Below are 104887 nucleotides of genomic sequence, written 5' to 3' on the forward strand. Positions count from 1 at the left end.
AGCATGAACTCTGCCTGCTGCAACCACCATGAAGGGCTTTCAAGCTGCTAATAAGGTGATATCTCACTTTTTCCAGGAGAAAAACTACCCCAGTTCTCTTGGGCGACTTCAGCGGAGCCCCCTCATCCAACCTGAAGCACTGAAACTGCCTTTCCTGGGTCATTCGCAGCATCCGCTGGACCTGAACCACGTGTGGTTTGCAGGTACGTGATGGCTGATGTGCAAAGCAACGAGTAGCTGCAAATGATTTATGGATTAAAAGCACATTCAGCAAATAGGCGTTAAGAAAAAAAAAGGCAGAAAGTGAAAAGAGCTGGAATTATAAAATCCAAGAAACAGAGCCTTTACTAAGTAAACTATATATGGTTGGTGTTTTGGTTTTTTCCTGTCTTCTTTTCAGTTTTGTATTGTGAAAATGTTTCTATGGTCAGTTTTCTGTACCTGTCTGATTAAATCAGTATCCTGCCACCATGCAAAGTGAGCTAGGCGCTGCTATGGAACTGGGCAGAGTCTCTCTGTGTCGCTCTGCATAAGAATTTGCCTTGTCCACATCATTTTTGGGTGTGCTCTTTGGAAAAAGAAGTCAGCAATCTAATTTACAGCTTTAAAAAGGAAAAAAAAAAAAGCACTTTTTTTTTTAAAAGCAGGATTTCAGCATGAGTTATAACACATTTATTGCTACAGAAATAATGATTTTAAATTTCAGATCTGTGAGATATTGTGGGTGAAACCCATTACAGTAGCTCATATAATTGCTGTGTAATAGTATTTTACTCCAAACAGTAGTATTTTAAGAGCAAATTGAGGATCACCTACCTTAGACTGGGATGCTTCTCTTGCTGGAAATTTTCTCCTGCTCTGCCTCCAGTTTGGAATTGGTCTAATAAAGTAGTTTTTGCAGCTTGCAGATCAGTTAGTCTTTGTTCGGCTCTTGATGTTTAACTGTTTTTTTAAAATATATTGATGCCCTGAGTTTAAAAATGGACGCACTAAAAATTTTCCCAAGTCCAGATGTGCGTTGCTGAGCAAAGTGGAGGCAGTCAAAATACTTAACAGGAATAGTAGCGATGCCACCAATATGCAGAGTACGGAACCCCAAAATGGTCATTTTTAGCCACCTAATGATGCAAGTGACATCACAGAAGGGGAAAATTTAAAAAAGCGAAGCGGCCAGGAGCAGAAATTGCACGAGTTTGAGAGGAATTCCCCTGCTCTACGGACAACTTGCAAAGTTTTAACACAAAGCAACTGTTTCTAAACAACAGTAGTAAGTGCTCTTTGCTGCAAACCGCTTCCACGCAGAACTTCATATAAAGCAAGAACTTTGTGTGTTTTTCCTCAAACTTCAGCAGTTTGAATGAACCTGGATGCTTACTGTAGCTCACACCTCTTCCCATCCCATCCCCTTCATGAATGCAGGACAAAAAGATTGTCTCTGCTTTGAAAGCTGTTAGAAAGCAATCCCTGCAATGAGAACAAAACAAGTGATAATGCCAGGCTGGTACAAGTGCTGCTTAACCAACAAACATCTTTTTGTAGTCTGGTCTTTCTCCATGAGCAGGATTGTGTCAGATCGGTGCAGCACGGCTTGGTTGAGCTGAGTTACCAAGCAGCTAAATAGACCCACGTTGAGAAATCACGCTGGTGTACCACTAAGGCGCAGGGTTTTTACCTGAAAATATCTTTAATGTGCTCAATAAGTTGCTATTTCGTGGTGATTAATTTGTCTCTAAACTTAATCCAGCTACATTTTAACCATTGCATACTTTAATTTGTCAGGTTGCTACAGGAAAGGCACCATCACCCATCACCAAACCCAGAGCTTTGCACAGGTACAACCAAAACCCTGGGCGTGTTTGGGGCTTGGTTCTTTGTGAGCAATTATGGTTTGTTCTGTGACAATGGCCACGCTCATCACCTCACAGGATCTGAAGATACAGCTAAGGGCAGTTTGTTCATACACAAACACACACAATTCCTCTTTCGCACTAAGCAAATAATCTTAATTGAGAGAAGCATAGATGCGGTGATAGTGATTTCAAAACTACGTAGGCATAGTTACGGTTGTGTTATTGCGAGGGACTTTGGTCTGGTTTTCCTTCCAATAAAAATGATTGATTGAAAATAAACATCTACCCGTGGCATTTCTGAGAACACCCTGGGCTGGCTCCAGCCCTCTGGGTTTGCAGGGCGCGAGAAGCGGCGTGCGGTTCAGGGTCTTCACGGGAGAGTTGATAGAAATGACTCTTTTCTGACCCGATGGTGTGCTGGTGAGGTCCAAAGGTCCTGCTCTTCCCCTCCTTGAGCGTGGACATGCTTTGAAGATGGATTATTTTGTGTAAGTTGATCACTGAAGCACTTTGAATCTCCCTGGGTGAAGATAAATATCTGTTAAGCAGTTTTGCTTTCTTTATCAAGATACGATTACTTATATTGCAGCAATTGTTTCATACTAAACCTATGTGATAAACGTCTCAATATTGATTAGGCTTCAGCAGAATTCATTGCCCTAAGGACATTTATTACCGCATCAATAGTAAAGCAATAGGATTGCCCTCGTATTAGCGATAAGATGCGATACACAAAAGTGGCAGCGGGAAACCAGTAAGGCTGCTCAGTGTCATTCCTCCATGCTGCAAATGTGACTGAAATGTTTATTCTGGCAGGACCCCATGTGCTGCCATGGGGGTAAAGCTGAGACCCCCAGCGAGGACCGAGCGCTGCAGGGACCTGCAGCTGCCCTGGGGACCCCCAGCGCTGGAGATGCACCAAAGGGGCTGGGGGCAAATTTACGCTCCGTATTTGGGAAGTGTTCTGTGCCCTCAGAGGTTGTTCTTGTGATTGTTTTATTGCTTCTGATAAGGCAAAGCCTCTCTACATCCGCAGCAATGTTAATAATTCACGTTAACTGTGGTACTAGCTTAATTACCACATACCCTGCTTCCTCGTCTCTTTTCTTAAACCATTCATATGACCGCAGTACTGGGAAAGACTGTCGCGGCTGAGACCGACAAGTGACATGGACCAAGTTCTTAAGTACAAACAGCTGTCTCCATTTATTGCCACAAACGTCTTTTTATACAGCCTTTACCAGTTCATGTGTCTTTTTGCTGTTGGTTACAGGCTGCAATAGTAACCTATTGTCGGCTAATTTTGCTAATGTCAGTGTTACTCTTTCACTCTCTTCTTTCTCACGGGTACACCTTAATATCTCCAGATACTCCTTTACTCCCATCTTTCTCACAGGTAGGCCTTAATATCTTCAAGGCTAATTTCTGTTCCCATACCCTCTGTCGGAGAACCCACGGACCCACCGTAGTTTCCCACAAAAGACAAAGTCCCCTCTGCTGAGCACCCCCATCCCTGCCCCCGGGTCTGGGCTGGATGCGCTGGTTGGGGGCACAGGAAGGACTTTGTGCATTATTTCTGATTTACCTTGCGAGTAAGGGGGTGTTTGACCCCGCACCCCAAGGCAGAGCGCCAGCAGCAAACCCCCTTGCATCTGCAGACCCCCCCTTAGCAGCACCCCTTGCAGCGTTTATTCCCCCCCGACCCGCAATGTCCCTCGTGCAAAGGTTCTGGAGCTGCGGTGGCACAGTGCCACCCCGTGTCCGTGTCGCAGCCGGTCACCCGAGGTGGTGGCACAGATCTGCTGTTCGCATCTGCCTTTGAAAAGCGGGTGAAGAGGCGGTTGAGCTCTGCAGAGCTGCCCGTGTTCCCCCTGGAGCAGGCTGGACCTTCTCCCCTGTATCCCTGAGCATGAGGTTCCGTCTGCTGGTTTTCTTGGGGATCTGTGAGCAGGGGGACAGCAAGCAGTCCCCAGGCCACAGCTGGCAAATAGGTCTTCTAGATAGTTATTTCACTGTGATTTATTCGGATGCAGTTTCCACATCTCTTTGGGTACAGAGCGGTACCCATCTTTGGCTCCACATTATCCTTCGCGTTATCGAAAGGGGCGCAACCCATCGCTCAGCCAGAAAAGGGGAAAATAACGAGCACATTTTGGGGGGGGGTTGAAGGCAAAGCAGCAGCATCCCCCTGCTGGCTGGTCAAGCACAGGCACGGGGAGCGTACGCTGTCACCGTGTGTCGCTGCTGGGGCTGCCCGTCCCCTTCCCCATCACGGAGTCTGGCACCCCTGGGCTCCTTGCAAAAAATTTGGTGAATTCAGCTTGGGATTGCTGCATCCCCCAGCAAATGCCATAGCCCACGTTTAGATAGAAAGGAGCAGAATTCCTGGAGAATTGGGAGAAACAGGTGACCCGCACCAGGCGGTGGGGTGTTTTAGGAGGGAGAGATCAAAAGCAGCGACAGGCGCAGCGGGCTTGCTGTCAAACCAGCTCTCCCAAGAGGAGCCAGTTGAGCCAGGTACTAAGTCCCGAGTTGCTCTGAAGAGTAATGAGGTGGCAAGATATTTTGGGTGGAGGCCGATCACCTTTGACAGGGGTGATTTGAAGCTGTAATAACAGACAATCTTACTCACGGCAGCTCTGCTTCCTCACCCATCTGGGGCAGGAACACTCATCTTGGGCTCTGCAGGAGGAACTTGGGTGTCCCAAGCCAACCCCAGCTTTTGGAGCAGGGACATCTGGGGACCTGACCTCCTTTAAAGAAAAAAAGCAAATAAATCCAGCAGGGGCAGCAGCACTGGAAGCAACAAGGGCCATTTTTTCAGCATTATTTATGAACAGTTGGGAGCAGGAGGCAGCTAGCAGCGAGGAGGATGGCTCCGGCAGGAAAACAGTGATGGTAGCACATGGAAAGGAGGAGCACCACTGCCTTGCACCTTCTTTTACTGCCAAAGGAGGGTTAACTTTCAGCCGAGTCACAGAATTTGTTCTTCTGGGCTATGCTTGTTAAGGAAATTGGATTTCCTTCCTGTAACGAGCACGTGCTGGCTGGTGAATCTCTTCCCTACGACCAGCGCAGCGGGTGCCGGGCATCGCGCCGGGGCTTTGGGCCAATGTGTTTTACCAATGCACAGTCGTCGAGGTTGCTGTCAGCATGTCAGCACAGCTCGGCCGCAGTCAGAGTTGATCTGAATAAATCGTAACAACCCCTACTTGCTCTGCAGTGCAAGCAGGAGTTAATGATTAAACTCTAGCTGGGGCAGTGTTCTTGGAACAAGGGAGATATGTTATCATTGCACATAGAAGCCCGTGCAAGGAACAACAGTGACCCTTTCTGTCTCTTGCTAGACTTCAAATTAAAGGACATTTGGAAAGAAAGAACAGCTGAGATCTTTGGCAAGCAGGAGCTCTGCTAAGGGCAGTCTGGTTGCTCACTGAGCCCAAACTGGTGGCTGATGTAGCAGAGGCAGAGCACAGGTTTTAAGAGTAGGAATGAGGAACACTGCATCTAGTTTGGCTTTAAAATACTAGGTAAATTTGCATGGCTGGTAAGTAAAGCAAAACAAACCCAGCCCAGGTTTGATGTTCTCCAGCTGGAGACGTGTCGGGCCAGCAGTAACCAACCCACCTCCCTGACCTCCTGTGCGACACCAGCCCCAAGGCTCCCTGCTGCCACCCACACCGGAGCTGCTGCTCGGGGACAAAATCTGTTATTGAGGTGACCAATTCTCCTGGAGACTGTGGCCCAGTACAGCTGACGTTCTTTGATACCGCCAGAATGCAGCAAACCACTTCTCCTGAATGTGATGTTTGTAATGAAAGATGTGCGCAAGAATGCTTTTGATTGGGATAGTAGGTCTTGACAGGCTCATGTAGACATGGAAATGATATGTCTGAGCCAGTATGGGACTGATAGTTAAGAAGGAGACGAATACTCCATGCAAAATGCAAAGCCGAGTGTTTTCTTTGGGTCTTCTCTAATGTCGTTGCACTGTGTAAACGCAGTCTGTATAATCCTCATTAAGGCATTGAGGGTGCATTTATCAACTCTTCAGGTTACTTCTGAAATATTATCATCTCTCTTCAGGGCCGTTTTCTTGGCTGGGGTCTGCTGTGATTTTTACCTTCCAGGCAAAAATCAAACATATTATTCCTGGAATTAAGTAGCACGTGGGCTGCTTTCAGAAGTACCTAGAGCCCAGGAACTCAGCTGGAGTTTGGCTCAACCTGGAGGTAAATTTTGTTTCTATTCTTGCCTTTCTCCTGTCCATCTCCCAGACACCCGAGATGCCATTAATAGGCAGGAACAGCCTTTCTCTTGCCTCTCTGTGGGAAGAGCATCGTTGCTGCAGCATCTCCTCACATCAGCTGTGTGCGATGGAGGAGCACAGCGTGGGCAACCAGGAACTCATCTGATGGCCCACCAGCTTTTTCCCCTTATAAAAGAGAGGCTCATCACCCCATTTGGGCTCCTGCTGGTCTGCAAGCTGGGGCCGTTTTGGCTGCTCCTACATCAGGTGATGGTGGGATCCCAGGGGCACTTGGCTGAGGAGCTGCTGGAGACTCTACTGATGAGAGATGCGTGCCAGAGCAAAGGTAAATCTCTTTCTTGGAGTCTGTGCATCATGGGTTTTATCAGAGCAGAAGAGTTTTGCTCCCTGCGGTCCTTGGTGCTTTGGGAAAAATTATCTGGGTGACTTTAAATGTAAGGCTGCTGTGAGTGATGCTGCTTCCCAGCCCTCTCTGCAAACAAAAAGGGGGAATATCTGGTGGTGCCCGGGTGAACTGGCAGGCTGGAACCGGCCCAACGTGCGGACAGGCAGCAGGAGACATGCCCACCCAGCGCTGTTTTCCTCGGGCTGGAGACTTTCAAGTGCAAATGACTGAATTTAAAGGCAGGGAGAGTGCAGTGTAAATGAAAGAGGAGGGGAAAATGCAAGATTAAGCTCTGAGTGAAGGGGTCAGCCCTCAGAAGGCGGCTCTCACGAGACATCTGGTAACCCCATCTTTTGTGGACTGTTGCCTTTCTAGAACAAATTTCCTTGTTCCAAGCAGAAGGTGTTTCCTTCAGGGCTCCCAGCTCCCCCAGTGAGACCAGAGCTCTCTCTTCCCTGTCCCATCCACTAGCCCCATGTAGAAATATCATAGAGAAAGGAAACTTAGCTGGCACCCACGGATACATTCATCAGAACTGAGCTTTCTATCCTCTTCCAAGCCTGTGTGGACTTGGCCCTCCCCTTCTTTCCATGCAAAACCAAAGCTTGACACACGCCTTTTTGGAGAGGAATTTGAAGCCTGGCTCTGGGTTTTGTCAGGAAAAGCCTGTTTAGTATTCACAACACTGTCTTTAAAAGCTGATTGTACTACAGGGTCGGCGATGAAAATGATCAAGCGCAGCTTTATCTTAATGCTGCAAGCAGTTAATTAACATAAGTAAATTGTTTAGTATAATTGCCTCCATGGGTCAGCCCCTCTTGCTAAAGGAAGCCTACATTAGTTTTGAAATTAAATTGCCCGTTAGGACCAAAGGCGCTTCCTTTATTAGCCGAGGCGCTTTCTAGGTGTCCAAAACTGAAAGCCAGGATTGCATGGAGGATTTTTTTTTTTTTTTTTTTTTTTTTTTTTTTTTTTGTGGAGAAATAAAATGATCCTTTCAAGCTAAGCTGCTAGTGTGGCTTTTCAAGCACCACAGCTGCTGTGGGAGATGGTGCGAGCTGGAAGGGATCGACTGGAGCACTGGCAGGTCCCATGTCACCCATCCCAGCCTGGCAATGCTGTAACAGACTTTGCACCTGCTTACTGCAGTGGAAGACAAGACAAACTGAAGGTTAAAACTCATTATTCAGCTTTACCAGAGCTTTGATTGCAACACGAGAGTAAACCCGTATTGCACAGTCATTTTCTCGCCATATACAAGTTTGTTACAGAAATAAGCCACCTTTGTTCTGAAAGGTGCACAGCATAAATGTTGACAGCATCAGCCGGGTCTGCAAGATGCGAGGAGAGTTTGAGAGGGAATGAAATGATGTTGTCTCAGATTTTCATCTCTCTCTTGTTTTGGGCAGCGCTTCTGCCACCAACACACAGTCTGTCACTTCTTCACTGTCGCTTCATGCTGGATGTTTGTGCTATATCCAGGGTGTTGGGGCTGGATGTGAGAGCAGGCAGAGGTGACGGTGGGACCGGGCACTCGAGCATGGGGGGCGTTGCTGAGCCCCCCCGGTGCCCCTCAGTCTGGCACTTTTCTATTTGGCAGTTGTGACTTTTAGGAGGCACTTGCCTCTGGCACATGGGTGCTCAGGCCCCACAGGCTTTTGATAAATTTAACAAAACCCCATAAAATCCTAAAGGAACAGTGGACTCCTGCAGTTCTTCCCAGAGAGGTTTTATCCACGGGGAACCTCTCTTAAAACAAGCCAAAACCCCAGTTCCATGGCTTCCCTGTTGCGATGAATCCCCAAATGACCCTGTAGGAGAATATGCCCCATCCACATGCTGAGCAATGCTTTATATAAATAGCTCATAGACACTTGCTATATACAAAATACTATGTACATGTGGCATTACTTTATTTGGCGTGAAGCTCCGAATACCTCTCGTGGCACTGCTCCCAAGATGCTGGGGCAGGAGATCACAGCAGAAGATGCTTATGGTTGTGGTACCTGGATCCAGGACGAAAAGCCCCTTTTCCAGCAGCCCCATCGCTTGTGGAGCTATTCCTTCAGCAGGCCGAGCTTCTTCAGTGCCTCTCGCCGGTTCTCATCGGTCGTGCCCTTGGGGGAAATCTTCACGCTGACGGAGGAGCGGGGTGGCCTGGGGAAGCTCTGCAGCGGGTGGGATCGCCACTTGCTGCTCTTCTCTGGCTCCACCTGCCCCGCGGGCTCCTTTAGACCAGCAAAGTCCTTCCCTGCCCCGAGGGATGCTGGCCGGGGGCGGCTGCTCCTGAGGAAGCTCGGGGCGAGCCGCTCGATGAAGGACATCTTGCCCAGGGAGCTGCTGGTCTTGACGCTCTGCTCCTTGGTGCTGCTCATGTAGCTGCTCAGCCCCACGCCGGAGCGTTCCAGGGTGTTGGATTTGAAGTTCATCTGTCGGATACCCGGTACCGACCTCTCTGCCACGCCACGTTGTGCCTCGGGCCCTCCAGGACCGGGGAATGGCATCTCCCTTGCTTGGGGTTGCATGGTAGGTTGAAGGTGGCTGCTGGGCTCCCTCCTGTCCTGGGATAATCCAAGCTTCTCCAACGCCTCCTGATGGGCTTTCTCCCTCTCCTTGGGGTCAAGGTGCCCTGAATTCACTTTTTCGGCAGCAGCGTTGCTGGCAGAGCCAGATGAGGACAACAGCGGTGCTTTTACCTTCTGGCCAGGCTCTGTGGCCAGTGGCACTGGGCTGTTTTTGCTGCTTTTCAGGATAATGTTTGGTGGCAGTTTCCGTGGCTTGGGGGCAGTTGGAGGCCCACGCTTGGCGTCTGGGTCCTGAGAGGCCTCTTCCACCATGGATTTCTCTGGCTGGCCCCAGGATGTCCAAGTCTTGGTCTCCTTGGCTGTTTCCCTCTTGGCATCTGCACGATTCCTCCGTGACCACTCCAGGCTCACCAGGTCATCCTGGAAGGGATCTGGAGATTGGATAACCAAAGATCCCAGGGACTTTATCTGGCTTCTTGTGTTGGCTTGGTCAAGCCTGTCGTCCTTGGCCATCTCCTGTGAAGATTTACCCACTGGCACTGGGTCCTCCACTGTGCAGACAGTCGCTTTGCTCTCAGAAGCTCCGTTTGCTCTTTGTGCGTTTGGCACAGTGATGCTCCTTGGAAGACTGTAATAGCCTGGGCTTGGAGCCGCTGGTGGAGTCGAGCTTGAGAAGGCAGAGATGCTCTTGGCACTCCTCTGTTCAGCTGCACGCTGCTGACCTACGCTCGGAGCGGGAGCCCCGTTTTCCAAATCTAGGCAAAGAGAGAGATGTGAAGTCATGCAGCACACAGGACACCTTCCAGTCTGCAAAATACATTTCTTCACCCCTGCTAAGCCCCTGCAGCCGTGGCGGAGTAATTGCACCCAGAGAGTTTACCCTGATCCCAGCTAACAGGCTGCCACTAAGCAAGCGGATACTTTGGATTTGTCAAAGCACGTGTCGAGCAAGGAGCCTCGTTAGTCTGTGCGAGCATGTTCAGAGCACCAGCAAAGATGCTCTGCCCTGCAGCGCTGCTGCCCTTGCTCGCTAGCTGCCAGCAGCTCCTGCGCACAAGAAAATGCAGTTGTCGCCCTCCCCATATCGCTGCCTCCAACCACCACTCACCAGAGTGACAAAAACCAGCTGCTTTAGCTTCCCCCATGCATGAAACTGGGGCAGTGCTCCCTCCCTGCCAAGGCAACGCAGCCCAGCCTGAAAGTCCCTTTGCAAACAAGGCAGGAGCACCAGTTTGCAGCTCACCCCGGGGCAGTGAGTCTCTCTTTGGCCACGTCCCGGGCAGCTTGGAGGGCTCCACAGAGTCAGTCTCATCGGTAGAGACCCCACTGTCTGCTTCTGCATCCAGTGAGCCAATAGTTTCTTCTAAGAACATCAAGCACTCTTTCTCTTCCACAGATAAGTAGTCATAGCTGTTATCGCTCTGAAAAGGAAAAAAGCAATCCAAGTAGGAAACAGAGGTGTGTTATTATTCACAGCCCTGGCCAGTGACTATTCAAAAACTGATACCTACAGCTATAGAAAACTAGACAACTTCCTCTGAATATTTAGATACTTAAAGGCCGTTTTTATATTACCCTACTATGAACATCAGAAGATGGATTATTCTTAACTTGGAAATTTGGCCTCTACCTTTTAGCTCTTTAGTTTACTTTGAAATATGAGCAGATGGGTAATATGAGTGGTCTATAGATACAGACATCTATACTGACTGGCAATCCTGTATCTTAGAAGCTTGCATAAATATCAGAAATACTGAAAGCTTATCTGTGGGTAGTGGTGTCCTTGTTCTCCTATTCGTACCCCAGCTTTAAAACAAGTATGGCAGGATCCTGTTTAATTTTTGTTGTATTTCAAGTATCATGAGCTATGATTGCTGTGGAAGTGCCAAGTTACAAGGTGACACATGCAATATACCATGAAAAAACCGAAGTGCAGGAAAGGATGGAGTGTGGATCAGATCAACAAGCACAGAGGAGAAGTTGTCCCAGGTGGAGCTGTTTTGCAGAGAGACGCCTATCCAAATCTTTTACCATGCAATATTGCAACCAGTTCTTCCATCCCTGATAAATTTCCAAGGGTTTGGTTCTGGTTTGCAATACATCAAATAGAAAACCTGTTCAGGACCGAGTGTTGTGCTTACACGTATCAATTATGCTCCAAGTCGGACAGGATGTAATTAGTCCATCAATCGTGGAATCAGTGTTTGGAGACAAACAAGCTCTAATGGACAGAGAAAAATTACACATCTACACTCATGGTCCAAACTCACCTCTACGTTAACTGGGAAATTAATCTCTTGTCAGCTGGGAGGAGTACGGCCCGCTGGTTTTTCCAGGTGAAATCACCTTGTTGGGACCAGACTGACCCAGTTCTCCGACTGGTCTCACTGGGGAGCTCACCAGGCTCCTCCTGCACTCTCTGTCCCTGCATCTTCGAGCGATGCAGGAGCCGCTGGGCCCTCAGGATCGTTTCCCCAAGGAGACCTTGCAGGAGCTGAGCCTCCTGATCGCTGCCACGCATGTGGCAGGACGGAAAGTCTGAGGTTACTTTGGGGTGGGAATTAATTTGGTCCTTGCACTCCCCTTAGCGTGGGGCTGCATCGGGGCCCCCGGATCCTTCCAAAGCACTGATGGAGCGCGGTTTTGAGCAGAGGTCAGACCAAACTCTTTCCTCAGCCACCGACAGGGGTGCATTGAGCCCCTGCTGTGCCCAGGCTGGGTCTGACGGGGTTACTTACATGCTGCGAGTGGTTGGAGGCTGTGCTGACCATGCTGTCGCAGCTGCCAGAGTCGCAGCCAGCCATCCCCAGCCCCAGCTCCTTCCTAGGCATATCACAGGCTGCGTCCGGCACGGGGCGGGCAATATCCCGGCTGAAGCAGAAGAGAGGAGAAGCATTAAGCTGCGAGAACCCCCAGAGCGATGCAAGCACGCTGGCTCAGCCAGAGGGAGGACAGACGGGCTGGGAAGACGCTGGATGGATGGATGCAAATGTGCTCGATCTTAGGCTGCGCTCTTCAGGAGAAGGGGCTTTTGAAAAGCATCCTCAGAACTGAAGGTTTCCCCAAAAGAACTGGGAATAGAGGGAGCTTTGGAGCACCTGTCCGCAGCCATCTCATGTTGGTGCTTTAATGATCTCAGGATAAGGTGGTTCCTGAGTGAAGGAAGAGGCTGAAAGCCCAGCTCAGCAGCGATCCCACCCCAGTGTGAGCCCCAGCCCAGCTCTGCCTGGTGGGACGTTGTCCCTCCACACACCCACCGCCGCCAGCTCTGAAGCTGAAGTTCTCTCCAACTTCTGAACACGCTGACCCAAAATGCCACCGTTTGGTCACAGCCTTGCTCTGCTGTGAGCTCCCTCCCGGCAAAGAGCTTCTTCTGCCACCCTGCCAGGGGGTGTCCCAGCTTTGGGGAGGTGCCCCCGGACCTCGGGGTGTGTTTGGGGACACACCTGGCGTGGTTTGCACGGAGCCCGGCTGCAGAGATGTCCCGTGTCTGTGGCCACCCCAGGGTGTCACAAACAGCACCCCAATGTCCCCTCTACCCATGGCAATGCAGCCCTGCTGCCGTCTGGGTGCAGCCCGTGCCCCCCACACCAGTGGGACCCCAACGTGGTCACTGCGGCTGAAAACCAACTGGCCGGGGGGGGCCAGTTTTGCTCGCAGGGTGCACGGCCGAGAGAGCTCCGCTGCCTGCGGGGAGAGGCTGAGCAGCCTCCGAAAGGCGTAATTACTTCTGGATGTAAAGCATTAACCTTCCAAAATTTACTGCCACCGCCAATTACATGTTTTCTTCACACGCACCGCCCATTCTTTGGGAAAGAACGGGGCTGCGGAGGCTGATGGCAGCAGCAAAACAAACGCCTGCTCCAACACACACGGACCCACGCGAGAGGGTTTGCTGGGCAGAAGACAGAGGAGCTCTTTGTGCTGTGACCTGGCTGCTCCTGCTTTGTTTTTTTTTTTCTTGTAGCAGGATCAGGGAATTAGATGGAGAGATAAGTGGGCAAAACTGGCTGCTTGTTCAGAGTGTTAGACCCTGAAAGAATTCCTTTGTAATTGGAACATGCTGCAAAAATCAGATTTTGACACCCACGCCCTGACATCCAATCTTTCTACACAGGAGGAGTTTAAAACTTCAGTTTCACTTTTGCATTATTTACTGCTTAAATCACATTTCAGTAAGCGGTGGGTTTGGAACAGCAACACCCTCGATTCTTTGAATTTGGATAACTTTATAGGTAGAGCTTTTACTCATCAGGAAGCAGCGACACCATCTGAGTTCAGGGTTTTTTCAGGTTTCTGCAACCTGCACGGTTTTGCCGTGCACCCGAAGATTTGCAATGTGAAATATGAACCCGTTTCCAAGCAGCTCGGTTGGGATTGCTGCAATGCTCCTCGCTGCCTGCTCCACAAATTCGGGAGAGCAAAATTTGCAAAGTCTTGCTCAGACTTGGCGCCTGCAGCTGGAGCAGCTGGCCAGAGCCAAAATCCTTGGTGCAAGGCAGCAGCCTGGCCCGGCTCTAATTAGGGGTCTCCACAGAGCTAATTTCTCCATGAGGATGCCCACCGTTAGCAGCTCATCGGAAGAAATAATTTGCTCTCGTTCAAACGGCGTTTTCAGGACCAGAAAGCGGCTGCCCAAGGCTTTGCACCCAGCTCACGGGGAGGCAAAGTTCAGCCGAGAGCTCGTCCCATGCTGGGGAGGATCTACGCAGAAACAACAAGTCCATTTTCCTGCCCTCTGGTTCGCTGATGCGATTATGGCTCTAACGCGTTTATCCGACTTGGGAAAGAGGAAAAATCGGTGGTGAAAAAACCCCAGTTTTTATGATTCAGAAGGATTTTCCAGTTCTGCTGAATAACACGGCAGTTCAGCCACAAACTAAGCTATGACCGAGCCTTTAAATTAGAAGACGTGGTACTTGAAAAGCTCTTTTTCACTGGTATATATCTTCCCCCACTAAAAAAATGCTTTTAGAAGAAGCTATTTTTTTAATCTAAACTAAAAGGCCAGTTTGTGCAGCTTTTGTCACGGCTGCCATAACTGTCCTTTACAAAGCTCACTGAGCCCTCAAACATCAAAGAGGTGCTGGGTAGCAATTAATGCTAATTGCTTTATATGAGGAGGCTACTTTCTTTTAAGCCCAGGACTACTACAAGCAACTCTACCATGGCTCTCCAGCAAAGTTAAAGAACCTCGGCTATTTTTGCTGTCTAAAGCAGACGAGCCATAATGCCTCTGCCAGCAAAGAGCTTTGTCCTGGCCAGCTTGAAACAACAAAACCAAAGTGAAATCCCCTTTGCAGGTACCATCTCAGCAGCTTCTGCTCTGCAGCAGGACGGGTCCCACCCCAGGGTGAAAGGAGACTTTGGCAGCAGATCTGCAGTTCCTCCTATTTAAACAAGTAAATCAAGTGCACGGAGCGTTTGCCTGAGCTGTTTGGTCTCCCCAGCTTTCCTCCCGCTGCCACCTCGTCCACCTTCGCTGCTGCCGCCTCCTGTGCCACCTCCACCATGCTTTCCCCTTCCCAAGCAAAGCCCGTCCGTAGCCCCACGGGTGCCCGGAGCCCCGCGGCCCCCCGGGCAGAGACACCCAGCCCCTCACCCACAGCCCGGTCAGCAGGAAAAGGACAGAAAGCAAAAGACAAGAAGGAACAGAGATTATTATTATTATTAATTTTTTTTTTTACCAGTTCGTCTGTCGTTCCACGCTGCCCAAGTCCTTGTCCCGGCCGTGCCTACCCCAGGACTTCTTTACTTTCCTGGGCTAACCAAACAGAGCCGGGTTACACATTAACTCACCTGCCTGGCGGAGATAAGGCTGCGCGGGTGCTGGCAGGTGGGTGCTGGCAGATGCACACTCACGGGTGAGCCCCCGGCCCCTCACCTGCAGCACCAGGGCGAGAGAAACTCTTCTGGCACCCCTGCTCCGGGCTGGGGTCACAGCACGGCTGAGCCCCTAAAACAGCTTCATGTTCTGACCTGAAGCAGCCGGGTCCCTGTGTCCCGTGCTCTCCGGCAGCCTTGCCCAAGCAGTTTTGCTCCAAGCTTCCGCAGCGCAGGCAGCGGCGCAGGCAGCGGTGCAGGCAGAGGCGCAGGCAGAGGTGCAGGCAGCGGTGCAGGCAGAGGTGCAGGCAGAGGTGCAGGCAGCGGCGCAGGCAGCGGCGCAGGCAGAGGCGCAGGCAGAGGTGCAGGCAGCGGTGCAGGCAGAGGTGCAGGCAGAGGTGCAGGCAGCGGCACGGGCAGAGGTGCAGGCAGAGGTGCAGGCAGAGGTGCAGGCAGAGGCGCGGGCAGAGGTGCAGGCAGAGGCACAGGCAGCGCAGGGTGCCGGGGAGGCTGCGGGCAGCTGGGCTCGGTACCACCCAGCTCGCTCACTTCCCAGCTCGAGCTGATGGCCTCTGATGTCCTCACCCGGGTTTCGCTCCTTAATCCGCCAGCCTGTTCTGCCGCATTGCTGCTCACTGACACGCCGGGGAGCCCAATGCACAGCCCTGACCAAAGCGCTTTTGTACGTAGTAATTAAGTCCTTTTGCTGGGTGTCTGCAGCGGGTGCTGCTCAAGGCATCGCCCCCACAACAGGTTTATTCTCTTTGGTGGTTTTGTGCACAAGGTCCCTCAGCTCAGGGTAAGACCTGGCTCCTTCTCGGCTCTAAAAGCAGATTGTTGCTGGGACAGGTATATACTTGCGTATCACCAAAGTTATCCCAAGAGGCTGAAAGTTTGCCACCTGCTGCTGTACACTGTAAGGAGATTCTTGTAAAGACGGGGAAAAAGCCATTTTAGAAGCAGCTGAAAGAACTGCAGTGACTTGTTATTGCCGTGACTTTGGGCTCTCCTATTAAAACTAGAGTTTTTCTCTCTGATAAACAATGCTTAGGTCATTGTTCGCCCCCACCCACACACAGCATAGGCTTGTATCTGCTCTGCAAAGTGTTCCTCACTGGATTACTATAAATACCCAAGCAGAAACCCTGCAGCAAACTTCCAGAACTGATACAGCCACTAGATTCATTCAAGTTTTTGTGCTTAAATGATTTTTTTTTTTTAGGAGAAGAAGGAGGTTGTGTTGCAATGTGTGTTCCCTGCTACACAGAACAGGGAAGTGGAACCATGGGTTATTTAAAGCCATGGTAGGATGGAGGGAAAGCAGAAGAGCTCCAGCTATGCCCTGTTACAAAGGGAACATGTGCTGAGGAGTAAATCAAGCAGCCGGAGGTTCCTGGAGCCCCAGCCAGCCTGTGCAGATGTAAGAGATGTGGACGCAGCACATTTGGAGCAGCAGCAGCAGCCCCAGCCGGTGGTTGCAGAGCTGGGCGCAGGACTTTGTGCAAGTGCTTCTGAAGCCTTTGCTGGTGCTGGGCTGGGTGATGCAGTAATTTCACCGGAGTCAGATTCACGCTGGTTTTGGCAAGTTGGGCTTAGTTCTGAGCCTGCTGTAAGATGGGGAACAAATCAAACCCAGAGAGGTTTTCTTCTTGTATGGGCAAACACAGCGTGAATGAGCAACCGCTGCAGGACGGGGTGACTGTCCTGAGAGCACCGCGCTGGTAGCACAAGGGCTTAAATCTCGGCAATAAACCAGATAGAACTGCTGTCTGCAGGGCTCTGCCTAACTCAGGAAAATGTCATGACCTATTAAGAGAAGTCTTGAGCTTCTCTGAATGAGATACACAGACAGAACCTGTTCTTTTTCCACATTCCTCTTCCTCCAACGAATATAAATAGCGACAGCCCAAAATAAAGCGTGATTTCATATAGACGGCATGGAGTATATGCAAGTAGTGGAGTGACGCATAGAAAACTCCACAATGCCGTGAGAGGACTTGGGCATGTTAACAGACCTGCCGTGCCTCGCCCTGTTCATAAACAACAGAACAAAAATGATTCAGTCCTGGCCCCGAAGGAAACGCATCCGTACGGCGTCACTGATAAGATACCTGGTCACGTAATGACATTTATTTGACTCTGGGGGACTGTTGGACACTTTCCTTAGACCAAATGATTGTACAGTACGTACGCTGACAAATCACTTATGAAAAATATTAGGGAGTTAATACCTAGTGTTACACAGCAGTTTAGAGAAATAATTAAATCTTAATATGGCCGGGAACTAAGCAAGGAAACCTATTTATTATCCCTATTTTGTAGAAAAGAGGTAGAGAACTGTGGTGATGTGTTTCCATAGCTTGGTTAGCACTAACTCCACATCAGCAGCGAGGAGGCGGCTCTCAAGGTATAATACAGTTCCCCAACATTTTCCCTGAGGCTTTAACCAAAAATAATAGAGAAGGACACTGCAATCTTGGACAACCTGATTTTGTTGACTCCCCGAGCACATTCTTTTTGCTACAGAAAGCCTTCGGGTCCTCAGACTACAAGGAGTGAAAAAGTAATATTGATTTCGGCCCATTCAAATTAATTTTATTCTGCAAAACCAGAATGGCAGTTCTACAGCTGGCCGCATGGTTTGATTTAAAACGCAGGCACACGTTTAATTTGTATGATAAAGAGTTGTGATTCTCAAAATAGCAAATTGAAAACTTCTTGTTCCTCTTATCCAAGAGTTTTTCTGCCAGGCAGAGGTTTGCAGGGGTTACCCATGGCAGGAAATGTGCCAAACGCAGATGCTGCAGCAGTTGTGTCACTCTGATTTATCAAAAACCCCATCGATCCGTGGATTTAAGGCAATCAGCAGAGAAATTCTGCATTTTCTTCATCCATGCCTGTCCCTCCTCCTGCTGCTTCCTCAAAGGTCAAGAAGGGCGAATAGACAATGCCGCTTCATTCAAAATGCTTATAAAAATGAGCGTGTCGCGGGTGCGGTTTCAGGTGTTCTATTCTGGAACAGGTCTGTGGAAAATGTGGGATGGTGACAGGAGACGCTGTCCCCAAACTGTCCCCAGTGTCCCCTGCTGGGACTGTGCACATGAAAAGGCACAGATTTAAGACACCGATTCTGTACCATGTAACCAAGCGCTCCTTTGCTCAGTCCTCTCCCTGGCAACTGTGCTTTTTACAAGTTTATCCAGAATTAAGGAATTAAATTCTTCCTTCAGAACATTACTGATTTACTCCCGAGACGGGTCTTTTAGGCAATTGCATCCATTAAGTAGCTACGTCTGCCATCAAACCCAAGTCTTCCTAAAGTCTGTCTACTTAATGATTGATATGTTTAAATGCAAATCAGATTTATATATTTAAAAGCATAAAAAAGCATTAAAAGCATTAAAAGCATAAAATATTCTGGAGGTATGTTAAACTCTCCTTACAGTTGCTCTTCTTGATACCTGACTCTAATTACACAGAACAAATATTTTTAAATATTTTAATAAATATTAAATATTTTAATAAATATTTTCTAAAAAAAGTTATTATTGAATAAGTTGAAAGCAAAGAAGCTTCATCCTGAAATTCGAGAACCGGGGCACAGACTCCGCTAAACAAGTGTCCGTGTGCAACAGCCACCTTCATTGGTGCAGCGACAATTTTTTGCAATTTAGGGCACGTGTTTAAGGAAATAACGTTACACAAACTGACCTGGACCGATGAGACACAAACCAGGATGCTCGGATCACGTCGGGAACGACCATTTTTCAAAACGTTTGCCAAGGCTGCTGGTTTCACCGCAACGGGAACATGCACTAAAGCCTCGCTCAACGGCTGAACTCAGACTAACTTTCAAATTGCTGTTATAACCCCGAGATCTGGATCTCTTAGTACAATATGGTCATGAAAGGCGACGTGATTAGTGTGTTAGGCTCTTCTTTAATTAAAGAAGGAATTTAGTGCTGGTGAAACAGCCAGCCTGGAACCAGGAAACCAGAATTCTTTCTTTAATTCAAACTCCAGAACAGATTGGTAAAACCTGTTGGTAAACACAGATTGGTAAAACAATCCCAACAACTCGACTTTTAATTTTTTTAATTTATTTATTTATTTAAATTGCAGTATCCAGGGCCCGTTTAGTCACTGAGCTCTGTGCTGAAGTACTCAGCGAAGAAATGAGTGCTCATTTGAAACGGGAATAAGTGGAACGGGAAGGACATCAGCCTGTATTTTCCCTGCCCGTACCTGATGCTTCCCTGCCCGTACCTGAACCCCCTCTGCTCCAAAATATCTGTAACATCTTGATGTACAATTAATAATAGTCCGGTGTAAATGTTATTACTGACGTTCAGTTCATCTTACTCGTACCAGAATGCCGTTTTTTGATACTTCTGTAATTGTATCATTAAGGGCAGGCAGATGCTGGTAAAAAGTTGTTTTTAAAAAAAGCCGAAACAAAACAGAAAAGAAAAATAAAAAAGTAAAGGTTACAACACTTAGGAAAAAAAATGGAATCATACTTTAAATGTATCTGTATCTCACATTTTAAATAATGTAGATACTTTCTGTTTGGGACAGTTTAGGAGAATCCCACAAGGTTTTCCAACTCACAGGTTACTTGTTCTTTGAATGAGTTTGTCAGCGTGTGACAGCACCAACTTTTACACAGATGAATTACAGCAGGTCAGTTGACATTATTTAACCAAAGAGATTTTATTTTCTAGGCAACGAAAGAAAACATCCAAGCAGTGATATCGACACATCTCCCTCAAATGGAACTGGTTCTCTGTTAGCAGATTCCCAATGCAAACATGATATGGCAAAGCTAAACACTCTGGATTAAATAAAGCTAATTTTAAAAATACTGCAACTGAGAAATACAAAAAAAAATACTTCTACACTCTTTCAGAAATCCATCTGGGATACAAAGCTAAAAATCGAAGTTCTGCTCCCCAAAAGTCGATGCATTTGCAAACGCAGCAGACAATAAATATGTATTTTCCACTTCGCCCGAGGGCAGTCGCCTTGTCCACCTCTCTGAGGTAGGTATTGGGTCCGTTTTACAGATGGCAAAGGGCGAGGAGTGGCTCCTTGTCCGAGGGGTCTCACCATTCAGCGTGAGAGCTGAGAATACAACGTAGGATTGACAGTCTCTTGGTCTCAGTCTTAGACAGTATTTCATCTCAAGTAGTTCGAACACAGTGTAATCTTCAAGTTCCTTTGACCTGGCAGGTATTTCTTTAGGTTTATAAGCATCGGTTTTAACAGTGGTTTTTGTTTGGTTTTTGTCTTTTTTTCCATCGTCTTTTTCTGTCCTAAAGATAGGCTAAAAGTAGGGCGGGGTTTAACACTGGAAGCTAAGTGTCTATTTCTATAGGTAACTCCCAACAGTGCTAATGTGTGTTTTAATACTGAATTAAAAAGAAACGTGGTCCATAGTGCTCTTAGTGATTCTATTCTTTATACTTAATTATTCATGCCTCAATTCAGCAAAGCAGTTCTGTAATTGTGTTCCTTCTTCAATAAGACCCTCCTGTATTTCAAAGTCCAACTGGGAGCCTCTGCTCAGAACTTTAGTGAAACGTGCTTTTTCTAGAAAAGAAGTTTTTGCTGCACCAGGAGGCCTTTAAAACTAGATCTTAGATGCCACTTGGAAAGTAGGTTTGTTTCTGCCTCAGTCCAAAGATGCACATTCTTGCTCCCCAGTTGTAAAAGTGCAAGGAAGGTAACTCGAAACAGAGTAACAGAAGAACAGCAGGCTCAGAATATTTTAAAATTCAATTAAACAAATGTGTGGCAGGCATTTCAAAGAAAAAAAAAATCCCTTTCAGTAATACGCACCTTTACAGCACCTTTTAAAAGACCTCAAAAGCACTTGCTCTTAAGCCTCACAACCCTGCTGTGAGGTGTTAAGATTTATTAAACCCATTTCAACTTCCCTGATTCTGAACAGTACCAGAAGTAGGGCAGTTTACGCAGCTTATTTTGTTCTGGAAATTAAGCTGCACCCTTCATTATCAGAATTAAAGTCTTGCTACTGAAGAGTCATCGCTGACAAATCCAACACATTAAGGCAGATGAAGAAACTTCAAGCCTCCCTTCTGGGTTAGCGCTCTGTCCTTCTGAAAAGGGCAAAACTTTTAACCAGCAAAGAGTGAGAACTATACCTTAAAGTGCGAATGTACAGTATTCGGAATCTGGTACAGCTTAGTAACACTGTGGCCGCGAAATCGGCTATACCCCAGTCAAGTCTGCTTAAATGTATTTAACAGATGCAAATTAAGTCACTTCCCTAATGACTATATTTCCCTCTTGCCAGAATTTCAGACAGTATCATGAAGAAGAATCCAAAGTATTTCAAGAAACATGCCTACGTTCTGATGCAGTGCTAACATGGGGGCTGGATAGTTATTTTTCAAGCAACTAAAAACTACCTACAGAGGATTAATAAGTTTATTCAACACTTAACCATCTACTTGTTAATTTAAAGGCTACCTTAAAGCTTAGAGGCCATTTCTTTCTCTACAGCCACGACTTCACACAAACAATCCATTCTACTTCGGATTGTAACATACTATAGGGCAGCTTTGGAGAGACTCTTTCCATTAAAAATCGTGCAGTGAGTGAGCAGTTTCCCCTGCAAGAACTGCTTGTATGTGCAGAGTCTAATTCTTAGTGTAAGTAACGCTGACACGTGTGTTTCCCAAACCCTTAGATTAAGTTAATTACCCTGAAAACATTATACAGAGAGATTAATTCAGCAACTTAGAGACTAGATTTTACGCTAGTGTTGAACGAGCCTGGTTTTGTATGTCGGCTCAGGTCACATACACAAAGAGATTATTTTAGAAATCAGGTTTTAGCTGCCAGTGTATACCACTATACTATAAATTAGCATGTCAGACACTACCCATTTCAAATCCACTGGGAAGGTCACTAAGTGTAACAAACCTGTGCGTCTTGGCCGTCATGAAGTTAATACGCTTTTCAAGCTTTGTGAACGGAATTTTATGATTACATACAGCTTATCTGGAAATCCAGAATTTTATTCCGGATCGGTGAGGTAGTCGATGTAACCATCCTCATGCAGGCGTCACACTTCTCCGAAGTTGGTGTGTCCGGTCTCCTTGGCATGTTCTCTGGCTTCCACTTGGCCGGTTAGTCCCTTCTGGCACACCATGCACCTCAGGGTAAAGTGATTCACATCCGTGAACTGCCTCTTCCGTCTGGCTTCATCCGCCAACTCCAGTGCTTGTGCGAGAACAACATCATCAGTTGTGGAGAAAATAGTCTGGGGAGGAATGTCCGAGTCGAGGATTTTGCGCTCGAGCGGATCGTAATGAATCCCGTCGTAAATTAAAAGCACTCGCTTCGTGTAACCGGCATCTTCCCCAAAACGGTCGATTCTGACTGTCTGCGTGTCCACCACACAGATTTCGCACTGGTAAAATTTGGATAAAATGGACACTTCGATGGCTCCTCCCCAAGTCTCTTCTCTTCTGATCCAGTCACAATACTCCCTGTTCGTTTTCCCTAGAACTGCCTCACAGTATGATTCAGGATCGCTCGCTACTATCTGGGCTATGAGGCTGCGCATCTCTGGAGCGCAGGCTGGGTCATAAACACCTCCCTCCACCACATAGTAGACGCTGGTGAAGAGACAGGAGTTATCTGCCGGAACAACCCTCCTGGCCAGCACGGGCACAGCTTCCCTCACCAAGTTGGGCATCGTTCTTTTGGCGACTACAGGCGAGTCGGTCTTGGGTTTGGATGTGTCCTCTTCGACTATGAGAGTATCGCCTGCCAAAGAGAGAAGGAGAAAGAACTGTGAGAAATACGGAGATGGGAGTTCACAGAATCCCAGAATGTCAGGGATTGGAAGGGACCTCGAAAGCTCATCCAGCCCAATCCCCCTGCCGGAGCAGGAACACCCAGATGAGGTTACACAGGAAGGTGTCCAGGCAGGTTGGAATGTCTGCAGAGAAGGAGACTCCACAACCTCACTGGGCAGCCTGGTCCAGGCTCTGGCACCCTCACTGAGAAGTTTCTTCTCATATTTAAGTGGAACCTCCTGTGTTCCAGTTTGTATCCACTGCCCCTTGTTAAAGGTGATGCTCCTAAAACAGAACAACTTGGCTGCGTTGTTATTATTAAGGATCGCGCTCGTTTTCCTGATGGAAAATAGAACCTGCCAAAACAGCTGGTAGCACCACAACCCGCTGTGTGTAGCCGGTGGGCTCTGCTGTACTCACCTGGCGGGTCCCCGTCCAGCCCCTGGGAGTCCCGCGCTTCTGCCTCCGCACCCCGGGATGTGGCCAAAACCCCCACGGGTGAGCAGGGGCCACCGGCAGCCGCCCCGGGAGGAGGAACCGGTTGGGGAGGGGCGTGCTGGGCCACAACCTCTTCTAATTAAGGTAATTACACCCGGCGCGGCAGCGGAGGCCACAAAGCGCCGGTGCCCGCCCCCCCGCACCGCGCAGGCCCCGACCCTCACCCGAGTGGATGCCGAGGTCTCCGAGCCGCCGCTCGCCATCGCTGAGGTCCAGGCTCCGCGGCGGGAAGCCGAGCAGGAGGCGCTGGGCCGGGATGGGGACGCCGGTGAGGGCGGCCAGGGCGGCCTGCATGTCGCGGAGGCGGGAGTGGGCGGTGAGGCCGGGCAGCGGGTGGGTCCCGCTCCGGGCCTTGCAGCGCAGCCGCAGCATCCTCGGCGCGGCCTCCGCCGCCGCCCCACCGACCGGCCGCCACTTCCGCTTCCGGCCCGCCGCTCCCGCCCACTCTCGCGAGACCACCCGCCGCGACGCGTCATTGGCTGCTGCGCGCCGGGGTGTGACCAATCAGAGAGGCGACCGCGGGTCTCATTTGCATAGCGGGGCCCGCCCGTGACGCAGCGCCGTTTCGCCGGCGTGTACTTTGCATGCGATTTGCATACGATTTCCATGTGATTTGCATGTGATTTGCATGTGGCGCGGCGGCGCGGAGCCATGTCGGCGGCGCCCCGGCACGGCGGCCCCGGCTGGGGCAGGACCGGGGCCCTGCGCGGCGGCGAGAAGAAGTGCTGTGAGTACTCCGGGCACGGGGAGGGTGGGGGGAATGCGCATTTAATATTTAAGATTTTTTTTTTTTTTTAATGTATAGATTTAGGGGGTAACGCTGCTCGTGCCGCTTAAAGAAGCGCGCGTCTTCCTTAACGCGCGTTTCCATCCCGCGCGGGGACGCGCTGTCCGTGCCCGTCCCGGTGCCGTCCCGGGTGGACGCGCCGCTTCTCCCGTTCCGCCCGTGCCCGGCGCCGCTCACCCCGCCGGTCTCATTTTTGTAACTTTCGGACGCCGTGCTCACCCCCCTGGGTCGCTTTCCCCCCAAAGCTGCCTCTTCCCGGGCATTTTCCGAGCTTCCTTCGACTGCTTTCTGAGCGAACGTGACCGTTTTGTTAAAAACATCTTTCTTGTGCCCTTGACAGCTCCTGCCCCATCGGTAAATATTTTTAGCGCTAAAAGATGCACATTAGTCCCATTAGGCAGAGCGGGCGCACCGTTGCTAATCCGCCTCATTAGCTAGCGCCCAGCAGATGGGCCAGCCAGAGGTTAATTAGCTGCGAGGACATGATAGCGAGCCTGTTATGAGATGCATGGTGGCTGTCTGTCCGTCCGGGACATGAGACAATTCTGCAGCAGGGATGGCTTTGCCTGGGGCTCGTGCGTTGCTCTGTGATGCTGCTGATGCCTCTGGGTGGTTGCTGGTTTTGTTTTTCAGCATGGGCTTCCTACATGACCAACTCCCCGACGCTGATCGTGATGATCGGCCTCCCCGCGCGCGGCAAGACCTACGTGTCCAAGAAGCTCACCCGCTACCTCAACTGGATCGGGGTGCCCACCAAAGGTGCGTGCGGGGGGATCCCCGGCGTGGGGGCGGCTCAGCCCTTTGCGGAAAACACCGTGAGGTCTCCCTGCAAAATGCCGTCAGTCTCACGCCCTTGCTTTTTTGTGTGCAAAGTGTTTAATTTAGGAGTGTATCGCCGGGAAGCAGTGAAGTCTTATAAGTCCTATGACTTCTTCAGGCACGATAACAAAGAAGCCATGGAAATCCGCAAGTAAGTCGGTGTCCGGGGGCTGAACCGATCCGTGGTGGTCTGGTTAGTCTCGGGTCTTGGCAGGCTCCTGTGTTTGAACACAAAATAACGTTTAATGTCCGTGAAACCAGGGGAGGAGGTAGCACAGCCTGCGCGGGGATCCTGCCAGAGGGGCTGTACGTGGGAGTTTTGTCATTGACTTTGGGCTGGCACAAAGAGCAGGGGCTGCGAACACTTATCAGTGAATGAAATACAAAGTAGGTTATAGATACAGATGTCTTGTGGCCTCCGCAGAGCCCCTGCGGCTCCTGGAAAGATGCAGGGGTGGGTGCTCCATGGGCAGAAAGAGGGTGTTTAAATCTCTGCCCTGTAATTCGGAAGCTTTGCGATCTGAACGCTTTACATCAGCTCTAATACGCGTTTCTCTCCACAGGCGATGTGCCTTAGTGGCTCTAGAAGACGTGAAGGCTTATCTCTTGGAGGAATGTGGCCAAATAGCTGTAAGACCTTTCTGGACTAAATGTGGTTTTATTACACATCGGGGTAGTTCAAAGCTGCCCAGGGTGTTTGGGGACCTGATTATAATCCCAAGTGATTTGGGGCTGGTTTAAAAGCTTTAGATAAACTCGCTCATTGCTACTTACTCATTTTCTTGTAGGTGTTTGATGCAACCAACACAACTCGAGAAAGACGGGACCTGATCTTAAATTTTGCTAAAGAAAACGCTTTCAAGGTAGCGCTTCTATGTTTAGCGTGTAGTTGGAGTTGCTGCACCAAGGGGCTTTATTGCTCCCTGGGGCAGGAGTTCTTGACTCTCTGAAACATCCTCCCTTGCCTTCTTTGTAGGTGTTTTTTGTGGAGTCTGTCTGTGACGATCCAGAAGTCATCGCTGCCAATATCCTGGTGCGTTGCTGCATTTTCCAGGCTCGGCTGCCAGCGCTTGCCGTGGGAGCGCGGGTGCTCGGTCACCCACGGCGATAGCTCACAGGAATGCCTGCAAATGCCTTGCTCTTGGGTTTCACCTTGGAAATGAGCAGCTAAGGCTTGCAGGTTTATAAAAGCTAAAGACACGGTTAGTTATTTGAGAACGTGGAAAGCAAATGAAGCTGAGAAGCGTTTGACCTTGAAACGTGTTCTCTTGTCAAGGGACGACAGGCAGCGAGTGGCTTGCAGGGACAGCTGAAAGCAGCCAGCTGTGTCTGTCCTGGGGCCAAGGGCTTCAGAGCCTTCAGAGTTGCCCTTTGTTTCCTCTCCAGGAGCAGGTTTTTCCACGGGGCAGCGCTAGACAACGCACGTTTGTTTCAGAAGGGCAGAATAATGTTATTCAGTGTTGCTTTTGCTCCCTGTCGAGTTTGCTTAACTCTCACAAAGCGCCGCTGTCTGTTGAGCAGGAGGTGAAAGTTTCCAGCCCTGACTACCCAGAGAGAAACAGGGAGAACGTGATGGATGATTTTCTGAAGAGGATAGAGTGCTACAAGGTCACTTACCAGCCTCTTGATCCCGACGCGTATGACAAGTAAGCAAGCCCTGGGGTATGTTTTGTTCTTGCACACGTGAGCTGCTTTGCTTTGTCGCTGCTGTTCTCCGGCTCAGGATGCTGCAACGCGTCTGCTGCAGCCTCTGCTCCCCCAAAGCCCAATTTGCTTGTGTCAAGGTGATATCCTCGGGTCCCAAGTGAAAGAAAGGATTCTTCTCTAGTGGGCTGCAGTGTTAACGCAGCTCCTTGTTTAAGCACAGCAGTTTTGGGGTCTGTTCTGTCTACTGGAGCAACCCTGTGGTAGTGCTGATGCCTTTACTAGAGGATAAATAGCTAGATTACACCCGCAGATGCACATGCTTCATTTTTAAAACCAGTCGTGTGGGTGTTCTTATTTTATGTTGACTCCAGAGATCTTTCCTTCATTAAAGTGATCAATGTGGGACAGCGGTTCCTAGTAAACAGAGTCCAGGATTACATCCAGAGTAAAATCGTCTATTACCTAATGAACATTCATGTCCAGCCGCGTACCATCTACCTTTGCCGACACGGTGAGAGTGAATATAACCTTGTTGGCAAGATTGGTGGGGACTCTGGTCTGTCGCCGCGTGGGAAGCAGGTACGTGTTTGGCAGCACCCCAGTTGCTGTATTTGTCCCGTGTCGTGCGAGCAGCGGCAGAGCCGGGTTCTGCATCCGACCCCTGCCCGGGGCAGCTGGATCTTGCTGTGACAGCCACAGCCCTTGAAATGATGCTTCGGATGGTGGCGGCAGCTCCCGCTCCCTCCCGACCTCCCCCGGTTTGTTTTCCAGTTTGCTCAGGCGCTGAAGAAGTTCATCGAGGAGCAGGAGATTGTTGACCTGAAGGTGTGGACGAGCCAGCTGAAGAGGACGATCCAGACGGCCGAGTCCCTGGGGGTCACGTACGAGCAGTGGAAGATTCTCAACGAGATCGACGCGGTGAGTGAAACGCTGATTGAAGCCTTTAGCTTTCCTAGATGGAAAAAATCACGTTTAAAGACAGATTCACCGTGATAAATCTGATTATTTCCTGTTGATTTATATCTATGTCTACACGTAATATACTCCAACTGTCATCAGGAGGTTTAGGATGGTTTGGGACAGGGCTGACGATGCCTGGAGCTGTGAGACCTCGCTCTCAGCTGGTGTTGAGAAAGAAAATACCACTGAACATCCCCAGCATTTGTCACCCTGGCTGTAACACCAGCCTGGCTGGACAAAGGTTGCTGCTCCTGCTCTAATTCTTTCCAGCGAAAGAAATTGTGGGGTTGTTGCTGTGGAAATGATCGCTCGTTTTCATCCCTGGCAAAGGGTTTTGAGACAAAACCAAAAGCCCGTTCGTTTTTCAAACCACCCTGGACGTGTGGTGCACAAGTGCTTGAGTACATGACTGTGTCAGATATACCTAAAACTTTTGTCACATAAAGGGATTTCTGATCTCGGCCACTTTTTTTTTTTTTTTTTTTTTTTTTTTCATGATTGTGCCTCTGTCGCAACAAAGTGGAGTGTAACAAATTCTTTTTCTCTCAGGGGGTGTGTGAAGAAATGACCTACGCAGAAATTGAAGCCAAGTACCCAGACGAGTTTGCCCTGAGGGATCAAGAGAAATATCTTTATCGCTATCCTGGAGGAGAGGTGAAGACCCTTAAGAGATAACAATAAGATACAGTAAATACATATGTGCGGAATGGAAGGACTTTACTTCATTTTAACTTTTTCTGCCAGGATTTCTATGAGAAACTGAAAATACTGGGATCCTCAGTTCTCCCTTAAATTAAAGGTTGATTTCCTTTATTGTGGTGTGCAAATTAAGCCTTTTGGTCGTTAATTGAGTCATTTGCTGAGTCCCTTGGTGCTCCGCGCTGATACAGGGGGTTTGTGCATCGTGCCCCTTTGGCCAAGGCCTGAACTGTCACTGTGAAAAAACATCTTGGAAAGAAAATGGTTGTGGGTGTGGTATGAGGTCATTTCTGGTTTTGCTTCACAACCTTCTTGAAATATATCATTTACTATTTTATTTGTTTTCCTGACTGCACTCGTTAAGAGTTACCAGTAACCTGAATCCTCCTGTAATCTGAGTGTTGCTGACATTAAATTTCACCTTCTGGTTTTTGCGTGTTTTTTTTTTTTTTTTACCTGTATTTACCGGATCTTCCATAACGTCTGCATTTTGATACTTTAACCGATATTTTCCTGAAGGCGAAACTGTGTTAATTGCTACTTCTGTTTACAAAACCCCTTGTAAAATTCCTGTTTTGTTTTTCAGTCCTACCAGGACTTGGTCCAGCGCTTGGAACCGGTAATTATGGAGCTAGAACGTCAAGGCAACGTCCTCGTTATCTCCCACCAGGCGGTTATGAGGTGCCTGTTGGCTTATTTTCTTGACAAGAGTGCAGGTACAAAAATAAATGCCTGATGTCAGGGGCTGGCTTCTCTCGCTGCTTCCTTTACAGAGCGTTTGGGAGGGTGGCTTGTAATTACTGTTTTGATTTTTCACAACGGGAGAGCTGCATAAAAAAAGAAAAAAAAAAAAAAACAAAAAAAAAACCCAAAAAAAAACCCAAAACCCAACGCATTTCTGAAACACTTTAACCATTTCAGCAGTGCAGGGAGCTTCGCAAGGAGCTTTCTTTGTGAGAAATGCAGATGCGTGTGCTGCTGGTTTTCTGCTCGGCTCTGGTTTCTGGAGCTGTTTCCACCAGTAGCAGCGACATAATCTCTAGGGGATGACTTTTTTTTTAACATAAAGAAAAAGTTTTTTGATGCATTGGTTCCCTGGGGAGGATTTGCAGTAGTGCTACATCTCAGCGAAACGCTGATCCCTTCCGTGGCAGGCTGGTCTCAGTCTGCTGCATTATTAAGCTCCAGTTTAAACTCGAGTTTAAAGCTACTTTATTAAACTCTAAAAGTTCATTAGACTCCAGTACCACTCACTAGTCAAGTTAATGAACTTTTGGTCAAGTTAACGTCAAATTTCTAGTACAGTCAATAAAGTTTATTTCAAGTTAAGGAACTTTTGGTCAAGTTAACGTCAAATTTCTAGTACAGTCAAAGTTTATTTCAAGGTAATAAACTTGAAATAAAGTTAATAAACTTTAACGTTAATAAACTTTTAACGAAGTTTGAAATAAAACTCGCTGGGGTCCATGGGGGCTGTTGCTGCGGTGCTTTCCCCGCTGTGTGCTGCTGGGGGGGTTCCTGCCTTGGCAATGCTGGGGACTGTCCCCAGCTGGGGGGTCTGGGGCTCTCGGGGGGGCACAAGCACCCAGAGTTTGTGATGTGAAAGGTCCCACTTGAAGCCTGGGGGGTTGGCACGGGTGGTCCTGGCCATAACCCCCCAGTGACACCCCTCTCTGTCCCAGACGAGCTGCCCTACCTGCGCTGCCCCCTCCACACCATGCTCAAGCTCACGCCTGTTGCGTACGGTAAATACTGCCTTTTCTTTTTCTTTTTTTTTTTTTTTTTTTTTTTTTTTCCCCCTCTTCTGGTTCGTGTCGGTGTGCGCCAGCAACCGGACTTGCCGTAAATATCTTTAATTTATATTAAAATCCAGCTCTGGAGAGTGGGGAGGTTTTGGGGAGAGGAGATGTGAGTGCAGGGGGGTTCTGCTGTGGCCGCTCTTAAATAAGTGACGATTGTGGGTTTGACCTGTTGATGAAGCCCATTTGTGCCTCCAAACTTGGATTTGGCTCTGGGCTGCAGCAAGTTTAAAATCGTTTTTCTGTATAGACCTGTAGTTTGCATAACACAGGGCCGCAATTTTGCCGTGAAGGTCAAAGCCAGAAAGTAGCTAAAGTGTAAAATTCTGCTAATAGGGTGAGCTGTTTATTTATGAGCTGGTTTATTTTTAAAAAAACAATATAACACACCTATTCCTGCTCACTTTCCATGCTGTTTTCAGAAAAAAAACGGTTATTCAAGAAATTAACTTTCCTCATATAAACTTCTCATTCTTTCGGGTAAAGGTTGTAAAGTGGAGACGATTACGCTGGACGTGGAAGCCGTGGACACCCACCGCGACAAACCCTCTCTCAACTCAGTAAGTCTTGCTGTGCAGCTTTTTTTTTTTTTTGGAAAAGAAGTAGCTAAACTGAAACCCGCTTAAATACCTGCTAGAAATAGCTGTTTGCTTTCAGTGACCAGTGACTTACTTCAGCAATCATCCCCAAAAGCAGGATTAATTGTAGACTGAATTAATGTGCTTCCCGGGCCAGGGGGGGGATATTTTTCCGAGCTATTTTAGGAAAGGGAATGGGCAAATTTAGGATCTATGTTTTAAATTCCAGGTCTCATTCTCAGTTTTGCAGTGAAGTATTTGTCGTCGACACTTGTTTGCGTTAATTGCGATCGTTTCAACAAGACTGGCTAAAAATGTCTGAGGTGAATTTTTCTCGGTGTGTTGATGAGGTTTCTCGTTCTGAAGCTGCAGCCAGGGGCTGGTTCTCGGGGGCTCTCGCAGCGTTTGCTGCCCTGTGGGAGGAATGGAGGATTTTTCCTTTTCTCTGCAGATTTCAGGTGCCTTTTCCAAGTATTCGGTGCAGGGCAAGACTGTGGTTTTCCTAAACTTTTTATATATCGGAGCAGAAGGCAATGGGTCCAATTTCCCTCCTTTGCTGCGGGTATTTTCTGAGCACAGCAGTGGAAACGCTGCAGGTTTTGGCTTTATTTATGAAATCCCATCTCTGCCGTGATTTAAATAACTGGCCACCTACCTTGTTCAGCAAAGCACTTATCTACATGCTAAATCTGCAGAAGCTGCTGCTATTTCAGGTGTTTGCTTTTGCAAACGCTGTTTTGCAGAAGGGCTGAGCTGTCGGAGGATGCTGTTAGCGATTGCCTGCAATTAACTCCCCCAATTAAAGAGCACAAAGCAACTCTCCACTTTCCTAGCTCGTGGCAAATCTAAGCGTATTGCATTTTAATTTTTGGAGTGTACATTTAGGCTTTTAGCTGCCTCTCGTCGCTGTATTTTCTAAAAGCTATTGGCTGATTGCCTGGGATAATGGTTATTTTTGTGTCCCTGTGCCGAGGGACCATAAAGGAGGGTGGGAGAAACTTGGAACCTGCATCTTGTGGCTGGAGGTTTTGCAGAGCTAAATCCGGCTTGACTGCGAAATGCTAAACTTGAGGAGATTGGGCAAGATTTTGGGGGCTGGTCCCATTCTGGTGGTTTCCAGTCGGGTATTTATCTATTTATTGCGACCTCTGCGCGATGCCTGCGTTGGAACGGTTGCTGCCCGCTCTGAGAAGCTGGAGGTTCCTTCTGTTGTTCTGCGCTTTCCATGGGCAACACGGCCACTTTGGGGGAGAAGAAACACAAAGAAGGGAAAGTTTTCTATTTGATTATTTTCTTTTTTGGCTTGTAAATTGCTTGCAGGGAGGAAAAAAAAAAAAAAAGAAAATAAATTAAAAAATGAAAACCAAAACCACCTAAGCAAAAAAAAAATCCCAGAGGGAAGTAAAACTGCCGAAAAAGCAGAATTTTTCGGCGGACTCTGTGCTAGAGGAGCTGACGGAGCGGGTCGTTTCCCACCCGCGGGGAGGCACGGAGCGATGTGGGGATGCCGGAGGTGTGTGCGATGCGGTTTTAAACTCTGGTTCCCCTTTCCATTCCTTGCGATAACGCTGCGCCTGGGATCAGAGCGACCCCCCCGCCGGCCAAAGCCCCGTAAGGATGAGAAGAAACAGCTTCACGCCGCGGGCCAGCGCAGACACGGTCGAGCGCCCGCGGCATTACAGCGTTGGGAGCCAGCCTCTCGACCCGCGGGGGTTTTTCCCGTCCCTGGAAGCTCGAGATGGGACCGAGCGGCCGCAGCTGCAAGTCGGTGTCCAGGTGGTACCTTCCCTGTGCTCCCCCTCCCCACCATCACCCGCGGCAGTTGGGGGACGTCTCTGAAATGCAGACCCTGCCCAGAGCCTTGACCAGCGCCTCTGTTCCGGCATGAAAATCCTTATGGATTAGATTCCCTTAAAACAAACAAACAAAAATCCACAACAACAAAAAAACCACCCCACAACCTGGGAAAAAAACCCCACCAAAACAAAAAACCAGCATCAAAAGTCACCCCATTAAACTAGAATTGTGGTACCAGAGGCTTTAAATGTCAGGCTCCGTGCAGGCAGGTTTTCGTCAGTGTAATACGGTTAATTCTGGGTAATATCTTACTTTCTGGCAAGAACTCGATTGCAAAGAGTGACAAATATCCACTTTGTCCAGATTTGATGCTGCAGCCCAGAGCGACTGGGTTGCAAATCTTTGCGTCCGTGATTTTCTCGGTGCCCGTTTCCCTGCAGATCCCCACGTCAGCAGCTTGTGGAACAAAGTTTGGGCTCTTTGGGTACCCAGATTCAAGCAGCTTGGGTTTTGGTGCTTCGTGTTTCTTTTAGTTTAGAAGTGTGTAGGCCCTCATCAGCGTCGGATGCAAAGCCCCTGTTTGTTTCTTTGCTCGTTCGAAATTGTTTCTCTGCTAAATTAGGAGTTTTTCTGTGCCTGGCGGAGGGGGCTGCTGCCGGGCAGGGTGTGTGGTGGGCTCCTCGTGCAGGGATGGCATCATTAACAGAGCCTTTAAAAATAAATTAGTCTTGGAGGAGGCATCTGGATGTCACAGCACATGATGTCCATGTCTTGTATCATCTCCTGCTGTGATACAAGCCCGTCCTGAGCTCCCTGACATCTTTGGGGTTGCTTCACTTCTTTCTTTGTTTTGCTGCATTTACTATTTTTCGATCTCCTTTAAAATGCGCTACGAGCTATCCTGTGCTGTTTCTCTTTTTCCTTTGCAGCCTCAAGGGGGAAATGCTTGCCTGTGAGTACCACTGACACAGCTTGTATGTGCTCGCTTTGGGGTTAGTAAGTAGGACTTCTCTTGGTTCATGTTGCATGGAAGCTACTTTGGGGGAAGACAAACATGTGGAGCAGAAGGAAGTCTTGCTGTAGAAATAACTTGTTGTTAAGGGGGGATGGAATATGTTACCAGGCTGAGCCCAGCGATCCAGGGGCTCCAGCTGGACTTACTGGTGTCTCGTGGTTGTGCTGGCTCCTTGCAAAAGTGCGTTTCACCCCGAGCTCGCTCCATCCCTGGTCCCTCATCCGTCTCCCCTCCCGGGATGAGATGTGGTGACGTTACTGATCGCAGGGATTTTGCCAGAGCCGTTGGATCGTAGCCCGGACGGGAGCGGTGCTGCCCACCCCCTGTTCCCAGAGACTCGAGGGGGCTGGGTGGGTTTAGCGGGTGTTTGGGGGAGGAACCTTTCTGTGGGGGTGGCAGTTGTCACCGAGTCCTCACCCTCGTGTCCCCTTGGAGGCATCTTTGCATGGGGGCGAAGAGAGCAAGGATGCTAAGGGGAGAACATGTTGTTGTCTGTCCCCGCTCTGCAGGGAGCCAGCAGCCAGTGTCACCTGCGAGACCTCGGTGTCCCTCCCGACCCCCGAGTGACACGCTGGGCTCAGAGACGCCCTCGCTTTGCCGTGTCCTGCTCTGCTGGTGGCCATGGCAGACCCCGCCGCGACCCCTCGCTTGGCTTCTCGGGTGTTTCGCCTCCTGCGCTACACGCAACGCTGCTGGTTTTTTTCTGTCTTGTAAAAAAAGTGGGTTTTTTTGCAGTTTTGTTGTTCTGCCTCGGGGATCGGCTGTATTGCACAGCGGGGCCGTGGGACGGCGCCCGTGTCGCATCCTCCGGGAGGTGCCACGTTTGTCGCTGTGTGCCGGGGTGACAGCAGCACCCGACTGCTCCCGCCTGCCCTTGGGAGCCTGGGGACCTCCCTCTGCCGGGGAGCACCCGAGGGTGGGCTCAGAGGTGACACGCGCTGTGTCCTCGGAGGCTTCGGGTCACTGCACGCGGGCTGCCGGGGTCGTTGCTGACCTGCTCTTGCTCTCAGCAAAGCTCTGCTCCCTGCTTGCCTCTGCCCTGGGCCTTTGGGCAAATGCCCTCGCTCCTGGTGCTCTGGCATCAAAGGGAGAGCTGGGCTTGGCCCGAAGAAAGTAAAGCGGTGGCTGGTTCTGTTTCCAGGCAACAAGTGTTAGGGTTTGGGTTCGGGTGGTCCCCGCAGCGACGGGGCGCAGGTCGCGCTGCCGGAGGATGCAGCTCGTCCGTTCCCGGCGAGGAAGGCACAGCTCCTACCTCTGCCGTTCCTCCAGGCCGCAGAAACTCCTGCTTGAATGTATTTGGCCGTTCGGATGTGCAGCTTTTGATTTTAATTGCACTTTGTCCTTGAGGTGAAGCTCAATGAGGCTGCTCTTTCTCCATCACCGGTATTTACGCACATGTCGTAGGATACAAAGGTATGTGATTGACCCTGAAGTGACATGCCTCCGTCTCCTATTCTCTAGTTTGTGATAGCATTCTTAATAATGCTGCAGAGTTTTCTTACTGACAAAGCAGCATGACTGTCCTGCCAAAGCCGCAGAAGCGCACAAAGCACCGATGTTGCAGTAGAGCATCTCCCAGTCGGGATGGTTGATTTGGGAATGGTCCAGCCGGTAGCAATGCAAAAAGGGAGAGTTTCTCCCCAAATTGCCTGTCTCCCTGGGTTTCGGAGGTCTTAATGTTGAAGATGAGGGGAGAAGGATAAAAAATCTGAGCTGGGGAAGCTTGTGATAGATCTGATAAATCGTTGTTCCTATACTGATTCATATTAATTTAGAAGCAAATTGAAGGAAGATTATCCATGGGCTAAAAATCAAAGCCTTGCCCCTTTGGATTTGCCTTTACTCTGAGCCAAAAGGAGTCGTGTGTTTAGAAAATGAATGTATATGCCAGCTTTGCAAAATTACTTTTCTAATGCTGTGCTTCAAGTGTTTCTTTCTCCTCTGCATTTAAACAAATAACACAGACTTCCTAGGAGGGTTTGCAGATAAATGAAGGTAACTTGGTCCAACAGCCTCAATCCCAATACAAACCTTCTTCCTTCTTAGTGCTGGTGTTTCGCTTGAGAAAGTCGCATGTGAGCAGCTGTTATGGATTATTGCTGTCTGATGATTAGTTTTTAAGTGTCATTGTTGGGAAAGACGTTTAGATTTTCTTTTTTTTTAATTGCAAATAGAAATATGTAGGGTCTGGATTTCCTGACTGTTGGATTTTAAGTGCTGATGCCAACCGTTAATTGTCAGCAAATTGGCTTGATAGCTGTGCTTTTTTTTTTTTTTATTGCAAAACAGTGCTGGTTAGGTAACAAGACAAATTGCGCATTGTCGATTTACACACCGGTTTGCAGCCTCCAAAAGTGCCGCAGCTGAGCGGAGCGGGCGCTGGACGCTGTGGGACTGGAGCCCCGCGGAGCATTTTCTGTGCTCCGAGGCTTTGCATGAACAGCAGCTGTAGGAAATCCTGGCTGTCAGCTTTTAACTTGTGTGATTGTGCATTTCTAAATACATATTAATGATCCAGTTGTACTGAGCTGAGCGTGTTCATCTTGTCTGTCGGACCCTCGGTGGGGCAGTGGAAGGAGTTTTATCAGACCTATAAGTATTTATTGTGGTTAATATACAACATGATGGCTGTAATGTTTTTTATGTTTGTCCTGGAAGTGTATTTTCCTATGGAGAAGATAAATAAAAGCGAGTAACCCAGAGTAACCAGCCTGCTTCATTATTGCCGTCCTTTGAGACAGTCCAGTAAAGCTGAGCTTGCATGGTCTCGGGCTCAGACCAGGAAACCCTTTGCGTGGAGCTTTGCAAGAGGTTAAAGGACAATGCAAACTTACCCTGTGTATAACCTGTACCGTTTATCTCTCATTTGTAGAGGATGGCTGATTTAACGCTGTAGAGGTTTGCACTCGTCTGGGATCCAGCTGGGATTGCCGTGGCTGGGACGAGCATCCCCGGAGCACAGTGACCCGCGCGCCGCTTCGGCCGGTACTTTCCTCTGAAATGTGTTTTTTAGAGTCTGTGTCTTTTCCTTCTGAACGCTGAACTGTCTGTCGATGAGATCGGGGAAGGCTTATTATGGAGGTTTTTCAACCTGCCTTTTAATACGTGTGAGCTAATGTATCCCTGGGCTTTCTGGGTGTTAAAATAGTGTCCTATGTCTTTCCTCTTGGTTAGATGGCACAATTAACCACAGTGTATGTGAGGACAAAATGATCATATCCACGCTTGCTGCAGCAGCTTTTCTTTGGAACACATTTTATCAGGCCAAATCCCCAAGTTTTTATTTAACTGTTAACCGTTTTCAAGTTAAAATGCAGTTATTGTGTTACTTAACCAGAGCTCCGGGTATCATTTGACTTTACTTTTCGTGCCTGCTGATTTGAATCCCCCGATCGGAGCCTTTTCCTTTGCTCTGGGAAGTCTTTTTGCACAAGGTGTAACACGAGGCGCTGGTCAGGTCGGCAAATCCTGCGGGACATCTCCTGTGAGGGCCAAAAAGGAATAAAAGCTCCTTCACTGGGAACCAGCGCTGTCAAATCTGAGCTCAAAAGTCCCGCTTTAGCTGTGCGCCCTCATCTAAGCCTCGACCTCTCGCTCACTTTTCCTGTGTTTTTGGTGACGATTTTATCTATTATATCAAAAAATGAGAGCACCGCTTTGCTCGGGCTCTGGGAACAGCCGGGCCGCCTGTGCAGGGTTTGCAAAAAACACTTGATTTTTACAAGTTGTCTTTGTAACGTACCAAATCTTAGGCCCGCGACGAGTTTTTAAACTTGCCTATAAATAAGCTGTGAACGTAACCGAGGTATAATGCTGCCTTTCATATCGAGTTTAAGCTGCTTTGGTATTTAGTGCATAGAGGGTGCGGCTCGTGCGATGGCTGCATGTTACTAAAAATCTCCTGCTGAGGTGCGGGGGAAGCAGCACCCCAAATTTACAGGTTTCTCCCATGAGTCTTGACTTACATTTTGCCCAACTCTATTTTACCGCACTCCTCCTGTTCTTGCACTAAGGGCAAAAATCCTCAGGCTGGGTGAAGAAAGGAGCGTTTAGGTACGAAGCAGGAGGCTGTCCTGGATCTGCTGTTTCCAGGGACTCCAGGTTTTATATGAGCAACTTCTGGGGCCCAGGATGCATGTTTTAAACGTGTAAATAAACGTTGACCGTACCCACCGTAGGGATCTGTGCTTGAGAAACATCTGCGCTTCGGCTGCAGAGGAGCCTGAGGTTTACTTGGGGATTTTGAGCTCAAACCCTGTTGTTTTAAACACTCCCAGAGCTTTAATTTGATAAAGCTGAGATAGAGAGGCCCGTGGCAAAGGCCCAGGCTCTAATCTTAAGCCTTTAGGATTTATGCGGAGCAGAAGCGCGTGTTGATCCAAAGCAATTGCGCCATGGAGGGAAGGAGGAAGTTCAGTGGGTGAGAAACTGAGTTTTATTAGTTTTTCGTTCCTCAGGCTGTTCCCACTGGGGCGCAGGTTTGCTGCAGCATTCCGCAAGAGCAGCACTGTCTGTTCTTTGCTTTTCAACGTTCCAGTGCTTAGAAATAAGCCAGAAAAAAAAATAAAAGGAAGGGGAGAAAAAAAAAAAAGTTGAAGGAAGATTTGTAGCCTGTTGAGTGGTAATTCTCGCTGTCGCTCTCCAGTAATGCTCTAAACGCACAAATTTGCAGCGCATCGGGCTGGCTGCTCCTACCGAGAAACCTCCTGCTCTGCGGGGAAAAAGGAGTAGAGACGTACTGTAGGATGTTTGCGCACACTATGCTGTAATTACTTGCTAAGGAGTTAGTTATATTTGGTTATATATGGTCATTGGTTGGTTAATGGTCGTAGGGAGACAAGAATGTGTATTTTTTTTTACCTGCCAAGATTCATGAATGTAGCTGCTAATATGTTGGCGGTCATAATGTTTTTAATCACTGCTAAAAATCAGGCCTGCGGTTTTGGATCACTGACTGTGGGTCTGTTATTCCTATCGAGCGGGTCCTTGTTTTGGGCTGCTGGGTGGTGGGATGGAGCCTCTCGGCCTCGGTGCTTCATTAAAGCCCAACTGTAGCCTTTGCTTCCTGTATCTTAACTTTGAAAAGGTTTAAATACAGACACAAAAGGTGTCTCGAGCAGAGCAGCAGCGGGTTTGTGGTCGGCATCGTTGCCGTGCGGGTTAATCATGGTGTGGCAGGTCCTGCCGGGCTGGGGTGATGCCAGGGACCCCAAAGGGGCAGGCGGGTCCCCGTGCCAGGCATTTCCTTGAAATCACCTGATTTCCTTGGCACCGCGCGTGCAAACACTCCAGAATAAACACCGATTGCACAACGTGCCCGCGCGGAGGATGAGGAGCAGCTCGTGCTGTCAGTAAGAGCGGAGCTGGGCAGGTGGAGGGGGTGAATTTAGGGGGTTTGGTGCCTTTGCGAGTGGGTTTTTTTCTGTATTTCCCTGAGTTTGGGTCCATCTGTTCCTAGCACAGAGGTGGCGGTGCCTGCTGTCCCCTGCAGTGAGCGGTGGCAGGGTCACCCATGGGACCCGTGTCACTGTCCCCAAGCCACAGTCCGGGGACCCATCAGTGTTATGGGTCATTTTAGAGAAAAGCGATTGCTTGGGCAAAATCCCTCCTATCTCTGCTGCCCGTGATGGGGAAAATTGGAAAGCGAGGGAAAAAGCTTCGAAGCAGGCTGGGTAGCTTGGCTTTGTGTACACTGGCTGTGACGTTGGAGCTGTCACCTCTCTGTAAGGCGTCCCCTTCCCGGAGCTGGGTGGTGGGTGACGGGGAAGCGGAGGAGCATCCTTGGCAGGAGCGACATCGCTGCCAGGAACCGCCTGCCCCGGAGGTATGTCCCAAATGTCACCCGTGCTCTTCTGAAGGTGCCACCTCCACCTCTCCCGCTGCTCCTCTGTCTCTGAACGCTGTTTGCAAACCGCGTCTCTGTATTTAGTGTTTGCTCAGATGGATGCTGCTGGCCGTTTTGCTGTGTTACTGCTTTCTAAATTTTTATTTTTAGGTTTAAAAAAAAAAAAATGCAATGTGGGTAAACTTGTGCTGTATGTTGTGTACTCTGTGAGGTTGAGCCTAAATATCCCATGAGCTTTCATTTACAATAAAAAGACTTTAAAAAATCTAGACCTAGTTTCCTCTGTTATTTTCCATTGTCGTTTGCTGTAACTATCTATTGTGTGTTGGTTTTGTGAGATGATGGTGAATTCAGGGAGTTTGTGGAAGGTGTTTGGAGGGTCTGCAGGGGAGGGCAGGTGTCCCTGGCTTTTGGGAGTTGGGCTGGAAATGGTGAATCCTGCACCCTGGAGCTGCCGTTCCCCTTCCCTTATCAATTTAAAGGGAGTTCTTATTGGAGCTTTTGGAATTCAAATTTTCAGGGTTTTTGTGGACCTGTTATGGTAGGAACACTTTGGTTTGTTTTTTTAGCAAGTCTCTTTTCCTAGCGGGGGGGGAAAAAGGTCAAGAGGAGCAACTGGTGTGACTCTGATTTCCAGTATCTGCAGCTGGAAAACAGCTGGTCCCGAAGGGACTCACCAGCCTCAGCCTGAATAGAAGAGACCTTGGATGTGGTCAAGGAAATTCCCTTTTATCCCATCTATTCTGCTGCAAGCTGTGGGTTGAGGAAGCCTTAGGGATGCTAAATAACCTCTGGGGTGCCTGTGGGGAAGCTGCTGATTTTTTTTCCAGCACGCAAATCAACTTGATCTGAGTCATCTGGAAAAAAAAAAAAAATTAGAAAGTTTGTGTTTGAGATTAACTGGATTCTTGCAAATATTTAGTGGAGATCAGTGCCTGCTTGGGAGAGATGAGGTGGATGTGACAAGCCCCTGCTTGTGGGGTGAGGACAGGCAGCCTTTTGCTGTGTGTTACAGAGTAAGAAATAAATCTGTTTCGTTGCATTTTGGCATGGATTCAGGTGAGCTTCAGAAAGATGATATATCCTGCTCAACATAGGAATGTGGTAAATTTTTCCGGCAAAAAGCCCCTCTCAGACAAAGCAGCACCTGCGAGAAGCCCAACCCGGGGTAAAAAGGCCATTGCCAGGTTCCTGATGGCGTTTCAAGCCTGGAAGAAGCTGCACAGCCGAAGTGCAAAAGGAGCAAAGGGTCACAACTTCTGCAGAACTCGTGTTACTGGAAAATGACCCCAGATTTGGGAAGAGCTTTCCATGAGATCAAAACCAGCTGGATTTCCATCATGGACCTGGAGGGCTCAGCTCTGAGCGATGCTCCCTGGGACCTCGTGTGCTGCTCAACTCCAGCTGGCGCTGCTTGCATGGGATTAAGTTGAAGAAACCGAAGGTTTTGGACGTCAGAAGAGATGAGTTCATGGTCGACATGCCCCAGGGTGAAGCAGTCCTCTTGAGGAGTCTACCCCAGTGGAATGGGCAGCGTCCTGCTCACCAAAGATTGTTTCAGCAAAGAGTTGGCAGCTCCACGCAGAAAACAAACAATTTCAACATCTGCTTGGGTTGCATTCAGTTTTTCTGGTGTTTCGCTTTGTGGGTTGAATAAACTACTTCCTTCTCGCTCAGAGGTGGAGTTAATGATTTATGGGTCAACTGGCACAATTCTGGTTTTCTGCAGAATTCCGACTTTTCCACATGGAGCCATATCTGAGCGTGTAGGCGGGTGGTGACTCCTCCTTTAGGGCTGCGGTGCTGGAGCCGGGGGGAGCGGACAAGGACAATCGTCGCTTTGTCTTGCAAGAGCCGAACACGCCGGGTCTCTCCATCTGCTGCTGCTGGACCTCCAGGTAAGAGCCTTCGAGCAATACGGCTTTAGGCGATGTTGCTCTTTGGAACCAGGCTGGAGCTTTCTCGCAACTCTAGCAGGTACAAAAATTAGTAAATTAAATCAAATGAAACCCAGAGCTGTAGCAAGGATTGAAGGAAATCCAGAGGAATGAAACAGCCGGGGGGACTGTAAGGTTTGGCACAGACAGCATCAAGAAAGACGCTTGTTTCCAGGAAGAAGGTGGGTGCTTGGAGTGTGCATAATGTTGGGAGGGTTTAGGCTCATAAGTGATGATCCTGGATAACAAAGTCAGAGAGGACTCTTGCTGATCTCTAGGGGTGTCAGGTTAGTTCAAATCGCACTTAAATTTCATTTTGTAAAGCGGATCGGTCTCCTGAATGACTTGTTAGCTTTGTAGTTTTGCTCCAGTTGATGTTATTTGCACAAAACCGTTGTATCTCTCTGATTAGATACTTCTCTCTCTCTCTCTCTCTCTCTGCATATAATTATTGTTATGGCAGAATTTCGTCTGGCTACAAATTTGCTTCCAAGAGATTTATTACTAAAACAAAACATTTTACCCATAAGATAAGTTTCAGGGCACTTTTTTACATACGACTTAGATAAACTCATGGCCCTGCAGGTATTAACTTGGCTGGAACGCTATGTTGGCAGTATAGTGTTTTTAAGTCAAACCTGACAATTTCTGTTATGGTGTGAGTGGAGCTGTTAATCTTTCTTTTTCCCCGAACAGAGAGGCTGGAATAAAGGAAGATGCCGGCTTTGGAGCCGGGGAGGCAGAGGGACCGCACCGCTGTCCTTGGGTTGTTCCTCGCTGCTGCTCTTGTTGCGGCTGTCCAGAGTAAGTGAGCGAGTCCGTCAGGATGAACTAAGGTTCCTCAAAGGAAAACCTTCTCCTGGGGTTCCCAAGGCTTGGATGCTTCTCTCTTCCTTGTTGCTTTGCATTTTGAGAACGTTGTGAATCTTTGTGATCAGAATCTTTCTTCCTCTGCCTCTTCTTCCTCTGCCTCTTCTTCCTCTGCCTCTTCTTCCTCTGCCTCTTCTTCCTCTGCCTCTTCTTCCTCTGCCTCTTCTTCCTCTGCCTCTTCTTCCTCTGCCTCTTCTTCCTCTGCCTCTTCTTCCTCTGCCTCTTCTTCCTCTGCCTCTTCTTCCTCTGCCTCTTCTTCCTCTGCCTCTTCTTCCTCTGCCTCTTCTTCCTCTGCCTCTTCTTCCTCTGCCTCTTCTTCCTCTGCCTCTTCTTCCTCTGCCTCTTCTTCCTCTGCCTCTTCTTCCTCTGCCTCTTCTTCCTCTGCCTCTTCTTTCTTTCTCTGTAAAATGGATGTAAAATTATTCCAGCTGAAACAGGCACAATGATTTATACTAACTGGGGAGGGGAAACGGTTAATCTGGACTTTGTGATGGACGGACAACGTGTGAGGAGCAGAGGATGCCAGGGGTGATGCTCCTGCCAGTCTCAGCCGTCCCGTCACAAACTGCCTTTCTCAGCTTTTTTTCTTGCTTTACGGAGTTTTAAGGCCATCAAAGTGTCCTCGCTGGGACCTTCAGAGTAAATCAGGCCTGAACTCCCCCTGCTTTTCCTTGCAGCGTTTTTCTGATGGAGTTTCTTTCTGTAGGTGCCTGTGATGCTCCACCGCGTTTCCCATCTGCAGAACTCAAAGAGCAGTACCAGGGCATTATCAGATTTGGCTATGGTTCAAAGGTGGAATACACCTGCCGTCCAGGTTACATGAGAAATCTTAGTGTCCGAAACGCCCTTGTTTGTGGACTAAACAGGAGGTGGCAGGGATCAATGGAGATCTGTACACGTGAGTATATTTGGGGTTGACTTTTGATTTTGGTTTTCATTCGCTGATGCAATCAGCTCATTTTGTTGGAGCAATATCCAAAGTGGCCTCACGGGATGGCAGGAGGTGTATTGTATTCCGCTAAGTACTGGCAATGATGGCGAAAGCTGAAATCTGCTTTGGTTCTGGCTGTGTTTGCTGTTTCAAAGGATGTTCTTCTGCTCAGGCACTTTGTAGCTCTTGGTTAAAAAAAATATTTCGAACTTGCAGTAGGAGAATCCTTTATACGTGAAGAAACACTGTTGTGCTTGCCAGGGCTACTGCAAAACCCCGCTCAGACTGCAGAGGCTGCCTGCAGGTCATGATGCACATCTTAACAGCATCGTGAATCCTGGGATAATTTAGGGTTGGAGGGGAAACCCAGAGGTCTCTGGCTTACCCCCTTGCTCAATATTGGAGGAGCCTTCTGCTTCCCTGCTGCATTTCCCCCCATTTTTCAAGAAACCGAAATAAGAACTAACTCCAGTCCTGTCGTCCCCCAGCAAAGCTGTGCAGCTCCCCTGGAGAGCCGGCCAACGGCAGACTCGTCCTAGCAGAAGAATTCACTTTTGGTTCATCAGTGAACTTCACCTGCAACACTGGGTAAGCCAGGAGCACTCAGGGCTCAGATCCTTTTCTTCCCCAGTGATTTTTCTGAAGTTTTTTCCCCTCTAGATTAAAACCTGTGCTGTCAGAAGCCTTACCAGTGTAGGTGATTGCAGACTGTGATTGAAATATCTTTTAAGCTTTCCTTTGAGAGTTTTAAGACTGAGTTTTCTTAATCCCATACTTTGAGGCAGTTCTTTCCAAACTCAATTTCACTCTTTTTGGCCCTCTCTAAACCATTTCCAGTATTTCAGTATCTTTTTGAAGAAAAGACATCAATGCTGAACTCAGATCTGTAGGGATAAAATAGATATTTTTCTTTAGAAACCACCTATTTTTTTATTAAAAAAAATGTTTTTGTCAAGAGTCAGCGTGTCACTGAAAAAATGTTGATGGCAAATTTCTGATGAGCTGTAATTATGACAACTAAGCCAAAACCATCCTGATGGTGATGTTATAGGTAATACCTCAAGGCTGAGCTTGTCAAGTAATTCCCTCTCCTCTATTTCACACAGGTACAGACTGATTGGAGATTCTCAAATTCAATGTGTGATTAAAAATGGGGTTATTACATGGGACAGAGATATTCCCATCTGTCAACGTAAGTAGAGTTCCTTAATTATCTCCTGCTCAAATGTTACTGCGGATGAGTAAAGAGGCCGTCGCGTTGCCCTGCTGAGGATTTCAGCAGGTTGATACATGGTGGGGCCTGGAAAGACTTTTTTTTCTTTGTATTTTTCTTCCTGCATCATTCTGGTGTGCAGAGACCTGCCCTTCATTTCTGATCCTTTTGGCACCTCGCGTTGCCATTTTTTTTTTTTTTCTTACCAGACCTTTGGTTCAAAATGAATTAAGTTCTTTCTCTCTTGTTCTTCCCTCCCCCTACCGTTTCGCCCCCCGCTTCCCCAGCAATACCATGCCCACCCCCTCCAGAAATAGCTAACGGAGAGCACAGCGGAGCTGGCAAAGAGCGTTTTGAATACGGAGCATCCGTCACTTACCGGTGCCATCCCGTCAAAAGGGGAGAGACGCCTTTCTCGCTGGTGGGAGACGACTCTATTTTCTGTACAACCACAGATAACCTCAATGGTGTCTGGAGCAAGGCAGCCCCGGAGTGCAAAGGTGAGCTGCTCCCGTGCACGTTTGCAAGCTCAGCAGGGTTCTGCAGCAGCATCAGCCTGCAGCCCGGTCTGCTAAAGCTCTTTTCTTTCTTGGAGCCGTCTATCTCCTCGATGTTGCTGGAATTGCCTCTCGCAGATGAGACCTGCTTGGTAGTAGGGGCAGGATTTCAGATCTCCCATCTCAAGGACCGTGTCTGCTCGTGGTCACCGAGTCAGCAGGGACACGGGAGTGGGATTTTATTAGTGATCGCAGAGCAACCAGCCTGTGTAAAACATAATGCCTGCAAAGAACGTGGAAAGCTGCTGTGATACCTGCTGCCTTTTCTATGTTCTTTGTATGCTTTTCCTTAATGAAAACTGTGAAACACATCTGGAACAGGCTGCCCAGGGCAGTGCTGGAGTCACCATCCCTGGAGGGGTTGGACAGACGGAGATGAGGTTCTCAGGACATGGGGCAGTGCCAGGGATGGGGGAACAGTTGGACTCGATGATCTTGAGGGTCTCTCCCAACCAAAATGATTCCGTGATTCTATGAAATAAAAGAACACTATAATAAGGAGCAAGGAGTTCAAAAATATCACATCAGCCTGCTACGTCGCCTTGTCCATTTTCAGCCTTTTTTTGGTGAACGCATCTTACGCTACGAGTGTGTTTTTAATACCCTCAGTCCCCTCTTGAGCGTAACCGCTGATTTCCTAAGTGGTGGCGTTTTCCCTGCACAGTGGTGAACTGTGAGCAACCGAGCGTGGAGAACGGGGAGCTGCTGAGCGGGTACCGGGCTGCGTACAACTACAGAGACACCGTCGTCTTCGACTGCAATTTTCGCTACGCCATGAACGGCAGCGACACGTCCACCTGCAAAGAAAACGGCCTCTGGGACCCTCCGCTGCCGCGCTGTCAGCTCAGTAAGTGTGGCGGTGGTGGGTTTTTGTGTGCGGCGTTTGTGGGTTTTTGGGTTTTGTTTGTTTGTTTTCAGCTATTCTCCCTGTAGCACTAAGGTGACTTTAGGAATTTATCACTCAGGGGCGTAGAGAATAAAACCTTGCCCCATTCAAGCTGGTGAGCATTTCTCGGTAGGATTCAAAGAGCCTAAATTAACCTTTCTATACTTAATATTTCTAAAGCTTGTTGGTAGAGCCTCAGGTAGTATAAACTTTATTAGAAATTACATCTCGTTATAACAGCAAAAATTACCATGCATTCTAAAATTATTCATATATTTTCATTTGTCTCCTTTGCATTCACTCTTTAGCATTACTGAACTCAGACAATTAACTGGATTTCAAAAAGAACAATGTGAGCCCATGATTTTCCCCGAATTCTCTCTCGTATCATTATGAGCCTCACTGATTTATCTCTGGCAATGTCCTTAATTGGTGTTTCATTCCTAGGTAGCTGTGTCGACCCTCCAGATGTGCAAAATGCCATTAAAGCAAAGCTTGCTGGCAATTTGTTTCCCGTGGAGACCGTCATTACCTACGAGTGCTGGGAGGGTCACCAGTTCAGCCCGGGAGAAACCATGCGGCACATCAAGTGTCTGCCGGATTTTACGTGGACTGAAACTCCACCTCCTTGCGAAAGTGAGTGTATGTTCCTTCGGTTTATTTACCCTTGTAATTTGGCAAAATTATTACCGAATGAAGAGACTGTCTGTGATTCGCTGTTGTGCAGATTGCAGGGTGGGCGACACGGGGGGATGCTCTGGGTGCCCAGCTTGGCATGTCCCTGGTCTTTGCTATGACTCTCAAACTCCTTTGATTTGTTTTCCAGCCACAGGGTTTTCTCTGCTTTGTTTACCACCTATGCCTTCTAGTCCCTTGAACCTGTGGAAAAAATCATCGTGGTGTCGAGGGCCCCTTTGCTCCATCCAAGGGGAGGCTGCAGTTGCAGAGACCCTTGCAAATACCCTGTCCCCAGGAGCACCCAGGGAAGGCGTTGGGGCAGATTTAGCGTTGCGATGTGTCTTTTGTCTTACAAAGCATTCATCCTCCTGTTTACAATGAATGTGCCGTCGTCCAGATGGCTTTGCCGTGGTTTCATACTTGCAAATGTTTGACGTTTCTCAGGAATTCATTGCGCAAATCCAGGCATCAAGAATGGCAAGCCCTTGTATCTGTGGGAAGATAAAGACAGTTATGTGTATGGATACAGACTTGAAATTACGTGTAACGATGGCTACGCTTTCAAAGGTCATGGTGGTAACGTTGTGCTGCAGTGTACAAGTGATGGTAGATGGGATCCAGCAGTGCCGGAGTGTACTGAAGGTACGTGAGAGCTGGTGGAGCATGTTGACTTGGCAACTACTAATTTTTGACTGCAAAGGTTTGGGGTCACTCTGTACAATGTCGTTGTCTGCTGACATTTGCAGAAAAATCTACATGTGGCCTTAGATGATGGTAATAGCAGGATACACTGCCATGTGTCCCCAGATCTAGTCCTGCTGTATTAACTTGGAAGAAATGGGCAGGAAAAGATCCAGGTGGATCATTTTATTGCCTGGGGATGGCTGTGGAAAATATATGAGGTTTTAGCCTCCTGATTGTAGAAGCAGAAACTCCTTTAGAGTTACAAAGGAAGCGTTGACACCTACGTCTGGATGACAAGTCACCTTTTTTTCTAGGGTTCAGATGTTTTTGATAACTGTCTTCTCCATAGAAAGCATCTCCCCTGGAGTTCTTTCTGAAAATATACGACATCCTTTATTTTCCATTGTTGCTAGCACCTCGTTGCCCAAAGCCAGATACTGCTCATGGAAAAGAGGTTTACAAAAGCAAAGACGACTACACAGTTGGGACCCGAGTGAGGCTGGTGTGTGATGAAGGTTATGCCCTCAGGGGCCAGGACTCCACCGAGTGTCAGGCTGGTGCGAGCTGGAATCCCCCGTTACCGTTCTGTGATAAAGGTACGTGTAACCCAGCGCTGAGAAGAAATCAAGCATCAGTGTTCAGAAGCATCAGTCAGTAGGTGACCTGCCGTCAGCAGATGCTTCTGGGGAACGGGACAGTGATCACGGGCTCCTGGGCGGAAGGTGTTCAGGTGTCCCCTCCCTGGAGACGTGACCCAGGCGGGAGCCGAGCGAGCAGTGGGAGCCCTGAGCTGGTGTCAGAGGCGAGGAGCCAGGCAGCGACTTGATGTCAACTTGCCGTGCCGCAAATGTGATGTTAACTCTTGTACGGATTTCCCAGATTCTCACTCTTTTCGTCTCAATTCTCTTTATTCCCTAGTCTGTGGTCCCCCTCCACAAACCGCCAACGGGCAGCACTCTGGCTTGGGACGGGAGCAGTTCCCCTACGGCGCAGAGGTGAAGTACAGCTGTGCCGAGGGGCTGTCCCTCGTTGGGGACAACCCCATCTACTGCACCTCTGAGGATGGGGTGAACCTGACGTGGAGCGGACCAGCCCCGGAGTGCAGGGGTGAGTCATTTCTCCCTTCCGGCTCCCCCAGTGCCCCCCCTGCCACGAGCAGGGACATCTGCACCAGCTCAGGTTGCTCAGAGCCCCGTCCAGCCTGGCCTGGGATGTCTCCAGGGATGGTTCAGCCACCACCTCTCTGGCCAACCTGGGCCAGGCTCTCACCACCCTCAGGGCCAACAATTCCTTCCTCGTGTCCCGGTTCCCCTTGGTCCCTGGGGAAGGGCAGCAGCCGAACCCACCGCTGTCCCCTCCGCTCTCTCCCCGCAGTGGTCCGGTGCCCCAAGCCCGTGGTGCAGAGGGGCAGGATGACTCCGCAGAGGTTCACCTTTCCCTACGGGGCGGCCGTGCGGTTCTCCTGTGACGAAGGCTTCGTGCTGCGGGGCGATGCCGAGAGCCGGTGCCTGGCCGATGGCGCCTGGCACCCTCCCCTGCCCACTTGCCAGCCAGGTGGGTACCAGGGCTGGGCAGATGCCCCACGGCTGCTTTGCACAGACCAGAGCTTGCTGCTCTTTTCAATCGCCAGCAACAGGCGGAATTTGCAGGGGTTTTTTTTGTTCCATCTCCTCCCATTACATTATTTTTGAGTATGCATTTTCCTTTCAGTTCGGTGTCCCCAACCGAGACAGGAGGACCTAACGATTTCCTCTCCTAAATTATGGTACGAAGTGAACGAAAATCTGTCCTTCTACTGCAGAATTGATGGCCGTCAATCAGTAAATTCAGTAGCTACCTGCTCAGCTAACGGCACTTGGATACCACCGCCCACATGTGTAAGTACCACTCAAGTCCAGACTTTGTCTGCATCTTGCCCCGTTTATAGCCTGGCATAGCTTAGTCTGACTTAATTAATGTGGCTGCTTCGTTATGGTAGGGCTGGCCTGATTGAGGGACTGCAGTGGGAGGAGGATGCTCAGCACACAGGTCCCTGCAGCAGAGTCTCATGCCTTCTGTTTTGGTTCTTTTAAAGAAAAAGCGTGATACATGTGAGAAGATTCTTCAAATTAGGGAAGCTTTCCAGTGTGGAGTTCCACTGACCGAACTGAAAACTCTGCTGGAGGTCCAGAAACTGTACCTGGAAATCCAGAAACTGGAAAAGGATCTAAGAACCAGAGCATACGGCTGACCATCGTTACTGGTATCATGAGAACCATCTTCTTTGCATGTTGAATAATCATGCTGACTAAGGATTTTTTTGTGGCTTTGTAATTCGTACTAAAACTTAAGTAGCCAGAACAAAATTTATCAATCAGTCAAGGAACAGATTTGGTCATACGGGGAGTCAAAGTGACTTCATTTAGCTCATTCTGTTAGAGCTCACTGGGTTAGGTTTAGTACATCACTTTATACATTTTAAAGCTTTACATTTAGACATGTTTGTTGTTCTGACGAGTGCGCAGCTAGAAAGGAACTGAGTGGAAAGTAACTTTTTGTCAGAGCCGAGCAGCCGCCGTACAGACAGGTGTGTGTGTGGCAAGAGCTACCAGCCCAACTCACCCACAGCTGCTGCACCTCTTCAGCTGCAATCCAGTACAGCCCAGCACTACTGGGTTCATATATGTTGCATTCATTATTGTGAACAAACAATTAACCGCCTAATTCGCTGTGACGTTCGGAACAGGCACGATGCTGAAACCTTCAAAGCCTGTTTTCCAGCAGAACAAGAAGCCAGGTTTTCTTCCCAAGCAGAACAGATGTATCTGAGGCCATGGCGGTGCCACTTGCTGCACCTTTGTATGTGCACCAGGAGCAGTTGTTGGAAATAAAACTGTAAAGAGAGAAGCAGCTGAATTGTTTCTGCAACGTCCAGCAAAGGGGAAGCGCTCTGTTAGCACACGTCTTGTGATCAGACCAGTACTCCTTCACCACGAGATTATAATAAAGCTGCAACTCTAATGCCAGCTGTGTCTGCCTTTTAATCATTCTGTACGTAGTAAAGGGAAGAGGTGCTTCAATTATTGCTTGACTAGGCATGGAGGGCTGCTACTCCCTGAGTGCAGTGTGGGGGCGTTTGTGCAGCAGCCTGTCCTGGGGTGAAGATGCAAAGTGAATGCGCAGCGTCGATCAGCAGCTCCTTGCGCTTCAGAAGTGAGGCCGGGATGCTGCGGCGCTGTTCCAGCTGCAAAATAGCTTTATTCCCACTGTCCCCGCCGGGGACGAAGGCACAGCAGCGTTTCTCCTCGCAGCACATCCTCGCCGGAGAGCTCGGGGAGGTCAGAAGGGCTGGGGGGTGGCAGCGTCACGGCGGCTCGTGTGGCCTGTCCCCAACTTCCCACAGCCGCTTCCCCTTCCCCAGCAGCGGGTTCTCGGTGGGGTGAGGCTCTCGCCTTCCCGCGGCAGCTCTCGCACCATGCCGGTGTTTCTCCGCCGTCTGGGGCAGCTCCTGGCCGTGGTGATGCTCGTGCTGCAGCCGGCTGGGAGTCTCGGTGAGTGTCGCTGCCCTGCTCGTTTTCTTCGCTTCTCTCTCTCTGCTTTGCTTGCAGATCAAATATGTAGCAAGCAGCAAAATTCAGCGGGTGACCTTCCTCTGGCCAAAGTCGCTCCTACCCTCTTTCTGTGCCTGATGTTCTCGGAAGGATGATCTCAGCTCGGGGATGCTGCTAATTGCCCATTTCTCCTCTTCACCTGCACCTCTGGGTACTTCCAAAGAGCCCCCCAATATTCCTAATGCTTTGCCAAAGTCTCGTGTTGGATTACAGATCCCCCTGGCACCGGTGTTAAGGACAGCTGGCTCAGAGGCCACGAGCTTGTTCACAGGGCCAGGTTACTTGTTTGCAGAACTTCTCCTGGTCCAGACTTCAGAACTTGTGTCGCAGGGAATATAAATCACCCTTTGCCTCCATCATCCGTGCAGTAAATGAGAAGGTGTTCCCCGGGTCGGAGGATGTCCTTACGGTCAGGGGCTCAAGATCAGGATGGTGGTAAGATGGGGAAAGTCAATTAGATGAGTAATAGTTTTTACCATTTTCTTACAATTTAATTTAAAAGGTCATGATTAGCAATTCGAGCAGTATCAGGTTGATACCAAGGTTGATGCTGAAGCCCTGAGGCGGATGATGGACACACCGAAAGCAGCTGGTGAACTGTCCTGCATCCCACAGGCTGGCTTCAGCACAGAACTGGGGGTCTGCTGACTAGTGACTGTCTCTAGGAAGGGCAATAACTCTCAGTTTCTGCCTGAAAGTCGATAGTTCCTTTAAAAACCGGCCTTTGAGAAACTTCCCCAGTGCGCCCAGCAGCCCCAGCACCGCTCTGCGGAGGCGGCTGCTGCCCCCTGGCTACCAGCACGGCCTTTACACCCTTTTAAATTGAAATTTTTTTTTTTTTTTTTTTAAATTCACGGTGGTTCTCGGAAGTCCGTTGTCCCAATCCAAACATAATACTTAATACCCGTGTCCCAGTACCTAAACTGAGACCTGAGGAAGACATGTATGAGTACGAAGATGCTCTTCCCCTGGGTACCAGTATCAAAGGCAGCATCGCCAGCACTGCCCGAGCACGATGCGGGTGTGACGGTGCCTCCTGAATTACTGCTGAACTGGGGATGTTTTAAAAACATAAGCTCAAGCATGCTTCTTAACTCCTAATCTCTCTGCCTCAGTTGCTGCATTTGCTAAACTGATTCATCTTGTCCTACTTACCAGATGGAGGTGCAGTGACAGTTGCTCACTGCAGCTGCGTTCAGTAAGAATTCCCCTGAAAAGCCCTGTTTGTTTGGTGATCCACAGAAGGTCAGTGTCCCGTCCCAGATATCCCACACGGACGGCTGAAACCTGCCCAGAACTTCACCTACGGCAGCACAGTCACGCTGGAGTGTGATGCTGGCTACATCCCCGTGGGTACCAGCTACGTCTCCGTGGGTACCAGCACCCTGCGGTGCATGGCCAGCGGCAGATGGTACCCACGGACACCCGCCTGCACCCTAGGTATGCACACATCCCTTTTCTCCTTTCCTTGTCCCCCATATGTAATTACCTGCTTGTATTTAGCCCCTAGTGGGTCTGTGGGAGAGCCCTCCCAGCTCTGAGCCCTTGCGTTGTCCCCTGCTCTGGCACCAGGTCACTGTCCCTACCCTCCTGCCATCGACTACGCGGACCGAGGCCCTCAGAGCGAGTTTCTAGTCGGGACAAATGTGATCTACTCCTGCAGATCTGGATACACTCTGCGCCCCGACGTCTCTCCAATAACTACTTGCCTTACAAATTTCACATGGTCTGCAATCCCAAAGCTTTGCCAGAGTAAGTACGATATTTCCTTCAATGTAGCAACAAAGCATCAATGTAATGATGTGGAAATAACATAGTTTTCAAAATACCTGCTAGTGGTGCTGTGCCATAAGGACTTCATTGAGCAGCGCTTTGGCTCTCACTAATAATAATTTTGCTGTTCGAAGGGCAGCATGGCTGAAGAGAAATACCTGCCACTCATGCTCATTATTTAGTTGTTCAATGATGCAGTGATGCAGCTCGTCACATATCATCCCTTCAGCACAATTTATAGCTAATCACAGGGCTCAGATCATTCTGTCTTCCAAGAGAAATGGTTGTTATCACATAATTACCATCCCTAAGCACGCCAGGTCTGGTTAGAGACGTCTGTCAGCATTAACAGGCTGCCTGCAGGTTCTTTGGGTCAGCAAGGCACCACCGTGGGAAAACACCCCATGTGAATGTCTCCTGTTTTCCCCCCCGCCAACCCAAACCATGGCCGCTCTTTCTGATGCTGGTGTTACCCAGAGGCGCGGTGTCCCAGCCCCGTTATCCTCCACGGGAGAGAGCTCAGCCCCAGGAAAGCCGAATACACCTTTGGGCAGCAGGTGGAATTTCAGTGTGACCTTGGCTACGTGCTGAGGGGCGGGCAGAAGATCCAGTGCTCGTCTGATGGGACGTGGAGACCCCCCGTGCCGTACTGCGACAAGGGTGAGCATGGACGGTGCGAGGGTGGTGGGTGGTGGGAATCGCATCTTTGCAGCGGGTGGAAACAGCAGTGAGAAAATCACATAACCCGAGCATCACTTCTCTGAGAAGGTGGTGTTAGAAAATGGGGTCTAAGTCATGACATTAAATGGCTTTAACGTTTTCATTTTCTGTCAAAACTATAAGTGATTAAATGTTGAGTAATAGGACTTGCAGTAGTTTTCTCGCAGGACTGTTTAAGGGGTTTATGACAGTTACAATTCCCTGACCCTGTTCGTGAGCAAGATCGTTTCTCGTGGAAAGGAGGACGGGGTAAGGGAAGGCCAGCTGAAGGGGAAGGTGTTGGGACAATTGCTGCAGTACTGGGGCTGTTCCGTGCTGGGCTGGCTACCTGAGTCAGTCTGGGAACACTGGTAGAGCCAGGACCAAAGCTGATGAGAAGCGACGAGAACTTTGAGGAGAGCAACCCTAAGTATAAACCTCGAGAACTGGCTTCTCCTGTTACTTCCCTGCACTTCTGTCTCCCTGATCGAAGGAGGAAAATCTTCATTTTTCCTTTCTCTATTCTCACCTAGAGTGTGGTCCTCCTCCAAAAATCGCCCGCGGGCAGCACTCTGGCTCGAGAACAGAACCGTTCCACTACGGCGCAGAGGTGAAGTACAGCTGTGCCCAGGGGCTGTCCCTTGTTGGGGATGAGTCCATCTACTGCACCTCTGAGGATGGGGTGAACCTGACGTGGAGCGGACCAGCCCCGGAGTGCAAGGGTGAGTCATTTCTCCTGCATGGGATCAGACTGAAGCCAGGACTGGGATGCGACGTTAACACTCAGCACAATGGCTTTACAAGTGAGCAGGGCTGCCGGGGGATCCTGCTTCCTCTGCAGGCTGCTTTGCAGGCTTGACAGCTCTGGACTGGAGGTGATCTATGTGGAAATAGGAGACTCTGGTCCTCCTGCACTGATGGCCATCAGGCGATTGGGAATCACAGACTAGTTGGGGTTGGAGAGACTTCCCCAGCCCCCCCAGTGCCCCCCCTGCCATGAGCAGGGACATCTGCACCAGCTCAGGTTGCTCAGAGCCCCGTCCAGCCTGGCCTGGGATGTCTCCAGGGATGGTTCAGCCACCACCTCTCTGGCCAACCTGGGCCAGGCTCTCACCAGCCTCAGGGCCAACAATTCCTTCCTCGTGTCCCGGTTCCCCTTGGTCCCTGGGGAAGGGCAGCAGCCGAACCCACCGCTGTCCCCTCCGCTCTCTCCCCGCAGTGGTCCGGTGCCCCAAGCCCGTGGTGCAGAGGGGCAGGATGACTCCGCAGAGGTTCACCTTTCCCTACGGGGCGGCCGTGCCGTTCTCCTGTGACGAAGGCTTCGTGCTGCGGGGCGATGCCGAGAGCCGGTGCCTGGCCGATGGCGCCTGGCACCCTCCCCTGCCCACTTGCCAGCCAGGTGGGTACCAGTCAGGAGCTGAACCAGCAGCCCCGGCGATGGTGCAGAGATGTTGGGGTGCAGCATCGTGTAGCTGTGTCTGTCCTCGGGGCTCCTCTAGCATCTCCCCCTCTTTGCAGAAAGAACAAACTCCCCAAAGCTGATGCTTACCAGACAATAGCTGATTTTTCTTCTTGACAGTCCTGTGTAAGGGAGGCTCTAAAACAGCTCAGGAGACACCATTGCTATGGACTTTCTCTTCAGTGCACATTCTCACTGACCTATGTCGATCTGCAAACTCTCGCATGGAGTTGCCTGAATTGGGATGCTACCAGAAAACAGCGAATGTGTAACACCTCTGAGGGGCTGGTCTGACCTCCACCGTCCCCTGTTGAAGGGCCTGGGGAAGTAACTTTGCTTTAACAGTTCACCTGCACTGGCTCAGCCTTCACAAATTTCTTAGGTTGTAGGGTTGGTTTTTTTTTTATAAAACGATGACCCTCCTGCTGAGCTGCTTTCTGCTGTGGGTTTTCCTTTCAGTTCTGTGTCCGCGACCACAAGTGCCCAACGGAAGGCTGAAAAGCACTTTGGATGGTAAAGTGTGGTACCCAACAAACGCGACTGTTACTTTCGAATGCCTTCAGGGATACCACTTTTCAAACGATGGAAACCCGTCTTTAGAAGACTCCAGAACAGCCACGTGTTTGCCTGATGGCAGCTGGACACCGTTGCCCACGTGTGTGAGTACCACCGTCTGGCTGAGCTCCTGCATGGATGCTGCCTGGCTTCTAATACAGAAAAATAACTGCTTGAACTTCTTAAAAGCTTTTGCTTTACGGTACTAATGAGGGGTGCAGCGCATGGCAAATGGGACGGAGGAGTGGGTGGCTCTCCATTCGCGGTTCAGTCTTACATGCCTTTTTCTGGGTTTTGTTTCTTTCGTTTTACTTCTTAACAGAAGGAGGAAGGTGATGCTGATGTATGTGAAGAGGTTCATTACATTAGAACAACCTTTGAATGCGGCGTGCCTATAGCAGAAGTGAAAACTCTGCTGGAAATACAAAAACTGTTTTTGGAGATTAAAAAACTAAAGGTGGAACTAGGAAACTTGAATGAGTGAGTCCTGTAACACACTGTAATGATCACCTTTCTTTTGGTAGTCACAGTATCCATAAGAAGCTCTTGGTGAATTTATGGTTCGTGCTTGCACGCCTATAGCCAGAGAAATAATAACCAACGTGCGGGGAGATTGCTTTTGTCATGCGGGATGCTGCAGCATAGAGGGATTTTCGCTCTTTTCCGTAAATCTGACAAGCTTGATTTGCTTATTTAACAAATGTGCTCTTTCACATCTTATATTAGGAAGAAGAAAAAAAAAAAACAACAAATCAAGCAGCAAAGATTGTTCTTATTATTCAATCAATGATGATTAGTTTGTCATTCTGTGATGCAGCAAATATTCCTTCCCTGCAGGATTACAATAAAGATAGAGGTGTAACTACGAGCGTCTTGTCGTCTGTCACGTTGGCTGCAAATTAGGCAGATTTCCAGTGGGGTCCCATCTTTATACAGAAAGACGCTTTGATAATGCACGTTGTAGTGGGGAGATCTGCAATGAGAGGTACTCCCAGACCCGCTCCAGTTCTCCCAGTGCCACAGGCAGAGCAGAGCTGCACCCTCCTGGTCTGGCACCACACTGAGTCCACCTGGGACCGCAGACAGAAAGTGTCTTATCTGCCTGTGCAAGACTCAAAACCCATAAGCATAAATAAGAACTGGGTGTTACATATGTTTGAGTAGCCTTGACTGATGTCAGATGGGATATTTCGGAGTGTTAGTCAGTATACAGATGTATTTGCTCACACCCATTTCTCATTAGAAATGAGTCAGGCAATCAGGAAAAAACTAGCAAACAAAAAGGAAAATGCTTTTATTTTTTTTTGTCTCACTAACTCTGCTTATGGAAGATCTGTGTTGTGTTACCTGCCAGCAAATAACTAAAGAGGCGTTTTCCTACCCTGGATACAGCTTGGGGCTGGGTGCGGTTTTTTTACTGCTCGGGTAGCATTTCATTTTGGTAAAATTGTGCTAATCAGCGCTCGCTGCCAGTCTCAGGTCAAATAAAAGGGTTGAGTTATTCTCCCATCCCTTATGGTGAGGCAGGAGGACCAGGAGGCTTTACCCAAGCCTGCGGATGACAGTTGTCCCCCACCCCGACTGCCGTCCCTGTCCTTGCCGGAGGGTTTAGCACCGTGGGTGTTCTGTTTCCACTGCTGCAGAGGTTTGGTGGAGTCTGCTGTGCTGCATCTCCTCCCAGCTGCAGAATCAGCCCCGTGGAGCTAACGGTGCTCCACAGAGGAGCACAGAAACTGCTGCAATGAAGCGTGGAGAACCAGGACAGGGGAAGCACCCAGGCGCCCTGAGCTGCAGGACACCCCCCGGCGCACAGGGGTCTGGCCACCCCACGCTGCTCCTGGCCTTGCTGGGGCTCCTGGGCATGCCTGTGGCTCAAGGTGAGTACAGGGACATGGGGTGTGTGGGAAGGACCAGCAAGACCTGCCCAGCTCCCACTTTGCTGCTCGGGGGCCGGGGTGGTGATGCCACCACCCCCAAGCCTGGGGATCCATTGCTTGATGCTCTCACGGATGCAGCCCTGCCTGGAGGGGGAGCCTGGACCAGCCCAGCTTTCCTCCTGGGATGCTCGCTGGGGAAGGGGCCAGTGAACAGGGTTCTCACCTGGGGGGGGTTTCTGCTGCCACAGGTGACTGTGGGCCCCCACCTCGCATGACCCACTCCAGACCGTCCAGAGACCAGCACACCAGCAGCTTCCCCGTTGGATCCAGGGTGACGTACATGTGCATGGAAGGCACCATCAAAATCCCCGGGAGGTCGGACACGGTGGAGTGCCTGCCGGGCGCACTCTGGTCAAAGCTGCCCGAGCCCTGCGGCCGTAAATACGTCCTTTCTCTGAAACACAGCTCGCTCCCCTGCCTCTCGCTTGGCTGAAAATTGCTGCCCCTTACGTACCTGCCCCTCCTGGCGAGGTACAAACCTGCTCCCCGGAGCTGCTGTTCCTCAGAGCTGCTGATGGGCGCAGGACCCCTGCCCGTGATCAAGGGGATCCATCAGATGGGGCCGGAGCTCAGGATGCTCATACACTGCCCCACGGTGCATGCACATAATTTCTTATTTCCTACTAACGGCTTTGCCTGTGCAGTTCACACATCTTCACCTGCGCTTTGCAAAAGATGCGTTCAGCAGTGCAGCAGCCTGGTATGAAAACAGAAGTAACCTGCGAAGAACACGAGGAGCTTTTTCCAAAAAAGCATTGCTGAGGTTTATTTTGCATGCTTCCCTGCGGGCGGTTCTTTCAGACCCGCTTTCCTTGACCGCCAGGGAGCTGTGCTGCCCCGACAAGACTGCGGTTTGCTGCCCTGTCCGAGGCGGACGAGAGGATTAATTTCTTTCCTGTTGGGACCAATGTGAGCTACGTCTGCCGCCCCGGCTATGAGAATACATCCGAAAGTTCCCCCACCAGCACTTGCCTTGAAAACCTGGTGTGGTCGGAGGCTGCCGAGCTGTGCAGGAGTGAGTATCTCTGCTCCGCTTGCTGAAAAGCAGTGGTGAGGTTCAGAGCAGCTCAGGTACCTGCTCCCAAACTGTGTGCCGAAATGCAGCTGGGTCATTATCCCAACAGCTATATGCTTAATACAAAACAAGGTGGATATTCCTTGATGTTAATATTTAAGGCTGAAAGCAGGAGTATCAATAGCATTCTTTTTGTTGTGGTGGTTTTTTAATTTTCCTGGCATGAACAGATCTGTTTTCATGTTAGGAAATATGCTTGCGTCTGGACATGGCATATGCACAGGACAAATGTCAATTTGCAATTCTAGCGTTGACCTTCAGAATTAAGACGAAGCATATTTCTTGGTGAAATCCGTATCATAATAAGGCTGATGCGGCCTTATACGTTTTTTGCACTTGAGTGACTTACACCCATCCATCGAGATGGAAATATCCTTACAAATACCCTCCTCTGCCCCCCTGCGAGATACTCACCGCTGCGAGCGTGGAGCGCTTGCGGGTATCCACACCTTCACCTATAGCTGATTCTGGCTCCTGCCAGCTCGGCTGGCACACGTGGGAAATAAAACACTTTGGTACCTTTGGGTATAACCCTCTAAGTCCCTTTTTTATCTCTCCATCTCGCAGGGAGATCCTGTGGTGAGCCGGGGGTGCTGCCCGGGGGCAGGACGGTCCCTCTCACGGACCTGCAGTTCGGTGCCAGAGCGAGCGTGTTCTGCAATGATGGGTGAGTCGTGGGGTGATGCCCTGAATACAAACTCCAGTCCAGTGCAATGGACCTGTGGACATGGGCTGGGCTGATATGTCACAATATATCACCCATATGGTGTTACTGCAAGTGCTTTTTCCACTTGAATTACAGCTTTGGGCCAGGAAGGAATAAGACACAGCTGAAGGGAAGGGCCTGGGCTCTGAATTTATTGCTGTATTTTCCTTCAAGTGTCACCCAGAGGCAATTTAACTGCCCCAGGGTATCTCTGTAGCATCAATTTGTAACTATAGACTTGAAAACGAGTTACTCGAAGTATTTCAGTGTAACGTATTTGAGATATATTGAATAAAAAGGGGTTAGGTTGGGATTTTTAAAATTCAACACTGTTCAGCTAGAAAACTGCAATGAAACACACTTTCCATCGGTCAGCGAGCTGACTCACGCTTTCTGCCTGCTTTCAATCAGGGCACATGCACTGGACTGACTTGCAAAATTAAGCTCTTAAGACTCCCACTAGTATTCCTTCTTCCCTAGCAGGAGCCAGCTGGCACCATCTGGCTTGTCCTGCCAGTCTTTGCAGCTGCTTCAAATGTGGCAGAGCTTTTTTTCTTCCAGATATTCCCTTAGGATGGACTCTGGGGAAGTGACAGCACATCCCACCCTTCGGGGGTTAACCTTTGGAAATACACATCAGGGTGGAGGGATAATGTTATCCATCTAGGCAAGATCAGATATTAGAATTCTTGTCCAAACAATGATTCTTTTTTGAACAGGAGGATGTAATTCGGAGATTGGGAAAGATGTCAAAAGATGTATTAGTTTCCAGCAGGCCAGTCCAAAAGCCGCCTTAATGCAACATAGATCCCGATTGCCCCCCATCGTCCCTGCAGTACCTACATTTGAATATTTGCAGATACCACCACCAGCCATGACTTCTCCCATCCTTGTGATGGAAGATGCCCTGCAGTGAGTCTAAAAGTAGAATAACAAGGATCCTGACAGAGAGCAAGGTGCAGGAGCTCTCCTGTTAACCAGCTTGTATAATATCTGCATGCCTTCTGGCATTAAAACTGCCTTTTCTACACTCCTGATCATACTGGTATGGGGGAAAAAATTGTTCTCTGCTTCTGAATAGTTGCACAAATCTTTCTTTTATTGCGTATTTTCACTTAGGTACAAATTAGTCGGGAGTAATTTCATCCAGTGTCAGCTTAAAGGAAACGATGTGGAATGGAGTAAACGTCCAACCTGTGAATGTAAGATTAATCCAGCCTTACTTTTGGCTTCTCTCTGGTACGTCCTGCACACTAACGTCTAGTCTAAACCTGTCTTCGTACACTGTTTTTGTTGCTATTATGTGGCAGATCCATCACCAACACTGCAGCTGAGATAATACTCGTTTTGCTGCTGACACTGTATTTCAACAGTTTTGCTCCCACGAGATCGACATTTTTTTTCTCATGACTTAGAGTAGCAGTGAAGGTGACGGGATGAGATTTCAAGGAATCGTGAGCCGCGGCGTGACAAGTTGCCTCTTTATTTTTGTGACACTTGGAGTGAGAGGGAGAACAGCAGGACAACAGAAACACTTCACAAAGAAAAGGGAGATGGAGACAGAGGGCGGTGCTAGTTACTCAACTTCAGTTGCCCAAAAAGTTTATTCTCTCTGAAAATCTTAGGTGAGCTCTTAAGAATCATTTTGCATTTTCATTATTACTGAAGTTCTTTGCAATACCTTCTTTCCTGCAGTAATCACCTGCTCTTCACCTCCTCGAATTACCAATGGAAAGCATGATGGCGAAGGTGTAGAAAAATTTGTGTATAACTCAACAGTGACTTACAGCTGTGACTCTGGATTCCAGCTCGTTGGGAACGTGAGCATCCATTGTACAAACACGGACAAAACAAACGGGGTCTGGAGCGGAGCAGCACCCGAATGCAAAAGTTGGTTCAGCTGAGTTTAGTGTTTATTATGAGTTCGGTATTTAGTATGCACCAGCTTAAAATGTGATTGCTTAGTCCAGGGCATGGCAGGTGTAGGTTATACCGCACTTCTCAAGGGAAAAAATGCAATGCTGCTGAAGTGAGTAAGGAATGAATAGTCTGTGCAAGAAAAGCATAGGGCTCTTGGCAATACTTATTCTTTATACCCTAGAGAAAAGCATAGCTGTCAAACTTGGAGCCAAAGAAATGAAAAAGAGTCCTTCTCCCCAAAGTAAGTTGAAATGATTCTACACTGAATCAAATCCCATATTTCTCCACTTAATTTGCTCCTTTATCCCATTTCTAGAAAAAGCCATGCGACGGATTTCACGCCTTGATTTTCATTCTTTCAGTTTCCCATGGAAAGGGCATCCAGCCGTCTAAGAAGGCTTTAACGTGGGAAATGAAGCTCAGCCTTTATAAAAAGTCACTCCAAAATACCATCTCCTTCTCCCAGTCTGCATCTTTCTCCAGGACACCAGGTCAGTCCTGGAGGCTCATTCAGAGTTCAGGGGACTCCCTGCTTACCCCCAGTCCTACACCTGGAATTTTCATTTTTTCACCTGTTTCTCTTCAGTGGCAAGGACCTGCACTCCCACAGCATCCAGATTTGTTGTACCTTTGTACAAAACCCAAAACTACTATTCTCCTGGGACCAGACAAGGATCCATGTGTCTTCCAAAGTACATGGGGATCTCCGGCATCCTCCCGCAAGCTGGCTGCTTTGAAAACTTAAAACGGTCTAAAATTGCATCATTTTGTGGAAGTGAGTGATATTTTTTTGCCACGTTCTTCTCTTTCATAAGATTTCTCTGTATAATTTACATTTTTCGCTGGTTGGGCATCTGGTTCAAAGCTCAGGTTTGACTGCACCGACCTCCTCTTAAAAAAAGCTTTGCTTCGTATGAAATGTGTTTTCATCTATCAGTTGTTTCCTTGCCCTCACGTTATTACAGATTTCATTTAACTCTTTTTTTTTTTTTTTTTTTCCATATTGAAAAGTAAGAGATACCTTTGTACCATTTAGGCTTAAGAGTGCTGGGGCTCCTGTCCTTGCCCCGGCAGCAAGAGGTGATGCTCTAACACCAATATTAACCTTGTTCCACACCAGCGAGGTCGTGGGCAGCCAGGAGAAGCTGGACATGGCAGAAATGCTGCTACAGCAGATTTCCCATCCATTGCAAAGGATTCTTTTACCCATAAAAAGGGTGAGTGTCAGCTGTACTGAAGCAGTTTATTCGCCACGGGGCTGCTCTCCTCCAGTGACACCGTGACAAAGGGGACCCCCTATGGAAGAAATTCTGGGAGGAGGCATTTGCACTTTCCTGGCATTTGCATTTTCCTTGCGTGGTTGCAAAGACGTCTGGCACATGCTGCTTTTCCTCCCATCTCACTGCAGATGTAGACAAACCACACAGTTTAATGGGATTCCGCCCATCTAAATATATTGTTGGCTTTTGCGAACAAAAACAGCACTGTAAGCATGGAGCAAGCAAACCCTTCCCCATGTCATTTCTAAAGTGCCCCATGCAATTGTTGCACTTGTCAGGACTCTTATTCTTTGTTTTAAAGCAGAGTGTGAGCTAGATCAAGTCTGTCCCACACACACATAAAAAATGCATTTTTAAAAATTGTGGTATGTTTTAATATTCCAAGAAATTGATTGAAAATCACACAAGAGGTTGCTAATTCCCCTATTCCTTCCCCCATCTGGGTTTTTCTCTCTTTCAGCAATTTCCTAACATCCCAAATCCAGTTATCATTTCCTACTGATCTGTTTTCAGGCTGGGAAGCTGCAGTTCCTCAGAAATCCTTCAGTCCTCATGCAGAATTTCTGACGGAGCTCAGTTATGGCACAACCCCTTCGACTCGGTGTTTCCACAACCGCACGTTTCCTTGCTCGCTAGCAACACCAACCTGCTGCCATAACAATCACCGTAAATACACAGACTCACGGGACGGGCTGGAAAAAAACCCCAATCTCTCTGCTGGGCTGAGCTGCTCCTTTAACTCACCAGGAATTTCTGGCTGTAGCGCAGTCCGGTTGCAGATACACCCAAGCGAGCTGTCCGCAGGGTTGTGCCGAATGCAAAATACCGACTTCCCTGTCTTGCAAAGTTCTGAGGTCATTTTCTCTTAGGAAATTACAGCGCTTCACATGCTAAAGTGAATATTGATCTGATCGATCGATATCTCCAGTCCTTCAAGCACTTTCTTTGGCAAAAACTTTTTTTGCATCAGACATGAGGTTTTTTTCAGTTTGTTCAGGCTACATGAAAGATAACAGCTACGAGTGGTTTGTGTATCTACTAATCTCATGTTGTAAAGGAGCCACTTCTGCTTTCCAGCTGCAGGAGGGCGGCTCCGTAACGCTGCCGGCTCTGAGCACGTCAACTATGCACACAGAGAAGTAACTGCTAAATTTACTCCCTGGTGTTGTCACACTGCAAGAGAGAAACTGGAAGTGTCAGGTTAATGCTGCTTATCATCTTTGTCCGATACAAAGCACTAATTGTGTTATATTTCAGTGCCTTTCTGGGGGTTTGTTTTCATTTAGTAATAAATGGTGATTTTTTTTATAAGGGAAAGCCTGCGAATTCAACTGCCTGCTGTTCCCTTTTCTTATTTTATGCTGTTCTCGGGAAAGTATCCTCTTTTGGAGGTATCTCAACGATGGTCAGATTTGCTGTTCAGTCAGCTCTATCAGCACTCTTATTTATTCGCTGGTTTTGCTGGAAACCTCCCGCTGTTCCAGCCGGAGCCTGGCGGGTGCATGGAGCAGCACAGGTCGGGCTCCCCTCTGAATGTTCTTTCGCTTCTGCCATCGCCGTCTGCTCGGCCTGATCTGTGCAGCGCGGGGAAGGGATGTCAGAGCGAGATAAAGCAAAGCCGCCCTCGGCAGCCGCAGCTGAGCGGGCGCAGACCCGCTATCGCAGGGCTCAGCTGCTGGGGCAGCTCCTGCCCTCAGCGTTTTGGTGCTCAGTTGGGTTTTGGGGCAATACAGGGCAAAACGGAGAGTGAACGTGGGCAGCAGAGGGATAGGATGGGCTGAGCCTGGTGGTCTTGGCAGGTACAGGTGTCTCGTGTGTGGCCTCAGGCAGGAAAGCAGCCTGGTTTAAGTGGTTGATCTGAGCTCTGTTACAAGGGGATTTCACCGAGTTGGAGCTCCAGCAGCTGGTTCTGATGTACACACAAATGAAGCTGTTCCCTGAGGAGGCTCGACATCACAAGAAGCCTTCCCCAAATACTTCTCAACATCTCGCTATCCTATGCTGAGGTCACCGCTATAAGCTACTACAAGAGAATTCCACAGCATTTAAAGCATTTTTCTTTCCTGTTAGCAACTTCATTTTGCACTATGCAGCCACCATCCCAATTCAGATCTCAGGTGACCAGTGACCTGTAAAAATATGTGGCCGAGACACCTCTGTGTAATTTGTCAATGTGTTCACAAGTGAGTATTTTAAAGGAATGTGTTATCCAGGCTGCTTGACTCCTCCCTTAAGAGAACACCCCTTGGCCTCATGGCAAGTGCTTTTGTTACATATGCTTGGAGCTTAAATTGTATTGGAAAGGGAAATAAAGTGGAAAAAACTATCTATAACTTTGAGTTCAGTGGAAACATTGCTGTTTCCTGGATAACAAAGGCAGACAGAGGGAGGTGGGAAGGCGCTGGCAGGCTGCTGCTGGCTGCCCTGTGTGTCTAACTGGGAGAATTACAGTGGAAATGCTGGTGTCCTCACTGTGTTATTCTGTGTGTAGCTGTTAGCAGAAGCCGCTCAATTAGCAGCTTCGAAGCAGGGCTGATTTGTAGCCCGCTGGTCTCTCGTGCACCTCTTGAGCTGGAGGAAAGCCCTCTCTTCTCTTCTTGCAGAAAAACTGCTTTTCAGAGGCAACTCTTCCCAGGGATGGGCAGGTGATGTTTGAAGATGGTCTGGGGGGTCTGGTGCCCCTGAGCTGTGCTGGATTCCTTGGGCCAGATGCTGTCAGAGAGGGCAGGAGGCACCGATGAAGACCCAGTTCTCATCCCCACATGCAGCAGAGCCAGTGCCAAGGGGTGAATGGGACCTTCTCTGCGCCTCCCAGCTTTGGGGAGTCCTGCAGAGTTCATAGCTGGAGCTGGCATGTGCTGCCCTTTGTGTTTATTTTTGTTTCTTTTCCTTTGGGACTTCACAGCTTTGGTGAGAGGGTTGTCTTTACCGGGAGGCGCAGATAAATTATTTGAAGGAGAGGCTGAGGCAGCGGGTGTCTGGAGAGCCCCACCGCATTCCTCTGGATGCCAAGAACGTCTCTCGGAGCAGATATGAATTTCATTAGGAAATTTCCCCGGGGTGAGATGGCAGGGAGGGGACGGGCAGCAGGCAGGGGTCAGGCCATGGGAGCGGCACCGCTTTTGGCTGCGTGTCCCACAGCGGAGGGTGCTGCTGGCAGCCGCCTCCTCCTGCTGCCCGCGCCTGGCAGCAGCTCCCACGCGTGTTCTGGAGCAAATCCCCGACCCCTCCCCGGAGCTCCGGGAGTGGCCGCGCTGCTCGGCAGCCCCCGGCTGAACGCCCGGGCTGGGCGGGCGCTGCTCGGCTGCCGGTTCCGCTCCGGGTCCCGGTTCCGCTCCGCGTCTCGGTGCCGCCGCCGCTCCGGATCCTGCTGCCGGTTCCGCTCCGGGTCCCGGTGCCGCTGCCGCTCCGGGTCCTGCTCCTGGTTCTGCTCCGGTTCCATTCCGGGTCCCGTTCCTGGTTCTGCTCCCGGTTCCGCTCCGGATCCCTTTGCCGCTGCCGCTCCGGATCCTGCTCCCGGTGCCGCTCCGGGTCCCGGTGCCGCTGCCGCTCCGGGTCCTGCTCCTGGTTCTGCTCCGGTTCCATTCCGGGTCCCGTTCCTGGTTCTGCTCCCGGTTCCGCTCCGGATCCCTTTGCCGCTGCCGCTCCGGATCCTGCTCCCGGTGCCGCTCCGGGTCCCGGTGCCGCTGCCGCTCCGGATCCTGCTCCCGGTTCCGCTCCGGGTCCGGGTCCCGGTGCCGCTGCCGCTCCGGATCCTGCTGCCGGTTCCGCTCCGGGTCCGGGTCCCGGTGCCGCTGCCGCTCCGGATCCTGCTCCCGGTTCCGCTCCGGGTCCGGGTCCCGGTGCCGCTGCCGCTCCGGGTCCCGCTCCTGGTTCTGCTCCGGTTCCGCTCCGGGTCCCGGTGCCGCTGCCGCTCCGGATCCTGCTGCCGGTTCCGCTCCGGGTCCCGGTGCCGCTGCCGCTCCGGCTCCCCCGGGGCAGCGATGGGCTCCGGGCGCTGCCGCTCGTTCCTGCCCGCGCTGCTGCTGCTGCTGCCGCCGCTGCTGCCCGTGGCATGGGGTGAGCCCGCGGGGAGGGCCGGGGGGTGTTCGGTGAGCCCCGTCACCCCGGGCTGTGCTCCGGGGGGGGGGGGTTGCTCCACGCGTGGGGGGGCTGTGTGTACTCCACACATGCTCTGCTCGGTGCGTGCGTGTGCTGTGCTTTCCTGCAGACATACGTCCCGCGTGTATTTCTGTTCACGGAGCTTTAACAGAAGCCCCGCTAAATCCAGTTTTATTTTGCCACAGGTGACTGTGGGCCATTGCCAAATATAAGCCACGCGGAGCCTCCAGAGGACACTAAACATCGGGGAAGCTTCACGGTGGGTTCCAAAGTCAGATACAGATGCCTGATGGGTTTTGTTAAGCGCCCCTTGATGTCAGATACCATACAGTGCCTTGCAAACTCCCAGTGGTCCAACCTCCCGGAGTTCTGTGGCCGTAAGTATTTCACTTTCTCTGAAATTAGTTGCTTAGAGATGCGCGCTGCTTGTGAAAACATTTACCGCTTTAGCAATCGCTGTTTCGAGATTTTCCTCATCCGAAGTGACTCACGCTGAAGTTCATCATAGAATCTCTTACTGCCTCTTTTTTCCTAATTCTGCCTACTCTGTCGGAGCTGCTGCTTGTGCAGGAATTGGCAAGGAAGGTAAGCGCTGTGCTTGGGAATGATTGAGAGAGAGCAATTTTTAACGTTTAAAATCTTTTGCCATAAAATGGTCACCTAGGGATATTTTTGAATTGCACAAATTAACAATCGCACTGTTAAAAATATTAGTGGTGTCCATATTCTGAGGGAGGCTTGCGCATTATTACTTGGACTTATGTTTATTCATAGTTGCATGCAAAATATTGTTATTTTTTGCTTTGTAACTGTTAATTTTGTCTTTGTTGTTGCCAGGTAGCTGTCCCAGCCCACCACGTGTGCATTTTGCTAAAGTATCACAGGAACATGAAACGTGGAATTTTTATCCTGTTGCTGTCACGGTGAAGTACATTTGTCGCCCAGGCTACGAGAGTTCCACAGACCAGCTCCCCACCAGCACTTGTCTTGAAGATTTAACGTGGTCAGAAGTTCCTGAGCTGTGTCAGAGTGAGTTTCTCTGTATCGTTTCGTTTTCTCCAACGTCCTCCCACTGCCGCATCCTCAGTGCTGCGTTTTGAGTGCTTTTTGAAATGATGTTGAGCATGAAATACCATCAGCTGCCTGGTTTGACATTGCCATACCGTCATGAAAAGTGGGGTTTTTCCTCGTCCTTGAGGTATCCTAAGGATAACCTTATTCTTTTTTTAGGGAAATCTTGTGGTATTCCAGCAAATCCAGAACATGGCGAAGTTATTACAAACGATTACCTGCTTGGTGCAAGAGCAACTGTAGTTTGTAACCCTGGGTGAGTGTGAAGTCAGGTGCCCAGTGCATCCCCGTCACCTGGCTGGAGTCACTGGTGTGCGAGCCGGGACAAGGGGCTTTGCCTCTGGAGTCCTCAGCACGTCTCTGGGGTGTCACGTTCTTGGTTGGTGACAACAGACAGGTTTGTTGATGTGCCTTTTGTCCCTGCAGGTACACACTAAAGGGAGCCTCACCTCTCATCTTGTGTACCCTAAGGCAGGGTGAAGTTGCCTGGAGTCAAGTTCCAGCTTGTCAGCGTAAGTGAAGCTGTCCAGTGCTTGACTGGAAATACTAAATATTCCAGTTTAGAAATACTGAATCATTGTGTTCATTTTACTAAATGGAGTTAGTGGCCAGTGCTCCCATTTCAGCCCCTGCTCCTGGAACTGGTGCAACGCGAGTCTGTGTGCAAGCGGCCCTGGGATTTTCCTCTCTTCTCATTGTGAATCAGAGCATCCCAGGGCTCACCTCCTGAACTCTTTTCTTTTTCTCCCCCAGCTATTTCTTGTCCTCCACCTCCAGCTATTCCCGACGGGCAGCACAACGGGAACGGTACGGAGGAGTTCACCTACAACTCGGTCGTGATGTACACGTGTGACCCCGGGCTCCAGCTTGTAGGAAACGAAACTCTTCTTTGTACAACAGAGAACAGTGTGGATGGTGTCTGGAGCAGGTCTCCCCCCGAATGCAGGGGTGAGCGTTGCTGGATAATTGTCCTGTTCTCGCGTAGTTTTTCTTGCTGTGTGGTTAATTAGTTCTAATTCGCTTCTCCTGAAAAGGGAAGGACCCCAGTCTGGGCAGGCGTTCCCATAGGGTTTGTTTCCAGGGGAGCAGCACCTGCGTCCAGTAGTGATGGTCAGCAAGTGCTTTGCAAGGTGCCAAGCTGTGCTGAAGAGCAAACAAGCACAATTGCACACAGATTTACGTTTTTCCACGATTTCAACAAACAATGTGCGAAGCGTGCCGGTAACTGCAAAGCTGGTGGGCTAAACCTGAGAATGGAGTTATATCTTCTGTCCAACGACCCCTGGGCAGCACAGCCAAGGGGACAGCAGGCTGGTAGTGTCACCAAGAGGTCCCTGTGTGACTCTTCCACAGATCTCACTGTCATAGCCACAGATGCACAGGTCAGAGTTCGCCTGCCCATGCTGTTAATAAATTTACTCCTCGCTGAAGTGTTATATATGTTATGTATAGATGGAGAATTATCTAAAATAAAATTCTGACTGTTTTTCCTTATTTTTTTTTCTCTCTATAGTTAGCGCAACAGCAGCAACAAACCAAACTGAACCCTTGGAAGAGAGGACAGCAAATAATTTGCACTGGCTAGGTAAGAGTTCAAAAGAGGCTTTCTGCCTCAGGGCCATTTTAATTGCTGTAATTGTACCCACATCGACCACCTGTGACTCCACAAAACTGTTGGTTTTCTGACCTCCTTGACTTTCCTTCATTTCTTTTGGTGGGTCCATCTTCCAGTTTCTAAGGGGTTCACACAGGCTTATTCCCCAGTCTAATCCCCTCTTCTCCCTGCTCCAGAAGAGCAGGATGATGTGTGTAATAGTTAATGACAATTTGTTCTATAGCACTTTGTCTTCTCAGCAGTGTTATGGTTATCTGGGCTTAAATAATATTGTTCTGTGGGTATAGATTAACTTCCCTGTTGAGTTATCAGCTTTGTTGCCTTCATTTTTTTTTAACATCAATTTCATTGTTTTCTTCTCTAGTAGGTATCATCCTTATTTGCATTGGTGAGTACCTTAAAATTTCAAATATACCTCCCTAATGCAATGCTGTTATTTGTCATTAAATACCTGGAGTCTGTGGTTTTGGTTTATTCATTTTACTGCCCCTCGTACTGAGCATCTCCAGTCAGGATTCAGGGGGTTTCTGTGGTTGCAAGCAACTGGGTGGATTGTCCGGGTCTTAGTATAGAACACTCCATCAGCTGGGGATGAAATGAAAGGAGCCGAAGAAGCCAGTGTAAGAAGCCAGCCAAAAACTGTACACCCTGTCACTCTTTAATTGACAAAACTGCTTTAAAAGGCCTTGGCAGGCATTGAAAGATGAGAGATTAGTGAAACTTGCAATATTTTTGTCACAAAAGAGATCAAGTACTAACACGGGTCTGTTTAAAATACAAAATAAACAGGTGCTGTCTATAACAGCACTAAACAAATGAGGATCCCACCCTTAAGAAGATGAGCATCCATCATACCTGGTGGTACTTTCTGGGCTGTGTTCAGAAATCAGGAGGGGGTTTGCTGCTAGTGTTTTACTGAACTGCAATATTTCGCTTAAATTACATACCGATTTTGCTGTTTATTTTTAAATTATTTTTGCTTCTTTGCTTGTTGCAGTTGCGGTTGCTGGTGTAATTGCAGTTCTTCTCATCAACAGATGGAAAGACAATAAAAACCCGTAAGTGAGCCTGAGCTGCCCCTCATCAGTCATAACTTTCCCTAAGGATAACTGGGTATTTCCTTTTAAGCTCTGAGTAATATTAATAGTAATAACCTTCGGTATATATTTGCATGTTTAATACTATCATTCCACGTTGCTAAGTTGCTTTTTATTCCACGAACTTTCTTCTTTCTGTCTCTTCAGCTCCGATAATGCGCGTTTACCAGAGCACAAGGCGAAGGGAAGGGATCTACCGATGCACCCAAAGATAACGGATGATGGGAAGCAGCCCATGCCGTGGCATTCCTATTTTTGGTAGGTTTGCTTGTTTGTCTGCCCAAAACCTCGTGCTGCTCTGCCGACTGTACCCGCGGATCTCACCGGTGCTATTTCTGGCTACAAACCTCGCCGTGCCCGACCACGCCGGCACGGCGCACCTTTACGCCTCTACATTCCGATGCTGCTCGCCGAGGAGGCGACCGCTGTTTCGCAAGGGGGTTTGGTGTTCGCCGGCTGCTCTTGGGGTTCAGCGGGAGGGATTTCCAACCCGTCTCTCTCACCCACAGCCACACGACGAGTTGCCATGTGTGTCCCAGCTGCGAAGAGCGGCTGCACGCCGCCCTGGCCGCCCGCGCCGTGCCCGGGCGCCGCGGCTGTGCCGCCTGCGAGCGCTGGTTGCGTGCCCAGCCCGGGACACCGCGCACCTACTGCGTCCCCAGCATCGAGGACACCCACAGCCCAGCAGAGACAAGGTACCTGTGCTGGTTTGACTGAAAATGGCTTCGTTTCCTTCGTGCGGTTTGAAACCTTTCTTTTTCATGGCTAGCACGCTCATTGTTTGGAGTCAGTTTGAGAACAAGCAGATAACACCCCAGCACAGAGCTGATGTTTTGAATCGCTCTGGTCTAAGGGCCAAGGATGCTCTGAGCGCTCTGCCCACAGGTGCAAGGCAGCGAGATAGGGGGGCAGAGCTTGGCTGACATCCAGATTGATCAATAAGAGGGTGGGTCTCATTTTCGAGGAAACAGGGTATTTAGGAAAAAAAAAGTAGTTCTGTAGGGCAGTGGTCGTTCTTGGAAAGCCACGTGTTCGGGTGGATTCAGGTTGGCTTTTCTTTCTCTGCATTCAGCTCTCCGGCCGAAGCTGCAGGTGCGCTGAGGGCTGAGGGCGCAGGAGAAGCTGTGAGCGATGCAGAGCAGCTCACGGACCGTGAAAGGTTTGTCTTCCACTTAAAAATAGGCGGACGCCAAGGTGGGATTGAATAAAAATCATGTCAGAGTAGAGTAGAACTATATTCATTAGAAAATGAGGGTATTCTGCACCTCCTTGTTTATTCCCACTTCTTTCCTGTCTTGATACTATGCTGACTATTACAGTGTTTAATTACTATTAAAACGCTGATCTCTTTGCTTTTTTTCCCCTAAAATAAAGGCACTCTGGACAATTTTTGTGCTTTGCTCTTCCAGTGCTTTTCAAAAGCATTCAGCAGGTGCACGTGTTTCTCCCATTTCCTCACTTGCGTCAGTCTCTGCCAGTTGCACCGTACGCTGTGATGGTTGGGAACTGGGGGTCTAGATAATAAAGAGGCACAGAAACACCTCCTACATTTTAGCCAAGTGAGGGAGGTTGGTTATAGAGCCAATTCCAGGTTTTCATCCTGGCTTGGACGGTTCCTCAGTCCCGGGGAAGCTGGAGGTGCCCAGTTTCATGGGGATTTTTGAGTTTCCTTAGACTTCATGTGCATCCTCACCGATCCTTCTCCACAGCAGCCACCACATCTGTCCCATCTGCGAGGACTGGCTGCGCGCCCACGATGACGGACATGGGACCCATCATGTGGCACCCACCGGGGAGCGGCAGGACCGGGGGTGAGTGCGGGGCGGCCACTTAAAATAAAATTTAAAAAATGACGAGGGTACATAAACATCGGTTCCGCTTGCTTATAGCTCAAAAGTGCGGTGCGTGCCTGCGAGCAAAGAGACGTGAAACTGGTGTGAGGTTTATTTGGATAACGCAACGGGGCTCTGAGCAACTTAATCTAGTTAAAGATGTCCCTGCTCGTTGCAGGGGGCTTGGACTAGATGAGCTCAATGAGTGACGAGGTGAGCAAAGTGATGCTGTGTGCTCGGTTTATTTTTTGACGCTTGCCCGTGCAAGTCTTGTGCTCTCTCAGGCCAACAGCATCACCATTCACAGAGGGAAATTCAAATAAATATTTGGTTAAAATAAACATGGTTTAAGGTGTGCATCTGCCTGCTTTAGCTTTTGTAAGTACAAACTTCTTTTTAGCAATCATTTATTTCAAGCTCTTCCTTGCGATTAGCCGTAACCTTGGAGGCGCTGTTTCAGCTCTGCATTCACAAGTTGCTGCTTGTTTGAGTTTAAAGTGTTAATGCATTTGAAATTGTTAATGAAACCAGCTTTTGTGGGTGCCACAACCTGTGTACCGTGGCTTGGCAAGGAGCAACTCCCGACACCAACCCATCGGGGCTCACCCTTGGTTTTCTCTCCGCAGCCCCGGGGGTCCTGTCTGCCCGCCCTGTGCTGACCGGCTGCACCTCTCCCACGTCCACAGCGACACGTCGCGCTGCCCCGTGTGTCCCCTGGCCGCGGAGGGGACCCTGGCTCACCTGGCCGCCCAGCGCACCCCCGGCTGCCACGTCTGCCCCGTCTGCGCGGCGCCCACCCACGCTCACCTGTGCCAGCCCTGACACCCCACGGTAGGGACCTGGGCACCCAAAACACCCCCTGGGGGCCACCACGGCTGCAAAGGTCATTCCTGCCAAAGTCCAGGGGCTGCAGAATGCAGCAACTCACCCTCATAAATTGCTCATTTCCCTGTTGCAGGATAAATGCTGACGGCTGTAGCATCCTCAAGCTGGTCGGAGGGAAGGGCGAGTTGCTACACTAACTCCTGACTTGTCAGGGATGAAGTTCTAAGTGCAAAAAGGCAACCTGGAGTCAAATGTCTGACTTCGCAATGAAGAATTTCTTCGTAAAGAAGCAGGAAAATCAAACGCGCTTCAAATTCAGCTCAATGTTGGTTCAGTGCCTACTGTTTTGTTTTATTTTTTTGCAGCTCTTAAAGTGAAGCTTTTAAAAAATCAGTAAATGTTTCTTTCCGCTAGGAAAACAATTTCATAGTGAATGTCCTCTTTGCACAGTCTTACAAGATTTACTTGAATTTTTTTTTAACTACTGCTCTGGTTCCTTTACTAATGTGCAGATACGAGTGCGAAACTTGCAGTATTTATAGCAAAACTGTTTTGTAAATAAACGGAATATAAAATAAGAAATACTAGTATCCTGGCTTGGTTTTGTGGTGTTTTTTTAAAAAAATTTTATTTACTAATCAAACCTTGTCATAAAGTGCTTTGAAGGGTTTTGCAGTCTCATTGTTTGCCGGGTGTAATCAGCTGCTAATTGCTGCTGTTGTGTTGCAATGTTGTCCGGAGCAGCGTGCCCGGCCTTTCCTGGGAACTGGGATGACGAAGACTGTGCTGGAGCAGAGCCCATTTCCACCCTGGGCAGCACTGGGGCGATACTGGGGAAGGAGTGCGCTCCTTTCCTGCTAGGACCTTCCCTTGCCCGACCCTGAGTATTCCTGCACAGATCATATGCTCTGCCCGAAAAAAAACCAGGCTGCAGCTCCAGGAAGGTGTGCGTGGGCTTGCACTAGTTTTGTGTTGTTTTGACATGGAGACAAAATAAGTGATAACACGGATGATGTAAAAATTGCCTTTCTGGTTTATTGGTGTTTGCCAAGAGGTTAAATTTGTTGGTGTTCTGGCAAAAGACAGGCAGTGCCGGTAGGACAGGAAGGTGCCGTGCAGTTATCCGACCCTGCTGTTGTATTTGTTATCGACTGGGATGCAGCGCGTTTCTGTGGGCTTGTGCTGATGGGCGCAATCCTCACGCCGCTTTGAAGAGGGAGAAGCAATGGCCACCTGAACATCCGAGCTGCCCCGTGCCCTGGTGACATCCCCCACTGTCCCCTTTTGATTGTGCCCTCGAACATGGGGCTGGGGGCAGCCGGGGCTGTTCTGGGGGTGCCAAGTGCTACGCCCAGCACACTCTGAACCTCAGAGGGAGAGCTGCCGTGAAGAGAAGATGTAGGGATGGTGTGACCCAGGTGTGGCAGCAGGACAAGGGCTCTTCAAGGGGCAGCCTGTGGTGGCCTCGGGCTGCTCTTGAGCTGAGGATTACGGGCAAGGCGATGGGCTGGACCAAACTCTTCTCCCAAGTAGCAAGCGATTGGACGAGAGAAAGTGGCCTGAAGTTGCGCCAGGGAAGGTTCAGATTGGATATTAGGAAAAATTTATTCACTGAAAGGGCTGTGAAGCAGTGGAACAGGCTGCCCAGGGCAGTGGTGGAGTCACCATCCCTGAAGGAGTTTAAAAGATGTGTAGATTAGGTTCTTAGGGACATGGGTTAGTGCTACATTTAGGTTGTGGTTGGCCTCAATGATCTTAAGGGTCTCTTCCAAGGAAAATGATCCTATGATCCCGCGCCCAGCAGACACTCCCATGCGTTTACAGCCTTGCTGAGGATAAATCCTGCAGACTGCGCGCTGGGTTACTCATCCCTCGGGTATAAACCAGGCTGCCACCGGAGAGAAACGGAAAAGAGCCCAGAGCCCTGCGCCAGCCGCCGCTGTTTTCCTATTTCTCGGTTGTTAAGCCGCATCATTTCATACCCGATAGAGGACAAAGCGCAGGGGAGCCAGCCCGGAGCGCCCTTTTGCCCTTCAACAGCTGGAAAAAACCTTCCGTCTTGCCGTAGCGGTGATGACAGCCCAAGAACAGCCCGGCCCCCTCCCGCCCTCCCCGGAAAGGGCCGGGCCGGTGCGCTCCGCGTCGCTTCGCGTCGCTGCGCGCAGCCCCGCGGAGCCGGGAGCGGCCATGGGGCTGGGCTGGCTCTGCGCGCTGCTGCTGGCGCTGCCGGGCGCCTGGGGTGAGCGGGGACACGGGGGGACAGGGGCTGCGTGGGAAAAGGGGGGGGTGTCTGTGGGGCGCGGGGATGGGGCTGCGTGGGAAAAAGGGGGGGGTGTCTGTGGGGCGCGGGGATGGGGCTGCGTGGGAAAAGCGGGGAGGCTGTGGGGCGCGGGGATGGGGCTGCGTGGGAAAAAGGGGGGGGGTGTCTGTGGGGCGCGGGGATGGGGCTGAGTGGGAAAAAGGGGAGGGTGTCTGTGGGGCGCGGGGATGGGGCTGCGTGGGAAAAGCGGGAAGGCTGTGGGGCGCGGGGATGGGGCTGCGTGGGAAAAAGGGAGGAGGCTGTGGGGCGCGGGGATGGGGCTGCTTGGGAAAAAGGGGGGGGGTGTCTGTGGGGCGCGGGGATGGGGCTGCTTGGGAAAAAGGGGGGAGGCTGTGGGGCGCGGGGATGGGGCTGCGTGGGAAAAAGGGGAGGGTGTCTGTGGGGCGCGGGGATGGGGCTGCGTGGGAAAAAGGGGGAAGGCTGTGGGGCGCGGGGATGGGGCTGCGTGGGAAAAGCGGGAAGGCTGTGGGGCGCGGGGATGGGGCTGCGTGGGAAAAAGGGGGGAGGCTGTGGGGCGCGGGGATGGGGCTGCTTGGGAAAAAGCGGGGGGGTGTCTGTGGGGCGCGGGGATGGGGCTGCATGGGAAAAAGCGGGGAGGGGGGGGGTCTGTGGGGCGCGGGGATGGGGCTGTGTGGGGACCCCCGGCCATCCTCCCCCTCGCCATCCTCCCCCTCGCCATCCTCCCCCTCGCCATCCTCCCCCTCGCCGTCCTCCCCGCAGGTGTCTGCCCGCCACCGCCGAGGTTCGTCTTTGCGGAGCCCGCCGCCCCCCTGAACGAGTCCTACGCCGTGGGGACCAAGCTGACATACAGGTGCCGCCCGGGGTACACGATGGTCAAGTCCCCCGTGGTCACCTGCCTCTCCAGCTCGAACTGGTCGTCGAACCCCGATTTCTGCGTCGGTGGGTTCTCCCCCTTCGCGGGCTCTTGGGATTGGGTTGGGAGGATGCAGCCCTTGCTGCACCCTTGCTGCTCGTGGCTCAGCACAGCTGAGGAGGAGAAGGAGGATGATGCTCCCCAGGTGGCTGCTCTTAGGAGAGCTGAGAACAAGTGCCCACCGTGTGTACCTGCCTGGGGTTGCCTTTTCCACTTAGAAACGTTAATCTCTGCCCTTAATTACTTTACTATCTGGTGCTATAGTGTAAAAGCTATAATATATTCACACAGAAACAAGGTACGGTGTGGAAAAGGCCGTGGGAGTCTGTTGTCCCCGTGGTAATGCAGCTGTACTGGCCCTAGGGTGGTCAGGGGGTCCCTCCTGGTCCGCTTTCCCTTTGTGCTGTTGCCTTTCCCTACTAAGACCTCTGCCTCTGACTAAAGACTCTTTATCAGTGTATAAACTTTGTCTTTTTTTATTTCTCCTTAGCTTTATCTGCACTTTCATTTGCTTTTTATTTGTGCTTTAAGTTTCAGTTCCTCAGAAGTTAATGTGGATTTTGTATCTTTTCTGAAAGTGCTCATGAGGGAGGTGCCCGATAAATGGTCGATTAGTCTGTAACGACCCTGAACAGCACCGTCACCCACGTTCCAGTATCACGCTATTAAATAACGCTAATGCTGAATCACTTGCCCTTCCAGGAAAGTCGTGCGGTCCACCGGACATCACGAATGGCAACTTCGAATACACGACCAACTTCTTGTTTGGGGCGACAATAAACGTCACCTGCAACCTCGGGTAAGCGTCAGCCCGGGCTCCTGGTGGGTCGATGGAGCCGAGGCCATGGGTGACCTGAAGGTTTTAACGTCTGGGGGTGTTTTCTTGGCAAGCACAGGCACGGTGGGAGGTGTTCGGAGCAGGGAGCCATGGGGGTCAGGCTCTCCCCTGCTCTTGCTGTCAAAACAGATTATCCTTTGGGCACAAGAGCGTGGTCTTTGCAGGTCACTTTTTGGCTGCTTTGCAAAGAATTTTATTCCTTTCCTGTTGCTGCTCGTTAGTAATTCAGTGTTTGCCGTTGTGCGATGGGTCCGGCTGACCACATCTTTGCAAAGGGTTCCCGGGAAGAGAGTGCTGAGGTGTTCCGAGGATGCCGGGAGGGGTGCGAGAGGGGAAAAGGTGGTTAAGGTGCATCGGTCACACCCAGCTCTGCCCAGGAAATAAGTTGCTATTTGGAGCTACCACTGCACAGCACGGGGCTGAACCGACTCGGGTGGGGATGCCGCCTTGCTCGCGCTCCCGTGAGCTTGTATCCACCCACAGCAAGCATTAAATTCCTCTAACTGCATCATATATTGCATTTCTTTAGGTGTTGAGAAAATGTTATAGGAGGGCTAGGGCGTACCGTTAGAAACTGTAAAACTTTCTGGATTTCCCAAGTTTTTTTTTTTTTTTACTTTTTTCAAAGAGATTCAACCTTTTATTTTCTTAGGTACCGATTAATCGGGAAGCCATCCGTGCAATGTGTACTTAGAGACAATGAAGTTTTTTGGGACGACATTCCATACTGTGCCAGTAAGCGGATCTGAAATGTTTTGTGTACATCTCTTCTTTGAAGCTATTACAATATATCTGGTAGTTTGGGGAACGGCAGGTGGATACTCTCTTCTTGGCATCTAACGCAAATTAAATTAGCTTGTCCAAAAATCTCTGTTTTCAAAGGGAAATAAATTCTAAGAGTTTTGTTAGTGCTGTGGGGGCTTTTTTGTTTGTGTTTTTTGGGGTTCTTTAGTAGCTAGACCTTGGTTTCATATTTGATGGAAATGTTCTTGCATTTTCTTGCTGTTGCTTCCCCGTGCAGTTATTCCCTGTTTACCACCTCCCGCGATTGAGAACGGGCAGCTCAACAGTGGGAACAGAGACTTCACCTATGGCATGGCTGCAATTTACAGGTGTAACGATGGTTTTGATCTTATTGGAAATAACACGATTCACTGTACAGCAAATGATAACCTTAATGGAATATGGAGCGGTCCAGCCCCTGAATGCAAAGGTAAATGTTTTCTTTCTCTTTTTATTCTTTTGACTTTGCTTCTCATCCCTCTCCCGATCTGTACTTCCCTGATGGGCTGCCAAACATGAGAAAGTTGATTTGAGTCTAAAATGATTTACAGAAAGCTCAATGCAGTGATCTCCCAAGTTGTGGTCAGAGGCAGGGCTCGGTTTAATGGATTATTCAGCCCACAGAAATCCTCCCTCTCCCTGCCTATGCCTGTGACTTCCCGCAAATGAAAAATAAACCCCACGTGCGTGCAATTTCTTAATGACGTCTCTGTTCACGGGGTGCAAGTCTCTTAGTAACCTTCTTGCCTTATGCCTCTGGTGTCACTGCAGGGCTTTTCCTTCTTGAAATAAATACTCTTATTGTCTCATCTTCACTTGCAGTGGTCAGGTGTGAAAATCCAGCTGTGAAAAATGGGAAGAGGTTGTCTGGCTTTGGCTTTGAGCACAGGTATAAAAGTACAGTGATCTTTGAGTGCGATCCTGGTCATTTACTGAATGGCAGTAGTGTAGTTACTTGTGAAGCTGACAATAACTGGAAGCCACCTCTGCCAACATGTGACCCAGGTGAGTAAAACCAAATTTATTTCCTAGAGAAGTGGCACTGAATTAAGGGCTGTTGGGCAGATCAGCTCCTGAACCTCGTGCGCTTGTAGTTGTGCCCTTGCAGAGCATCCTGCCTTGGGTCAGTTACATATTTAGGCCTGAAGCTGTTTGTTTGTGAACTGACAATGATCCAAAAGCGCACTGAAAGGAGAGACAAAACTGCCTTCTGCACCTGATGGGTGTTTCACCAGCTTCCAGAGCTGTTGGGGCTGTTTGGCTTCCGAGCTGCGCTGGTCCTGCAGGTTGGATGCTGCTCAGGGAGGGAGCAGCTCTGGGACAGAGATGCTGCCCAGTCTCCATCTTTCCTCTGGTTAAGCAACCTGCTGCTGTTTGCTAAAGAGGTTGGATGCAAACTGTGTTACAGACACTGACTCAAACAGGCTAAAATGTTACGCGCTCCGAAACGTGCATTTTGCTATTGCTATGCGCGTCCTTTGGGTAATCTTCTGGACTAACCTTGCTGTTGTCTCCAATTGTTAGTCTGTGGTCCTGCTCCACAATTCCCGTTCGCTGAGTTAAGCAGCACTGTGGGTGACAGTTCTCCTGCTGGAACTGCGCTGAGCTATCGGTGTAAACCAGGTTACACCGCAGCATGGGGAAAATCCTCTGTCGTCACTTGTCTGAGCAATACGACGTGGTCTGCAGACCCAGACTTCTGTATACGTGAGTATCTCTGTTCCTCCCCTGTCGTGACCGTACGAGCGGTCTGTGCACGCTTGAGATGTTACTTATTCTGGGATTTGGGTCATGCCCATCTCTGGGTTTGAAGTAATTCCCGCGCTGTTTGTTTTCTTCTAGGCCAGCAATGTGCCCGTCCAAAAATAGAGAACGGGGATGTGAACGCAGACAGTTTCCCGTTTGAGACGGTTGTGACGTTCACTTGTCATCCTGGGTGAGTGGATATTCTCGTTTAAGCAAATGGGACTGACACGGGGGTCAGAAAACAGGGATCACGGGCAGGAACATCCATCACCCCCCTCCCTCCCCAGTTTCCCCGTGCAAGTCTGCAGTGAAACCATATATATTATGTCTTCAGTGAGATGAACATGTGTGTGTGCTTGGTAATGCAGTGAACTGCTTCAGTTTGGCTCTTATTAGTGCCCTTATTTAGTGGCTTTGATGTGGCCAAATCCCATTTCATAGCAGAGGCAACTTCTGGTTAATAACTTGCCTGTGTGCAGTGCTGGGAGGTGGGGGAAAATCCCTCTCTGGGTTGTCTTCTGGAACGTACTAAACTACTTCTCTTTCTTTAGGTATGAATTAAAGGTGCCATCTGCCAAATGCGTGGTATCGGGAGATGGAGTTGATTGGGATCCAGCATCTCCATACTGTGAAAGTAAGAGGGGAAAACCCTGCACAGAGCCGTTCAGATAACACTTGGGACTGCGCCGGTGTAGCTGCCCTGCTGGTGGGCTTGGGCTGCTCTTACTTGTGCTTCTTAATTTAATCAACTGTAAAATTCAGGATTCCAATACTAACTCCTGCTGTGAGACCTTATGTGCAATATTCTCACACAATTCAGAAATTATGCTGACAAAGTGGAAGGAGCAGGGAAAGAGCAGAAATAATAGAAAAAAATCACAGAAGGAAAGTTTTCTTTCTCTAGTTAGCATGGCAATATGAACATAATTGGAGGTTAGAACTCTGTCCACTCAATCTGGTATAATGCTGAAATCAAGTGTTACAAAGTCAGTGTACAGTGTTATGTGAAGCTAGAAATGGCCGAAACATTTCTTCTAGCCTGATTAGGCACTTGAGCGGCTTATTTCATGGCGTGAAATCCTGGAGTTGTGGCTAACAGGCAGTAACCACTGTCTGATACCAAGCAAGAAAGCTCAAAGTGTTTTCAGTTGCTGCGAGATGTGTGGCATTGGGCTGCACCTCCTTTTCCACATACACCTCTTCACCTTTTCAGTTAGGAGAAGTTCTCAGATGCTTTTGCCGATGTTCCTCTTGTAGGACGGTTCCCAGATGTTCTCTGTGAAGAGCCCCCCACGATTGCCAATGGGATGCACAATGGCACAAAGGGCACAGATTTTGTCTACGGCTCCACCGTAGCTTATGAATGCAATCGTGGCTTCACCCTTGCCGGAACAGCCTTTCTTCGGTGCATTGCGAGAGATCAATACCAGGGAGTCTGGAGCAACCCTGCTCCCGAATGCAGAGGTGACTGTCCCCTGTGTCTGTCTTTAAAATACTTATTTTTCTCCTTCCTCTGTGAATTCTCAATTCTGATAGTTCTGCTAAGGAGTAAGCCTTCTTGGAACAGCTTCAGTTAAAATCTAGTGCTGAAAGAGCATGACGTTGCACCATGGGCTTGCAGGCTAATGGGAATGTCTCCTGGTAAATACATCTGTGTTTTAGCAGCTGAACATCTGCGGAGTTGGGCTGTGCAGGGATCCCGTTCTGCATGTTGCTTGAATTGTCTTCCATGTGCATTGGTTCTGATTTGAGACCCCGCGTGTTGTGTAGTCTGATGAATTACCATGCTGAGCTTCACGTTTTGCCTCGCTTCCTTTCCAGGTGGAGCAAACGTGATCATTGTTGGTAAGTAATACATATCCCTTAACCCCAGTCCCGCACTCTTGCCTGTCCTTATGTTATTATCTCCCGTGTGTTCTGCTTGAAATAAGCTTCAAAGCCTTCCCCTACAGTCTGTTGTCAGATTTATATCATCGTTGCTTTAAGATCATGCTCTGAAAAGGGGAGGGGGAAGGTAAAGGGGACCAGGTGGGGAGAAAATAGTTGAATATGTTCAAAGACTGAAGCTTCCTATTTGTCTCTTGTAGGAATCTTCCCCCTCCTGCTGGCAATGCTGGTTATGAACGTCTAGAAGCAGGGAGGCACCTGTAGACGTGGTGGACGTGGTCACGCTCATCCCAATGCTCTGCTTTTCCATCCTGTGAAATTGGCCTTGAATCCTCAGCCGACCGACCCCAGATGACGAAGCTCAGACACTCCTGTCCGGGTGACACTCGCGCTTTTGGCTGCAGCAGCCGCACGTTGTGTTGGCCCCAGCAGCTCATTCCCCGGGCTGGGATGGGGTGAGAACGTGGTTATCCCCATGTGAAGTCACAACGATGCCAAAGACCTTCATACTGTAACAGACTCCAGAAAATTGTGCACTTTGGGTACCTCCAGATATTCAGTTTTTCAGCCCCTCTAAGGTCACGTTGTGCCTGGTCCTGAGCAGGAATCACGGGTTTCTAAGTGTCCTGAGGTGAAAAGTGCTGCCGTTGCTAAGAGAATTAATGGTGAGCGTCTTCATGGGAGTGATATATGTTTGAAAAAATGAAGTTCGATACAAATAAGATGCATAAGTCCAGTATTACCTGTGGATACTGAAAGCATTGGAAGTCTTCATATACAAGCGCAGTTGTAGCCGTTACTTCAAGGCAAGTCTGAACAGCTGTACAAATCCCAATCCTTACAGGCCAGTAATTTTACTGGACAGAAAAAAATTGAAATGCCTTAGAACAAAGAGCTACTATTGTGCCTCTTCCTGTATGTACGAAAATTAGTTTTAAACTTCAGCCAAAGGTCTCTGCCCTGGCACTGTCCTTGTATCATGCTGAGTTCTGCGGAAACACCTCTCCTGTCTCTGCAGTGACTCAACGCTTCTCTCCGAGCCGCGAAGCTGTGAGTGGAGCCGATGTGGGTGGATGCTCAGGGCAGCGGAGCTCATCGTGGGCAGGTGTTGTCCAGGCCGAACGCAGAATTTGCAGGTGTCCCGGCAGATGCCACCAAACATCAGAAGCCTTTTCACTTTCTGCTCAAATGCCGCCTGCCTGGGGTGACTCTGGTGCAGGGAATCCCTGTCTGAATTTGCACTTTTTCAGGTGGTGCTGTGCACCCCAAGCCCAGCTCAGCCCCAAGATGCTTCAGGACTGAGTGATGCTGAGGGAGGACAAGCAGGATTTTGGCCTCTTGTACCGGGCGACTGTCGCTCTGATGCGGCACCCAAAGCAGATGCGCATCAAGCCAAAGCCTTAATTGACTGTGGGGATCGGGACACAAACCCCACGTCTTTTGTGCACTTTGTTTTCCTCCTGTCTAACCCGACCTAGTTGATTGTTGTGTCGAGGACGGTTTGCGAGGGTGGATGTAGGGGAGCGAGGCAGCGTGCTGTCCCCAGCTCGATTCGGGCTTTGGTCGTGCCACAAGGACAGCTCAGGTGATGGGACCTCACCTTGTCTGAACCCAAAGACAAGGGCGAAAGTGCCCTTGATTTGCTTGGCTGATAGAAATCCCACATTGTGGTATTGGTGTCCTTCCCTGGCTTTAACTCCGCCTCGCTGAATGATCATTTAATAAGCAGAAGGGCTATGTAGCACCTTGTAAAGTTAAATAAAGATCTGAAGGCTTTCTGGGAATCTTGTTCATAAGGGAAAAAAAAAAACTGTGATGGGATTTAAACTTGTATGCAGCTATTGCCTGGACCTAGCTTGAGAAACTAGGACTTTTAGCTGCTGGTAAAGGAAGATTTTGAGATTCAGGGTTTTGCCTGGTGCAGAGTAAGTGACGCATCTGTGAGCTTCTCATGACGCGCACTTGGGAACGGGAAGTGTTTGAAATGTGCCTAGTACATATTTGTGTTTCTGCATTTTCACCAGCGCTTTCCTGTTAACAGGAACATGCGTCCAATTAGAGGGCAAAACACAAAGAGCCATTTCTATCAACGCGTTAGCCGTGTTCCAAATAGACCCACAAAGTTCTCCCTTCCTGGCAGAGCATTATCCTGCTCAGCTGTCGCTGGGGTGCCACAAGATACTGTTTTCGGAAGCCAGTCTTGCAGAACAAGCACTTGCAGATTGCTGGTTATTTTTATTTCTCTCTTACCATAAGCCATGTGAGTGACTAGATGAACAAAACACAACTGTAAAGCCTCGTAGCTTAGTGTTTGTTTTAATCCAAATACAGTTTTTCCTACTGCGTAGTCCAGAATTTTTTTTCCCAAATGATTTAACACCTGATTTGGGGATAAGCTTGAAATGATCTCTTCTCGCAATCAAATGGAAGGAACCGTAAATGCTGTGATGTAGTTTATGGCTGTGCTGACCAAAGTTTACCATTGAAGAGCGTTTATCTACTGTGTTTGTAATTGAGTTGTACATAATTTTACTTAGTTAGTGAGTGTAACCAATCAAGTGCAATTCTGAAATCTAAATCTTGGATACGTGAATATTGGAGGCTCTCTGCCAATAAAAGGGATAAAAAGACATGAGTAACACACGTCTCGCTGCTTGTTTTAGGCTCAGAAAGCCGCGATGTGAGGTGGGGAGCTGGAGATTGCTGCGGCTGCTCCTACACCAAGAAGTCCCATCTATGGATTTTTATTCATCCAGCCAGCGGCGAGGGATGATGGTGGGTTGGATAGGCCTGGAGCAGCCCGGGTTGGGAGGATTCGCGCCCGCAGAGCTGGGCTGCACGCTGTGCATCCCGACCCGAGCACCCGCGACCCCGAGCGACAGACGTGTCCCCGGCTGCCACTGCTCCCGCATCTGCAGGAGGAGGGAATGTCCTGCTCAGCCCTTCGGTTCCATGTCCCGCTCAGCCTTTCCCGTCCATGTCCCTTCAGCCAGCACCACCTGGGACCTGGGCTACCTCCCCTACCCAAGGATGCTCTTCACCGAGGGCACCTCTGTGCCTGCGCCCACCCCTCTGTCACAGGTGCCCGTGGGCCACACAGGTGGTTCCAGAGGCTTGTCCTTCCCTGCACCGGGAGCCAAAAATAGCAGCAGAAGCAGCATGTGTGACCTTCAGCATCCCCGGGGGTGGCGGCCGTGCCCGCCCTGTGCCGGGGAGCCCACGGGTTCCTGTCCCATGGCCCCGGGAAGCCCCGGCAGCTGCGGCTCCTTCTGCATGTGGGGGCAGCAGGGGGAAGCGGGGTGGGTAGCAGGGGGAAATGGGGGGGTAGCAGGAAGAACCGGGGTGCCTATATCTTCCCGCAGCCCCCCAGGAGCTGCAGTCTGCGCCGGGGACCGGAGCATGGTGCTCGCCTTCGCCCTCCGCCTCCTGGGCAGCTCCGCTTTGCTCCTGGCCACGGCGGCTGGGGCTCAAGGTAAAGGAGAGCGGCGGGTCTGTGCCCCCGGGGCCCTTCCTCCCACTGCCCTCTTCTTCCTCCTTGCTGCTTCTCTCCTCACTGATCCTTTTGCTTCTCGCTGTCGGGCAGATAAGAGCCCTGTGCTGGTCCCAGGTGGAGCTGGGGATGCCAGCCCCTGAGCATCACTGAGCCTCAAAGCTCCCTGAGCGAAAACAACCCCCTGGGATAGCACCAGGGTCCCCTGAGCCCTTCAGCGGCTGGGGAAGTGGAGTTATAACCTCATTACGGGAGGCTGTGGAGAGTCTTTCACAACCTGCCCAGCTTCTCGTAACAAGGGGCTTGACCTATGTGTTTAAACTGCCAAAGTAAAGCTGGTTATGGAGACGGCATTTTACGTCAGTGAGATGAGGAACCTGTTCCAATAATAACTTGTGTTTGAGCTCTGTCAGGCTGAAACTTCTGATAAATAGAAATGCCTTGGGATGAGGTAGGAGAGTAAAATGGCAAAGAAGACTGTGCTGCTTGGCATGTTCAGTTTGAAAGCCCACGGGGCACGAGAGCCTGGCAGGGAGCCTGAGGTGCCTCTTGTTTGGGACAGGGCAGCCAAAACCCCCAGAAACTCAGCTCTGTCTCTGCACTGTGGTTTTGTTTATGTGTTTATGGAGAAGACTTCTGCCCATGTCCCTAATCCCGTTAATTATTCATTGGCATCTTGAGAGAGCAAAGGCTGACCCTCCGCCTTAGCTGGCCACGGTGGCTCAGCGGCAGGCTGGGAGTTGAGTATCAGTGACTGCAAAGGGTTGGCTTACGGTTGTTTTTTTGTCTGTTTGTTTTTCAACTAAGTTAGCACTTTGTGAAAATTTTAAGTTGTATTTTATCTTCTGCTATGCTTGGTTTTCTGTATGCTCAGCTGATGTACGTGCATTCGGTTTGCCAGCCCTGTGGAAGCGACTGTCGTTGCTCATGGGTGCTGTTGGATGCTGGGGAGCTGTGGTTCTCCAGCAAAGCCAACCTGCAAAGTGGTGCGAAGGGCTCAGCCGAGACGGGCTGCACTCCAACAGTCCTTTATCAGTAACCCAAAAGGTATTACCTGAGAGGGGTGTTTCTTTTACCTTCTTTCTACATTCCTGCATCTACTGCAAATATTTGCTGAACGAACAAAAAGCTGCATCCCTGTGGTTTTGATTCTGAATGTCTGCCTGTCTGTCTCTCTTGCTGCCTCTCCATCTCAATGCAAACAAGCCCCAGTTCCCCTGGAAGCACAAGCAGCAAGTTCATGGCCAAGTTCGCCTATGGGTCCCTTGTAAGGTGCAGCAGAGCTTTCACCTTTGCTGGCAAAACCAACGTTTTATTTCTCTCTCTTTTCCAGCCGCCCAATGCCGGCTCCCACGCATCCTGTATGGGAAGGTTGTATCCGCCACTCGCTCTCCCTACAAGAGCGGGGACACCGTGAGCTTTGTGTGCAACACGGGGTACACCTTGCAAGGCTCCCACAGAAGCACCTGCCAAGATAACTCCAGATGGAGCCCACCTCTGCCGGTCTGCAAAAAGGGCAAGTGTCCCAGTGCGGGGGGAAAGCTCCCTCTTGTGTCCTCTCAAATTTGGTGGGAAAGCAAAGCCAGGATGCATCTGTCCTCCTCGCTTCTCAAACCAAAGTGCTGCTAGTTTGGCTCTCAGAGAGGCAGAAACAGAAAGGATCTGGGGTGGGACACGGGTCCTGGCGCAGCCTGCCCTGTTTTGGGCTCCGAGAGGATGGGAAGGGGTTAACCCTGGGCTGAGCTGCTGCCCCTGGGGACTTTTGTGCCTCTGCTTCTGCTCAGATGTGGGACGTTTTCATCTTCCTCCTGGAACGGGAAGCAATCACAACTTCTCGCTGCTCTCACTGCTTCCATGTCCATGTATTTTCTGCCAAACCCCTTGATGCGTCTGTGAGCTCTCCTGTCCGGACCTTCATAATTATGAATAATTTCCTCTGGCCACAGCACAATTAGAACCTTGGTGTTGCTTTTCTTAACTAATAATTTGGTTCAGCAAATGGAACAAAGACTGAGCAGAATTCAGGATATTACCCTGATATTACCCAAACAGTCCTAGTAGCAAACAAAATGGCAAACGGCTGACTTGCAAGGTGATTTCTTTTCTCTCTCCAGAGGTGACGTGTCCTCGGCCACCAAACATCGCCAACGGGCTGCACAGCGGACAGTCCTCGGGCAGGTTTTCCCGGGGAGTGACCGTGTATTACAGCTGCAAGGATGGATTCGAGCTGGTCGGGAACACGTCCATCCGCTGCAGTGAGAGCGGGGTGTGGAGCAGACCCCTGCCCCGCTGCGAAGGTGCGTGGGTGCTTCGTTGCTACATTTGAGGGGTCAGCAGAGAGGATGCTGTATGTCCTGGATGCAGGAACAGCGCTGACGGGTTTATGGCAGCGATGAGAAGGGAGGGGGTGTGCATGCAAGATCTGGCCCATGCACTGAAGTTCATTTAAAGGATGCTGTCCATGTTCCCTGCAGCAATTGGATGTAAGATACCCAAGGTGCAGAACGGGAAGGTCTACAAGCCGCAGAGCACCTACAAAGCTGGAGAGACTCTTCATTTTGACTGCGATGCTGGTTATGATGCAGACACCGATGAGAGTCGGTGCCAGCCCGGGGGGACCTGGGAGCCGGTGCTCGCGTGCGAGAGGGGTGAGTGCGGGAGCTGGAGCATCCCCAAGGGCAGCCCTGCCCGCGGGTGCTTTTGCAGGCAGGAACAGCGTGTGCGGGCAGAGCCGTTCCTGCCATGGGCTTTAACCCAGCAACACAGCATCGCGCCGACTCCCTTCCCCTTGTTCTCTTGCTGAGTTAGACTTTCCATCTCCCTCTTGCAGTCCAGCCGTGCCCCATGCCTCCAGAGGTCACCAACGGAAATCACAACAGCCAGGGAAAAGCAAACTTTACCCTGGGGATGTCTGTAACATACACCTGCAATCCCGGCTACTACCTGGTTGGAAATGACATTGTGTTTTGCAGAGCATCTGGGAACTGGAGCCGGCCCGTCCCTCGGTGTGAAGGTGGGTCTGTGGTCGGTGCCCTCGGGGGAGAAGCTCAAAATGTGGCTCTGAGCACAGGGGACACCCTGACTGTTGTCACTGAGCCCTTAAGTAGCAAATTAAATTCTCCTTTAATGAAATACACAGTTTTATAATACGTGAAGAATGAGCTTACACCCGTGAATCTGGAGCTGGGTATTTCTATCCCCGTGGCTGCACGTGCTGTATCTCTCGCACTGGGGCTGGGTGCTGGTGACCCTGCCGTGTGTGTCCAGAAACTGGCACATCACTTGATGTGACACCGAGGGCAAAGGGGTCTCCAGAGCCAGCACCCTCCGCTCTGGCTGCAGCGCACCCATGGAGACCCAGCTGGGAATGGTGCTGGGGACCAGGCACGGGGCATGACACAGCCTTGGTGGGGAGACTGGATGGATTCTGACGAACCAATTCAACCCTCCCTGTCCAGAAAAGTCAGAGGACAGATGGGGTACCCAAGGGCTGGCTGTCAGGATGGATCTGCCAGCAGCTGGGGTGGGAGCCCTCTGCCACCCCCTGTCACCTTTCCCCATGTCTGACATGCAGATGTTTGAGCTGAGCTGTCTCTCAGGCATCGCCTCTCCCAGGCTCACTCATGGGCTTTTCCCCTCCCTCTCCAGAGGTGACGTGTCCTCGGCCACCAAACATCGCCAACGGGCTGCACAGCGGACAGTCCTCGGGCAAGTTTTCCCAGGGAGTGACCGTGCATTACAGCTGCAAGGATGGATTCGAGCTGGTCGGGAACACGTCCATCCGCTGCAGCGAGAGCGGGGTGTGGAGCAGACCCCTGCCCCGCTGCGAAGGTGCGTGGATGCTTCGTTGCTGGGTGTGGAGCTGGCAGAGAGGATGCTGGTTGTAGGAACAGCGCTGACGGGTTTGTGGCAGCGATGAGAAGGGAGATGGTTGTGTGTGCAGGATCTGGCCCATGCACTGAAGTTCATTTAAAGGATGCTGTCCATGTTCCCTGCAGCGATCGGCTGTGAGATACCCGAGGTGCAGAACGGGAAGGTCTACAAGCCGCAGAGCACCTACAAAGCTGGAGAGACTCTTCACTTTGGCTGTGATGCCGGTTACACCACAAACACCGATGAGAGTCGGTGCCAGCCCGGGGGGACCTGGGAGCCGGTGCTCGCGTGCGAGAGGGGTGAGTGCGGGAGCTGGAGCATCCCCAAGGGCAGCCCTGCCCGCGGGTGCTTTTGCAGGCAGGAACAGCGTGTGCGGGCAGAGCCGTTCCTGCCATGGGCTTTAACCCAGCAACACAGCATCGCGCCGACTCCCTTCCCCTTGTTCCCTCGCTGAGTTAGACTTTCCATCTCCCTCTTGCAGTCCGACCGTGCCCCATGCCTCCGGGGGTCCGCAATGGAAATCACAATGGCCAGGGAAAAGCGTTTTTTACCCTGGGGATGTCTGTAACATACACCTGCGATCCTGGCTACTACCTGGTTGGAAACGCCGTTGTGTTTTGCAGAGCATCTGGGAACTGGAGCCGGCCCGTCCCTCGGTGTGAAGGTGGGTCTGTGGTCGGTGCCCTCGGGGGAGAAGCTCAAAATGTGGCTCTGAGCACAGGGCAGACCCTGACCATTGCAAACAGATCTTCTGGGAAGGTTAATCCTATGTAAGAGTGTTGCACGGTTTAAATTATTATAATTTCCAGCTCTTCTCTTGTGAAGGTGGGGCTGGGGAGGTTTATGCAGATGTTACGTAGCTTTTTTTTTGTTGCAACGTTAACACTCTGTGCGCTTTATTTCCTTTTGTTCCGACTCCTTTCGCACGTCGCTTTGGCACGTCGTCATTTCCAGTGAGTGTCTGCGTAAATCCAGATATAGACAACGGAAGGCAAGTTGATGATCGAGGACTTATCTCTGCACCTGGGCAAACGGTGACATTCCAGTGTCACAAAGGTTACAGCCTGCAAGGCAGCGCTCAGATCTTCTGCCAGGAGGATGGCAGCTGGCACCCTCCTGTCCCCGTCTGCGAGAGACTCCACCGTGACCAGGAGGTCCCAAACAGCCTTAAATCTCAAGGTAAATAACAACACAGCTGCTTGGAGGCACTCTACTATTTTATGCCACTTAACCCCGTTAAAAAAATGGGATTAAACCCTGTGAGTGGAAGATTTAAATATAGCCCGGGCATAAGAACCTGATCCCCTGGAATCCTTTGGGAAAACATGTTGTGTTTGGTTAAGAATGGCTGTATTAATCGAAATAAACCACTTTGCAAGGCAAACTAAACGCCTTTCCTCGTAACAGTGTTTTTTCTGTGCTTGCACCCAGCGTGCCTGTCCTGCCTGATTCTCATATCTGTTTTCTTTCTCAATAGGTGGTTGTGGTGCTCCTACAAGGTTACACTTTGCTGAGCTAAATGAGCAGCATAAAAATGAGATTGATTTTTCTGTTGGGAAGACCGTGCAGTACACTTGCCGACCTGGATATGCTAAACACCCAGGAATGTCACCTACTATTACCTGCCTTGAGAGTGGAGTGTGGTCAGAAGCACTAGAGTTCTGTAAAAGTGAATAGCTCCTTGATTTGGTGTCCGTTGTTCAAGAAGGAATAGGTGCTAGGTTCTGTCCATGCTGCAAAAACCTTGACCTTATGCTGGTGTTCAAATAGTATGTGACTAGTAAAGCCATGTAACCTTATGCTATTCGAAACCCGTTTGGGGAGTAACTGGGAACGTGGGCAGATTGCTGAATTAATAGTTGCATCTGTTGTACTGTGGTATAGATAGGTAGAAGCCTAAAATGAGGTTTTTTTCCTTCACCAGAGAAAAAATGCAATCATCCTGGTGAACCTGCGAATGGAAAAATCAGTTTCCTAACAGATCTCCAGTTTGGGTCAACAGTGCACTACAGCTGTGAAGAAGGGTAAGTCCTGGGTTTGGCTACTGCTTAACACAGCAAGGAGAGATGTATTAGGTAAGTCCCCCTTTCTTCCTCCTATTCATTCAGTCCCAACAAACGGATTCTATACAGAAGCCACTGTATAGAGTTCTGTGCCTATATAACACATATGGTGTTCCCTATCTTATGTATACATGTATATACTATGAATTGGTCGGGCAGAGTGATCACAGCGTCCGAGGCGGTTGGGAGGAGACAAAACTGCAATGACTTGGGATGAATGTCCAACCCTTTTAACACCAGGCACAGGCTCATCGGACAATCCAGCAGACGATGTGAGATTTCGGGCAGACGTGTTGAGTGGAGCGGCAACGTTCCCATTTGTCAGCGTAAGTAGCTTATAGGTCCATGGGTTTGCGTGGATTTGGTAAATATTTCCTAGCAGAGAATGCCACATCTTTCCAATCAAAGCTTTCACGGGGAATTTCCCTGCTCTGTGGGCATGCAAAATATCAGAAGGTTTTGATGCTACAAGAAAATGTCCTGGCAAAAGGTACAAGATCTCAAGTGGGTTATGGGAAGTGATGTCTCACTTGGAGCTTCTTCAGCAGGACTTGGGTCTCCTGTCTCTGACTAACATTACAAGAGAGGAAGGGAAAATATTATTGTTAGATGGAGGGAGACCAAGGCACAACCCTAAGGAGAGTCAGAGAGCGTTGGGAGGGCCAGAAGCGGAATCCCAAAGTCCCAAACCACCAGCTCTCTGAGCGCAGATAACTGTTGTTGTACCCAAAGAGATGCTGTGCTGCACCTCAGCAATTACACCCCGTGCTTCTCTGCTCATTAGGTACTGTTGCTGATTAGCTGATAGTTTCATATAAGTAATAAACATTTACTGATACATTCTGGGATTTTGAAGCATTTTACAGATTCTCCAGGTACATATTAACCCAAGGTGACATACAGATTGCTGCCTGTGCATGCCTTTGCACTGTGTGCAGCTGAAAAACCAGGATTTTACACAGGTGGTACAAAAGAAATATTTGCTTTTTTATTTCTTAAACAGTAGAAAAGATAAGGTATGTAGGTATTTCCTCCATAAAGGTTTGTCTTACTGCTCTGCTTTCTAACTGCCATAGAAATAGCTGGCCAAGGAGATGGGATCCCGTTGCCTACAAAGTCTGAACTAGAAGTTCACCTCATTGCAGTTACTCCATCTCTAGGACAAGTGCTTATGCCCCCTAGATGGAGAGATGTAAAGTACTTTGGTGGTCTCATATTGAATTTGGAAGCCTTGCTCTGCACCCCTGCAGGGATCCCTTGTGAGCCGCCTCCGGACATCCCCAACGGGAAGCACACGGGCAGGCTGCTGGACGGATTCCACTTCGGCACGTCGGTGACGTACACCTGCAACGCCGGGTACCCGCTGCACGGAGAGCCCAACATCCACTGCACCACCCGCGACGGCCAAACTGGCGTGTGGAGCGGCCCCCCGCCGCAGTGCGGAGGTAGGGTTGTGTGTGCGCATCCCAAAACTCGGCTGCAATCCTCCCGGCGCTGCCGCTCCGTGTTCAGAAAGCTTAGGAAACTTCCCGAGAGCTGCACTTCTTGCCCAGGCGCCTGCTAGAGGGCAGGATTTGATCTGCGGCCATGGCTGGACCAGCCTCGAGCATCCCCGGCCTCATCTTACGGTTCGGGTCTCTCAGTTTTTGGCATCGCTGGACACAGGCAGCACATCCTCTGTGGGGATATTATTTTCAGACTAGTGTCTAACCCTGTTTCCCCCCAAAATAAGACAGAGTCTTCTATTAATTTTTGTTCCAAAAGATGCGTTAGGGCTTATTTTCAGGGGATGTCTTATTTTTCCATAAACAACAATCTACACTTATTCTTGAAAAAAAAAAAAAGAACCTTTTATCAAATACAGACATGTCATCACATTCTGGAACATCATCATAACTCCCCAAACCCTGAATTCTATCGTGAATTTCTTGTGACTCTGTTTCCTTTCTCCACATACAACAATCTGCATTTACCGACATTCATGAACAAAAATCAACATTTATTCAAATACATTCTGTTGCCAAAAAATTTTACTTTTTTTACACGTATAGCTGCCTGGACACTATTTAAATTGACTTTTTAAATGAACTGTAGCTAGGGCTTATTTTTGGAGTAGGGCTTATATTTCAAGCATCCTTGAAAATCCTGAAAAATCACACTAGGTCTTATTTTCGGGGTAGGACTTATTTTCGGGGTAGGTCTTATTTTGAGGGAAACAGGGTAAACAGGATTGCAGCTGTTAAGTGGCTTTGCAGCCGCACAGCTCTACACTGTGCAAGTGCCTGCTTTGAGGATGTGCGCTTCTTTTCCAGAGGCGAGATGTCCTGTCCCACGGGTCCAGAATGGGAGAATAGTGTCTCCTAGGACTGCCTACGCACACAAGGACACCGTCACTTTTGAGTGTGAGCCAGGCTACGTTCTACGCGGCCACAGAGCGGTACAATGCCAACTAAATAACACCTGGGAGCCGCCCGTGCCAGTCTGCGAGCAGGGCAAGTGTTCGAACAGCGTTTGTTCGTGTTAACCTTCCCCTTGGTCTCCCAAATCTGCATTTTCTTGGCTCCTTTGACAACTGGGCTGGCTTATCTTTCTCGGTAGCTGGCTGCAATGCACCTCCCAGCCTGGCGTTTGCTGAGCTGAAGGAGCCGTACGACAACCAGACCATCTTTCCCGTGGGGAGGACAGTGAATTACGTCTGCCGGCCCGGGTACACCCAGCACCTGGGGATGCCACCAGCCATCACGTGCCTCGAGAATCAGACGTGGTCTGTGGCGCTGGAGTTCTGCAAAAGTACGTCCTGCAAGTGCTGAAAAAAAACCCCTAAAGCGTCAGGCTTGGCTGGATTTCTGCGCTTTTTTTTCTGGCTTTATGGGGGTTTTTTATGCAGTCTGCTCTCTGTCAGCATCCCTGGGTGGGATGCGAGGGAGCAGCTGATGGTGGCTGATGTTCCCTTCCAGGGAAACAATGTGCTAACCCAGGCGACCCGGAGAATGGCAGAGCTGTTGTCCTGACCGACCTCCTCTTTGGGTCCAAAGTGAACTACACTTGCAACGAAGGGTGAGTCTTGCTGAACTCAGCTGCCAAGTGAGAGCGAAGCAGATTTTCAGCTTCACATGAAGCTGCCAAGTCAAAAGCCTTGGCTGCCACTTACAGGTGTTGTAAAGGAATCTCAGGTGTCTTAAGGTAAGTTAATAAATCCTTCTGTGTGACTCCAGGTACAAGCTGGTGGGAGGCTCTCAGAGAACATGCGAGGTCTCCGGCACACGTGTCTCGTGGAGTGGAGATGCTCCTGTCTGCCAGCGTGAGTACACCACAACAAAAGGCCCTTGGAGATGGCTTGCAAGAGAAAGTGGCACATCTTCCAGGCCAAAGATTTTACGGCAAAAGATTTCTCAAGTTGCTCTGTGTGTCAAATCTTTCATGTTTCTTTTAATTTTTGTTTGGTTTGGATGTTTCTGAAAATGCTTCCTGGTCCAAACTGGGAAAACCATTCATATTTCAAACTCCTTGTTGCTGGGGTAAGTGTTACGTGTAGGAATGGTGTGGCCAGTGTCTCTCTGCACGTGTCATGAATGGTGATGGAAAAGGGGGTAAGACTTGTCCCACAGCCTTCAGACACAGGTGGCAAAGAAGCAACTCTCAGGAGAGTGTGGGTTTTCCTTCCCACATGTGGTTCTTCCCGTCAAAGTTTTGTGTCAGGATAATTTGGGTCACGGTATCCAGAATGCATTACTGCTGAAACAGTTTCGTCCCCGTCCCTTCCCTCTCTGGGAAGCGCGTGCGTCCTGCAAACCCCGGGCGCTTCTGCAGAACCGATGCTGAAATCCACCTTGCACCCACCGACAGGAAGGCAGCTCAGGTGGCAAACACTTATTCAAACGAGTTAATGGAATTAATTGTCTCCCTCCTTTGGTTTTTGAAGGTTGGATTTTTAGCTGGTTTTTTTTCTTGCCCTCTCCCATATTTCTTATCAGCCTTTCTTTCGCAGAGGTGAAGTGTCCTCCTCCTCCGGGCATCGCCAACGGGAAGGCCAGCGGCCAACCCTCGGCCACCCACCTGCCGGGCTCGGCCGTGCTCTACACCTGCAGGGACGGCTACTCCCTGGTGGGGAACGGCTCCATCATCTGCACCGCCGCGGGCACGTGGAGCCGGCCCCGGCCCCGCTGTGAAGGTGTGCGGCTGTTGGCTTCTTTCCATAGAATCACAGGATGGTTTGGGTTGAAGGGACCCTCAAAGCTCATCCAGTGCCACGAGCAGGGACATCTGCACCAGCTCAGGTTGCTCAGAGCCCCGTCCAGCCTGGCCTGGGATGTCTCCAGGGATGGTTCAGCCACCACCTCTCTGGCCAACCTGGGCCAGGCTCTCACCGCTCTCAGGGGCAACAATTTCTTCCTCGTGTCCAGCCTGAATCTCCCTCCTTTAGCTTAAAACCATCACCCTTTGTCCTATCATAACACACCTTGCTTTCTTTCCCCAGGCCCCTTCTTGCTTCTTGTCTCTCGATCTAATTGCTGCCTTGTGCTCTTCACTTCCAGCAACCGGCTGCAAGAGACCAGAGATCCAGAACGGAAGAACAACGGGGCTGGAGACCGTGTACAGAGTCACAGACGTTGTTGTCTTCCAATGTGATTTTGGTTACGCCTTGAAGGGCTCTCAAGAGTCTCAGTGCCAGTTTGGGGGCACGTGGGACCCTCCTGTCCCCATCTGTGAGAAGAGTAAGTGTCAGCAACCACCACACCTTGCCAGTGAAGGTACCCTAAGGGCCACCCTCCAGGACTGGAAAGGAAAAACTTGCAAACATCCATCCTCCCATCTTCATAATCCCCATTCAGACATTTGTAACACTGAGCTCTCACCTCCTTAAATGAATCTGCAAAGAGAGCGAGCCAGGCTGGTGTCTCATCTTGTTCACAACCATGGAAAGGCCAGAGCAAGCTGTTCGGGCCACAGCTGGAAACTAATCACTGTAAATACCTAAACAGCAAGACATTATCTTCCCTGATGTCAATAAGCTAGAAGAAAATGAAGGCAGGAAGATGGGTGAGGGTAGGATGGAAACATAATTCATACATTGATGTCTCTAGCTGTTTGGTAAAAGTTAATGGGAAAGAAAGCAGTTAAAAGGCTGCTTTACCCTACAGTGGGTGTTTGTAGTACCAGCTCTTCACGAGTTATGACTTTTTCCCCTCCTTGTAGTGCTACAGTGTCCTTCCCCTCCAAACATCAAAAATGGCCAGCATGCGAGTAAGGATGTGAAAGTGTTCATCCCCGGAATATCAGTAAAGTACTACTGTGACCCGGGGTATGTCCTTACCGGGAAAACAACAGTTTCTTGTTTGACATCTGGAACCTGGAGCATCCCTTATCCCCACTGTGAAGGTGAGCTGTGAATGCTGTCGCCCATACTGAAAAGGGCGACCCTTGTGTTCGCACAGCTTTATTGAATTTTAACCTTGCAAAAAGAAAAGGGAAACCCCCAGCTCCGGCAGCTGCCTCCCCAGCTCACGCTCTGCTGCTTTTCGCCTCTAGTGATCAACTGTGCAAGCCCCACCATCCAGAATGGAGATGTGGCTGAAGGACAGAGCGCTGTGTACCCTCCCGGGGCCAACGTCACCTTCCAGTGTCACCCGGGCTTTGTGCTGCGGGGTAGCAATGAGGCCAAGTGCCAGCTCGGTGGCCACTGGGCACCTGCTGTCCCCACCTGTGAGCCAGGTGAGCACCAGCACACGGGGCTTTAGAAAGAGGATGCTCGGAGCCACCCTTGTGCTGGAGGGGCCCTGAGGTCCTGCTCTCTGCCGCGCTCGCATCGCTTCGGGTGTGACAGTGTTTTGTTGGGTTACAAACGCTGGGCAAAATCACCAATCTCTGCTCCTGCCCTGTTAGCGCTGCCTTGTCCCCCTCCTCCCGTCATCGCCCACGCCACGCACAGCGCGGAGCTGGGGACAAACTTCACCAGCGGCATGTCCGTGAGCTACAGCTGCAATCCCGGCTACCTTCTTGTTGGGGAGGCGCAGCTTAATTGTACTTCTTCTGGAGCTTGGAGCATCCCTGCCCCGCGGTGTGAAGGTGCCTTTTTCACTTGTGAATATGCTGGTGATGCAAAGGGATTATGGGAGGGAAGAAGGGGAGAAAAGTGAAAATCCACATATGTGTGCTTACAGAGTCTCAGTCCTCTAGTGCTAAACAGGAAAATGAAACGGAAAACCCAAAGCCCGTCCCGTTCTCAGTGCAGATTTCCCTCCCCATAGGACGGCTGTGTCCCTCTCCATCAGCAATTGACCATGGCCAGCACGACGGTGAGGATGTGAAACTGTTCGTGCCTGGAAAGTCTGTAAACTACAGCTGCGACCCCGGCTATTCTCTTGTTGGAAAAACAACTCTCTACTGTATGGTCAATGGAAGCTGGAGCATCCCTTATCCCTGGTGTGAAGGTGAGCTGTGAATGCTGTACCCATGGAGAAAAGGGAGACCGTTGTGCTCACACAGCTTTATTGAATTTTAACCTCACAAAAACAAAGGGGGAACCCCCAGCTCACGCTCTGCTGCTTTTCACTTCCAGTGACCAACTGCACAAACCCCACCATCCAGAATGGAGATGTGGCTGAAGGACAGAGCGCTGTGTACCCTCCCGGGGCCAACGTCACCTTCCAGTGTCACCCGGGCTTTGTGCTGCGGGGTAGCAATGAGGCCAAGTGCCAGCTCGGTGGCCACTGGGCACCTGCTGTCCCCACCTGCGAGCCAGGTGAGCATCTATCCTGTGCTCAGCTAATCCTGGAGCTGTCAAACTTCCCAACCTGCAGAACTGACATGGGGAGGGTCTAAATATGCTTCCAGCACACGCAGGAGCTGTGTCACTTTGGCTTTGTGCGCGCATCCTTCCTGCATGTCACCCCGTCCATGACCTCTTTGCATTTTGTTTTGTCCTCTTTAGTGCTGCTGCAATGTCCTTCACCTCCGAATATTGACAAAGGAAATCACAACAGCCAGGATTTGGAAGTTTTCACTGCTGGGATGGTGGTCAACTACAGCTGTGACCCTGGCTACAGCCTCCAGGGAGAGGCATCGATTTACTGCACCGACTCTGGAAACTGGAGCCTCCCTCTTCCCCAGTGTGCAGATACATCGTGGTTCCAAGGTGGGAGTTATGGATAGTCTGGGAATTTCTGTCATTGAAAGCCTGTAGGATGTTTCCTTTCCCTTACTCTTTCCAAAATTGTGAATCCTTCAGTCCTTCCCCTTTGTTTTCAGTTTTGCTCGTAAACTTTCAACTACATATGCATTTAAAAGCAATTTTACATAGCGGATATCCCTATTTTTCTCTGTATTTTCTTTCCTGATAGGTGGCTGTGGTGCACCTCCAAACTTAACCTTTGCTAAGCTGACTGAGGAATATAAAAATCTGACCGAGTTTCTTGTTGGGGACACCGTGCGATACAGCTGCCAGCTGGGATACATGAGACACCCTGGAATATCCCCAACGCTGACATGCCTCAAAAACCACACGTGGTCTGAAGCGCTAGCGTTTTGTAAAAGTGAATAGCTCCATCAGTTTGGTTGTTGAAAATTGTTTAAGTTACATTTGTGGGTTTCCGAAAGCAATTCTTTCAAAAAATGATTCATACATGGCTTTACTAGTCACATAGTTTGGGCAGCTATTGGCCTTTTAAAAAATCCCGTTCTTTATTGGTGTCTCAATGTGGACAGATCCTTAAGATACCTTCTCATAGTGCATCACACAACTGCAAGGGAGGAATTTAAACTCAGCCTTGTTCTTTCCCAGGGAAACAGTGTAAATACCCAGAAACACCAAAGAATGGCAGAGTTGTTGTTCTGACAGATCTTCTTTTTGGGTCAACCGTGAGCCATACGTGTGAAGACGGGTGAGTCCCACGCTGCCTTTGCTGACTCTGTTTTCTGAGCTCCGTGTTGGGCAACTTCCAGTAAATCTTAGAGCCCACCCCTCTGCACAGGCCATTCTTCCCCAGAATTCATATTTTGCTTCCAGTTATGCCACAGTCACCTGCTCAGTAAAGGGACAAGCGTCTCTCATTTTTTCCCCTGCCTATGCTCAGTATATTATTTTGCAAACTTCAGTTTCAGTTGCCTTCTCAGACGGCCACTCTCAGGGCAAGCGAGCATCTGCTGCGAGGAGGCTCCAGCGGATTGGAAATCACTTGGGGCTGAGTCCTGATTTAGCGCCTGCCCGATCTCACCTACAGGGATCTGGGATCGTTGTTGTTCCTCTGGAATCTGGGAAGAACCAACTTGGGGGTCCTTTCATTCCCCCGTGTCAAACCAACAGGAAAATCTCGGTGACTGGCCAGAATTAGGAGGCTGCAGAAGGAAATTTGGGGGGTACTGTAAGAGCATAATTCAAGCTCAATGACTGGGTGCCGACTGCTGGTTTTTTGTGTGTAACTCCAGGCATCGGCTGGTTGGACAGTCTCACAGGCGATGTGAGATTTTCGGAGCAGATGTCGCATGGAGTGGAGTTCTCCCTCTTTGTCAGAGTAAGTAGGTCACCGCTAGATCCAGCCCAGAACTGCCAAATTAAGTCCTTCAAATTAAAAAGTGGCATTTCCTTAAAATAAATAGAACCTGGAGGAATAAGAGTTTTCAAGCATAATATTCCTCTAGGATTGCTTTGTTTTGCTTGCTTGGTTGGTTTCTTCTAAAAATATTCCAGATGCTAGCTTTTGATCTTTCAGAGTTACGTAGAATGAAGAGTTGTGAGATGCCCACAGGGATTTGTCTCTTTTGTTTCACAAACATAAATAATAAATTAAGGAAGAAATGTGTCTTGCAGTAGAAGAGTGGGATATTGAGTAAAACTGAACTGAGATCTTCCAAATACTGTACTGTGCTGTACAAACCACAAGGCTGTTTTACAGGGTTTGATCATTGCAATTAGTCTTTCCTTCAGTTGAAATTGCTTTGGAAGGCATGAGGATGGTATTGTAAAGCAGTCATGAGACTGACTAATAGCGCTTATGATTTTCTACACCATTTAATGCATTTACTTGGAATGTAGTTGCATAATTCTGTTTACAGGCACAAAACTATGCCTATATATACAATAATGTGGTAAACCTAGGGTACCTAAAGGAACTAAAAACCCCTCAATTATTGAAATTATTCTTCTGCGAGTCTTTTATTACTACCCATGAAACTCTTCTGAGCAGCGGCACATTACGGGTGGACTTTATATGTGCATCAGTTACAGCATCCACATGGCTCCCCCTTTGAGATAAATTTATTTTTCAGAGGTGGTATGTCCAGCCCCACAGATCCAGAATGGGAGGGTATCTGGTCTTAAATATCACTACACATACAACGATACTGTGAGATTTAAGTGCCGTAAAGGTTTCACCTTGCGAGGCCATCGCACGGCTCGGTGCCAGGCGGATAAAACGTGGCATCCTCCGGTACCCGTTTGTGAGCGGGGTAAGTGTCTGCGCTTGTTACCATTGCAGATCCCTCCCCGACTGCTCCTACCACTCACCAAAGCCAAAGTTGACTTTATTCATCCTGTTTGCTCCAACTGCTTTAAGGAGAAACCAGAAATTGTTCCTTTTATTTATGACTCTCTTCTCACACAGCAGATAAGCCAGGTTTTGGGTAATGCTGTAAGTATGAGAGCGATTTGCACTATTCCCACTCTGCTTGTTGCAATCATAATCCACGTTCTCTTCGTTTCTCGGAAGTGAGAAATGTGGTAGCTTCATGGCAGGACATTGACTGTCAGAGAGGAGTGACAGTTTTTTTGCTAGAAATATAAAGGCGGGATGATGGAAAACAAACGTAAATTTGTGTGCTGTATTTGCTTAACCAAATGTGTATTTTAAACTCTTAATGCTGCATCTAGATGGAGTGGCAGAACACTATCATCATCCTGATACCACAGTGAAGCCAGGTAGGTCTATTATAAGAAGATATACTAAACACTAACTCTTCCTCCCAACCCGTCCTGCTTTCTGCAGTGAAGGTTATTTGCACTCTTCTTACTCTCTTGCTATCACCTTTTTTATAACTGAACATCACCTTCTCGCCCTCTCCTCTTTCCGTAGTGAAGTGTCAGCCTCCTCCAAGCACTGAAGGGCAATGTTCCTTTGTGTAGGAAGAAATGTGGGTGATGCTTTAGAGATGATTTGGGGTGAAGTGAGTGCGGAGGGTTGGGCAGAGCTGGCTCTGTGCGTCAGGTTCAGCGAGCATACAGCCGTCTACAGATGCTCAAAAGTTTCCCCTCTTGCCTGTATGAGCTCTGTTTTGACCTGCATTTCTCTTTTTTTTAAGTGCTGCGCTGTTCCAAGCCTGCAGATATCACCCATGGGTCTCTCAGTGGCCCAGCAAAAGCTTTTTTTACTCCTGGAGCATCTGTAAGATACATCTGTGAGCCCGGATTCTCTCTCGTTGGGCCAGCATCCATTTATTGCACAGAGTCCGGAGCCTGGAGCCATCCTCCTCCTGTCTGCCAAGGTGTGTTTCTGTTGCAGAGACCTAAGAAGAAAGGATATTTAACATATGACTTGCCTTAGGGAAAGGTTTGTATTAAGGATTAAATCCGAGCCCTCTACTACAGAATGAGCGATAAGAACAAGATCAAGTTTATACCCATTTCCAGGGTTACAAAATCAGTTATTCAGCCTAGGTGAAGAAATTAAAAGGGAACAATCAAGGCTGCAAAGGTGCCTTACCTTCTCTCTGGCAGTCCGCCAGGATCCTCATGTCAACACCGTCGTTTGTCTCTCCCCGACTTCCCAGTTGTCAGGTGTTTCCATCCTCCAAACATCACCAACGGGAAGCTGAACGGCAACATCTCCGACACTTTTTCCTACGGAGCATCCGTATCCTACAGCTGCGACCCTGGTTATTCGCTCGTTGGGAACGCTTCCATCAAGTGCACGGTGTCGGGAGCCTGGAGCCGGCCTCCCCCTCGGTGCAAAGGTGTGTTAGTGCTTACTCTGCTCACGTTTGGAATTCTTGCGGGCAGAACCATGAATTCCGGAAGGCAATTTTAATTCTTGCACTTTTTTTTAAATCCCTGATCTTGTTGCTACGAATGAGTTGTATAGTAACTTTCCTCTATTAGAACCTTTTTAGAAGAAGAGCAGAAACTTTTTCCCTTTCCTTTCCTCCCCTTTTTGTGTGTCTCACTCCGCAGTAATCACTACCAGCAAACAAGGATGTGATTACATCAGAGAAGTTGTCTCTGATGCATGATCTGTAGGGTCCACGTGAGCCTGGCTATTTCCTTTTTGGCAAATGCCTCTATATCTGTGACTTGGCTCACTGGGAATCTCCGTCATCAGGTAAACTTGACTAAAGGCAAATTTATTCCTGTGTTCCTCCATGGAAAACTGGACATTCACTGGAATAAATTCATTACCCACCCAGGGCGCTTCCTTGGTGGAGCTGCACCCACCTCGGTGACACAAGAGTTGAAACACGCTTTGATAACAATGAGAGGAAATACTGAACCAAGCGCTTATGTAAATAAGTCAGAGGCTCTTTAAAGGAAGCAGTCTCACAGAAAAATTCTCCACATTCTCGTGGGTTTGAAGTGTCCTTAGTGACTATTACATGTGAAAGTAAAAACAAATATTAAAAAAAAAAGACAGGAAACAATGGTTAAAAGTTACGCTTTGACGTTACCCCTTTGGTCTCCACTGAGAAGCTTCTCCAGAATTCTTGGGGTTGGACTGTCAAAGGTGATTAGACATGTAAATTGAAGCTACTAGCTCACTTCATTGAAATCAGTGGTATAAACAGCTCAGGTGGCTGGACTAATTAATAAATTAATTATTGGTAAATAATATGGCGGGTGACATCTTTTAAGAGCAAGGGACTTGTACACACTAGAAGTGGGGTATAGGCGGTTGGCTCTAAAGAGCTCTTCTGCAGCCACAAAGCAAGGAATTACCCTGTGGAATAAGAATTACCCTGTGGAATAAGAATTAATTCCTGGTTCAATTCGGAAAGAATTCAAGAACAATGCCTTAAATAACCCTCAGTTTCATTTCTTGTATTTTATAGAATCATAGAATCACTTATGTTCCTTCTCATTAAATGTCCTTTTAAAATTTCTTTTTACTTCTAATTTCAGAGATGAGATGTGTATTCCCAGAAGTTCAAGGTGTTAAGAAAGCTGTACAAGGAAATACTTATCGCTCTGGGACTAACGTCACCCTTGAATGTGACGATGGTTACACGTTGGAAGGCATCAGTCAGATTCAGTGCCAAGAGGACTTGAGCTGGGACCCTCCTGTCCCGGCCTGTAAACTGAGTGAGTGAAATGTAAATGAAGCAAAGACAAACCAGTAACATGCAAATGCAGTTTAAACACGCAAATGTCTGTTTTAAATATATATATACACATATAATTGTATGATTTTTAAGAAATACTGTATTGTAGGCCTTAGCAGCAAAAGCTTTGCGTGATTCAAAACGATTAACCGCAGCTGAGAAACACTGTATTTTGTTAAATAGTTTGTTGATTTTTCTTTTTCTCTTCCCTTCAGCATCACACAAGTCTGGTTCAGTAGGCTTAGGTAAGCAGCTTAGAAATGTTTCCGTGGCCGATCTTTAGCAGCGGCCTCCGCGGCACCGTTTCTCTCTGCTTCCTTTGAAGATACGCCCTGTTACGTCTTTTGTGCCAATGTGCTTTAAAACATAAAATGAGAATAATATGTGCTCTTCTCTCTCAGGAGTGGCAGCCGCGGGAGTCCTGCTTCTCCTGGGGGCAGGCGTTGTCTGGAAAATTATTTCTAAGCAGAAGGAAGGGTAAGGCGGCCTTTGGGATGTTCATGCGTGTCCTTTGTTGCCAAGTCCCAAGTTTTAAACACTTTATGGACTTGAAATATTTGCCTGAGCCTGCCTGGGTCTCGTGATTTTGTATCTTCAGCTCATTCTTGCAAACTGTACAAGGGACAGCGAGCTGGAATCGATGGTGCGGTTATGTTTTATTTCTTTTCCTAAGAGGAAATCAACCTAAGTGTTCTTCATAAACCAATACAGTTCACTGTTTTCTTATTTTTCACTTAGCTATTATAATACACACGAGAACTGCAGTTACCAAACCCCTCTGAATGAGACAACTGAACAGAAACATTCATGTCTTCCACAGAAGGTATAGATTTCTATTCCTCAACATAAAATATCACTTATAGCCACAAACTTCTGTTGTTCCAGTAGAAAATTCTTTCCCCTCAATTCTGGTAAAACGCTTTCTTTTGTTGAATAAAAGAGACTGTTTTAAACATCCTGGGGTTTTTAAACATCCTATTTTTCTTTCTGATACCACCCTCTGTGTGTGTTTCCTTTTCCATAATCTGAATAGATGACATTCCTGGGTCAGACTCTCGGGCTTCTGACATAAATTTGCTTTTGTGTGTTAGGATTGCCTACAATGCTGGAGAGCTTGCTCTCCAAAAAACTACCTTAAACAGCTTTAGCATAAGAAAATGACACTGACCTGGGCCTTTAGGGGGTTTTGCGTGCTTTTACACTTGCTGCAATGCCATTTTTACTTACAGACGATCTACTTTCTACACCGAATCTATTGCAGATAACAATGAATTTTCACTGTTAGCAGCACTCTGAAAATAATCAGCTTTGGCACCCTTAAACACTAACACTTTTTTTGCCTTTTTTTTTTCTTTCCTTTTTTTTTTTTTTAAGGCTAATTCCCCCTCTGAAACAATGCATTTCCCAGAAATTATGATGTAATCTCTAGACATCAGTGTGAACACAGGAAAAGTCCAATTTTAACACCAGCATGTCATTTTTTTCCTAGGCCGGGCATCTGTGCTTCTGCTAACCAGGCATCGGAGTCGTTCTCCATACAGAGAGCGGCTGCAAGGAAACATTGCTCATGTTGAGACTGAAAGTCTGTGGCAAAAAAAGAGGCACTTTACCGCAGAATCAGATAATGTTCCTTGTGCTCCCGTTAATTACTGCAGAGATCTAATGAAGTTCAAATCGCACCCAGTACAGATGCTGTTTCAGAGGGATTTCTGGGTCCTGCTGCCATCTGAGGAGCATTTGCCTATTTGCGAACCCTGCGATAAGCAAGATCCGTGGAAGCGTTCTTGCGCCTGCGTGGGACTCATCATTTCTTAAACCCAATGTTGTCTTAATTAGCAACTGTATTCACATCTGCAGCTCTGTGATTGCGTCCAGGAGCGCTTATTTGCACCGTTCCCCTACGAATGCTTCGCCTAATAAAAGCTGAACGTGGGAAAACGATCGCTTTAGGTTTTGCCTCTTGTAAGGAACATTTAATGAAGAACTGTTGTTTTTACACAACTGGGGACCTGGCGCCTGATGCCAGCAGGGGGGAAGGACCAAGAAACATCAGACTGTGAGTCCTTAATGTAAAACACAGTCTCTTCCCAGAATATATACCGATACCTGTACGCATACCGATACCTGTATTTACAAGTTAATTTAGGGGGAAGGGTAGCCGAAGTACCAGGAATCCGTATCTTAAATAGATTGATAAGGGGAAGGGTATTGTATGTAAACTGAGGCAGGGTCGGGTAGCGTGTAAACCCTGAAGTACCAACCAGTGGGGAACAGGGGAGGGAAATTGCAG

The 104887-nt window shown here is 49.3% G+C and overlaps 10 protein-coding genes across 15 annotated transcripts; 8 read left to right on the forward strand and 2 right to left on the reverse strand.

Moving 5' to 3' along the window:
* Positions 1–7777: 7777 nt before the first annotated feature.
* On the reverse strand, positions 7778–15813 carry C21H1orf116 (chromosome 21 C1orf116 homolog). Of its 3 annotated transcripts, none has more exons than XM_065649613.1 (4): positions 15439–15813; positions 11769–11901; positions 10274–10451; positions 7778–9785 (listed from the first exon to the last, which is right to left on the reverse strand). In XM_065649613.1, the coding sequence occupies exons 2-4, from the start codon at positions 11859–11861 to the stop codon at positions 8563–8565; spliced, it is 1494 nt and encodes a 497-aa protein (XP_065505685.1). In that variant the 5' UTR covers positions 11862–11901; positions 15439–15813; the 3' UTR covers positions 7778–8562. The 3 variants fall into 3 exon arrangements, with proteins under 3 accessions (XP_065505685.1, XP_065505683.1, XP_065505686.1); XM_065649611.1 differs by lacking the exon at positions 15439–15813 and adding an exon at positions 14915–14979; XM_065649614.1 differs by lacking the exon at positions 15439–15813 and adding an exon at positions 14718–14777.
* A 3734-nt stretch (positions 15814–19547) lies between these two features.
* YOD1 (YOD1 deubiquitinase) lies at positions 19548–23570 on the reverse strand. The gene is made up of 2 exons (XM_065649513.1): positions 23348–23570; positions 19548–22653 (listed from the first exon to the last, which is right to left on the reverse strand). The coding sequence occupies exons 1-2, from the start codon at positions 23553–23555 to the stop codon at positions 21947–21949; spliced, it is 915 nt and encodes a 304-aa protein (XP_065505585.1). The 5' UTR covers positions 23556–23570; the 3' UTR covers positions 19548–21946.
* A 256-nt stretch (positions 23571–23826) lies between these two features.
* PFKFB2 (6-phosphofructo-2-kinase/fructose-2,6-biphosphatase 2) lies at positions 23827–39360 on the forward strand. 3 transcript variants are annotated; one of them, XM_065649282.1, is made up of 17 exons: positions 23827–23910; positions 24604–24729; positions 24844–24940; positions 25353–25419; positions 25578–25652; positions 25766–25822; positions 26311–26435; positions 26808–27015; positions 27208–27354; positions 27946–28050; positions 28682–28811; positions 29778–29840; positions 30381–30454; positions 32057–32248; positions 33199–33221; positions 34638–34697; positions 36157–39360. In XM_065649282.1, the coding sequence occupies exons 1-17, from the start codon at positions 23835–23837 to the stop codon at positions 36170–36172; spliced, it is 1641 nt and encodes a 546-aa protein (XP_065505354.1). In that variant the 5' UTR covers positions 23827–23834; the 3' UTR covers positions 36173–39360. The 3 variants fall into 3 exon arrangements, with proteins under 3 accessions (XP_065505354.1, XP_065505355.1, XP_065505356.1); XM_065649283.1 differs by having other exon boundaries at positions 32057–32236; XM_065649284.1 differs by lacking the exons at positions 32057–32248; positions 33199–33221; positions 34638–34697.
* A 1577-nt stretch (positions 39361–40937) lies between these two features.
* Positions 40938–49890, forward strand: LOC135997192 (complement component receptor 1-like protein). The gene is made up of 14 exons (XM_065649677.1): positions 40938–41027; positions 41763–41870; positions 42643–42834; positions 43356–43455; positions 43974–44059; positions 44368–44580; positions 45302–45484; positions 45971–46159; positions 46646–46843; positions 47299–47481; positions 47804–47992; positions 48260–48439; positions 48596–48762; positions 48960–49890. The coding sequence occupies exons 2-14, from the start codon at positions 41783–41785 to the stop codon at positions 49113–49115; spliced, it is 2124 nt and encodes a 707-aa protein (XP_065505749.1). The 5' UTR covers positions 40938–41027; positions 41763–41782; the 3' UTR covers positions 49116–49890.
* Positions 49891–50302: 412 nt separating this feature from the next.
* Positions 50303–55811, forward strand: LOC135997195 (complement receptor type 2-like). Its single transcript, XM_065649684.1, has 8 exons — positions 50303–50415; positions 51718–51915; positions 52048–52227; positions 52726–52908; positions 53481–53669; positions 54167–54346; positions 54866–55065; positions 55284–55811. The coding sequence occupies exons 1-8, from the start codon at positions 50340–50342 to the stop codon at positions 55443–55445; spliced, it is 1368 nt and encodes a 455-aa protein (XP_065505756.1). The 5' UTR covers positions 50303–50339; the 3' UTR covers positions 55446–55811.
* Positions 55812–56822: 1011 nt separating this feature from the next.
* LOC135997250 (complement decay-accelerating factor-like) lies at positions 56823–63162 on the forward strand. The gene is made up of 11 exons (XM_065649752.1): positions 56823–56838; positions 57087–57275; positions 57722–57913; positions 58541–58640; positions 59799–59881; positions 60375–60569; positions 60781–60840; positions 60962–61090; positions 61186–61374; positions 61720–61816; positions 62393–63162. The coding sequence occupies exons 1-10, from the start codon at positions 56823–56825 to the stop codon at positions 61809–61811; spliced, it is 1245 nt and encodes a 414-aa protein (XP_065505824.1). The 3' UTR covers positions 61812–61816; positions 62393–63162.
* A 1821-nt stretch (positions 63163–64983) lies between these two features.
* On the forward strand, positions 64984–70480 carry LOC135997251 (uncharacterized). The gene is made up of 11 exons (XM_065649753.1): positions 64984–65938; positions 66166–66357; positions 66818–67009; positions 67211–67307; positions 67478–67563; positions 67805–67999; positions 68565–68636; positions 69031–69054; positions 69664–69724; positions 69911–70021; positions 70273–70480. Exons 1-11 carry the CDS (start codon positions 64984–64986, stop codon positions 70478–70480), a joined length of 2193 nt encoding a protein of 730 aa, XP_065505825.1.
* Positions 70370–72936, forward strand: LOC135997196 (mucin-7-like). 2 transcript variants are annotated; one of them, XM_065649685.1, is made up of 5 exons: positions 70370–70458; positions 70836–70922; positions 71473–71574; positions 72222–72426; positions 72554–72936. In XM_065649685.1, the coding sequence occupies exons 2-5, from the start codon at positions 70895–70897 to the stop codon at positions 72615–72617; spliced, it is 399 nt and encodes a 132-aa protein (XP_065505757.1). In that variant the 5' UTR covers positions 70370–70458; positions 70836–70894; the 3' UTR covers positions 72618–72936. The 2 variants fall into 2 exon arrangements, with proteins under 2 accessions (XP_065505757.1, XP_065505758.1); XM_065649686.1 differs by having other exon boundaries at positions 71476–71574.
* A 1650-nt stretch (positions 72937–74586) lies between these two features.
* On the forward strand, positions 74587–83484 carry LOC135997193 (complement receptor type 1-like). The gene is made up of 12 exons (XM_065649678.1): positions 74587–74659; positions 75461–75640; positions 76317–76413; positions 77105–77187; positions 77474–77665; positions 78058–78240; positions 78760–78942; positions 79078–79171; positions 79533–79615; positions 80239–80445; positions 80803–80826; positions 81069–83484. Exons 1-12 carry the CDS (start codon positions 74608–74610, stop codon positions 81110–81112), a joined length of 1422 nt encoding a protein of 473 aa, XP_065505750.1. The 5' UTR covers positions 74587–74607; the 3' UTR covers positions 81113–83484.
* Positions 83485–84267: 783 nt separating this feature from the next.
* On the forward strand, positions 84268–104110 carry CR1 (complement C3b/C4b receptor 1 (Knops blood group)). The gene is made up of 37 exons (XM_065649676.1): positions 84268–84340; positions 85692–85874; positions 86473–86655; positions 86833–87006; positions 87189–87371; positions 88007–88189; positions 88357–88530; positions 88713–88895; positions 89186–89410; positions 89709–89900; positions 90156–90255; positions 90535–90620; positions 91545–91739; positions 92607–92786; positions 92893–93084; positions 93252–93351; positions 93510–93595; positions 94283–94465; positions 94830–95009; positions 95491–95673; positions 95824–96006; positions 96178–96360; positions 96543–96725; positions 96854–97036; positions 97226–97429; positions 97635–97826; positions 98075–98174; positions 98719–98804; positions 99559–99738; positions 100160–100207; positions 100588–100770; positions 101056–101238; positions 102398–102577; positions 102813–102842; positions 102999–103074; positions 103336–103420; positions 104087–104110. The coding sequence occupies exons 1-37, from the start codon at positions 84268–84270 to the stop codon at positions 104108–104110; spliced, it is 5541 nt and encodes a 1846-aa protein (XP_065505748.1).
* The last annotated feature ends 777 nt before the right edge of the window (positions 104111–104887 follow it).

Source organism: Caloenas nicobarica, chromosome 21 (genome assembly GCF_036013445.1).
Source record: "Caloenas nicobarica isolate bCalNic1 chromosome 21, bCalNic1.hap1, whole genome shotgun sequence".
Lineage (NCBI taxonomy): Eukaryota > Metazoa > Chordata > Aves > Columbiformes > Columbidae > Caloenas > Caloenas nicobarica.

Excerpts from the sequence above, each read along its gene's own strand:
- CR1 (XM_065649676.1), top strand. The coding sequence starts at position 84,268 with ATGGTGCTCGCCTTCGCCCTCCGCCTCCTGGGCAGCTCCGCTTTGCTC. Across the intron at positions 97,827-98,074 it reads AGCGCTAGCGTTTTGTAAAA|GGAAACAGTGTAAATACCCA; the intron begins GTGAATAGCTCC and ends GTTCTTTCCCAG. Across the intron at positions 102,843-102,998 it reads GTCTGGTTCAGTAGGCTTAG|GAGTGGCAGCCGCGGGAGTC; the intron begins GTAAGCAGCTTA and ends CTTCTCTCTCAG.
- PFKFB2 (XM_065649282.1), top strand. The coding sequence starts at position 23,835 with ATGTCGGCGGCGCCCCGGCACGGCGGCCCCGGCTGGGGCAGGACCGGG. Across the intron at positions 24,730-24,843 it reads GATCGGGGTGCCCACCAAAG|TGTTTAATTTAGGAGTGTAT; the intron begins GTGCGTGCGGGG and ends TTGTGTGCAAAG. Across the intron at positions 27,016-27,207 it reads TGTCGCCGCGTGGGAAGCAG|TTTGCTCAGGCGCTGAAGAA; the intron begins GTACGTGTTTGG and ends TTTGTTTTCCAG.
- YOD1 (XM_065649513.1), bottom strand. The coding sequence starts at position 23,555 with ATGCTGCGGCTGCGCTGCAAGGCCCGGAGCGGGACCCACCCGCTGCCC. Across the intron at positions 22,654-23,347 it reads AGACCTCGGCATCCACTCGG|GCGATACTCTCATAGTCGAA; the intron begins GTGAGGGTCGGG and ends TCTCTTTGGCAG.
- C21H1orf116 (XM_065649613.1), bottom strand. The coding sequence starts at position 11,861 with ATGCCTAGGAAGGAGCTGGGGCTGGGGATGGCTGGCTGCGACTCTGGC. Across the intron at positions 10,452-11,768 it reads CCTCCAACCACTCGCAGCAT|AGCGATAACAGCTATGACTA; the intron begins GTAAGTAACCCC and ends TTTCCTTTTCAG. Across the intron at positions 9,786-10,273 it reads GAGAGACTCACTGCCCCGGG|ATTTGGAAAACGGGGCTCCC; the intron begins GTGAGCTGCAAA and ends CTCTTTGCCTAG.
- LOC135997251 (XM_065649753.1), top strand. The coding sequence starts at position 64,984 with ATGGGAGCGGCACCGCTTTTGGCTGCGTGTCCCACAGCGGAGGGTGCT. Across the intron at positions 66,358-66,817 it reads CCTCCCGGAGTTCTGTGGCC|GTAGCTGTCCCAGCCCACCA; the intron begins GTAAGTATTTCA and ends TGTTGTTGCCAG. Across the intron at positions 67,564-67,804 it reads TCAAGTTCCAGCTTGTCAGC|CTATTTCTTGTCCTCCACCT; the intron begins GTAAGTGAAGCT and ends TTTCTCCCCCAG.
- LOC135997196 (XM_065649685.1), top strand. The coding sequence starts at position 70,895 with ATGCAGAGCAGCTCACGGACCGTGAAAG. Across the intron at positions 70,923-71,472 it reads CAGCTCACGGACCGTGAAAG|CAGCCACCACATCTGTCCCA; the intron begins GTTTGTCTTCCA and ends CCTTCTCCACAG. Across the intron at positions 71,575-72,221 it reads GGGGAGCGGCAGGACCGGGG|CCCCGGGGGTCCTGTCTGCC; the intron begins GTGAGTGCGGGG and ends TTCTCTCCGCAG.
- LOC135997250 (XM_065649752.1), top strand. Across the intron at positions 58,641-59,798 it reads AGCGTGTTCTGCAATGATGG|GTACAAATTAGTCGGGAGTA; the intron begins GTGAGTCGTGGG and ends ATTTTCACTTAG. Across the intron at positions 61,375-61,719 it reads AATTGCATCATTTTGTGGAA|CGAGGTCGTGGGCAGCCAGG; the intron begins GTGAGTGATATT and ends GTTCCACACCAG.
- LOC135997195 (XM_065649684.1), top strand. The coding sequence starts at position 50,340 with ATGCCGGTGTTTCTCCGCCGTCTGGGGCAGCTCCTGGCCGTGGTGATG. Across the intron at positions 51,916-52,047 it reads GACACCCGCCTGCACCCTAG|GTCACTGTCCCTACCCTCCT; the intron begins GTATGCACACAT and ends CTCTGGCACCAG. Across the intron at positions 54,347-54,865 it reads CCTGCCCACTTGCCAGCCAG|TTCTGTGTCCGCGACCACAA; the intron begins GTGGGTACCAGT and ends TTTTCCTTTCAG.
- LOC135997193 (XM_065649678.1), top strand. The coding sequence starts at position 74,608 with ATGGGGCTGGGCTGGCTCTGCGCGCTGCTGCTGGCGCTGCCGGGCGCC. Across the intron at positions 78,943-79,077 it reads AGACCCAGACTTCTGTATAC|GCCAGCAATGTGCCCGTCCA; the intron begins GTGAGTATCTCT and ends GTTTTCTTCTAG. Across the intron at positions 79,616-80,238 it reads AGCATCTCCATACTGTGAAA|GACGGTTCCCAGATGTTCTC; the intron begins GTAAGAGGGGAA and ends TTCCTCTTGTAG.
- LOC135997192 (XM_065649677.1), top strand. The coding sequence starts at position 41,783 with ATGCCGGCTTTGGAGCCGGGGAGGCAGAGGGACCGCACCGCTGTCCTT. Across the intron at positions 46,844-47,298 it reads AGTGCCGGAGTGTACTGAAG|CACCTCGTTGCCCAAAGCCA; the intron begins GTACGTGAGAGC and ends CATTGTTGCTAG. Across the intron at positions 48,440-48,595 it reads CCTGCCCACTTGCCAGCCAG|TTCGGTGTCCCCAACCGAGA; the intron begins GTGGGTACCAGG and ends TTTTCCTTTCAG.